Raw genomic sequence first — 144179 nt, forward strand, 5'->3', positions numbered from 1 at the left:
CTCCCCGTCCACCTTGAAGGTGTATGTAGCTGGTATTGCAGCTCACCATGACGCAGTAGACGGCAAGTCTTTGGGTAAGCATGACTTGATTATCAGGTTCCTAAGAGGCGCCCGTAGGTTCCCCTCCTGGGATCTCTCAGTGGTCCTCTCGGCCCTTCAGAGACCCCTGTTGTGGCAAAAAAAATTATTAACCAAACATTATCACTGCGTAAGAGACACTCTGACTCAAACAGTCTTTTAAAAGAATTTATTCTTGCAAGAAGGACCCAGTCATTACACAAGAGTTAATCTGTGCCATGAGTGAGACGGAGAAGGGGAGGGCTGACTTGTTTTTTATACTCTTTTATCCCAAGGTCTCTGACAGAAGCAGATCCTCCCCCTCTGCATTCCTCAGACACAGGGGCATTCCCTTGCAATGACTATCACTGATCAATGAGTATAAAAATTTCTACAACACCCCCCTTCGAGCCGCTAGAATCAGTTGGACTCAGGACCCTCTCCCTAAAGATGGCCCTTCTGATCGCGCTAGCCTCCATCAAGTGGGCCGGGGACCTGCAAGCGTTCTCTGTCAGCAACATTTGCCTGGAGTTCGGTCCGGCAGACACACGTGATCCTAAGACTGCGGCCGGGCTACATGCCCTTCAGAGACCAGGTAGTGAACCTGCAAGCTCTGCCCCAGGAGGAGGCAGACCCAGCCCCTTCATTGCTGTGTCCGGTACATGCTTTGCATACCTATTTGGACCACACGCAGAGCTTTAGACGTTCTGAGCAGCTCTTTGTCTGTTTTGGTGGACAGCAGAAAGGGAACGCTGTCTCCAAACAGAAGCTCTCCCACTGGGTGGTGGACGCCATTTCATTGGCCTATCACACCCAGGCCTCTTTGCGGGTCCGAGCACACTCAACAAGTAGTGTTGCGTCCTCATAGTCACTGGCCAGAGGCACCTCCCTTGCATACATATGCAGAGCAGCAGGTTGAGCAACACCTAATACATTTGCGAGATTTTACAATCTCAGGGTAGTCAGTTTCGTCCCATGTTTTCTCAGGTCCGAGCCAGTAGAACTCGGTAACAAGCTGACGGACTGACCGGGTGGATCGCTTGCACCTAGCGCCCTTTCCCTCGGTTGAGGTAAAACCGTGCGCTTTTTCTCCCAAGTGATCCCAATCATTCGGCTCCCTGGATGACTCCTCCCTAGCCCTCTGGGTCCGCAATTCAAAGGAGGAATTCACCGACCCAATCCACTGCGGATACTCAGATCTGTACTGGAATAGGTGCTCCACAGGTCAGGGCTCCTACGTGGACTTCCCCCCCTGTGTGCATTTTCCATGGTACGGTCCCCTTACAAGCGGACAAGTGTATCCCTTGGGCAGTTCCCACTGTCCCCCGGTCGCCGTGTCTGTAGCAACTCCTCCCTCTAAAGAGGCAGGATCTACCACCGGACCACTTCCCACATGTGACCTAAAAGCCCATATGGTGTATGTCACCACTCTTACCTCCCCCTCTCTGGGCAGGTGTGGTCTTTACAGGGTCTTTTCCCCCTGAAAGAATAGGAAACTGGGTAAGACCCCATTCCCTGAAGTGTGTAAGGGCCCCAGCCGTTGATTCTATGCGAGAAACATAGAGAGAAAAAACCTGTTCCCAGGTTGGCAAGCGTCGCCTTGTTCCCCTGTCTAGGGTAACTATAAGGATTCCGACAACTTTATGGGACATTGGGGGAAGGGTACGTGCAGTCTAATACAGCTGGTCGTTTTGGCATGTCAAGTACCTGCCCGCTCCTGTGTTAGCAGTACACATACACGGCTCAGCGCTTGGCGTGATTTAAATTGGACCCCTAGTGTCACTTCTTCGACACAACGTCGAAGTGAGCGACAGACAGGGAACATCTAGGTTATGGATGTAACCTCCGTTCCCTGATGGAGGGAATGAGACGTTGTGTCCTCCGGGCCATGTCGCTGAGCCGAGCCACTGTTGTGGCTGGACCATTTCCGGCTCCTCAGAAAAATCCTGAATGAAACAGACGTATTTCCCCGCCTTTATACCCGTATGTCCGGGGGCGGGACATGCAAATTCTGTCTGCCAACTTCTCATTGGCCTTTTTCATAGATCAGAGGTATATTCGGCACTCAAGAGAGACCCATTGTGTCGCTTCTTCGACACAAGGTCTCGTTCCCTCCATCAGGGAACGGAGGTTACATCCGTAACCTAGAAGTTATATGAAACTGAAATATTAATACATACACAATTTAATTATATGTACTATTAATTATCATTGGCAAGACATTTTGATGAATAGATGGAATTAGCTGGTAGAACTCATGCAAGAAACAAATGTATTAAGTAAGCCAATTGTCTTCAAATGGGGGTCCGCAAAATATTGTTCGATCCACCATTGGTGGCATTTTTAATAATCACTCACTCGCACACCAGTGACAGCAAGAGAGGAGTATGAATAATCAACAAATCCTTCACATTACCACGGCTCATCACTAGCCGTTTAAAGCATGACACACATCAGGTTCAGCTTTGCTGCAGTGAAGGATTCTGTGAGTAAACGTGTGGTTGAGCAGATGACAGCCTGCTTTCAGAACAATAGCATACTTGCCTAGTGTAAATAAATAGTTACCACTGAGATTATCAAGCTGGCATACATGGTCCTTAACGTTCCACACACACAAGACGGTGAATTTAAGGTGAACTCAGTCATTGTTTTCCTTATTACAAATTTTTACTCAATGAAATCAACAGTAATTTTAAAATGTATGTATAAATTTGATCACTCACATGAGATAATGACTCCATTTTTGTAACCTTATAAAACTTGTTTTATCTGTTGTTTGTCTGTCCTTCTATCTGTCTGTCTTTTTTCTTTCTTTTCGGAGGTTTGGCACAGGGATTTACAGAGGAATTTAAAAATGCCACTTCATGTCAAAAATGTTGCAGACCCCTGCTGTACATCCTTGTTGAAAAGACCAGCTTAAACGATCTTGAGCTGGTTGTCTGGATTTAGCTGGTCTCCCAGTCTAGACAAGCTGGTCTTTTAGCTGGTAACAGAGGGGGATTGATTTTTTTTCAGCTGGTCAGACTGGGAGACTAGCTAAGACCATTCTAACCAACCAATACCACCCTGACCAGCTATGACCAGCCTGACCAAATAAGACCACCCTGACCAGCCTGACTAACTAAGATCATCATGACCTAAAAAAAAAAAGTTCAAAACTTTAAAAACAGCCTGACCAGCTATGACCAGGAAGGGGGCGACAAGCTAAAATCAGCCAACCAACTTATGCTGGTTTTAGCTGGTATTTTCAGCAGGGCAGCATTTAATGATTATTTCAATGGCTTTGCAATGTAAACATAATTAAGTATACATACAATAATTTGGTAGCCTACCATCCATGTTCTTCGAGGCACAAAACGCAACACTCAATTTTATACAATATGTAACAGGTCCTGGCTCCATCTCTACCTACCAAGGGGTCCTTGGCCTGAAATAAGCTGTATAAAACAAAACACTGTGAACAGATGGATGGATGGATGGATGGATGGATGGATGGATGGATGGATGGATGGATGGATGGATGGATGGATGGATGGATGGATGGATGGATGGATGGATGGATGGATGGATAGATAGATAGATAGATAGATAGATAGATAGATAGATAGATAGATAGATAGATAGATAGATGATAGATTTGAACACCAGATTGATAATAAAATAAAGAAATAAAATCGTCTTCAGATTGCCACAAAAATGCCACAAACTTTTAAATCTGTTGAGTTAATAATCTTTTACTTACTCCATCGTGCACACACACACATACTAGCAATTTTTTACTTGTTTTTTTTTTATATATATTAGTCATTTAAATAATCCCCAAGCATTTTTGAAATCTCACTTTTTGCAGATTGCATCTTTAAAGACATAGTTTTGAATAGCTCCATTTTTCAGAGCAACCTCATACTCCCTGTCAAGGGAGTGCCACCATAAAGAGCTGAAGCTAAACTGGGAGTCAAGGTATGTATATATATGTACAGAATATGCAGGCAAAGTGAGATAATAAACCTGTATTATATGGTTTACAGGTGAAAGGGATCCAGGCTTCAATTCAGCAACATTTATGCAGACTGCTGAAGAGAGATCTATTAATCATGCAATGGAAGGGAATAAGGACAGACATGAAACTGTTACAGATGTTAGAGAATGCCCATGCTGAATGCTTCTAATGGTCATTGTTCTCTTTTAAAGAAAAGCCATATGGCGACTATGCTAAAATAATCTTATTTTAAATCAAAATTCAAAATCAAAATGGATCTTTTTTCACTATTTCTGGTCTTATACTCATCAGTTTGTCTATGAATTTTATTCCAAAGGGTGGAAAATAATAATAATATTAATAATAATAATTTGTCTTCGTAATGCTTCATCACAATGTACCAATTTGCTCAAACTTTGAACTTTTTGGATGACTTCATCAAGCCCTCTTATTTTTACATTTTTGGTTGTGTTACGGTGTTTTCTGTGTCGCCGTCACCATGATTCCCGATCTTCATCACTGTGTCTTGTTCTCACCTGATTGTCGTTTGTTATCATCATGTCTCTGTGTATTTAAACCCCGCTGTTCCTCCATTCCCTTGTCGTTCGTTGTTCTGACTGTTTTGATGTTTTGGAAGGTCCCGATGTTTACTCTGTTTCATGTCTTGCCGTGTTCATCCTGCCATGTTTACCCAGTCCGTGTTCCTTCGAAGTTTTCATGTTTTAGTTTCAGTTTTCCCATCGTGGTTGTTTCATTTGTTCCTGTCTGTTTATTTTGACCATTGTTCAATAAACCCGCGTGTAGATCCAAACTCCCCGTCTGTCTCTGCCTTCTTGCCATAACAGGTTGAACTATCCCTTTAATAAGTTGATAAAACATATTTTTCATAGATAAATGATAAAAAACAAATCCAACCTTATTCTCTTCAGAGAAAATCAGATGAAAAATATTGACGACTCCTCTTGCACTTACAGGTATGTGTCTAATTTTGTTGTCCAGTAGGATGCTCTCAAGGATTATTATTATTATTATTATTATTATTAAAAACATTCATAGGAAAATTCATTTTAATAATTTATAAATCTTTAAAGAATGACCTACCTTGAGCTCCGAGGTTGTTAAAAATGGCATATGCTTCTTTTGAAGCAATCAGTCTGCATTAATTCAACTTATCAATAGCTATTATGATACAAAATACATCCTTTATAGGTTCTTAGTACTCTGTGTGACTGTGCGGCTTACAAGTATGAAATTCATGTAGACTGCATATATAATTTCAACAAAGCAGGGAAGGTTAGGTTTAGGGGTAGGGGTTAGTGTAGGGTGTTTGTGGGACTTTAAATAAATACAATCAACATGCTACAGTGATGCCTCTGTATTGTATGGTAGTATTTAATTAGGGATGCAAATAGCATCTAACACTATTTGCACTTAGTAAAAGAGGATGCTTTGCGTTGCTATTTACACTAGGCAACAAAAGTCTCTGCCTTCTAGATTTATTTTCTACTTATAAGATGCACATTCACATAGTGTAATGAGAAACTATAAATCGAGTTAATTTCGACACTTGTGACTTCTCCCGTGAGCTAGTGAAATCAGTTGCTCGGTAGACCTTTGTAAAATGCAGCAAAAAGGAGAGAACAACTCTACAGACATAGAAAAAAACAGAAAACAATGTTATGCATATTGGCTTTGCTCCACTCAGGTACATGTGATCAGGAAAAAGGAGACTTGAAGAGCTAAATCAATTGTTAAGTATATCTGGAATAAACATAAATACAGTTGTGCAACTGCTTTGGTGAGGATTTGCTAAGCATCTGTCTTCATGAGTATTAAGAGACCAATTTTACCTAATGTATCAAATTTGGTATATATGGACACATAGTTTTCCTAAGCAAAAAAATAAATAAATAAAGTAACTGATAAATAAATAATCAAAATAAAGTTTAGCCCTAAGTTCTGAAAATATTTTTTACAGCCATTTTCTCTATAGTGTTTAAAACAACAACAAAAAATTTAATTAGCATGAACCAAATTCCAAAACTCCAAGATGAATTCCGGATCATGTCATGCTAGATCATGTCATCGAGCACCTGCTCATCAACAATTCCCTGTGTTCCCTGGCTTTTTTATTGTCATTTAATGTGTAGTGGAAGAAAAGCATATTCATAATGCATGAGTTTGTGATATTTCAGTGACTTCCTCACAGTGAGAACTGTGTAATTCTTGAGTATGATGCCTGGAAACCCAGCTGTTGATATCAAATCGACTTTAAGTGGGTTGCATTTCTTTCCATTTGAGTTTTATACACCTACTTTAATGAAGTTTGGTTCACATTGCAGCTTATTCTGGTTAAGTACTCCATGCTTATAGGGGAAGAGCGACAGGAAGAATACATCCAAAAATCACTTTTCATTGACTTTAGGGGTGGGTAAATTTGAAAAGCAGAATATGGTTGAATATTGCAAATACTACTACAGCTACTACTACTACTACTACTACTACTACTACTAATAATAATAATAATAATAATGGTAATTTTTATGTTACCATTAAGTTTGACAAATGAAAATAAACATGACAAATTAAGGACTCTTTCTCGTCAAATTACTGTTAAATGTCTGAATATGTTACTTTTGTGGTTTTGCAATTATTAATATTCACAATAAAGTCTCGAAAGATTAGCATAACTGCAATGTAATAAAATAAAGGAACATCTGCTAAATTAACAGCAATACTACAAATAGGCCCACTACCATAATGTGTAAATAATGCACTGTAACTAAATATCAGTATTATACAATGTATCAACTATGTCATTATACTATGATATAATATTTAATTTTTTCAAGTAACTATAATGAAATATACAATAAATAAATAAAATGCTATTGGAAAACACTAAGCTTTTAATGGTCTTAGCAATAAATTAGCAAGAATTTAACAAACGGATAAAGTAACTTGGTATGGAATCGATTTTCCCTTTATTCAAATGTTTAAACCTTGAGGATAAACTTGCAGACAGCTTTTTACAGAAAGAAAAGTCAGTGTTGTTCCCCTCAGTGCTGATGGCTTAAAACAGTTTATCAGACCAAATATTCTCTAAAGGGTTCAAATCTGGATTTTGACCAGGCCAAAACATGAGACTTATGGACTTGTTCTCAAGCCATTTCTTGGTGGTCTTTGCAGTGTGGGCAGGAGCATTGTCTTGTTGAAAAATAACATCTGATCGTTCCTCTTTAGAAAACATTTCAATTGTGGGAAGCAAGCCTTTCTGCAATATTCTCATGTAGTCCTAAGCATTAATTCACATTTAACAGTGAAGTAACTCACCAGTACCAGCAGCTGAAAAGGCTCCCCACACCATGATACCTCTTCCTCCATGTTCACTGAGGTAGAGATGCATTCACTATTGTATGTCTCACCAGATCTTCGAAGACACCTCCCTGGAGTATCACCAAGTAGCTCAAAGCATGTTTCATCACTCCATACAACTCTGTTGAACCACTCTGAATCAAACTTTCCATTATCTGCCAAAAACTTAATTCTGTCTTTGACAGCAATGGCTTTTTAACACATCTTCTATAAACAAAACATGCATTAGATAACATTCTGGTTATTGTTTTATCAAAAGAGTTTTGTTTTCTGGGTTCTTGAATTCTTCTGACATTTTTTGTAGCCTTTTTTCCTGTCTTTGAGAACGTCTAGGTTACGTATGTAACCTCCGTTCCCCGATGGAGGGAACGAGACGTTGTGTCAGAGAAGCGACACTAGGGGTCTCTCTTGAGCGCCGATATTCACCTCTGGACTATGAAAAAAGGCCAATGAGAGTTGGCAACCAGTATTTGCATGTCCCGCCCCCGGACATACGGGTATTTAAGCGGCGCAAATACGGGAGTTCATTCAGGATTTTTCTGAGGAGCCGGAAATGGTCCAGCCACAACAGTGGCTCGGCTCAGCGGCATGGCAGGGGAGACACAACGTCTCGTTCCCTCCATCGGGGAACGGAGGTTACATACATAACCTAGACGTTCCCCTTCTGTCGCTCTCTCCACGTTGTGTCAGAGAAGCGACACTAGGGGTCCACTTATAAAAGTGCCATGTGCTGAGCCATGTACGTGAACTGCTGATACACGATATAAGCCTGGCCGGGCCTCTTTTCTCTCTATGTTTCTCGCATAGAGCAACTAAGGCCGGGGCCCTTACACGCATTGAGGGAAGGGGGTCTTAGCTCTTATTCAGGGTGGAGAAGACCCTGCGGAGGCCACGCCTACCCGAGAGGGGAGGAAAGTTTAAGTGGCAAAACCATCAGAGGCCTGCTTAGGGCCTATGTGGAAAAGTCGGTGCGGTGGTGGATCCAGCCTCATAGAGGGGGGAACATACAGCACGGCAACCGAGGCAGCCATGACTGCCTAAGGGAAACACGGGAGTCAGCTCGCCAGAGGGGACAGAACCGTGGTGTTACACACAGGGGGAGTCCGAAGGAGGCCTTACCTGTGGAGCACCTATACCAGTACAGGGTAGCTTGCGGTACCCGCAGTGGCTTGGGTCAGCGAGTTCCTCCGCTGAACTGCGACCCACGAGGGTTAAGGAGGAATCAACCAGTCTCCCAAACCTGAGATCTCCTGGGAATGAAGGCGCACTGTTTCCCCTGGTTAGGGGGAAGGGCGCTAGGTGCAAGCGATTCACCTGGTCAGATCGTGGGCGTGCCACCGAGTTCTACGGGCTCGGTACCTGAGAAAACACGGGACGATACTGACTCAACTCGGAGATTGTAGAATCTCGCAAAAGTGTTAGGTGTTGCCCAGCCCGCTGCTCTACAAATGTCTGCTAGGGCAGTTCCCCTAGCCAGTGCCCATGAGGACGCAACACTCCTGGTGGAGTGAGCACAGACCCGCAAGGGGGGACATGGCCTGGGTGTGATAAGCCAGGGAAATGGTGTCAACAACCCAGTGGGTGAGTCTCTGCTTGGAGACAGCGTTCCCTTTCTGCTGTCCCCCAAAGCAGACGAAGAGCTGCTCAGAGCGTCTGGTGCTCTGTGTGCGGTCCAGATAAATACGTAAAGCACATACTGGACACAGCAGTGAACGGGCTGGGTCTGCCTCCTCCCGGGGCAGTGCTTGCAGGTTCACCACCTGATCCCTGAAGGGCGTGGTAGGAACATTAGGCACATAGCCCGGTCGCGGTCTTAGGATCACGAAAGTATCTGCCGGACCGAACTCCAGGCAAGCGTCGCTAACAGAAAATGCATGCAGGTCCCCGACCCTCTTGATGGAAGCAAGCGCGATCAGCAGGGCAGTCTTGAGAGAGAGGGCCCTGAGTCCAGCTGAGTCAAGCGGCTCAAAGGGGGGTCTCTGGAGTCCCGTAAGGACGACCGAGAGATCCCAGGAGGGGAACAGGTTAGGCCGGGAGGGAGTTATCCTCCAGGCACCTTTTAGGAACCTGACGATTAAGTCGTGCTTACCAAGAGACTTGCCGTCTACCGTGTCGTGGTGGGCCGCGATAGCGGCGACATACACCTTGAGGGTGGAGGGGGACAGCCTCCTCTCCAGCCTCTCCTGAAGAAACACGAGCACTGACCTATCTGCGCACTTCTGCGGGTCTTCGGCTCGGGAAGAACACCAGTCCATGAACAGACGCCACTTTAGAGCGTAGAGATGCCTGGTAGAGGGGGCTCTGGCTTGATTGATTGTATCTATGACGGTCGGTGGTAGGCTGGCTAGATCTTCCACATCCCGTCCAAGGGCCAGACGTGGGGGTTCCAGAGGTCTGGGTGCGGGTGCCAGAGCATGAACCGTCCCTGAGAAAGAAGGTCCTTCCTCAGGGGAATTCGCCAGGGAGGGGCTGTCGTGAGGAGCATGAGGTCCGAAAACCAAGTCCGGGTGGGCCAGTAAGGGGCTACCAGAATGGCTTGCTCCTCGTCCTCCCTGACATTGCATAGCACCTGTGCAAGAAGGCTCACTGGGGGAAATGCATACTTGCGCAGCCCTGCCGGCCAGCTGTGTGCCAACGCGTCTGCCCCGAGGGGAGCCTCTGTCCGGGCATACCAGAGCGGGCAGTGGGAGGTTTCTTGGGAGGCAAACAGGTCTACCTGAGCCTTGCCGAACCGGTCCCAAATCAGCTGGACCGACTGGGGGTGGAGCCTCCACTCTCCGCCAGGCAAGCTTTGTCTTGCCCGTTGCACACGGCGCCGCAACCCAGTTTGGAGGCGTCGGCTGTGACCAGAACGCGTCGGGACACCTGCTGCAAGGGTACTCCTGCCCTTAGAAAGCAGAGGTCTGTCCAGGGTTTGAAGGTTTGGCGGCAGGCAGAGGTAACTTTTACGTTGTGCGTGCCGCAGCGCCATGCTCGTCTCGGGACTTGAGTCCGGAGCCAGTGCTGAAGTGGTCTCATATGCCTCAACCCCAGCGGCGCGGCCGCCGCGGAGGATGCCATATGCCCCAGGAGCTGTTGGAAACGTTTTGGCAGGACCACGGCGCCTGGCTTGAAGGAAGCGAGGCATTTCATCACTGACTGAGCACACTCGTTGGAGAGACGTGCTGTCATTGGGACTGAGTCTAACTCCAGACCGAGAAAAGAGATGCTATGGACCGGGGAGAGCTTGCTCTTTTCCCAGTTGACCTGAAGCCCCAAACGGCTGAGGTGGCTGAGCACCTGGTCTCTGTGTGCGCATAGTAACTCTCGGGAGTGGGCCAGTATGAGCCAGTCGTCGAGGTAATTGAGTATGCATATGCCGGCTTCTCGGAGCGGGGCAAGAGCTGCCTCTGCGACTTTCGTGAAGACGCGAGGGGACAGAGACAGGCCGAAGGGGAGGACTTTGTACTGATATGCCTGGCCGTCGAACGCGAACCTTAGGAAGGGTCGATGTCGAGGGCGAATTGAGACGTGGAAGTACGCGTCCTTCAGGTCTACCGCTACGAACCAATCTAGATGCCGGACGCCAGATAGAATTTGTTTCTGGGTGAGCATTTTGAACGGGAGTTTGGACAAGGTCCGATTGAAAACTCGCAGGTCCAAGATCGGTCGTAAGCCGCCGCCTTTCTTGGGTACAGCGATGTAAGGGATGTAGAAACCCTTCTTTGTTTCGGTTGGAGGGACAGGCTCTATCGCATCCTTTAATAGAAGGGAGGCGATTTCTTCGTGCAGGGAATGGGCATGTTGGCCGTGTACTGCGGAAAAACGTACGCCCACGAAGGGGGGCGGAGACCTGGCAAACTGAATTGCGTAACCGAGTCGAATGGTCCGGTGCAGCCAGCGTGACGGGTTGGGCAGTGAAAGCCACGCCTCTAAACTCCGTGCTAGGGGCACCAAGGGGACGAGTTTTTTGGACATACCCGGCGGGGCTTCGCAGCGGTGCGGAACAGGTAACGCGGCGTCGGGAGGCAACGTGGCGTCCTGAGGCTCTGGTGCTGAGAATAAACTCAAAGCACTTACCTTGCTCCGTGCATCCGGCAGGGTCGGATTCGTGACTGAGGAGGAGGTCTGATGTTGGCGTCCTCTGGACTTGTCTGAACCGGCCGGCCAGGGAACAGTCGTGGGGCTGAAGGTGGAGACACCGCGTCCATGGAGCCGGGACTGTTGAGGCCTGAAAGCAGAGTGCCGTGAGAACAGCATTTGCGGGCCAGGTGACCCCAGAGACAACAAGGAAATAGCTCTATAGAGTGTAAAGAATTTAACAAAAAATTCTCCTCCCGGCCCTCCACTGGGAAATGGAGTGGTCTTACCAGCTCCGGAGCTAACGTCTCGGTCTCTGGGTCTGTCATCTCAGGAGTGCCTGGGAGCCTTCTGGGTCCTCAAGGGGGTCCGTGAGACGATGGGCGTCCAACTTCTGCGGGGAGCTCAACGCTGGGGCTGAGAGCTGGGCCCACTCATTTGTTAGCTGAGGCGGAGCACCACTTTCTTTCTTTATTGAAAGCCACAGGAGGACGCCCTCGGCGAGCAGACAGGGCATGGCCCCTGGCGGCAGGTGTGCGGCAGGGCAGGATGCTTTTTTTGCTTGAAAATAGCCTTCGTCTGTTTCTTCACCACTGAGGACTGCTGGGTGAAGTCGTCAAGTGGTGTCGCCGAATGGACGGAGCTGGGAGACGGGGGCGTTTGAGAAAGCATGCTTTGTCTGCCTCCTGTACTGCCTGTCCATCGTTGCGTTTCTGGACCACGGAGTGGCCATCGCCTGTTTGAGTGCAGTTCCTGCAGCACGTCAAGAACAGGACCACCCAAGTGCAGATTTGAAGTGCCCTGGCCCGGTGGACTTGCAGGAGGGGGCCATGGCATGCAGGGGGGAGCGGTCTGGGACTGTTCTACCACCGAGGGTAAAGAGAGCGGAGGCGCGAGGAAGCTGGGCTTGCTCAGGTCATCATGCTCATCCGGGAAGGAATCCGGGGGGGGGGGCGTGGCTGTGAGCGGCGCACATGCCCACGGAACCAATTAAGCCCGGGGAAGCATAGCGGACCTTCTTGCGTCAGGCTTAGACTGGGCAGAGACCCGAAGGTGGCGGCCCAGGCGAGTTATCCGCATTCGGCGCCGCTGTTACGCTCTCCGATGCAGCGGTGATGTCATCATCCAATGCCGGGGAGCTCGAGGGACCGGACGGTAGGCTGTTAAGCGGACCGCACTAATCCCGAGCTCGGGGGAAGCAGGCAAGCGTGCCGGGAAGGCGGGAGGTTTTTGAGGGGATTTACCCGGCGAAAGCGCCCCGTTATTCTCCCCAGATCGTTCTCCATCGCCCGCGGCGCCTGCCTCAATCCCGTAGGAAGGAGGCGAGGCGCGGGGGTGGCTGAAATTGCTCTCTCTCACTACAAGAGAAAGCAGAGATCACAGCGCTGCCGCGGTTATGTTCTCACACTGAAAACATAACCCATTGGAGAGAATGCTCATCCCGAGCTCGGACGGAAACAAGCAAGCGTGCCGGGAGGCGGGGGTTTCGAGGGGTTCACCCGGCGAAACGGAGCCCGTCACTGTCCCCAGATCGTTTTCATCACCCGCGGCGCCTGCCTCAATCCCGTAGGAAGGAGGCGAGGCGCGGGGGGCGGCTGAAGCGGCTTTTTCTCACTACAAGAAAAAGCCTATGACCACAATGCTGTCATGGCTATGTTCTCGTACTGAAAACATAGACCATTCATAAAAACGCTGCCTGCGTGTGATCGCAACCCAGGAATGCAAGGCAGTTTTTATGGCCGTCAGAGGTGGGGAGAATCAACGCATCCAGACAACTACACAGTTGTCTGCGCTGTCGAAGCGCCCAGGGGCAAGAATGCACAGCCGTGCACGAATGAGAAAGCCGCTGTTGTGCGCCGTCAGATCCAACAGCATGCAGAGCGTCAGAGGATTAAACAGGAACTTGGTGTGTAACTGCATGCACGACCATCGGCTCTGAAGAAATTTTCTGAATGAACTCCCGTATTTGCGCCGCTTAAATACCCATATGTCCGGGGGCGGGACATACAAATACTGGTTGCCAACTCTCATTGGCCTTTTTTCATAGTCCAGAGGTGAATATCAGCGCTCAAGAGAGACCCCTAGTGTCGCTTCTCTGATACAACGTGGAGAGAGCGACAGAAGGGAAACTGTAAACTTCAGCAGGTGGTTATCCCTGCATGAAGAGATTTTTATTTAATTATTTTTTCAGACATTTTATGCAGAGTACTAGATTCATTCAACATTCACTATCTTTGCATTTTTCTCATTATAAATTAAAAGTGAACGATGACTGAGTCTGCATGAACACTCTGAGACTGAAACTAGTTTCCCCCTGGCCCAACAATCAGTATTCATTGAAATCTGTGCTGTATTGTATTGTCAACTTTTGTGCCACCTTCAGACTTAGATTTTTAACTTCTAAGTCACACCTTCCAAACCTTGTAGACCATTTCTGCATGAGATGCTGAAGTGGGAGGAGCTTGTCAAAAGATAGCATTCTTGATTCAATCACACCTCCTTAATTCACACTCACTACTTTTGTAACCATCTGCCTCCTGAACCCAGGATCACAACTCCTGTCAGCTCATGAGTGTCTTACCAATGAAGACCTACTACTGTCTCTCCCCACCAGCAAAGTGAAAGAAATGTGACTTTATGGCCAAGATTAACTTGAGTTTGAGGGGATACATAAAACATGCGATTATTTTAAAATCTAATAAGAAATTAAATCCTGTTATTAGAATGTAAAATATCGTTTACAGTAAATGTTTTGCTTTGCTGCATTATTTTAATGAATGTACCGAATTTAACTAATGATTAATTTTTCATTATATATGTAATTATAATATTTTTTTATTTAAAAAAAATATTTTACTGTTATCCAAAAGATATTCTGATATATTTTATAAATTGCAAACTACTGTACATTTGTAAATGTTGTGCTTATTATATGATAAAAATATTTGTATCCAGACAGGAACATTTTTGTTACTCATATGTTTCATATTTGTAATATAGGGATATCGTGTTGTTAAGCATTGTAAGGCTTGTAAAAACTGTATTTTTCAAAAGGGACTGTAAAGATGTCAATGGAAAGGAGGAGGCGAGAACTGGATTTCAATATAAATAATAGTTTTAAAATAAAACTTAAACAGACACAAACACACATGACGGACATGTTCGTAAACTATCTCTCTCACCGGCACAATCCTCCACAGTTGGCCTTTATTCCTACACATTATCTTGTCATGTGTACCAGTGAATCACGGTGCAATTTAGTCCACCTCCACTGCCTCTGAAGATGGATTTACACTTCAAACAATGTGCCTCTATGCAGGTAGGGTGACAACAATATTATTTTTATCAAACTCCCAGCAAATGCATGCTAAAAGGTGAAAAGTGTTTCACTCCCCCAGACACAGAGAACCTGAATATGATTTTTCATAGGAGAATTAAATAGGCTCATGACTCATGTTTATTCACATGTTTATGTGTGAGTGTATTGCAAGGGATATGATATTGTATTGTCACATTAATCCTCACATAGCCGATTTGTGTAGGTGTTCTGCATGGGTTTGTGTAGGTGACCTCCACAACTATAACTTATAGCAATGGAACTGTAACACCATATATATATGTATATATATAACTGTAACACCATATATATATATATATATATATATATATATATATATATATATATATATATATATATATATATATATATATATATATATATATATTGAAATGACTAATGCTGCAAAGTATGACAAATTATGACAAAAACACTTTGTCTTGTAATATTATGTCTTGAATCTTGCAATCCTACAACTTTAACCTCGGGATGCTTAGACATTATTTGCATAATATTGCAACTTTAGTCTTAATTCTGTGACTTTAATTGAATAATGCCATGAAAGTAATTCTCGTAATATTATGACTTTAATATCATTACTCAGCAACATTTATTTCACAATGTTACAAATTATTTCCTTGTAATATTACAACTTCAATCTCATAATGCTACAGCATTATTCTCATAATGAATTTAATCTAATTTTCTTTTATTTTAATCTCATAATTTATTACATGATTTATTCTCATAATATTTTTCATTTAATCTTGTTATTCTATGACTTTAATAAAAAAAATGCTAGGACTTAATTCTTATGATAATGACTTCAATCTCATAATTCTACGACTTTAATCTCGTAATGCTACAACATTATTCTCAAAATAAAACGGCTTTAATCTTATAATTCTGTGACTTTAATCACATAATTGTACAACTTCTTTCTCATAGGATTATGAATTTAATCCTAATAAAGTAGAATCTCTGAATTCTACTTTAATTCTGCAATGACTTAATTTTCGTAATATTAAAACTTCAATCTTTAAATTCTGCAAATGTAATATCATAATGCTACCACACTATTATAGCAATATTAGGACTTACATTTTTAATTCAATAACTTTTTTGTAATAATTATGTGACATTATTCATGTAATATAATGACTTGTAATTAATTATATGACATTATCCTCAAAATGCTACTAATGTATTGCCATAATATTAAAGGAAAAGTTCACCTAAAAATGAAAATTCTCAAATCATTTACTCACCATTATACAATCCCAGATGTGTATGACTTTCTTTCATCTGCGGAACTCAATTGAATATTTTTTGAAGAATTTCTCAGCTTTTTTGGTCCAATCAATGCAAGTGAAAAATCAATGCCAAAATTCTGAAGCTAAAACAAAATCACAGAAATCAGCATAATCCATATGACTCCAGTGGTGAAATCAATGTCTTCAGAAGTGATATGATAGGTGTGGGTGAGAAACAGTTCACTTTCACATTCTTCTTGTGTTTGAAGTGATTTACATTCTTCACGCATACCAATTCTAACTGGGCAGGGACAAGAATTTCTAGCAAAAAAAAAAAATGACTTAAATATTTATCTGTTTCTCATCCACACCTATAATATCACTTCTGAAGATATTAATTTAACTACTGGAGTCATACGTATTTATTTTATGATGCCTGTATATGCTTTTTGGAGCATCAGAATTTTGACACCCATTCACTTCTATTGTATGGACCAAGGGAGCTGAAAAATTCTTCTAAAAATCATAATTTGTGTTCAGCAGAAAAAAGAAAGTCCTACACATCTGGGATGACATAAGGGTGAGTAAATGATGAGAGAATTTTCATTTTTTGGGTGAACTATCCCTTTAATACTTTAATCTCAGAATTACGCAACTTTAATAAAATGCTGCTTTATTTATTTTTTAAACTTTATTAGTGTAATTTTTTATTACATTTTCTAAAAATCCCTTTAAATCTATTTACATTTTGACTTGAAAACTTATTGAAACTTTCTGAATTTATTCTCATATATATATATATATATATATATATATATATATATATATATATATAGAACATTTGAAAAAATAGAATAAAAAAATGAATAGATGAATACACATATATAGAAATACACAATAAGACAATAATAATAATAATAATAATAATAATATATATATATATATATATATATATATATATATATATATATATATATATATATATATATGCACAAATACAAATCTGTTATATATATATATAGTGCAAGGGAATGTAATGCAGAAGTGGTAGGATATGTTAAATTATTTAATTGACTAGGCTGTGTATTGCACTTTATAATTATAGTACAGTTTTTAACTGTTCATGAGATGGATAGCCTGAGGGAAAAAACTGTTCTTGTGCCTGACGATTCTGGTGCTCTGTGCTCTGTAGCGTCGGCCAGAAGGCAACAGTTCAAAAAGGTAATGGGCTGGTTGGTTGGGGTCCAGAGTTATTTTACCAGCCCTTTTCCTCACTCTGGAAGTATACAGTTCTTGAAGGGAGAACAAGGGGCAACCAATAATTCGCTCAGCAGTCCGAACTGTCCTTTGTAGTCTTCTGATGTTCGATTTCATAGCTGAACCAAACCAGAAAGTTATAGAAGTGCAGAGGACAGACTCAATTACTGCCGAGTAGAACTGGATTAGCAGCGCCTGTGGCAGGTTGAACTTCCTCAACTGGCAATAGAAGTACAACATCTGCCTTTTTTACAATGGAGTCAATATGGGTCTCCCACTTCAGGTCCTGTGAGATAGTAGTGGCCAGGAACCTGAATGACTCCACTGCGGCCACAGTACTGTTTAGAAAGTGAGTGGGGTCAGTGTTGGGTGTGACTCCTAAAGTCCACAATCATCTCCACTGTTTTGAGCGTGTTGTGCTCCAGGTTGTTATGACTGTTCCAGTGAGCCAGCCGACTATATGCAGACTCATCATCATCTTGGATGAGGCTGATAGTAGTAGTGTCATCTGCAAACTTCAGGAGCTTGACAAAGGGGTCCTTGGAGGTGCAGTTTTTGGTATACAGGGAGAAGAGTAGTGGGGAGAGTACACATACCTGGAGGGGCACCAGTGCTGATTGTACATGTGCTGGAAGTGAATTTCCCCAGTCTCACTAGCTGCTGCCTGTCCATAAGAAAGCTGGTGATCCACTGGCAGATGTAGGAACAGAGAGCTTGGTTAATGTATTCCATAGGAGAGCTGGGATTATGGAGTTGAAAGCCAAACTGAAGTCCACAAAAATGTCCTTGCATATGTCCCTGGTTTGTCCAGTTGTTACAGGATATGATGCAATCCCATGATGACCGTATCATCCACAGATCTATTTGCTCTATAAGAAAATTGAAAGGGATATAGAAAGGGTCCAGTGATGTCTTTCAGGTGGGCTAAAACCAGTCTCTCAAATGACTTGTGGAGGAATATGAAAACTCCCAAGGTGAATAGAAAGGCTTACAGTTGATAAAGGGAACTTCCAAATTAGTACAGCACATCTTTTTTTAACATTGTTACATCTGTACACCTACATTCATTGATGTAAAAGCATGTTCCACCACCTCTTGTTTTCCCCATTTACTCCGCAATTTGATCCACTCTGAACAGCCGAAAGCCTGGCAGATATAATGCGCTGTCCGGAATGGCTTCACTTAGTCATTGTTTCTGTGAAGCACATGGAAGTAGAGTTTGAAAAGTCCTTGTTTGTACAGGCGAGATGTAGTTCATCCGTAATGTTAGGGAGAGAGTGGAGATTTGCTAGATGAGTACTTAGCAGTGCTGTTGCAAAGCGGTATAAAGGAGGGTAAATGCATCTGTTTCATTCAGAAATTTTCTTCGGAGCCGATGGTTGTGTATGCAGCGAGCTGCGAGTCACAATCTGTTCCTCTCATCTCTGAGCAATTGCTGTTGGATCTACGGCGCATATCAGCGGCTTTCTCCCTTCTCTGCACGGCAGTGCAGTTTGCCCCTGGGTGATTCGACAGCGCAACTAAAAGAGTTGATTTTCTCTAAAAGAGTTATTTTCGCTAAAAGAGCAATAACACAGCTGGTGTTGCACGTCCTTTTCAGGACGCGTCTTTATAAAGATGCCTTTCCGCCCCTGTGTAGTTCCTGGATGCGGTAGAGTGCTCTCTGCTTCTGACGGCCACAGGCACTGTCTCGTGTGTCTGGGCTGCGATCACACCGAGGCAGCGTTTGTGGATGGCTCATGTTCTCACTGCGAGAACATGACCATGGCAACGTTGCGGTCGCAGCTTTCCTTCAACAGAAGGAACGCCACTCCAGCTGCCCCCTGCATCGTTCCTTCTTCCCACGGGATTGAGGATGACCCAGCTGGCGATGGAGGCGATCTGGGAATGGCAGCGGGCTCGGTACTGCCGGGTATGCCCCCGCAAACCACCCGCCCCCCGGCACGCTTGTTGACTTTCATCCGGGTTCGAGGCAACTGTGGCTTGCCTCACAGCCAGCCTGCCTATCCTCTTGAGACCCCCGAGGTAGATGAGCTCTCCGCTGCATCGGAGAGCGGTCTGGCGTCTGACGCGGATGACTCGACTGGGCTGCTGCCTTCGGTCCAGTACACCCAGTTTGAGGCTGACGCTCAGATGTCCGACATGCTTGCCCGGGCCGCCGCCAGCGTGGGTGACTGACCAGGACCATTCGACTCCGTTACGCAATTCAATTTGCCAGCCCCCCCCGTCCACTTTACCGCAGTTCAGGGCGAACATGCCAAAACCCTTCAAGAGGAAATCACGACTATCTTACTCAAAGATGCAATAGAGCCTGTCCCTCCGACCGAGATGAAGAAGCATTTCTACAGCCCTTACTTCATCATACCCAAGAAAGGCGGCGGCTTACGACTGATCTTGGACTTTGTTTTCAACCGGGCCTTGCACAAACTCCCGTTCAAAATGCTCATGCAAAAACATTTTAACTTTGTCCGGCATCTAGATTGGTTCGCAGCGGTAGACCTGAAGGACGCATACTTCCACGTCTCAATATTGCCTCGACATCGACCCTTCCTACGGTTCGACGGCCAGGCGTATCAATACAAGGTCTTCCCCTTCGGCATGTCCCTGTCCCCTTGCGTCTTTACGAAGGTCACAGAGGCAGCCCTTGCCCCGCTCCGAGAAGCCGGCATCTGCATACTCAACTACTTCAACGACTGGCTCATCCTGGCCCACTCCCAAGAGTTACTATGTGCCCACAGGGACCAGGTGCTCAGGCACCTCAGTTGTTTAGGGCTTCAGGTCAACTGGGAAGAGAGCAAGCTCGCCCCGGTTGAGAGCATCTCTTTTCTCGGCATGGAGTTAGACTCAGTCTCAATGTCAGTGCACCTCACCAAAGAAGCGCACGCAGTCAGTGCTGAAATGCCTTGGGCACGGCGGTTCCTTTAAAACTTTTCCAAAAGCTCCTGGGGCCTACGGCATTTTCTGCAGTGGTCGCACTGCTGGGGTTGATGCATATGAGACCGCTTCATCACTGGCTCCAGACTCGAGTTCCGAGACGAGCATGGTGCCATGACACACACCGTGTGATCATCACCCCCGCCTGCCGCCAAAAGTTCAAAACCTGGCTAGACCAGGTGCTGTGCAAGGTCAGGGAGAATGAGGAACAAGTCACCCTAGTGGCTTCACTCGGACTTGGTTCTCGGATCTCGTACTCCTCGCCCCTCCCTGGCGAATTCCCCTGAGGAAGGACCTTCTTTCTCAGGGACGGGGCACGCTCTGGCATCTGCACCCAGACCTCTAGAATCTCCACATCTGGCCCCTGGATGGGATGCAGAAGATCTAGCTGGTCTACCACCTGCTCTCGTAGACATGATCATCCAAGCCAGAGCCCCCTCTACCCGGCAACTTTACGTCCTGAAGTGGTGCTTGTTCGCGAATTAGTGTCCTTCCAAACCTGAAGACCCACAGAGGTGTGCAGTTAGGTCAGTGCTCTCATTCCTGCAGGAGAGGTTGGAGGGGAGGCTGTCCCCCTCCACCTTGAAAGTGTATGTAGCCGCTATCGTGGCCCACCACGACACAGTAGACGGCAAGTCTTTGGGTAAGCATGACTTAATTATCAGGTTTCTAAAAGGCGCCCCCCTCGGCCAAGCCTGTTCCCCTCCTGGGATCTCTCTGTGGTCCTCTCGGGCCTTCAGAGACCTCCCTTCGAGCCGCTAGAATCAGTCGGACTCAGGGCCCTCTCCCTGAAGATGGCCCTCCTGATCGCGCTCCCCTCCATCAAGAGGGTCTGGGACCTGCAAGCGTTCTCTGTCAGCGACACATGATGGAGTTCAGTCCGGCAGACACTCATGTGATCCTAAGACTGCGACCGAGCTAAGTGACCAAGGTTCCTACCACTCCCTTCAGGGACCAAGTAGTGAACCCCCCGGGAGGAGGCAGGCCCAGCTCCTTCGTTGCTATATACTGTGTGTGCTTTGCATACCTACTTGGACCGCACGCAGAGCTTTAATGAGGTAGGATCTACCACCGCGCCATTCTCCACATGTGACCTAAAAGCCCATGTGATGTATTTCACCACTCTTTACCTCCCCCAGATTGGGCAGTTGTGGTCTCCGCAGGGTCTAGGAACTTGAATCACCTTCACCTTCCCCTTGAACTTGGTAAGATCACCTTCCCCGATGCGTATGATAGAGATAAGATGGCCCCAGCCTTAAAAGGTGAAGCTGGCGCAGACTGCTCCTATGCTTAGCACTTTGCCTTGTTCCCCCCTGTTGGGGGTAAAGAACTAGAAGGCTCTGATGGTTTTATTCGGCATGGGGGAAGGGTACGTGCAGTCTGACACTGCTTTGGCACGTAAATTACCCGCCCGCTCCTGTGTCAGCAGTACACGTACACGGCTCAGTGAATGGCGTGATTTAAATTGGACCCCTAGTGTCGCTTCTTCGACACAACGTCGAAGTGAATGACAGACGGAGAACTTCTAGGTTACGGATGTAACCTCCGTTCCCTGATGGCGGGAACAAGACGTTGTGTCCTCCCGGCCACGTCACTGAACCGAGCCACTGTTACGGCCGAACCATTTTTGGCTCCTTAGAAAAATCCTGAATGAAACAGATGCATTACCCCTCATTTATACCCGTATGTCCGGGGTAATGCATCTGTTTCATTCAGGATTTTTCTAAGGAAAAATACAGATGCATTACCCCTCATTTATACCCGTATGTCCGGGGGCGGAACATGCAAATTCTGCATGATTCAAACCAGTGGTTTGGGTGATTTAATGACTGTACAAAAATGACATTTAAGGAAAGAGATTTAAGCAATTCCAAACCCCCCGACTGGCTAAACTTCAGAAATTCTGATCACAGAGTCTACACACAATTTTAGATGAGTAGTTAGTAAATTGTTGTGGATTGCTTTTTTGAGTCACTTACCGATTTCAGAAGTTGCCCCAAGATGTCATGCAATCGAGTTGCATAATCTTCTTGTGTGCAGCAAACATCAAAACAAATTAACATGAAAGTGCTTACAGCTCAGCAGATTCAGGGCTTTTCCCTCTGCACATGCATGGTAAAGTAGTGTCTGGACCTGTTGTTTACATGGGGTCATTGCTCTCACCACATGCTCATTCATGTCTGATATGCATGAATTAAATATTAATTAAAAATAAAATTTAAATAATGGCTGACATGATCCCAAGGGCTGAAGTTCTTGTTAATGGTGATACATGACTACAATTGTTATGGGATTTAGATTTGCAACCAAATTTCTGATTGGATTTTAGCTATCTCTGCTCTAAATATGCCATAGTACTTATGGTTCCTGTGTAAATAAATAATAAAATAAATAAAAACTTCCTGGTTTACTTTCAAGTCATTTTGATATTGGCGAGGAGTCAAGGACACATCTTGTGACTTCAGACCAATGTTACCATATCGTTCAAACACTGGTGGAATCCAAAGTGTCATTTGTCAGAATGGGGAAACTACTCTGCCAGAGGCAGGAAGAAAATTGAGATAGGATCTCTCCAAGATGAAGGCAATGCAGGAACCATATAGGTTCCCTTTAAAAAAAGCTTCACTATGATGCTTTTGGGAATAAGCCCTTTTGGGAACAATCCTGCATTTTGACCAGCTGTGAATATGTGTGTAACACATCAATGAGCATTGACCAGAATTTATAGCCTCGGCTGGTGAGATCATTAGATGCACCTGTGGCCAGGCTATAAATAGAAGTGTCACCAGCATGTCGTCAGATCCATTTTCTTCAGAGCATACTGTGCTGTGTGTCTAACAAGCCTGTCAGAAACTTTCTTTCCTCTGCTAGGATTTAGAATGTGTTAGGCAGTGCGCAGTGAACCTTTTCTCCTTTCCCTCTTTCTATATATATATATATATATATATATATATATATATATATATATATATATATATATATATATATATACAGTCAGGTCCATAAATATTGGGACATCGACACAATTCTAATCTTTTTGGCTCTATACACCACCACAATGGATTTGAAATGAAACGAACAAGATGTGCTTTAACTGCAAACTTTCAGCTTTAAATTGAGGGTATTTACATCCAAATCAGGTGAACGGTGTAGGAATTACAACAGTTTGTATATGTGCCTCCCACTTTTTAAGGGACCAAAAGTAATGGGACAATTGGCTGCTCAGCTGTTCCATGGCCAGGTGTGTGTTATTCCCTCATTATCCCATTTACAAGGAGCAGATAAAAGGTCCAGAGTTCATTTCAAGTGTGCTATTTGCATTTGGAATCTGTTGCTGTCAACTCTCAATATGAGATCCAAAGAGCTGTCACTATCAGTGAAGCAAGCCATCATTAGGCTGAAATATCAAAACAAACACATCAGAGAGATAGCAAAAACATTAGGTGTGGCCAAATCAACTGTTTGGAACATTCTTAAAAAGAAAGAACGCACCGGTGAGCTCAGCAACACCAAAAGACCCGGAAGACCACGGAAAACAACTGTGGTGGATGACCGAAGAATTCTTTCCCTGGTGAAGAAAACACCCTTCACAACATTTGGCCAGATCAAGAACACTCTCCAGGAGGTAGGTGTATGTGTGTCAAAGTCAACAATCAAGAGAAGACTTCACCAGAGTGAATACAGAGGGTTCACCACAAGATGTAAACCATTGGTGAGCCTCAAAAACAGGTAGGCCATATTAGAGTTTGCCAAACAACATCTAAAAAAGCCTTGTTCTGGAACAACATCCTATGGACAGATGAGACAAAGATCAACTTGTACCAGAGTGATGGGAAGAGAAGAGTATGGAGAAGGAAAGGAACTGCTCATGATCCAAAGCATACCACCTCATCAGTGAAGCATGGTGGTGGTAGTGTCATGGCATGGGCATGTATGGCTGCCAATGGAACTGGTTCTCTTGTATTTATTGATGATGTGACTGCTGACAAAAGCAGCAGGATGAATTCTGAAGTGTTTCGGGTAATATTATCTGCTCATATTCAGCCAAATGCTTCAGAACTCATTGGACGGCGCTTCACAGTACAGATGGACAATGACCCGAAGCATACTGCGAAAGCAACCAAAGAGTTTTTTAAGGGAAAGAAGTGGAATGTTATGCAATGGCCAAGTCAATCACCTGACCTGAATCCGATTGAGCATGCATTTCACTTGCTGAAGACAAAACTGAAGGGAAAATGCCCCAAGAACAAGCAGGAACTAAAGACAGTTGCAGTAGAGGCCTGGCAGAGCATCACCAGGGATGAAACCCAGCGCCTGGTGATGTCTATGCATTCCAGACTTCAGGCTGTAATTGACTGCAAAGGATTTGCAACCAAGTATTAAAAAGTGAAAGTTTGATTTATGATTGTTAATCTGTCCCATTACTTTTGGTCCCTTAAAAAGTGGGAGGCACATATACAAACTGTTGTAATTCCTACACCGTTCACCTGATTTGGATGTAAATACCCTCAAATTAAAGCTGAAAGTCTGCAGTTAAAGCACATCTTGTTCCTTTCATTTCAAATCCATTGTGGTGGTGTACAGAGCCAAAAAGATTAGAATTGTGTTAATGTCCCAATATTTTTGGACCTGACTGTATAAAAAAGAAAAGGAAAAAGGTGGAAAAATGTCGGAGAAGCAAAGCAAACGATGTGTGTTTCCCTGTCAACGTTCTATGACTGTCAGGGACACGCATCAGTTTTGTTTTGTTTGTTTGGGGGAAGAGCATGCTGCTCTCGCGTTAGGGCGGGGCGAGTGCGCGCATTGCGACCTACTTTTGGGCAAAGTGCTTTGCGCTCGCCTCGCTTACGTCCGGGAGTCAGTGCCCACTCTTTCATCGTGGGGCTCTCGTATATATCTGGCTGAGGAGCGAGAGACGGGTCCGTCCCTATCGCTCGTTCTTTCCCCAGATCCAGCTGATCCTTCTGGTAAGCTGAAGCGTGCCTCGGCGCCTCTTCGTTTCACGAGGGGGGTGCTGAACCTCTGTACATTTCACAAATAATAATAAAGTGGCTGAGAAATTACTCAAGGTGGTTACCCGGGCTGTGGCCAGACTGGCCACGTGAACAAGAGACCGCCCCCAAACGCTCCAAACTACAAGACAGATTTCTGTCTGGTGGCCAAAAAACTAAAACAAAAGGAACGCTATATTAGTCCCTTCCTTTCTTTGATGACCTTCATGACGAGCTTTCTCACTCATGGAGGAACCCATATACTTCCCGTGTTCACGTACCCTCGACGTCTTTATACTCGACTATCGTGGGTGCTGAGACACGGGAATATTCAATGATGCAGTGACTGAGTCACCCAGCCCCCCGGGTCTGAACGTGATGGCGCATACATGGACCTGAATGCGTCTGTATGTGTTTTTCCCCAGTTTCTCTGCTCCCGGGAGTCTTGGCCAGAGTTCACCAGCAAGGGTCTTGCCTCTTACTGATAGCGCCGCGCTGGCCGAACAGGGTATGGTTCACGGAGCTAATATCGCTCCTCGACGGCTCGCCTTGGCCGATTCCGGACAGGAGGGACCTTCTCCTTCTCCATACGCAGGGGGCAATATTTCATCACCGGCCCGAATTGTGGAAACTTCATGTTTGGCACCTGAAGGGTACCAACTGAGGGAAACAGGGCTGTCACCTGAGATGATCGAGACCATTCTTAGTGCTAGGGCTCCCTCTACCAGAAGAATCTACACCAATAAATGGGGTGTCTTCAAAAAGTGGTGCTGTTAACATGGTGCAGATCAGCCAAATTGTTTCAGTTCTGGACTTTCTGCAGGGAAAACTGTCAGCAGGCATATGCCCCGCTACTCTCAGGGTTTATGTGGCCGCCATTTCGGCACCAGTGTAAAGTGATCAATGGAAAGGAGGAGGCGAGAACCGGCTTTTCAATATTAATAATAGTTTAATGATAAACTTAAAAGACAACATAAACACACACATGACGGACATGTCCGTAAACAATCTCTCTCTCCTGCACAATCCTCTGCAGTCAAGCTTTATGCCTCACGGAGACTTAATTAGCCTAATACGGGACCGGATGTGTAGGATCATGACCCGGCCCCGCCCTCCAACCTGCCACACACGCCTTGATGGATGGGGTGCCTTTGGGGAGGCATCCTCTACTTGCTTGCTTCATTCGTGGAGCCATGCGACTGAGGCCTCCTATTAGGACCAGAACTCCTTCATGGGACTTAGCAATAGTCCTGGAGGGTCTGGTTGAGACCCCCTTTGAACCTCTAGAGTCAGCGTCTGACAGACTTCTGACTCTCAAGATGGTCTTTCTTATGCTGATTACCTCTCTTAAGAGGATTGGGGATCTACAGGCTCTGTCTGTTTTGCTGTCCTGTTTAGAATTTGTCCCAGGTATGGTCAAAGCTATTCTGCATCATCATCCTGACTACCTTCCTAAGGTGCCTTTTTTGACACTACATCCTGTCACTCTGGAAGCCTTCTGCTCCCCGCCGTTTTTAACGCTGGAGCAGGAAAGACTTCACGGACGTGCCCTTCAGACTTATGTCCACCGCACTAGCCAGTGTCTGCTATGGGGGCCGTAACAGGGGGGCGGCCGCTACCAAGCAGACTATGTCACATTGGGTGAGGGATGCTATTGCCCTGGCCTATGAGGCTTCGCCAGTAGGTGTCAGGGCTCACTCCACCAGAGGGGTCGCCTCCTCTAAAGCCTTGGCTAGAGGGTTCCCTCTGCAGCAGGTTTGTGATGCAGCAGGCTGGTCCTCTCCGCACACACTCATCAGATTTTACAGTTTGGATGTTCATGCTACTCCGGGCTCTTACGTCCTTGAGTCGACATCTCAAGCTCATGCCTGAACAAGTTTGTGACGCGGCAGGCTGGTCCTCTCCATGCACATTCAGCAGTTTTTATGGCAGGCTCATGCCTGATCAAGTTTGTGATGCGGCAGGCTGGTCCTCTCCGCACACGTTCATCAAACTTTATGGGTTAGATGTTTTTGCTACTCCGGACTCTTACGTCCTTGAGTCGACATCTCAAGCTCACATCTGAACAATTTGTGATGCAGCAGGCTGTTCCTCTCCGCACACATTCGTCAAATTTTATGGTTTAGATGTTTATGCTACTCCGGGCTCTTACGTCCTTGAGTTGACATCTCGAGCTCATGTCTGAGACCTCTCGCGTTCTTGTGAGCACACTTCACAACCGTAGGGGTCCGGACAGCCCCAGTGCGGCGGTGTGGGAATTGTGTTCCCAAAGCGCTTAGCAAAGCGTAGCATCATAGTGAAGCTTTTTGTAAAGGGAACGTCTCGGGTTACATGTGTAACCCTCATTCCCTGAAAAAAGCGGAACGAGATGCTGCGCTTCTTTTCTGCACTGGGATGTCCCAGGACTTCTCTTCAGAAAAAGATATCTGACGCTGATGACGCGTCTATTTATAGCCTGGCCACAGGTGCATCTAATGATCTCACCAGCCGAGGCTATAAATTCCAGTCAATGTTCATTGACGTGTTACACACATATTCACAGCTGGTCACAATGCAGGATTGTTCCCAAAAGCGCTTAGCAAAGCGCAGCATCTCGTTCCACTTTTTTCAGGGAACAAGGGTTACACAAGTAACCCGAGACGTTTCCTTGCATAGTGATTCATGATTTCAACAAAACAGTCACAAGGAAGCCGAACTTCTCAAAACAAAACCGTCTTTGATACATACTCTTTGATACATACTTACATAATTTGTGTTGATCGTTTTGATGTATGGTCATTTTCTTATTTTTTGCTTGCAAAGGCATTGATGGAGGTTCAAATACAATTTACTTCAATTTCAATGGGCTTGAACGTCAAACTGAAACTATATTTTAAAGTGATCATGTAATATCGGTTTGCAAAACATATTAATTCCTATTTTGCAGTACATTTTTATGTCCCCATCATTAATGGCAAAATACATTGGGTAAAGGATTCAACTTTAGAGATGGAAATCATATTAGTTTTCTGTTATCACAGAATCATAATTAAGTAATTTAACTATAGTTTGAGTGAATGTCGACAATTGCGTCACGTGACATCTCTGGGTGCAATGCTACTTCTTAAAGCATGCTACTTCTTAAAGCATAGAACATTCATTTATTACTTTTTCCATCTAAATAAAACGTACTGTAAGTTTCAGAACTCAAAACTTCATCCTCACTTCTAAAAGAGCATTTGTTGAAACCAAGCTGCCAAAACAACTCGTTCTCTACTTCCTCCACATATGCACACACAACAGATATGGCTGAATCTCACATTATGAGTGGAGATGAAAACAAAAGAGTTTGGGCTGTATATTAATAATGGGACAAAAGAGTGATGAATTAAGGCAATAGAGCAGTTTGATAATCTGTAAAAAGATTTGGATATGTTCTTCAAACTTTTGAGAATGAAGCGAGAACAGCACTCAGAGCAGACATTACCATCTAATCCAGCACTGCTTTAAGGCTTTACAATAATTACAACCCCAATTCTGAAAAAAGTTGGAACAGTATGAAAAATGTTAATAAAAACAAAAAGTAATGATTTAGAAATTATATTCACCCTTTGCTATATTGAAACTACAACTACATTGTAATATACCTTAGTTTTGTTAACGTGGTTTATTGTATGATGTCATACTAATATCATCCATTAGGGGCATTAAGCTGCTCACATCTAGCATAAAACAAGGTAAAGTAGAGAGGAAGAGGGTACTTGACAAAGGAGAGTAAGGAAATGAGGGAGAAGCTGCTAAGAAAACATCCATATATACTGGAAAGGAGGAGGGCAATAGATGGTTTATTGGATGTTCGTTTTCATTCCCTGAATTAAAACGAGCATTAAAAAAATGAAGGTAACAACTCCAGGACAAGATGAAATAAGTTATATTATGTTAAAAAAATGTAAGTGAAGAATCACTTGGAGTAATATTTAAGTTTCATAATATAATATGGGAAGAAGGGATTTTACCTCAGAGTTGGAAGGAAACTTTAATTATCCCTATAAAGAAACCAGGTAAAGATCCAAATGTACCTCTAAATTACAGACCAATAGCTTTAACCACCCATTTATGCAAATTAATGGAAAAAATTATTACTGACTGGTTAATGTATCATTTGGAGAAAATTATGTTCTTTTCTCCATATCAGAGTGGATTTATAATAAAGTGGATTAAAGAAATTACTCAAGGTGGTTACCCTGGCTGTGGCCAGACTACAGCTAGACTGGCCACGCGAACAAGAGATAAATAAAGAAACAGTAGTAGCAGTTTTCTTTGATATTGAAAAAGCTTATATGTTATGGAAAGAAGGTTTGCTGATAAAATTAGATCAGATTGGAATAGGTGGGAGATTATATAATTGGATTAAAGATTTTTTTAATAGGACGAAATATAAAAGTGAAAATTGGAGAATATATATCAGGAAAAGGTCTGATTGAAAATGGGACCCCACAGGGTAGTGTCATAAGTCCATTGTTATTGAAAACCATTTATTCTGCAATGATAAGAGCAATAATAGACTATGGGTGTATGGCTTAAGGATCAGAATCTAAATCACAATTAGGAAAACTAGAGAGAATCCAGTCACAATTAAGAATTTGTTGTGGAGCTTATCCTTCTTCTCCGGTAGCAGCATTACAGGTGGAGATGGGAGAGATGCCAATCAACTTAAGAAGGAAGCAACTGATATTGACACACTGGGCAAACTTAAAAGGTCAGAAGGATAATTACACTTCAAAAAAGGTACTAGAGGCATGTTGGGAACATGGGAAAGTGAAAATTAATAGTTTTGGCTGGATTTTTAAGGATTTAGTGCAGGATATGAAATTAAACATTACCCCCGTGGTAATTTTACCATCAATACCTATATGGATCTGCCAAATGTTGATTTATTCCTATTGGAAGCAAGACAAGACAGGGGTCAAAATGCATTAGAGGCAGAATCAACAAAGGGAGTATATATGGACAAAGTATGAAAGGTATATACAGGTTTTTACAGATGCATCTAAAGATCCAGAGAACGGTCAAGTGGAGTTAGCATACATCATCCCAAGATTGAAAGTGGCAGAAGGAAAAAGGGTATCAGAATGAGAATTACTAGCAATATTGCTAGCAATTAACAAAATAAAAGATATGGGATTAAACAAAACTCTCATATGTTCAGACTCAAACTCTGCCCTGTTATGTCTGGAAGCTCAACAAGTTAAATCAAATATGGCAATTTTATTGGGATAATGAACAAAAGGGTAGACATCTACATTTAATACAACCATTAGTAGGAAGAGAAAGGAATTCAGATGGGAGGAGGAAAGAAGAATGTATTTTGTCAAGACCCAGACTGGGACATACAGGACTTAACTCAACAATGTATATTATAGGAAAACATCTTACAGGATTGTATGATTGGTGTGGAGTTAGAGAAACAGTGGAACATATATTAATACAGTGTAACAGATATAAAGAGGAAAGAAATAAACTAACAGATGAATTACAGAAGAAAGGAGAACAACAATTAACCTTAAAGAAGCTTTTAAATCCAGTAAGAGGGGATTGTCTATTAATACAATTTCTGAATAGAACACAGTTAATTGAAAGAATATAGCTAGGCCAATATAATAATAATATATATTTTTTTCCTCCTCCTCTCCATGGGCAGTGATGGACTTGGGGCTGAAATGGAGGAGCTGAACACACAGGCCATTGGAAGCACGAGTCCTAAAAGGTCTGTGGAGAGAAGGGAAAGAGTCTCTGATCTGTAACCCACAGTAGATGGTGGTAATGCTCTATTTTAGAATGCAAGCCGCCAATAAAAAAGAAAGAAGAAGGTTTTTTTGAATAGAAGGAAGTATGGCTTTCTAGAAGACGCTATCACTAATGCTGAGAGTCCAGATTGAGAAACATATGTGTTTCAAGCTCAGTCGATGTAAGAATGTTTTCTATTGTTGTTCGTTCGTGTATTATTTTCTTAATTGATTTTGTTTATGAGTTTTAATTTATACAGATGTTCACCCTATATTTTATGTGATTGGTAGTAAACTAATGTTAAATTTGTATAATGTATTCTGAAGGACCCTTTAATATTAGTAGTTTTAACGCCACTAATATTTTAATTGAATGGATATTTTGAGACTATTGCAACGCATCTTCTAATGGATTGTTTGGGATCAGTCGTTCAAGGTTTATAACCTTTGATTGGGTGCACATGGTGGATTATTATCATTTTGCTATTGTTTGACGTTTATGGGACTGTATTTCATCACCATCATCTACAAAAAGTTCAACAGACATTCAGCAGTGGACATTTGTGCTTTCTCATTGGACAATGGTCTGATAAGCCATTTTTCTTCTAATCTGTTATTCTCAACTCTAGCTATTATGTTTATTTCTATGCCAAATGGATTAATGGTTTAATAGTTTATGGTTAATGTTATATCAGTGGTCATTATAATCTGCTTTGTTAACATTTTATATTATTCTCAAAGGTGACATGCTCGTATACCTCACCTGGTCATATTGGATTTGAGTACAAATGTTATTTCAGATAAACATTTGAAACTTTACTTGTTGTGATCATATTTTATTAATGTTTAAATCCTGGTCAGATGTGATTTAAGGTGCATATATTAAGTTTGGTTGGTGGGCCCCTCCCTTAATATATATCATAAATGTGACCTTTTGTAAATAGAGGAGGTGTGGTCATAACTTATTACATGATGTTTTACCTAGTTAATTTAATTGTTTTTTGAAAATGTACAGTAAAGTCAAATACGATGATTGCAACATGCTCCAAAAAATGTTCGGACAGTTGAGTGTTTACCACTGTAAAACATCTCCATTTCTTCTAATATCACTTATTAACCCACTGGGGTCGACGGACACGCCGGCGCGTCCTGCTGGATATTTTTGTCATTGCAGCGGAAACAACTTAAGATATATGTTTTGGGTATGCAGATAAGTGTAAGACATCATTAGAAACTATAAAGAGTCTACTTTTATTTGTGTACACTCACAATAACAACAAAATCTTGTGCTTTTATAAAATAAAGAAAATAAAAAGGGTGAGCTTTCAGCAGTCTCTGTGTTCACGAGCATATTTCTGAAACGCGTCACAAAAATGACCTGAAACTCCGCGAATACTTATCACACAAACATGAAACATATGTTTAAAGAAAGCTTAAAATGTCTACTTTTAAATAAAATAATTCAAATTTAAAACAAATATTCTCCTGCAATGTAATCTGTATGAAACAAAGCGATGTACATGTTTCAGCTGGCTGAGCTCATTATAGCTAATGTGATCACACCCACCAGCAGAGCGCGCCATTCATATGCTAATGTCCTGAGACGATCAAGGGAAATGGTGCACCCCCCGACAGTGAGGTTTACACAACAAACACAACACAACTCAACTTTTCTGCTTGTTTGTAACGATACACAGGCGAGAAAGCTCCAGGATATTAAGGAAGAGTTAACATTTTCCTCAGAAGAAGAGCGGGACTCCGATGAATGTTTGTAGAAGAGAGACTTGATCCAGCCGAGGATACAATTTTGGACGAGTAAGTCATTTAGTTTTCATTAGTTGACATGCTATTTTATATAAACATGTAAATATTTTACTAGTTGGACTGTTTCCAGACTTGCCAGCCAGGATTCAGAATATTGAAATTTTAAATATGTCCTAATAAGCAAGTTTTAGTTACATTTAAATGCTCTTTCGGCTAAAGCAGGTATTTACATTTTATGCTGTATGATATAAATATGATATGTAAAATTATATAAAATTAATATGAATGTTTAGATTATATTTTAACTAGCGTTTATAATGCCTCGTCATTAACAAAGCTTGTGCTTGCAAATATGTGTTCAGGTTAAATGAGTAAAATGCACTTTAAATATGCCCATATTAGAAAATCAGCATATTATAATGATTTCTGAAGGATCATGTGACACTGAAGACTGCAGTAATGGTGCTGAAAATTCAGCTTTGATCACAAATTGCATTTTACAATATATTCAAATAGAAAACTGTTCTTTTAAATTGTAAAATGAGTTCACACAATGTTTTTACTGTATTTTGGATCAAAAAAATCGAGTCTTGGTGAGCAGAAGAGACTTCTTTGAAATGGTAGTGTAGGTATAAAATTAAGTAAAGTCTTTATGTAAAGAAAATGTATAGTCAGATTCTTTTGACTTAAAACTTGATTTTGATCATTAAGTCTCCTCACATTCATTCTCTATCCCTCATAGATAGGCCCAGGGGACGCGTCTTTAGTCTCTTCAGGTGTAATTACCTCAATTTCATGATCGTTCACGCCTCCTTGCATATTACCTTTCAACACTAAAATTGTCTTACAAAAGTTCAATTACTATATTGTTTTGTATGAATGAGTGATCAGGATGATTTTCATATCATTTTGTAGCAAAAACTCTAGGCTACAAGATCCAGTTCTCAAAAGTCTTGTGGACAAATATTTACTGTGTGTTATATGGCCTTATTTCAATGACTTAAAAATCTAGTTTTTTCAAAAACCATGCATAAATGTTATTTTCTCCAAAATACAAACATGTACACACATTTTATTGTAGCCCAGTTTGTGCTCAATACAGTGTTATAAGACTTTAGCCATTAATATGTTTTTAAGCAACTGAAAAAAGCACAAATGTCAAGGCATGTCAAAATTTCTCCAGGGCTCAAAACACCCTCAGACCCCAGAGGATTAAATATTTGGGTACGGAAGACACAAGTTTAAGTTTAGAAAGTGGAATTTTCCCCAAATCATCCATTTATCTAGGTGTTTAGTTGCACAATTGTACAGAGTCTTTGTTGCCATATGGTGTGCTACATAATGCACCACACATTCTCAATTGGAGACAGGTTAGGGCGGCAGGCAGGCCAATCTAGCGCCCGCTCTCTTTGCTTACATAGCCATGCACTTTAAATCTGGGCAGAATGTGGTTTGAAGTTGTCGTGCTGCAAAATGCTGGGATGTCCCTGGAAAAGATGGTGCCAGATGGCAGTATATGTAGCTCCAAAATGTGTACACATCTGTCTGCATTCATGGTCTTCTCGCAGATGTGCGAGTTACCCATGCCTGACGCTAATAACATCTTGGATAGCCATTTTTCTCTTTAGCCCAGATAACACAATGGCTTTTTTTTTTCAAAAACCTTTTGAAATGTGGACCAAAAAAAAAAACTGCAAAAGAACTACATGTAAAGGCTGAATTGTAGTCCAGCCATTTCTTCTGTAAAGTATCTGCATCACTATGTAATACATTTGCATAATGCCCGCATAAGGGCTACTTTGGCCCACCCTCAAACTAATGTAGTTATAGCAGAAGCCAGTATGAGTTGGGTTCGTGTTGTCGCCATATCGAGAAGACATGAGAAGAAGCTGTGAAAGCAAAACCTCTTTGTTTGGACTTCCCAAGGCAGACGAATTGAAGTATCAGAGGTTAAAATGTATTTTTACCACTATTCCTCAGGAGTACATCCATAACCAATGCCAGATTTTCAAGTCGGTTACCCCTGAGAGTTGGTGCAGTTCCCACTTTGTTGGGACAATCTGGTGCTTCAGGATCACAACCTGTAAGTATGCTTGATGATTTGTGGATTTATCTGCTTCCAAGAGTTCAAATGCGAGTTTTGTGTTGCAGCTATCGTGTACACCCAGTGCACAGCTATAGGCTCTGCTTACTTGCTAGCTAAAGTTTTTGTGTTGCAATAGTTTTGCTAATCAGCTGTGGGCCCACTTTTACCTACAATTGTGTAGAATTATGCAGATTGTTTGATGTTCTTACCGTCATGAATAGTGATCAATTGTGGAGATGGATTTATTTTAATGACTGGTCATTTTACGTCTGCAATCCATGGTAGTGCTTGGCTAACTAGCAAGGTAATGTTATTGTTTTGGTAAGAGTTTAATATTCAGCTGTGGGCTGGCTTTTACCTAAAACTGTGTAACAAAATGGTCAATATCAATCAATATAGAGTCTTCTATAATTACAAACTGTAATGTTATGGCCACTATCCACGTTTGTCCATGACTAACTTGCTCAAAAACCGGGAGTAAGCCTCTGTTCTCCGTTCATATCTTGGGCGAAAAATTTTTGGCCACACCCATTCCAACAAAAGATTACTAATTTGTGTCTTTTACTTTAAACTTTGTTGGGTTCACAATAATCAACAGTGTACTTGTAAGAAAGCTGCTAAATTAAAACTTACCACTGAGAAACTTAAACCAGACGATACGAAAGAAAGTGTGGTGAGACCAGAGACGCAGAATGAAGAAGTACAGAATGTTAAAAGCTCTGAAGGAGATGCACAGGGAGTGGATCAAATCAGAGAATATCAAGAAAGTGGTCACTAGTCATCAAAGCCACGGTTAAACAAATGGAAATGCTAAGATATCAAGATAATGGGAAAGTGAATTTGGAGGGTAACCAAAGTATATATTACCAGGATTGGCTTCATGAACTAAATGAGGATTCACAAACATTGGATGAGGATTCAAGTATCTCAAATGATGATGAAGATGATGAGTAAAGATGAACCACACCCTGGGTGTAAGTACTAGCCTAACCTCTCCCCAAAGGGTGACCCTCTACGATGCGCAAAGTATCTGGGTTGAAGATGTCTACACTCAAGCAAGAACTCTTGACATTATAATGAATATTAGTTTTATATTTGATATAGTCTACATAACTGTGATATCCACATGCAAGGCTGAACCAATTGCACACTAATGCTTAAATCAATTTTGTATGTTTTATTTATTGGATGAAAATGGGGACAGAATCTTTTACTCTATTCTTAATCAAAGTTGAGTAGAGATGTTTGGTTCTGTGATCTCCAACGGAGTGCGGTGGCATAATCTGGTCATTGGCAGCGAAGCTGTATGACTTAATTTAGTCATTAGATAGCATAACTAAGGCGACTGAATTGTGAAACTGCACTCTGAGGAAACAAAGTGGAAATGTGACATCTAAGTCACAAAGGGGGGATATGTAGAATATTTTTATCATGTTAAGTATACATTAATCAAGTATAATCAATGCTATTTTATTCTACAATTATTTCTGATGGTCAAGTATGTATTTTACTGTGTGTGTGTGAGTAAAGAGGCCTGTGAAGATTAGGCCCCTCAGAATGCAATGTGTGACCACATATGGTACTCATATATGGTAAGCTTGAGTCTCATGGTTTGACACTAGAGAAGATTTAGTGGTGGGGCCTCAAAGATATTTTTCTGCTCAAAACATTACAGACTGAAGACACAGAACAAAAATGTATGGAAGGTTTAGCCACGCCTTGTGAGACCTATGTAAGCGGGTGCAAACTCAAGACATGTTAGTTGTTCTGGAAGCAACTCAGCTTTATGGTCTGACAATAAAATCTATTCTTCTGAAATCAAAAACTAAGAATTTGAGAGTGATTCTTGACGGAACGAGAGAAACCACAACAGTGCGAGCACTGCGATTTGCTTTAACAGGCAAAGTGCTTTGCGCTCGCCTCGCTTGCTTCCGGGAGTCAGCACTCACGAAAAGAAAAAAAAAGAACGTTCGTGGGGCTCTTGCATGGATTTGGCTGAGGAGCAAGAGATGGGTTGATCCCTTTCTCTCGCCCTCTCCCCAAACCCAGCTGGTCCTTCACATGATCTCGAAGCGCGTTCCGACGCTTCTTCGGATCATGAGGAGGATCACAATTCTCTTCCCGCCTCTGAGCTTTCCGTCCGCGATAAAAAATGTACGGAGGAATTGCTCGATGTTGTTACTCGTGCGGTTGCCAGATTGGACTGGCCACGCGAAAAAGAGACCCCCAAACCCTCCAAATTAGGGGATAGATTTTATCTTCCAGTCTAAGAAAGGGAACGCCTCATGAGTCCCTTCCCTTCTTTGATAACCTCCATGAAGAACTTTTTTGCTCACGGAGGAACCCCTAAAAAAAAAATATATATATATATATATATATATATATATATATATATTTCTTCCCGTGTTCACATACCCTCGGCGTCATTATATTCGACTATCGTGGGTGCTGAGGCACGGGGGTATTCAGTGATCCTGCTGGTCGGAGAGACGCTTGCAAGCTATCTGTCGTCGGGCTCGGCATCGTCACTTAAGAAGCCCTCTCTCCCCTCAAAGCCTTGTAGCACAACCTCCACTTTAGTGGGAAGGGCTTATAAAGCAGCAGGTCAGGCTGGTGCTGCTCTGCACTCTATGCTGTTTTACAGGTGTACCAGGCTGACCTCCTGGATGACCTGAGTGTGGGTTCTTCGCTTGACGAGCAAGCCTCAGACCCGCCTCGGTCCTGTCTGAAGGGAGGCTCAAAAGCAAAGCGTGGCGAGTCGTGCTCCTCCTCCCAGGAATTGGGGACAGTCTCGCCACCCTCGCCAGCCCCGAAGCAAGACCTCAGGACTATAATTTCTAGTAAGAGAAGACCCTGACGGTCTTGTGCCTAGATTAGGGGGTAGCTCCCCTCGGGAAGGGGCGCGTGCTTCACTTCACCCCTCCCGGTACCCCCTCGAAGCCCCTCCATTCCCGCCACCTCTTGGTGTTTCGGGTTGCAGAGGCTTCGGTCAAAATTGGGTGTTTTCCCTGTTCCTGCATTTTATCCAGGACACAAAACACTCGACAACCCCTCAACAGGAAGTGTTAAAATATAATACCCATCTCAGAGATCCTGGCAGCATATATTCTTTTCTGTGGGTCATATAAGGGCGTCAGAATTTAATTCACTTGCCACTTTTCCATGTTTCAATGGTGTGTTTTCACTACCGTAAACCGGATTTCTTTTTTTATGTAAAAAAACCCCTCAATCTCCTGGTTAAAGGGGCCATGGTATGTGTTCCCCTTCCAGAGAGAGAGTTAGGTTATTACACTAAATACTTCCCGTTTCCTATGGAGGGTGAGGGGTGGCGTCTGGCTTAGATCTTAAAGTTTGAACTGCCCGTGGGTGTTCAAGTCCAAGATGATGCCTGTTAAGACGGTCGTGTCTCAAGCCCTACAACTCGTTTGGCTGGTCACCATTGATCTTATGACGCACTTCTATACTTCATTTCGAAGTTCTGCCACAACATGGAAAGTTCCTGAGGTTCGCTTCCGGGGGCGAAGTCTTCCAGGGTCAGGTTCTTTCACTCAGCCTAGCCCTTTTTACCCGCACATTCACAATGCATGATGTAGCGCTGGCTCCTTGTGACTCCGAGGCATCTGCATTCTGAATTATGTAGATGACTGGCTGATCCTAGCGCAGTTCCAGGAACTGGCAGTTCAGCACAGGGACATCGTCTTAGCTCATCTGTTTCACTGGGGTTGAGGCTCAATGCCAAGAAAAGCGTCCTCTCTCCCACTCAGAACACTGAACTCCAAACGACGTCCCGATAGACAATCACAATGTGGGCACAACTGTCTCCCGCTAGGATTGAGTTCAGATCACCCTGAGCAAAGTCAGGCTAGGTCAAGGTTGCACTGTTATCAGTATCAACGATTTCCAGGTCTCAGGGTGACCGCATCCATGGTGATCCCTCTGGACCTTCTGCTCATGAGACTGTTTTTGTTGTGGCCCAAAGCCAGGGGATTTCTTCCAAGGGCCAAAACCCCTAGGCTAATAAGGGTTACGCGCCTCATGCTTTGTTCCCTTTCTATGTAGTTCAGATCCCTGCCCCGAATTGTGGAATCTTTCATGTTTGGCCCCTAAGGGTACCAACTGAGGGACACAGGGCTTTCTCCTGAGGTTATCGAGACCTTTTTAAATGCTGGGCTTTTTCCACTTGGAACAAGTTTGGGTGAGATCTTAGGGCAGAAGAGGACCTCTTCACCTCTGTGAATAGCGCAATGTCTCCTCTACTTCTCCCTGAAATCACCCAGCCCCCTTGGGTCTGGACGTTAAGACACATACATGACCCAGAATGCGTCTGAATGCGTTTCTTTCCCTGGTTTCTCTGCTCCCGGGAGTCTTGGCAATGTTCACCAGCAAGGGTCTTGCCTCCTATTAATGGCGCTGCGCTGACCAAACAGGATATGTTTCTCGGAGTTAATACCTCTCCTCGACGGCTCGCCTTGGGCGATTCCGAACAGGGAGGACCTTCTCATCCTTGGCCCGAATTGTGAAACCTTTCATGTCTGGCCCCTAAGGGTACCAAATGAGGTTCACAGGGTTTTCTCTTGAGGTTATCGAGACCATTTCAAGTGCTAGGGCTCCCTCCACTTGGAACTGATCTGGGTAGATTTTACAGGGCAGAAGAGGACCTCTTCGCCTCTGTTGATAGCGCAATGTCTCCTCTACTTCTCCCCAAGTCGCCCAGTCCCCGGGCCTACGAGGCGCGCGGTCAAGCTTCGCCAGAAGGTTTTAGGGCACACTCTACCAGAGGGCTCTCCTCCTCTAAAACCTTGGCTAGAGGTCTCCCTCTGCAGCAAGTTTGTGTGCGGCAGGTTGTCCTCTCCGTACACATTCAATAGATTTTTATAGTTTGGATGTTCTGCCACTCCGGGCTCTTATGCCCTTGAGTCAACATCTCAGCTCATGCCTGAACAAGTTTGTGATGTGGCAGGCTGGTCCTCTCCGCTCACATTCATCAGTTTTTATGGCAAGTTTGTGTTGCGATAGGGTTCTCTTCGCACACATTCATCGAACTTTATGGGTTAGATGCTTTTTTTAAATGTTCATTGACGTGTTACATTATTTCAGCTCGGTCACAACTAGGATTGTTCCCCATAGCGCTTAGCAGCGCAGATTTTTTCAGGGAACAAGGGTAACACATGTAACCCGAGATGATTTACATACTGCTCTCTGCAATGAAGACAATGCTTGCAAATCTTTTAGTGTGACTGATGAAGTTTTATTTGAATGTTTGAGAATGTACAAAAGTTCAGGGTTTTTACAAATGCTGAGATACCAAATGTTAGTTGATGGTACATTAGTAAATTTTTTTGTAGATTCTGGGTCTGGCCATTCCACGATACAACCATGTGACTTGCCATGTGTCCCAAAATTGACAGGTTCAGCGCATAAAGAGCACTTTTGCCTAGGGCCATTTGGTTTCTGAAAAAAATTCACAGTGCCCTTGGAGTGTGAGACGGAGAAGTGGAGAACATTTAAACATGCGTTTTTGTGGTCACCAGCTTGGCCGGTACCTCTAATGGCCAGAGATTTAATGTGTGAATTGAATTTGACCCTTACTTCCTTTGGAATTAGCATTGAGGAAGAACAACAAATATGTTGTTCTAAATTTTAACCACAGTGGGCATATGAATGGCATGTGAAAAATGATGATTGGGCAAAAATGATCTTGAAATTGGCAAAAGATTGAACAATGTCATTTAACACAGAAAATATGATGCCTGACCAATTGCATTGCACGTCACATGTTGTAATTGAACGGGAACCACAATATGAGGAGGGGTGGTTTAACGGGGCAGAAAATTAGACTGTGAAATTTGATAAGATTTTCTGGACAGAAAATGTGTGTGCACTCTCAGCATGCCTGACAGAAAAAACAAATGCAGTTCTATTTGATAGCAAGGCCAAAGAGCAGCTGTGGGCAGATTTGGGCCCCTTTGTGAGAGAATGCATGAAAGCAACAAATTGGGCTGAAAATAAGTGCAGAAGTGAAACACAGGAAAAGTGTAGGAGCATTTATATCTAAATGTGATTTTGAGATTGAAGTACAGTATGTGGATGATTTGTTGATCTGTGCATTTTATGAAGCTACGTGTGTGGCTGACTCTTGTGTCCCTTTTGAAGCACCTAGAGGGGGAGGGACACAAAGTCAGTCTTTCAAAATTGCAGTTTGTGAAACAGGAAATAAAGTTTTTGGGACATGTTATCAGACCAAACAGTAAATCCATCTTTGACAAACGTGTACAGGTCATAAAATATGTGCCAAAACCAATTACGAAAAAACAATTATTGTCATTTTTAGGAATGTGTGCTTATTGTCATACATTTATTCCTGGCCGGGCCCAGGACTCTGATAGTGGGTGACTCCATAATCAGAAACATTAGCAGCAGGGATACAACTACATGCTGCCTTCCACAAGCAACAACCTCGGATGTAAACAGGGAACTTCAGAACATTCTGATGAAACATAAGACTGCAAATCAACTGGGGAAGAATGATATTCATGTGGGGAAGAATGATATTCATAAAGAGCAGTCAGAACTCCTTAAAAAGGATTTCAATGAACTTTTTGAAACACTTAAAAGACTGAAAGTTCAAACATTCATCAGTGGACCACTTCCAGCAAGAGGAACAAACAGGTTTTCACGGTTGCTTGGGCTTAATACATGGCTGCAAAAAACCTGCAATATAAAAGGAGTGAACTTCATTGACAACTTCAATCTTTTCTGGAGTCAGAGGCAACTGTTTCGACAGGATGGCCACCACCCAAACAAACTTGGTTCAAGAGTGCTAAAGGACAATATCTACTTCTCCCTCAATCATCCTTCTGCAGTGTGTGCCAATCCACTCAATCTGAATGGCACACACACAACTGGACACAGTATGAATGACCACAGGACTTCACTTCAGCACCTGAATGGACATGCAGTTGATAAATCACACAAGGACAATGATAACACCACTCAGCCACAACAATTTCTGCTCATGGACACAATCTCATCTGAGCCCTGCCCACAAAGTTCACCACAGACAGACTGTGACATATTAGAACTGCTCCAAGATTCAGCACCCAAGGATGACTTTCTGGAAAACATCCAGGGAAACCAGGACAGCATATTACAGCCCCTCTCACCAGACACGTTATCCCTCTCTCCAGCATCTCCACATCTGTGTTTCTCAGAGAAAATGGAAGAACTGGTGTATGCTGGAACCAAACTATCCCACTCTTTTGCTGCAAGCCCCCAGATATCAAGCAAAAAACATCAGGCCCCTCAAGCACCTGTGGGCCCAGCTCGCCCTCCCCCTCCTCCTGTGAGAGCTCTTCGACCTCTGCCACAACGCCAGGGCTTACACCCTCCTCCATCTGCTCAAGGTGAACCAAAAACAACTGATACCAGCTCTCAGTGATATGTGTTGGGTCCCCGCTATGATAACAGTAACTTTCTCAAATGTTACAAAACAAGCGGGAACCCAGTGTGCCTGTATCTTTCTCTATTGCTGTTCGATTACATCATAGAAAGTCTAAGGCCTTCAAAAGCCGTACAGCAAACCCATCTAATCTGGTGCCTATTACATGCCAAACTAAAATTGCTGTGGGGACAAAAACTGTTAAGTTAGCACTTTTAAACATCCGCTCACTTAAAAATAAATCACTTCTAGTCAATGACTTAATAAGCACATACAACCTGGATTTTATGTTTCTAAAGAAACTTGGCTAGAAGACAGCTGTAGTGCAACAGTCCTTAATGAAACATCCCCTCCTAACTTTACTTATTTGAGTGTCTGCAGAGAAGGTAGGAGAGGTGGGGGTTTAGCTGCTCTCTTTAAAGATGTCTATCAATGTAAGCAAATATCATTTGGGAATTAACCGTCTTTCGAATATCTGGGTAGTGTGTTAAAAGGTGCTCCACACATTTTACTTATCATTATTTACAGGCCTCCAAAATACTCTCCAGCCTTCGCTGATGACTTTACAGAACTGTTATCAACAATTACCTCAGAGTTTGACTGTTTTGCCATTGCTGGAGACTTTAACATTCACATAGATAATGCAGAAACCAATATGACAAAAGAAATCATAACTGTTTTAAAAACGTTTGATCTGACTCAGCATGTACATGGACCCACACACAATCATGGACACACTCTAGATTTACTCATCAGTAAGGGTCTAAACATTTCATCGATTGTTATTAAGGATGTAGCACTGTCTGATTATTTCTGTGTTTTCTTTGATATATTGATATCTCCTGCCATTGAAGCTAGATCTGTGTCTGTCAAGAAGAGATGCTTAAATGAGAACACTAGTGTATTATTTATGAAGGCTATATCTTTAACACCAAGTATATCTGCTGACTCTGTAGATTTTCTCCTTGATTCTTTTAACTCAAAAGTTAAAAGTGTATGTGGAGCGGAGGGGGGCGGGGCCGGGGCGGAATATCACGCGCCCGGTCCCCAGTCGGCCTGATGAGGGATAAAGGCGGCCGGTGACGATTGTTCAAGAGAGAGAGAATTACGGGCATGTCCGTCATGTGTGTTTGTTTATGTGTTTTTGGTTTGAGTTTTCATTAAATTATTATTTACATTGACAAGCCGGTTCTCGCCTCCTCCTTGCCCATCCTTTAACTGTTTTACAGTGTAATTGATGATATTGCTCCTGTGAAAGTCAGGAAGAAGAGTGGAAGACAAAAAGCACCTTGGAGAAACTCAACAGCAGTGCAAAATATGAAAAGACAATGCAGAAAAGCAGAGCGCATGTGGCGGAAGACAAAACTTGTAGTCCATTATAACATCTACAAAGACAGCATCCATGCTTCTAATATGGAACTAGGCAAAGCTAAACAGACTTTCTTCTCGAATATTATAAACAGCAACTTAAACAACACACACACTCTTTTTGCGACTGTAGAGAGTCTGACAAACCCCCCAAGCCAGATTCCCAGTGAAATGCTCTCAGACAGCAAGTGCAGTGAGTTTGCTTCTTTCTTCTCTGAAAAAATCAATAATATCAGAAAGGTGATCAGCACATCCTTGAGTTGTGCCAGGGTCAGACAAATCAAACCACAACCTGAGAAAGTAGTTACTATGTCTGATTTCAAAGAAATTGATGGCAAAATTTTGGAAGAAACTGTACAGCACCTTAAAACATCAACCTCCGCCCTTGATGCACTTTCCACATCTTTTTTCAAAAGTGTGTTCAACTGTTTAGAAGCAGATCTCCTAGAAGTGATAAACTCTTCACTTCTCCCTGGGAGTTTTCCAAACTCCCTGAAAACTGCAGTTGTCAAGCCCCTCTTGAAAAAGAGCAATCTGGATAAGACCATATTAAGCAACTATAGACCGATCTCAAATCTTCGTTTCATAGGCAAGATCATTGAAAAAGTTGTCTTCAATCAGCTGAACAAATTCTTGAACTCAAATGGATACTTTGACAACTTTCAATCTGGTTTCCGATCGCATCACAGCACAGAGACAGCGCGCATAAAGATAATAAACGATATTTGCTTAAATACTGATACAGGCAAATTATCAGTACTGGTACTACTCGACCTCAGTGCTGCATTTGACACTGTTGATCACAACATACTTCTTGACAGGCTGTAAAACTGGGTGGGGCTTTCTGGGATGGTCCTAAAATGGTTCAGGTCATACTTAGAAGGGAGAGGTTATTATGTGAGTATAGGAGACCATAAGTCTGAGTGGACGTCCATGACATGCGGAGTCCCAAGGTGACTGCATACCTTGACGCTAGGGGTCAAACAACTAAAAATCAAGTCAGGAATCTTGGTGTGTCTCTAGAGTCAGACCTTAGTTTCAGTAGTCATGTCAAAGCAATAACTAAATCAGCATACTATCATCTGAAAAATATTGCAAGAATTAGATGCTTTGTTTCCAGTCAAGACCTAGAGAAACTTGTGCATGCTTTCATCACCAGCAGGGTGGATTATTGTAATGGACTCCTCACTGGCCTTCCCAAAAAGACCATAAGACAGTTGCAGCTCATACAGAACGCTGCTGCCAGGATTCTGAGCAGAACCAGAAAATATGAACATATCACGCCAGTCCTCAGGTCTTTACAATGGCTCCCAGTTACATTTAGGATTGATTTTAAAGTATTATTACTGGTATATAAATCACTCAATGGGCTAGGACCTCAATATATCGCAGATATGCTCACTGAATATAAACCCAACAGATCACTCAGATCATTAGAATCACATCAGCTAGAAATACAAAGGGTTCACTCTAAGCAAGGAGAGTCTGCTTTTAGCTATTATGCCAGCCGAAGCTGGAACCAGCTTCCAGAAGAGATCAGATGTGCTCCTACATTAGTCACATTCAAATCCAGACTCAAAACACATCTGTTTAGCTGTGCATTTACTGAATGAGCACTGTGCCACTGTGTGTCCGACTGTTTGTACTGTATTTTATTTTATTCTAAACTGTTTCAATTATTCTTATTTTTTTTTATTCTTATTTTAATCTCTTCTATGTAAAGCACTTTGAATTACCATTGTGTATGAAATGTGCTATATAAATAAACTTGCCTTGCCTTGCCTTGCCTAATTATGCCATTTTTGAACAGCCTTTGCGAGCCCTGATGACAGGGAAAGGGCTGAGGTCATGTGACAAGCTTGTTTGGACAAGCGAAGCCGAGGAGGCATTTGCTAACACGGCGATTTTGGTGCGACTGTTTGAGGGCTGTGGCGGCTGCTGAACTGGCAGTACTTACATCCAGGGAATTTGTGGGGTATTCTGATTTAACTTCCACATGCAGTCTCCATGATTTTGCAAGAACAGAGAACGTCACATTTATCTACAGCCCGATGGCTGAGGTACCACACAATTTTATTGGACATGCCAAACATAAGTGTTAAAAGATGCACAACTTTGAATCCTGCCACACTCCTCCCCACAGAGCAGGATGGCGAGGGACATCACTGTTGTCTGTCAGCGCTTGAACAGGTGTGCACACCGCGTCCAGATCTATTAGACACGCCATTAGACAATTGTTACAATATCCTCTTTGTGGATGGGTCGGCTTCCAAAGATCCACAAACAGGAAAGAATAAGGTTGGTTACGCGATAACCACTGAATATGAGGACGTGACATCTGGCAAACTGCCATCAAATTATTCAGCTCAGGCAGCTGAGCTGGTTGCTTTAACAGAAGCATGTAAACTTATGGCAGACAATTTACACAGATTAGCGTTATGCCTCTGGGGTAACACACGAATTTGGTGCTTTATGGAAGCACAGAAATTTTTTGAAGTCAGATGGTCATCCAATATTAAATGCATCTCTTGTGTCTGAGCTTTTGGAGGCCATTCTTTTACCAGACAAGGTCGCGATTTGCAAATGCGTTTGCACGTTAACGATAACAGTTCAGTCTCAACAGGAAATGCATGAGCAGACGTGGCAGCGAAGGCCGCGGCAGCGATGGAGACAAAAGAGACTACGTGTGCTTTGATATCTGACAATAACCTCAACATTTCTTCTTGTTTACAGAGCATGCAAACTTTTTCCACAGGCAAGAAAAAAAAAACAGTCGAAGGCAGCTGGCTGTAGCTCTAAGGAGAATGTGTGGATGAGCTGTGATGGCATGCCTTGTTTACCCAAACACTTCTTTCCTCATTACGGAAAGTTGATACATGGGTTAGACCATGTATCAAAAGTGGGGATGGTTGCGCAAATGAAAGAATTGTAGTTTGCTGAAAATTTTTGCAAAAGTTGTGTCATTTGTAACACACATAACGTGGCAAGAGGGATAAAAACACCTATAGTACCTCAACCACCATCAGGGGGGCCTTTTGAGTATCTGATGATGGATTTCATCGAGTTAACCCCTTGTGGGAAACAGAAATACTGCCTGGTGATGGTTGACATGTGGTCCAAATGGGTTGAGGCCTTCCCAACCTCGAAACAAGACTCGGCAGCAGTAGCGAAAGCTCTTTTAACCGAGATTGTTCCGAGATGGGGAGTTCCAAGAAAAATCAACTCGGACAATGGGACACACTTTGTCAATTAAGCAATAAAGCAGGTGGGTCAGTTTTTGGGAATTGACATGAGAACACACTGCAGGTGATATTGAGAGGGAGAATCAAACAATCAAGAACAAACTGGCTAAGTGCTGTGAGGAAACTGGGCTCACATGGGTTAAAGCACTCCCAATTGTGTTGATGTACACCAGAATGAGAAAAAGAGTAAAAAAAAATTTAAGTCCATTTGAAATAGTTTTTGGTAGACCCCCAATAGAGGGGGGAAGACAGAGGCTGCCATCAACAGATCTGTGTGAGAATGACATGTTGAATTATTGCAAAGAAATGTCTTCTCTGTTGTCCAATGTTTGTGTTCAGGTGAAAGCTGCTCAGGGGAAGGTTGCTGAAACCCTCATGCATAAGATCAGGCCTGGCGATTTCGTTGTGATTCATGACCTGAGGAGAAACAGCTGGAAGATGAAAAAAGGTGGCTGGCACCATTCAAAGTGCTACTAATGACTCACACGCCAGTTAAGGTCACAGAGAGAGCTAAGTGGGTTCATGCCAACCATTGCAGGAAAGTTCCAGCCACATCGCAGGAGAATCAGCAACAGGAAGAGATTGTTCAGAGTGAATGTCAATAAACGACGAGATCAAGTTTGAACACCAAGTACCACTATCAGTGGAAGAGCAAGGCCAACCACAGAGAATAACACGGCCTGTGTGCAGAGTGGACCCCATCGTGTGGTCACAAGCAGTAATCATCGTGAAAAGGTACGAACTGAAAATAATTAAAGGAATATTAACAACAGACCCCTGCATTCTAGCTGTGTGTGTTTAAGAGGAGCCAGATACAAGAAGAAGGGGCAGGCAGCCCTAGTTGTGGAAACAGCATCCGGCTGGGCACCGTTAATCAGCAAAACAGATAAGACTCTGAGTGCTTCAAAGACTGAACTCCTTCACATGTTCTGGTCACACAGCTGCAGTACTGATCTAGCAAACGGAAGAAATGGAGACCGTGGCACCCATTCAGAGTGCAGGGAATGTGTGGTCTGGGTAAGAGTATGTGCATAATGACTTTGCTTGCAGTGACAATTTGTATGATAATACCGCACCTTACCGAGGGCCTGAGAGTGTTATCAACAGAAAACCACACCAACTGGACTGAGACAACTGCGCCAAACAATACCATCCGACGTGTCAAGAGAAGCGCATTTATGTTCATGGAGCCAACGCGTGGCCTGGAAGGAGAAATCATCACGATTCAGGAAGGAACAAATGTGACTTTCAACTGCAACCAATTTCAAAAGAACTGTCCAAACTGTGAGGGACGCAGCGAAGAGTATGCACCTTTCTATGTCTGCAGAGATCCATGCAAGTGGGGCGACATAAAAGCGTACTACTACGACTACAAGAAGGGAAAAAAAGAAATGTTGAAATTTTACCTGGGGTTTTACCAAAGCACTATGCAGCAAATGTGGGGTGGTCATTGTTCTTATGGGTGGGTACAACAAATAATAAGATAAATGGGCTAGCGTGGACAGTATTAGCAATAGCTAATAGCACAGAAAATGCTTTGACAATGATAAATTATTAAATGAAACAGTTAAGAGATGCGGTCATTCAAAACAGGTTGGTTCTTGATATGTTAACAGCAGAGAAAGGGGGAGTTTGCAAAATGTTGGGAATGTCTTGTTGTTTCAATATTCCAGATTACAGTGACAACATCACGAATGTAATTGAACACATGAGAAAAGCCGTACAGGAGCCAGAACATGTTGAGAGTACATGGTTTACTTGGTTTATGAATCTCTGGGGAGGATGGGAGTATTGGCTGATTCAAACTGTGTTACCAATTGCGGTGATAGGACTGTTGATATTGTTATGTTTACCATGCATTATAACGTGTGTTTCCAGCTCAGTACAGAGACTGGTTAAAGCAGGGATGTCTGTTCAAATGGTAAAAAATGACAGTCTATCCAGAGGATGATGAACACAAATATGATGATACAAGTAGTGAGAGCTACTGTGAAATGTGTTAAAATGAGGTATGTCTTTCCTTTCTGAGAAAGTTTTGATATGTGAAGAGGGTTATAAGCAGCGGTCATCCATGTTACGAGATGACGAACAAGGAGAGGGTTTGAAATTAGGGATTTTACTCTACTTTTATTCTTTTTATTTTTATAGCCTGCTGACATAACCAAAATGTTATATTGATGTGTTTTTCCTACTTAATCCGTACACTATTCCTTTTTTATACTGAGGTGACTGAGGGTCTGATTTTAGGTCAGAAGTGCAGTAACAGTGTTTACTCATTTAGCCCGGCTTCAGATAAAGTCTTTACTTGCTTGCTAATACTTAAGCGGACTATCCCCACAAAAAACAACCTAAGCTTTTTATTTTTCCAAATGTTAATTCACAAATTTTTAAGGTCTCTGCTTCTGTCAGAGACCTTGGGATAAAAGAGTATAAAAAACAAGTCAGCCCTCCCCTTCTCGTCTCACTCATGGCACAGATTAACTCCTGTGTAATGACTGGGTCCTTCTTGCAAGAATAAATTATTTTAAAAGACTGTTTGATTCAGAGTGTCTCTTACGCAGTGATAGTGGTTGGTTAATAGTTTTTTTTTTTTGCCACAACAGGATATATTAAGATTAAGATTACATTTTAATGTAATTGTGCAGAGTACAGGTACAGAGCCAATGAAATGTAGTTGTTTTCACATATCCCATCTAAGCTGGGGTCAGAGTGCAGGGTCAATCATGAAACAGCGCCCCTGGAGCAGATACGGTCAAGGGCCTTGCTCAAGGGCCCAACAGTGGAATCTTGCCGGGGCTTGAACCCCCAACCTTCCGGTCAGTAAACCAGAGCCTTAACCGCTGAGCAGTTACAATTATTTATATTTTTAACCAAAAAAATTATAATATTTATTATATATATAATATACATTATTAAGATTTTTTGAACAATTTGTTTGAAAACTTTTTGGAAAGTAATGAATAAGTTGTTTATACTCTCATGTATTCAAGGTATAAAGAAAGTGTTATAATACTTTTTACAAATTACAATTTGAAAGTTGAAAATGTTATAAAGGTTTTTCAAAAATTATGAAACCAAATTGGACAAAGATTACATTTCTGAGAATATGATAGACATTTTTTAAACTAGATTTTTATGTTTCTCATTTTAATTTTGGGTGTAATTTGTCAGAAAACCATAAGTAAAATAATAATAATAATAATTGACAACACAAACCCCCTTAAATATTTTACAAATCGACCACTGAGTAAAACTATAAATTAATTTGAAAATACTTAAATTTAAGCTATAAATAATTTGAGGTGAGATTTTTTTTTTCCAATATGAAATATACAACTGTTTAATTGATTAGTTTATAATTCCCCATTTACACTAATTAAATGTCTGTTACATAATTTTGTTGCATAATCTTAATCTTTATCTAAGGTAAAAAAGGGTTACTTTTCCTCCAGATGTCTAAATGGGGATGATTAAGTACTTTAAATGTACCATCAAACAGTAAAATTAGTCAAAAGCATAATAGGATAAACATATTCATAAGATATGATCATATCACACAAATTCGCTGAGCCATGCAAACGTCATGGTTACTGTTGTAACCTCCGTTCCCCGAGGGAGAGAATGAGATGTTGTGTCAAAGGAAGTGACACAAGGGTTCTTCTTTGGACGCCGAATCGTACCTCTGAACCTGAGAAAAGGCCAATGTCAAGTTGGAATGCCCCGCCCCGGAGATATGGGTATAAAGGAAAGCGGGGCAGCGAATGCCAGTCAGGATTTTGCACTGAGGAGCCGAAAATTAAGAACGTCCATTTACAATGCTAGGTCTAGTGCTGTGGCAGGAGGGACACAATGTCTCGTTCCCTCCCTCGGGGAATTGGAGGTTACAACAGTAACCATGACTTTCCCCTTCTGTCACTATCTCGACGTTGTGTCAAAAGAAGTGACACAAGGGGTCCATATAAATACACCACACACTGACCGTGTAACGTGACTGTTGGAAAAGGTGCAAAGCAGGCTATTGCGTGTTAGAGGCACCAGTACCGAGTGCACGTAGCCCTCCCCAATGCCCCCTCAAAAAGTTTCACATACCGCCACCCTGAGGGGGAAAAAGGTGTTACATGCTAGCATGGGAGCAAGCCCAGCAGCTGCAGCCTTCTCTCTCACTATGTCTCTCACATAGGACGTAAAGCTGCTGGGGCCCAACATATGTTGGGGAAGGCGGTCCTGCTCCGCGCACCTGGCAGGGGGCAGCTTAGAGACTGAGGAAGAGGCCTAAGGAGGCCTCTTCAGAACTTGTCAGCGGTGCTGTGCCATTAGGTCCAGCCTAATGAAGGGGGGACTCTACAAGCACAGGGCCGAGGCAGCGGGGCTGCCCGAGGGAAACGCGGGTCCGCCGAGAGGGGTACCGTACCGTGGAAAATATATCACAGGGAGTTAGCCTGAAGAGGGAACTATGCCCATGGAGCCCGACCCCAGTACAGAGCCCTGAGACTCGTAGTGGGTCTAGCCGCGAATTGCTCCACTGAATTCGCAGGCCAGAAGGCTAGGGAGGAAAAACACCAGGCAGCGATGCTCAGTGGCTGACCTGGGACAGAAGGCGCACTGGATCACTTTGGTGAAGGGCGCAAGTTGCAAGCGGAACACCCGGTCATTGTGTGTTCTGTCTGGTTTGGTGGTCCCGTAAATAACTTTGTTTCAAGAACTTTAATCCTTTGTAAAAGTCTGTGGCAGTTAGTGCAGCAAGTAGATTCCAGAAGAGGCATTTTCTCTTATCCTTTTGAATGTAGGCAGTTGTGTTTTCCCTTCCCTGGAATGAAAACTTTCAGTGGGAGGCTGGTCGGATAAAAGAATTCTGCTTTTTTTTTTTTTTAATAGTCCAAGCTTTTGAGCACTGTGCTGATTTGCTTAAGTAAAAATTAGTTGATAAAAGGAGATAAAATATAAAAATATAAAAGCGATAGAGCAGTAAGCAAGAGCGTCCGAACAGTTGCTCTGTCTGCCAAGAAGAGATGCTTAAATGAGAACACTAGTGTACTATTTATGAAGGCTATATCTTTAACACCAAGTATATCTGCTGACTCTGTTGATTTTCTCCTTAATTCTTTTAACTGTAAATTTGATGATATTGCTCCTGTGAAAGTCAGGAAGAAGAGTGGCAGACAAAAAGCACCTTGGAGAAACTCAACAGCAGTGCAAAATATGAAAAGACAATGCAGAAAAGCAGCGTGCATGTGGCGGAACACAAAACGTGTAGTCCATTATAACATCTACAAAGACAGCATCCATGCTTTTAATATGGAACTAGGCAAAGCTAGACAGACTTTGTTCTTGAATATTATAAACAGCAACTTAAACAACACACGCACTCTTTTTGCGACTAGAGAGACTGACAAACCCCCCAAGCCAGATTCCCAGTGAAATGCTCTCAGATAGCAAGTGCAGTGAGTTTGCTTCTTTCTTCTCTGAAAAAAATCAATAATATCAGAAAGGTCATCAGCACATCCTTGAGTTGTGCTGGGGTCAGACAAATCAAACCACAACCTGAGAAAGTAGTTACTATGTCTGATTTCAAAGAAATTGATGGCAAAATTTTGGAAGAAACCATACAGCACCTTAAAACCTCAACCTGCGCCCTTGATGCACTTCCCACATCTTTTTTCAAAAGTGCGTTCAACTGTTTAGAAGCAGATCTCCTAGAAGTGATAAACTCCTCACTTCTCTCTGGGAGTTTTCCAAACTCCCTGAAAACTGCAGTTGTCCAGCCCCTCTTGAAAAAGAGCAATCTGGATAAGACCATATTAAGTAACTATAGACAGATCTCAAATCTTCCTTTCATAGGCAAGATCATTGAAAAAGTTGTCTTCAATCAGCTGAACAAATTCTTGAACTCGAATGGATACTTTGACAATTTTAAATCTGGTTTCCGATCGCATCACAGCACAGAGACAGCGCTCATAAAGATAATAAACGATATTTGCTTGAATACTGATACAGGCAAATTATCAGTACTGGTACTACTCGACCTCAGTGCTGCATTTGACACTGTCGATCACAACATACTTCTTGACAGGCTGGAAAACTGGGTGGGGCTTTCTGGGATGGTCCTAAAATGGTTCAGGTATACTTATAAGGGAGAGGTTATTATTTGAGTATAGGTGACCATAAGTCTGAGTGGACATCCATGACATGTCCCTCAAGGCTCAATTCTTGCACCACTCCTGTTCAACCTGTATATGCTCCCAATGAGCCAAATAATGAGAAAGAACCAAATTGCTTACCTACCACAGCTATGCAGATGACACACAGATCTACTTAGCCCTATAACCTAACGATTACAGCCCCATTGACTCCCTGTGCCAATGCATTGATGAAGTAAACAGTTGGATGTGCCAGAACTTTCTTCAGTTAAACAAAGACAAAACTGAAATCATTGCGTTTGGAAACAAAGATGAAGTTCTCAAGGTGAATGCATTCCTTGACGCTAGGGGTCAAACAACTAAAAATCAAGTCAGGAATCTTGGTGTGTCTCTAGAGTCAGACCTTAGTTTCAGTAGTCATGTCAAAGCAATAACTAAATCAGCATACTATCATCTGAAAAATATTGCAAGAATTAGATGCTTTGTTTCCAGTCAAGACCTAGAGAAACTTGTGCATGCTTTCATCACCAGCAGGGTGGATTATTGTAATGGACTCCTCACTGGCATTCCCAAAAAGACCATAAGACAGTTGCAGCTCATACGGAACGCTGCTGCCAGGATTCTGAGCAGAACCAGTCCTCAGGTCTTTACACTGGCTCCCAGTTACATTTAGGATTGATTTTAAAGTACTATTACTGGTATATAAATCACTCAATGGGCTAGGACCTCAATATATTGCAGATATGGTCACTGAATATAAACCCAACAGATCACTCAGATCATTAGGATCACATCAGCTAGAAATACCAAGGGTTCACTCTAAGCAAGGAGAGTCTGATTTTAGCTATTATACCAGCCACAGCGTGAACCACCTTCCAGAAGAGATCAGATGTGCTCCTACAGTAGTCACATTCAAATCCAGACTCAAAACACATCTGTTTAGCTGTGCATTTACTGAATGAGCACTGTGCCAATGTGTGTCCGACTGTTTGTACTGTATTTTATTTTATATTCTAAACTGTTTCAATTATTCTTGTTTTTTTATTCTTATTTTAATCTCTTCTATGTAAAGCACTTTGAATTACCATTGTGTATGAAATGGGCTATATAAATAAACTTGCCTTGCCTTGCCTTGCAGAGCCCGGTTGAGAACTCCCAAGTCCAAGATTGTTCGCAACCCGCCTCTTTTCTTGGGTATGATGAAGTAAGGGCTGTAGAAACCCTTCTTCATCTCGGTTGGAGGGACAGACTCTATCGCATCCTTGAGGAGCAGGATGGAAATCTCTGCTCGTATAAGGCACTGGCTTGTTGGCCGTGCACTAGAGTGGAGCGAATACCGCTGAAACGAGGCAGGAGCCGGGCGAACTCAATCGCATAGCCGAGTCGGACGGTCCCGGCCAACCAGCGCGACGGATTGGGAAGTTAGAGCCACGCGTCCAAACTCTGTGCGAGGGGCACTAAGGGGACGATCATGTTCGACGTACCGGGCGGGGCTTCGTGGCTTGGGCAGGTAATAATGCGTCTGGAGCCATATGAGCACCCGAGGCTCTGGTGCTGAGAAAAAACTCAAAGCACTTACCTTGCTCCGTGCACCCGGCATGGGGCATGTTAGAGACTAAGGAAGAGGTCCTAAGGAGGCGTCTTCGGTACTTCGTGGCTCTGCGAGCGAGGCCGGTGGCAGAGCGCAGATTCTGCAGCACATCGGGGTCGGAACAACCCAGGTTCAGATCTTTGAGTGCCTTGGCTTGGTGAATTTGCAGGACAGCCTTGGCATGCAGGGTGGAGGCGGTCTGTCCGGTGGTGCTGTAGACTTTTGAGGTCAGTATTGCCGTCATTCTACGGCTCTCGAGAGGAGTACTGGTCAGTCCCGCTGGGACTTAAGTGGATCGCAACTGCTCTGTCCACCTGGGTGGCCTCCGTGTACCCATGGGCTGCCCCTCCATCCAGGGTAGTGAGAGCAGATGAGCGGAGGGCGGTTCCGACATCGGCTCGTCATGCACTTCCGGGAAGAATGGAACCGGGGGGGGCATGGCTATGAGTGGCGCCGTGACCCGAGGAACCGATCGAGTAGCCGTGAATGGGGGACAGAGATCTCCAGTCCAGCCTCGTGCTCGCAGCGGCCCGGGAAAGCATAGCGGACATCTGTGAGTCAGCCTCAGACTGGGCAAGCAGACCCGAAGGTGCTAGCCCAGGCGAGTCATCAGCATCAGACGCTGTCGTGGAGAGAAATCAACCGCATCCAGGAACTACACATAGGCGGAAAGACATCTTAAAAAGATGCGTCCTGAAAAGGATGTTCAACGCCTGCTGTGTATTGCTCTTTTATGAGTGGGAACTCAAATTCTTTTTGAGAAAATAGACTCTTTTTAGGAGGAGAACACTCTTTAACAGGAAGAAAGCGCTGTCGAAGCGCCCAGGGGCGTGAACTGCACAGCGTGCAGAGAGAGAGAGAGACGCCAGCTGGAAAATGCGCCATGCGGATCCAACAGCAATGCTTCTCGCTGATAGAGGTGAGTGGAACAGTAGTGAAAGCTCAGCTGCTTGTTGCACAACCATTCGAAAAATTCTGACTGGCATTCGTTGCCCCGCTTCCCTTTATACCCGTATGTCTGGGGTGGGGCATGCAAATTTTGTCTGCCAACTTGACATTGGCCTTTTCTCAGATTCAGAGGTATGATTCGGCATCCAAAGAAGACCCATTGTGTCACTTCCTTCGACACAACGTCGAGAGAGTGACAGAAGGGGAATGATTGGATTTTGTATAACATTGTTTTCATGGAGAAACTAATGTTTACGACCCTTTCCTTTTTGGGAGGAGTGTTAATTCAGGACTAACATGCATAGATGCAAATAATTGTTTTAATGATTAGACATTAGGAGTCACACCTTTTAGAGGCAAATCAAGTTGATTGCTGGCTATGAGAGACAATGGACAACAAAAGTGCCATGTGTTATAAATTAGCCAATTTATTAATTAATTAAATTATTGATTTTGTGTGAATTCCAAACAATTTTTGCTTGAAAGAAGTGCTAAATAAAAGAAAACTTCTGTGTTTAAGCCTGTTTTTTTTGCGGTCAGCTTGCCGGGAAATGTGGGACACAGTCCAGGGAAATGATTTGTCTTCCAAAAATAACAATTTATGTATCAGGCCGTTTATAGTAAAACCACAGCTGTTTGTCTTCAGCTGGATGTCTGACAGACTCATTCTCTAAAATAATTGTATGTACACGTCTTGAATAAGAATATCATTCTTTTGTCCATCTGTTTGTTTTCTCTTCGGTTTTATTGTTTTCATTATACTCAGAATTATAGGCCAGTGCTTCTTTTGGTGTAATCTTGGCTCAGCATGATTCATTTTGTGCAATGCAATTACTGTGTCATCACATCTAAACCATGCTGTTTATTTTAGATTGAACACAGCTATGTATGGATTTTTGTGAGTGTACAGTTAAATTTCTTTGAAACCTCTCAAACATCAGTTATTTTTAGAGGTCATTGGTAAGGAAAATATCACTATCTGTTGCTCATTCTTAAAATTGCAAAACTTTGGTGTGCAACTGGCATGAATTATACCTCAAATCATACTGTTGTTTGAGAAGAGGTGTGATATTACTTTTCTAAATGAAATTACGATTTTCGCCTGGCCGGTGATATAATGGACGGAAAGAAAATAAAGTGACCTAAACCACACTCAGGTCTTGAAGGTGAGCTCTTTATGTTTGGGACAGTAAGTAACTGCCTTATAACCATCCAAAATACCCTAGCAACCACCTTGAAAACCTTAGCAACTGAACAGGAATGTCTTGGCACCCTAGCATCATGGTGGCAGCTTTTCCACATGCAAACACAATTTTTTTCTTTTTTTAAATGAAGTTAATATTTTCACACTACACCCTTTTGGACTCCTCTATGTCTTAAAGTTGCACTCAGTAATTTTGTCCTCATTAAAAAGTTTAACTCCTAAAGACATGAATTGTAATTATGTAGGACATCATGACTCACATTAAAATGAAGACTCCAGTCATATCAGTAATCTTATAAAAGCTATTCTACATGGAGAGGGTCAACACATGGGTGCTTCCATGTTAAAATCACATGAATCACTACTCACATAATCTCAGAAACCATCTTGTTATTTGACAATTTCACTCACTGATTAAAGTAATCATGGCTGACTGTGAATACTAAATTTCAACAATGGCATCTAAAACTGAAAACTATTGATTTTAAGTTGTGGTGCATCCAAGCTGCTAGGTGTCAGTGTAAGTCCAAGATGACACAAAGAAAACAGTTACTGAGTGCAACTTTTATGCTCAATGGTGGAACTAAAATTAGAAGAGCAGCAAATCAGTCATTTTCAGTGTAGTACATAGTACATCTATGTATTTGGTTTGCATATATCATCTCAAGGGTACAAATTGCTAAAATCTCTTGGACTGGAGCCATATGCACTTGCTGGAAGCATCACACTATTCAAGTCATGTGGTTACCCTCCTTTTTGACTGTTCTATAACTTTTGTTGACACCTGAACTCTTCTTGACATTTCAATGGTGCATTATAAAGCCTAGATCTGCAGTGCTGATCTTTTTTTGACTTTCAACCTGGGTAGGTTTGCACCACGAAAAGTCTCATGTAAGTTGGGACGTAAAGTTCACTCTAAGGGCTTAGTAACTACTAGTTAGTTTGCAACTAAGTCAGTGCTTAATTTGGTTGCACCACATGCTCTTAAGGCAAAAACATGTAGGTCATAATCTCTCTGTAAATGAATGTGTAGTTGCATAATATGACATTTACCTGTATTTATCCAATAAGCAACCTTGAAATTTGTACACAGACTATAATATAAATATAAATATAAATTTTATCTTGTTACGGTTGATGTTCAAAATATGATATGTAATAAAACAATATTTAATTAATGGTATATTTAGCCTATGTAAATACCAATATTCAATAACTGTATCTAAAATGAATAAGGGACAATAAATATGTAAATATTAATAAAACAGGCTGGAAAAATAGACATTTATTAATTTTAATATAATTCAAAAATAATTTTAATAAAACTATTTCGTATGTTGAAACTTGACACCGGGTGGCATACACAGGAGAGTGCACCATTAGATCGGTTTCATGCGGAAGAGGTTTTTTATATAATGTTCTCTCCTGTAAAAATAAAAGAGTGTAAATGCCAACATCATCATATATGTCGAAAGAATTGAAGCCTGTCAACCAACACATGAGCTCATTGATGTTAAGTGAGTCTGCTTTTTTTATTTCATCCATTAGTCCTGGTTGGAGGCTTCCGTAAATATTTAGTTTGTACGTAGGGTTACATCCTACATAAGTTTAATGGTGCAATGCGCAAATATTTCATAGTGTGTAAATTGTGACTTATACCTATTTACACCACTACTAGGCTAATTTGTATCTTAATAGCTGGTGCAACCAGCCCCTGCTCTCCTAAATATAGGAGTGATTAGGTGAATTGAACACTAGAGGCGCTAAAACCACAATTACTTTTATTCACGTTCATACAAATGATCAGTAAAACTGCAGATTGTCAGGTCATAAACACTTACATTTTGCTTATGACTTATCTAAACCTTTTACTAAAGCGCATGACTTATAAGGTGATTCATTAGATATTGCATTACATAACCAACTACATTTACAAGCCTCTACAAGTGTGATCAAATTGTGTGGTCATTCAACAGATAGAGCAATGCACTTGCAATTCAAAGGACCAGGGTAAGAGTACTGAAGAGCATGCGACTCAACACCTGAGCGGAATGTGTCATAGAAACACCACAAAATTATGCAGTTGTTTCAGCAACTTTTTCATCTTACATTCACTTTTTTGGGCACTGTGGGTTGGGTGTAGGTTTAAGGTTTAGAGTAGGGAGATCAATTTTGCTGATTTAAAATTTGATAGAAAACAAACCTCAAAAACCACATCTGTGTTTCTGGGAAAATTTCCAAAATAAAGTATTCCAAGAAATTTCCAAGAAGTATTCCAAAATAAATATATTTTGGAATACTTATTAGTACTGATTAGTCAATTTCTGTATTTTCTGCACGCTTTTGTATAATGGCCACTAAAAAGTCACTAATTGACTGTTTTCTCAGGTGTCTCATTTATTTAATTTTACTTTTAAAACTATGAGTATAATGGTTCCTTGTTCCAACTTCACAAAATTTCAGAAACTTTCCTGGCTGAAATTTTAGATTTTGTTAATGTTTTGCTGAAGAAATACAGAAATGTTGATGAAAGTCAAAATATTAAATGTCATGGAACAGTTTTGCTGAGTAATCCATGGATTAACCCTCTGGGGTCGTCCTCTGGATTTTTTCATCATTACAGCGGAAACAACATAAATTCATTTTGGGGCATACAGATAAGTGTAAGACATCATTAGAGACTATAAAGGGTCTACTTTTATTTGTGTACACTCACAATAACAACAAAACCTTGTGCTTTTGTAAAATAAAGAAAATAAAAAGGGTGAGCTGTCAGCAGTCTCAGGGTTTGAGAGCATATATCTGAAACATGTCACAAAAATTAACTGAAACACCACAAATACTTATCACACAAACATGAAATATGTGTCTAAAGAAAGCTTAACATGTCTACTTTTAAATAAAACTATTCAAATTTAAAACAAATATTCTCCTGCAATGTAATCTGTATGAAATAAAGCGATGTAATGTTTCTCCTGCCTCAGCTAATTATCTCTAATGTGATCACACCGACATCCACCGACTGTGCCATTAAAACAAAGTTCATTCACTTTTCTGCGCATTTGAAAGACAGCATGATACATAAGTGAGAAAACTCCTTTATAGTGACGAAGAGTTAACATTTTCCTCAGAAGAAGAGCGGGACTCCGATGAACGTTTATATTTTGAAGAGAAACTTGATCCAGCCGAGGATACAATTTCGGACGAGTAAGTCATTTAGTTTTCATTAGTTGACATGCTATTTTGTATAAACATGTACATATTTTACTAGTGGGACTGTTTCCAGACATGCCAGCAAGGAATCAGCGTATTGAAATTTGAAATATGTCCTAATAAGCAAGTTTTAGTTACATTTAAGTGCTGTTTCAGCTAAAGCAGGTATTTAAATTGTATGATATAAATATTATATGTAATATGGTATAAAAATAATATGAATGTTTAGATTACATTTTAACTAGTGTTTATGCTGCCTCATTATCATCAACAAAACTTGTGCTTGCAAATATGTGTTCAGGTTAAATTAGTAAAATGCACTTTTAATATGCCAATATTAGAAAATCAGCATATTATACTGATTTCTGAAGTATTATGTGACACCGAAGACTGCAGTAATGATGCTGAAAATTCAGCTTTGATCACAAATTGCATTTTACAATATATTCAAATAGAAAATTGTTTACAATATCTCTGTTTTTACTGTATTTTGGATCAAATAAATGCAGTCTTGTTGAGCAGATGAGACTTCTTTTAAATGGTAGTATAGGTCTAAAATTAAGTCAAGTCTTTATGTAAAGAAAATTTAGTCAGATTACTTCTTTTAACATAAAACTTGATTTTAATCATTAAGTCTCCTCACATTCATTCTCTTTCTGTTACATTCCTCAATGATAGGCCCAGGGGAGGGGTCTTTTGTCTCCTCAGATGTGAATTACAATCAATATTCATGATAGTTCACACCTCCTCGCATATGACCTTTCTAAAACTAAAAGTTAAATGTTAAATTACTATATTGTTTTGTATGAATGAGTGATCAGGATGGTTTTCACATGATTTTGTAGCAACAACGCTAGGCTACAAGATCCAGTAATCAAAAGGCAATTTCGGACGAGTAAGTCATTTAATTTTCATTAGTTGACATGCTATTTTGTATAAACATGTACATATTTTACTAGTGGGACTGTTTCCAGGCAAGTTTTAGTTACATTTAAGTGCTGTTTCAGCTAAAGCAGGTATTTCAATTGCATGATATAAATATTATATGTATTATGGTATAAAAATAATATGAATGTTTAGATTACATTTTAACTAGTGTTTATGCTGCCTCATTATCATCAACAAAACTTGTGCTTGCAAATATGTGTTCAGGTTAAATTAGTAAAATGCACTTTTAATATGCCAATATTAGAAAATCAGCATATTATACTGATTTCTGAAGTATTATGTGACACCGAAGACTGTAGTAATGATGCTGAAAATTCAGCTTTGATCACAAATTGCATTTTACAATATATTCAAATAGAAAATTGTTTACAATATCTCTGTTTTTACTGTATTTTGGATCAAATAAATGCAGTCTTGTTGAGCAGATGAGACTTCTTTTAAATGGTAGTATAGGTCTAAAATTAAGTAAAGTCTTTATGTAAAGAAAATTTAGTCAGATTACTTCTTTTAACATAAAACTTGATTTTGATCATTAAGTCTCCTCACATTCATTCTCTTTCTGTTACATTCCTCAATGATAGGCCCAGGGGAGGGGTCTTTTGTCTCCTCAGATGTGAATTACAATCAATATTCATGATAGTTCACACCTCCTCACATATGACCTTTCTAACACTAAAAGTTAAAAGTTAAATTACTATATTGTTTTGTATGAATGAGTGATCAGGATGGTTTTTACATGATTTTGTAGCAACAGCGCTAGGCTACAAGATCCAGTAATCAAAAGGCTTGTGGAAAAATGTTTAGTATGTATTATATGGCCTTTTTTCCAATTACTTAAAAATATGTTTTTTCAAAAACCATGCATAAATGTTATTTTCTCAAAAATACAAACATGTACACACATGTTGCTCACATATTATAGTAGCCCAGTTTGTGCTGAATACAGTGTTATCAGACTTTAGCCATTAATTTGTTTTTAACAACTGAAAAAAGCACAAATGTCAAGGCATGTCAATACTTTTCCAGGGCCCAAAACACCCTCAGACCCCAGAGGGTTAAATACAAATTTTCACTTATGATTTTGGAGCAAAATGATTTATTATATTGTGGTTTATTTAGATTCTGGTCCAGAACAAACTTTCCATTTGGTTTCTTCAAACTTAAAATTATATATGGTTATATCCCAGGATTTATAGCAGGATTTCAATGTGGCTTAAAATGATTAGAACTTTATCCATTTTGAATGTTCAAAAACCTAATTTTGGTCACATGGTATGAAGCTAGTTTTTCTTGTCCAACAAGACAAGAAAAGGGAGACCAGGGTGACAAGAATACATATAAAAAGCTATCTCTGTCAGAAAATGATGCCAAGTAATCTTCTGGAGGAATATCACAACTTTGAAAACAGCCTGAGAGTGATAGTTTAATGACCATCACAAACACTGCCATATTTGTACTTGTCTAAGTAATTTTTTTAAACATAACCATTACTTTAATCAGCACCTCATTATAAGCTCATAGGAACCACGCAATGTGGCTTTTTGCATGTATATTTAATTATTTACTATTTATTTATGACAACCACATAATAGCACAGTCCAGTGTTGTATCACGTGCAGCCCTCTGCGCTATGCTCCACTCTAATAAGTGTCCAACACAGATCGCCAGCTTCCTATGTACGCCTCAGTTTTTCGTCGAGGGAAGAGATTAGCTCCGAGAACCAAGCCCTGTTCGGCCCTTATCAGTAAGAGGCAAAAACCCTTGCTGGCGAACTCTGGGCAACTACTACCTTAGGGTGGAGTTCTTAACTCCCCCGTTGGTATTTTCTGTCTGGACCGTAAATCTGCTCCCATATACGGGCATCCAGGGATATAGCTGACCTGTGTGACAGGAGCTTGCCCTGGGCCCTAAGGAGAATCCGACGTGTCAGAAATACAGCTGACAAGAACGTGGGTCTCCTTGATGATTTATGTACCCTCCTATCCCCTTAAGCTGGACGACCACTTAAGGCCGCTACCCCGCCTGTCAGGGAGGTGTCTGTCGTTAGCAGCCTGCAACAACAAGATGCACCTAGAGTGGGACCCAAGGCAGAAAACCGGGGTCTGAACCACATAGAAAGGGAATGAAGCCTGAGGCGCGTAACCCTTTTTGCTTTTGGCCACAACAAAAACGGTCTCATGAGCAGAAGGTCCAGAGGGATCACCATGGACGCGGTCGCCCTGAGACCTGGAAATCGTTGATACTGATAACAGAGCAACCTTGACCTAGCCTGACTTTGCTCAGGGTGATCTGAATGGACTCAATCCTAGCGGGAGACAGTTGTGCCCGCATTGTGATTGAACTCCATATGATGCCCCGATAGACAGTGTTCTGAGTGGGAGAGAGGACGCTTTTCTTGGCGTTGAGCCTCAACCCCAGAGAAACAGATGAGCTAAGATGATGTCCCTGTGCTGAACTGCCAGTTTCTGGAACTGCGCTAGGATCAGCCAGTCATCTACATAATTCAGAATGCAGATGCCCCGAAGTCGCAAGGAGCCAGCGCTAAATCATGCATTGTGAACGTGCGGGTAAAAAAGGGATAGGCCGAGTGAAAGAACCTGACCCTGGAAGACTTCGCCCCTGGAAGCGAACCTCAGGAACTTTCCATGTCGGTGGTGACCAGCCAAACGAGTTGTAGGGCTTGAGACACAACCGTCTTGACAGGCATCATCTTGGACTTGAACACCCACGGGCAGTTCAAGCTTTAAGATCTAAGCCAGAAGCAACCCCTCACCCTCCATGGGAAACGGGAAGTATTTAATGTAATAACCTAACTCTCTCTCTGGAAGGGGAACACATACCATGGCCCCTTTAACCAGGAGATTGAGTTTTTTTGGGGTTTTTTTACATAAAAAAGAAATCCGGTTTACGGTAGTGAGAACACGCCATTGAAACACGGAAAAGCGGCGAGTGAATTAAATCCTGACGCCCTTATAAGACCCACAGAAATGAATATATCTGGCAGAAGTTTCCACGCTGCCAGGATCTCTGAGATGGGTATTATATTTTAACACTTCCTGTTGAGGGGTTGTCGAGTGTTTCGCATCCTGAATAAAGTGCAGGAACAGTAAAAACACCCAATTTCTCTGCAACCCGAAACACCAAGAGGTGGCGGGAATGGAGGGGCTTCGAGGGGGTACCGGGAGGGGTGAAGTGAAGCATGCGCCCCGTCCCGAGGGGAGCTACCCCCTAATCTAGGCGCAAGACCGTCAGGGTTTTCTCTTACTAGAAATTATAGTCTTGAGGTCTTGCTTCGGGGGCTGGCGAGGGCGGCGAGACTGTCCCCAATGCCTGGGTGGAGGAGTACGACTCGCCACACTTTGCTTTTGAGCCTCCCTTCAGACAGGACTGAGGCGGGTCTGAGGCTTGCTCGTCAAGCACAGAACCCACACTCAGGTCGTCCAGGAGGTCAGCCTGGTACGCCTGCAAAACAGCATAGTGTGCAGAGCAGCACCAGCCTGACCTGCTGCTTGATAAGCCCTTCCCACTAAAGTGGAGGTTGTCCTACAAGGCTTTGAGGGGAGAGAGAGCTTCTTAAGTGGTGATGCCGAGCCCGGCGAGAGATAGCCCACAAGCGTCTCTTCGACCATCACTGAATACCCCCGTGCCTCAGCACCCACGATAGTCGAATATAATGATGTTGCGGGTATGTGAACACGGGAAGAAAATATATATATATATATATATATACTGTATATATATTTATTTATTTATTTATTTATTTTTTAGGGGTTCCTCCATGAGCGAAAAAGCTCTTCATGGAGGTTATCAAAGAAGGGAAGGGACTCATGAGGCGTTCCCTTCTTAGACTGGAAGATAAAATCTATCCCCTAATTTGGAGGGTTTGTGGTCTCTTTTTCACGTGGCCAGTCCAATCTGGCAACCGCACGATTAACAACATCGAGCAATTCCTCCGTAGATTTTTTATCGCGGACGGAAAGCTCGGAGGCGGGAAGAGAATCGCGATCCTCCTCATGATCCGAAGAAGGGTTGGAACGCGCTTCGAGGTCATGTGAAGGACCAGCTGGGTTTGGTGAGAGAGCGAGAGAAAGGGATCAACCCGTCTCTTGCTCCTCAGCCAAATCCATGCAAGAGCCCCACGAACGATCTTTTTTTTTTTTTTTGTGAGTGCTGACTCCCGGAAGCAAGCGAGGCGAGCGCGCGAAGCACTTTGCCTGTTAAAGCAAATCGCAGTGCTCGCACCCACCCTGCTGCAACGCGAGAGCAGCGTGCTCTTACCCCCAAACAAACAGAGCAAAAACATATGCAGTGTTTGCGGCATTCAGTCATTCTCTCTTTTTTTATTTTCTTTTTTTTTTATATATATATATATATATATATATATATATATATATATATATATATATATATATAATATTTTCTAAACAGAAGAGAAAAGAGAAAGGTTCACTGCACACTGTCTAACCAATTCTAACTCCTAACAGAGGAAAGCATGTTTTGACAGGGTTTGTAAAACACACAGAAACAGAATCGCTCTGAAAAAAGAGTTTTTGACGACACCTGGTGACGTATCCATTTATAGCCTGGCCGCAGGTGCATCTAATGATTACATCAGCTGAGGCTATAAATTCCGGTCAATGTTCATTGACATGTTACACACATTATTCAGCTCGGTCACAACTATGGTTGTTCCCCGTAGCGCTTAGCAGCGCAGCATCATAGTGAAGCTTTTTGTAAAGCGAACACTGCTTTACATGCATGTTAAAATCACAAATTGGGATGGTTCAAATATCAGAGATGGGACTCCTGTTGGACTGGCCAATTATCCAGGAAACACTATTTTTTTCACAGGTTGATATATCGCTTGGCGATAGGTTAATTTCACAGAGCACAAACACTTATCCCTATCGATGTATTATAGAATGCCTTTTAAACTACGGTACAGATACATTGGAAAGTGTTTTCTCAGCAGGGTTATTTTACAAAGATTCTGCAGGACATATGGATGTAGGCGAACCGGCAGGGGCTAACATTGGTCTGACAAAGAGGGCTGCCTTTAGCAATGGAAGTGCAGTAGTTGAGCTTTTATCACCAATACACAGTGATATTTTCTTTCAAGAAAAACTAATGCTTAATGGGGTGGACATTAAAATCCGTCTGACAAGAGGCAAAGTTGAGTTTTGTCAAATGAGGAGTGATGCTATAGCATACAAACTACGCATTTTGACAGCTTCTCTGTTTGTTAAAAAAGTATCTGTATCACCTGGAGTGAGACTGGGGCATGCTCAAGGACTACTCTCAACCACTGCCAAATACCCCATTGATAGGGTCTGCCTGAAAAATTTCTCCATACCAGCTGGAGGCCGTGTATCAAACCAGGAAAACCTGTTTTTAGGTACATTACCAAATCTATCATATTGGGGATGGTCGATAATGACGCTTTTACAGGGTCATATGACAAAAGCCCTTTTGCATTCAAGCATTACGATCTGGAGTTTCTAGCTGTTTATGTGGATGGTCAGCAGCACCCCGCCAAACCCATTACAACCTGACTTTGGAGCAGGAACCGCAGTGCGAGAATTTTATCAACTTGCGCTTTCATCTGGAAGACATCTAAAAAACCAAGCGTTGGTAATCGACAGAGAAGATTTTCTGAAGGGTTATATACACTTTATGGTTTTAACCTCACTCCAGACGAATGTAGCCAACACATCTCGCTTGTTAAGTCTGGGAATATCAGACTAGAAGTACGTTTCAGACAACCTCTTCCAAGAACCATTAATCTGATTGTTTATACTGTTTTTGACAACATCAGTTTCTAACCGAAGACAGGTGCTTGTTGACTACTATTAATTGAAAACATGAATACCATTCAACTTACAGCGGCTATAGACAGAATCACACAAAACACGCATTTTCTTGGAGTGCTACCATATGATCATTTACCGAAGGATCCCTTAAGAATATTACCTACGTCAGCCATAATCAACACAGACCCTGCCCATCTTCCCGGTGATCACTGGTTAGCAATTTACATAAATAAGGATGGTTCAGCATTTTTCTTTGACAGTTTCGGTAATAGCCCTGATTTTATTCGTTTTCCTGCATCAATCACTGACTTTCTAAAAACGAATTCAACACACGTTCAATATTCAACTAAACAAGTTCAGCATTTAATGTCTGACACATGTGGTCATCACTGTGTTTTCTTTCTTTATCATATGATTCGAGGTTGTGCTTATGCTGATGTTATGATGCTTTATAGTGATGATTTAATAAAAAATGATGAATATGTATCGCAATTTGTAAAAAAAACTAAGGATAACTCATTGTAATAGTACTGCATTTAAGTGTATGCAATGTGTACAAATGGGTGAAACATTTATGTTAAATACATGATTTATAAATGTTTGTTTCTAATAAATAAAAAGAGCACAATGTCAAATGTACCAATGTCATAGCTTTATTGAACACCAGATAATTAATTTGTACAAAAATGAATATACAATTATACAATATCAAAATGACAGCCACACGTTTTGATCAAGAGACGGTGATTTAAATTCTGATGCATCTGAATCCTTAGAAGAAGGTGTACTTAAATACATTCTTTGACCCGTAGAGGGCGATGTAGACTGTTTGTTTTTAAATTAACTTATTACACGTCTATCCGTATGGTTTGGCACTGTTGAATAGGGTATGTTTAAAGTAGCAATTGCCTGCAAAAACTCAGTACATCCATGAGGTCTACGGTCATCCCTAATATTATGCGGAGCCGTAATGCTCTTTACAAGATCCATCATGTGTGACCCCTGTATAGTGTCACCTTTAAATACAAACTCCCCCGAATCATTCCAAGATGCCATTTCTTTGGCTTTAGACATTTTATCCATGATATATCTTGCATTTTTCACACTTCTCAATGGGACATTTTTCAACACATCCGCTATAATATCTTCAACAGGGTTAACAGATTGCTCTTTGTGAGGCTCATCGGAGGTTGGTAATGCTAGCTTTAATGTGCTACTATCACGATCACCCTGTTTAACAACCGTTAAAAATCTTTGTAAAGCCGAGGTGTAAAGCTTAGCCTTCTGATGAGTATCCAAATTGTCTTTATTCAAAATATTTCTTATAGCAACATCCAGGTCATCTTCCACGGTTTGTTGAATAGACTCTCGGGTATTGGACATCTTCAGTTTATCTATTTGATTTTGAGACACTAAAAACAGCTTCTCAGCATACTCCATCTTCAACCTTGTCTAGCGGTTATCAGACTTGTAATAAATGGGGCTGCTATGCAGAAGAAGAAAGCCTCCTTTCTGGTTGATCATGCGTTTTTTTCTGGACACATCAATCTTTTTATTGGCTATGTATTTAATTTCAGTCCTTCTCCTCTTCAACCGTTTGTGTTGTTGATTCGTTAGTGGGATTGTGCCATAGAGTACATTAAACGCAATCTCACACAATGTTAATATGAGCTCGTCAGATGCTGATTGTATAATAAGACGCCTTTGCATCGGGGTCGCTTTAAATAGCATTTTTAACAGGGGGAGGTTTCTAGATAGTCTAGCAGACATTTTACCAAAATCACTGTTTTCTTTTTTGAATGTAAACTACTGGCTGGTTTGAAAGCAAACCCGTTCTGAGACGATAATGGTTCAGGGGTTTTTGATTTATAGTCGATCATGAGGTATCCAAAAGGCTGGTTGGTAGCATCTTGATAGCATTCCATAAAATATTTTGTATTTCAGGGGGAACATTTGTTTACCCAACACATTTATCTGATTGTTATCACGAGGATTCTTAAACAATATTAAATAATTTGTATTAAAACTGATGGTTCTGCTGGATTTACCTTGGAAAAATAAATTCTGCACAATATAAATAGCGCTGAGGTTTCTATGGTGAAAGTATTGAGTGAATAACTTTTCCACTTCAGAGTTTCCACTCGCCTCTTTCATCATGTTGTCAATTATCAACAGATTTGTTTTATTGACAGGTAATAAAACATCAACATTCAGAGATTGTGGTATTCCTTCCACAAAGTGAATGTTATACAATTTATACAATTCATCATACAGTGGTTGCCAGCAATCATAAATGTACACAATGTTTTCAATCTTTTTAGAAATCATATTTACAGCATTTTCCAGCAACATTTTTACAAAATAAGACTTTCCAGAATTTGAAGGTCCACTTATTACACATGAAAAAGGATGTTGAAGTCTAAAATCAAAACCATCAAACTCCCGCACACTGCGGTGGTTTAAAAATTATTAGTAGCCATATGGTAACGTTGTATAATCAGGGAAGAGCTGCCTTTTATTATACACCACTTGAAATTTTTTAACAACTGACTTGTTTTGCAAAGTAAAGTTCTTTTTATTCCTCACAATGTTGTCTGTGTGTGCTAGTATGTGTCTGGTGTCATACGATTTTACATAACTGTCAACAAGACCGATCAAAGTGTCTAATCTAATGACCATGGCGTTTTCTGCATTCAACGTTATACCCTTTGCTTTCATACACACTTTACCTTTTGCAGTGGGATATCCATATATTTTAGGACCTCCTGAACAAAATTCTGTGATATGATCATCACTGCCGTCTCTAGAGATAAATATATTGCTGTCTGTGTCGCTATACAGCAATCTGTCCCCCAGTTTATCCATAAGACTATACAATTCTAGCCGCGCGTGTGCCGTTGTAAAAGCCCCCAGAAATATGTTCACATCCCTTGTGGTGTACATGGCTCCGTCATCATGTCGATATTGCACAAGGGCAATATTGTCAGACACAAATGTGAAATATTTAACATCATACTGACATCCAAATATGATGTGTGCAAAGTCTTCTGGGTCTTTCAAAAGCTTAGAAGTGGGTAGATTTTCTCTCATTGAACAACAACCCCACAGACTATTCAGCAACAATTTGTTGATTGACCTCTGTGCAGGGTTGTGACAGATCTTTGCAGGATCGAGTTTAATCCCTTCTTTTTTAAAGTAATCATCGATATAGGCTTTTTTGTCTGACTCGGTGACTACGTGAGAGGGATAGTCTGAGGCCTCATGTATAAACTTCAGAAAGGTCTTTACATAGTCGGAAAACAATGTTTCCGATTTCTCTGCAAAATGCCATACCTCTGAAACTTCGATTACAACATACCCTTTCTCAATCGCCTTTAACAATTCAATGCTCACCCAACATCCTGAGATAGGCGGAAGCGGCGCGTCCGGTGGCGCTGTAGGCCTTCGCTGTCAGCGAGGAGGTTGCTCTACAGGTCCGGGAAGGGAGTACGGGGGCATAGATGGATCGCCAGGTGGTAGGGGTACCGGGGCATAGATGGATCGCAACCGCCCTATCCACCTGGGGAATCGCCTCGTACCCATGGCGTGCTCCGGAGAGCACTCTACCGCATCCAGAAACAACACAGGGGCGGAAAGGCATCTTTATAAAGACGCGTCCTTAAAAGGATGTTCACGCCGCTGTGTTTTGCTCTTTTAGAGGAAATTACTCTTTTAAATAAAATCACTCTTTTAGGGAAAAAACTCGTGAGAGTTTTCGAATCTGCACTGTTGATGCGCCCAGGGGCAGAAATGCACAGCCGTGCAAACAGGAGAAAGCCGCTTTTGTGTGCCGTAGAATCCAACAGCATGCAGCAGAGGGATAGCAGTAACTCGGTGTGTACACGCAGCAGTTGCAGACACGACCATCGGCTCAGAAGAAATTTTTCTGAATGAACTCCCGTATTTGCGCCGCTTAAATACCCGTATGTCCGGGGCCGGGACATGCAAATACTGGTTGCCAACTCTCATTGGCCTTTTTTCATAGTCCAGAGGTGAATATTGGCGCTCAAGAGAGAGACCCCTAGTGTCGCTTCTCTGACACAACGTGGAGAGAGCGACAGAAGGGGAACTAGATTCATAACTGAAACCAGGACAGTATTGACGTCGTTGGCAGGAAAGAGGTGTTTAAATAGTTGTCATTGCATTTGTATTGAATCCAAGGATTAAATGAGAAGTTGACCTGATTCATCCATTGAAAACTGCGTGAAACAGATTTTCCTTGATTCATCAGAGATTATTCCTACTCATAATCAATTTATTCTTGGTAAGTGAGCTCACAGATTACTTAATTCGGTTGTGGTTTGAGTTTTATTCAGTCTTTTGTGAAGAAAAGTGTTCTTTGATGATGTTGTGATGTATGATTCCTGTAAATATCCTAAAAAAACTTGAGTGAAGTTGTAAATTAAGAATTTATTTACTGCTTAAAAGTGTTTTATGCACATTTGTTGACTTCATGAGTGTAATGTGTGTAACACAGCTCACGTGGAGTTTTGCTAGCCATGTGGTATAAGCTATAAGCTAATCGAGTGCAGATATACATTTAAGAAGTGATTTTTCATTATTATAGTTATATTTCTGTTACGGAAATATGTTAAAGAAGGAAATAAGTGTTGGGATTTGTGTTGATGTATTTTAAAACATTTATTGTGGTGAAAAATAATCGTTTAGAATGTTAATGTTGTTAAATGGGAGTTAATTGTGATTTTTCTGCCATGTCTTCACAAGGTTGGGGTTTTTTTTCCTGTCTTTCTTCCCCTCTTCTATATTTTGTTGTTCTCTGTCCCTCGATATCCCTCTTTGAAATTGAACTTGGAGGTTCTTGGAGTTCTGATTTTGAACTGTTTCTGCCATCAACGAGGAGTGCTCAACATTGGTGGAAACTGGTGGGCCAACCTGGTTTTTCCTGAACTTGGACAACATTTCTTGTTTCATCGAAGTGGTAGGACCATACGTATACATTTTCACCCTTCCTTGGACATTATCGCAACTGTGAACAGGAACCATTTTTTCCCCCCTTTTTCTCTTTTCCCCTTTCATCTTGGAGTTGCATATCTGCAATTCTTTAACTGAACATTGAAACAGGACGGACACTGAACTGAGCTAAATTTCTGTTTATTTCCATCAAGGACAATTTATTGAAAGGAACTCTGATTTGGTGTGTCATTGGACATTTTAGCTGAAATTCACTGTCCTAATTGCTGTTTATTTTTGTTTGGTTTTCCATCCTTTATTGAAATTGTTCTGAAAAGAGAGAATACAGAAGTTATTGAGTTAAATAATTGTAATTTGGGTTTTGATTGTGAACTGGGTATATCATTTACATGAAAAGGAAAGAAACAAAGTTAATTAAGAGTAAATAGCTATAACTAAAGCAAGCTACAAACTAATTTAGTTAAACCAAACAAACAAGGAATCTCAGAACTAAGTAAAAAAAGATTAAACGGATTAAGAGACTAACCAAAGAGTTAACAAGAGAACTATTGCGCACAAGGGGTCAATTATCTGAATCAAATTGGTTTATTTCAAGAAGTTCATTTAAAGGTTTTTGTGAATTGTTTCATTGAAGCTGTCATTTTTTTTCTTTCTCACACTGAAAAGTTAATTCAGAGGAATATAAAAGAGAAATACTTACCCTTTCAACTAAAATCCTGTCTTCTGTGTTTATTTCCCTTGTCTTGCTGCGACGCTGGCTTAAGAGCGAACATAGTCTTCTGATCTGGTCCAAGACATTAGAAAGTGGTTCACACTTAGACTGTAGGATGCGTGCTACATACAGGTATAGTAGCGTGATTCTATGAGACCAAGAAAATGTGGTTCCTAAAGTGAAACCAATTGAAAACTTTATAGCAAGTTATATATTCTGTGAAGTTAACCCTCTGGGGTCGACGGATTTTCATCATTACAGCAGAAACAACTTAAAATACTCCGACATCATTAGAGACTATAAATGGTCTACTTTTATTTGTGTACACTCACAATAACAACAAAATCTTGTGCTTTTGTAAAATAAAGAAAATAAAAAGGGTGAGCTTTCAGCAGTCTCTGTCTCCACAAGCATATTTCAGAAACACGTCACAAAAATGAATTGAAACTTCGCGAATACTTATCACACAAACATGAAACATATGTCTAAAGAAGCTTAAAATGTCTATTTTTAAATAAAACTATTCCAATTTAAAACAAATATTCTCCTGCAATGCAATCTGTATGAAACAAAGCGCTGTACATTTTTTACAGGCTTAGCTCATTCTAGGTAATGTGATCCCACCCACCAGCAGAGCGCGCCATTCATATGCTAATGTGCTGAGACGATCACTGCAAATGTACACGCCCCCGACTGTGAGGTTTGATGTAGACACAACACAGCTCAACTTTTCTGCATGTTTGTAACGATACACATTCAAGGAATATCCTGGATATTAAGGAAGAGTTAACATTTTCCTCAGAAGAAGAGCGGGACTCCGATGAACGTTTGTATTTTGAAGAGATTTGATCCAGCTAAGGATTCAATTTCAGACGAGTAAGTCAATTAGTTTTCATTAGTTGACATGTTATTTTATATATACATGTAAATTGTATGATATAAATATGATATTGTGGAGCGGAGGGGGGCGGGGCCGGTCGGAATATCGCGCGCCCGGTCCCCAATCAGCCTGATGAGGCGCGCGAGGGATAAAGGCGTCCGGTGACGATTGTTCGAGAGAGAGAGAATTACGGACATGTCCGTCATGTGTGTTTATGTTTGTGCTTTGAGTTTTATTAAATATGATTTATGTTGACTAGCCGGTTCTCGCCTCCTCCTTGCCCATCCTTCAACAGTGTTACAGATATGTAATATGATATAAAAATAATATGAATGTTTAGATTGTATTTTATCTAGTGTTTTAAAATGCCTCATTATCAGCAAATATCTGTTCAGGTTAAATGAGTAAAATACACTTTAAATATGCCCATATTAGAAAATCAGCATATTATAATGATTTCTGAAGGATCATGTGACACTGAAGACTGAAAATTCAGCTTTGATCACAAATTGGATTTTACAATATATTTAAATAGAAAACTGTTATTTTATATTGTAAAAAGTGTTCAGAATAGCAATGTTGTTTCTGTATTTTGGATCAAATAAATCCAGTCTTGGTGAGCAGAAGAGACTTCTTTTAAATGGTAGTGTAGGTCTAAAATTAAGTAAAGTCTTTAGGTAAAGAAAATATATAGTCCGATTACTTCTTTTAACTTAAAACTTGATTTTGATCATTAAGTCTCCTCACATTCATTCTCTATCCCTGATTGATAGGCCCAGGGGAGGGTCTTTGTAGCCTCAGGTGTGAAATACATCCATATTCATGATAGTTCACGCCTCCTCGCATAGTACCTATCGACACTAAAAGTGTCTTACAAAAGTTCAATTACTATATTATTTTGTATGAATGAGTGATCAGGATGGTTTTCACATCATTTTGTAGCAAAAACTCTAGGCTACAAGATCCAGTTCTCAAAAGTCTTGTGGACAAATGTTTAGTATGTGTTATATGACCTTATTTCAGTGACTTAAAATTTTAGTTTTTTCAAAAACCACGCATAAACGTTATTTTCTCAAAAATACAAACCTGTACGTGCATTTTGCTCACGTATTATTGTTGCCCAGTTTGTGCTGAATACAGTGTAATTAGACTTTAGCCATTAATATGTTTCTAAGCAACTGAAAAAAGCACAAATGTCAAGGCATGTCAAAACTTCTCCAGGGCCCAAAATACCCTCAGACCCCAGAGGGTTAAGAGTTCAGATCAATTGTAAACGTTTTGCTTTTTCCTCCTACTCTTCATTTTTTGTTATTGTGGCTTGAGGGCATTTAGAGGTTTTATGATCAATTCTATGATCAAAAGCTTTGCACCTCGTCACTGGCGGGTTTCACTCCCCTCAATCATTTGAGATGCTTCAATCTGCCCTCAATCTCCCCTGGGGATGTGCACTACACTATATTGAGTTCCCTTGCATGTGGTGTGACAGTGAATAATATAATCTACTCCAGTCCTCTATTTACTTGTGCCTTTCACTGTAAATTGTATGTCTAGTCTGGAACCTGTCCTAGTATATTTACTGGAGATAACACACTATCAGAGCAGACTCCCTGTTGACATACACAGATTAAGAGATGTCAAAATAATAAATTTTTTTAACAATATTGATGTTACTTTGTATGCATTTGGATGATATCTTAAGAAATAGTTCACCCAAAAATGAATATTAATTTACTCACCATCATGTTTTTCCAGGCCTGTGAGACCTTTTTTTAATTTTGTGGAACACAAAAAGTGAAATCTCTAAGAATACCCTGCCGCTCTTTATAATATAATAAATGTAAAGGGAGACTGGGGCTCTCAAGCTCCAAAATGAAGAAAAAAAAAACACCATAGCATTTTCATAAAAGTGGTAAATATGACATGTGTGCTGTCTTCTACATTTTCTGAAGCTATGAGCCTTATTTGTGGAACACATTGAAATTGCATTTGTAATTCATGGATAATCTTTCCTACAGTGGGCAGAGTGGAAGATTTTCAGTGCACTGCAAAAAATGATTTTCTTGACAAGTATTTTTGTCTTGTATTCCTGTCAAATTATCTAAACTTTCTTAAAACACGATTTATTTACTTGTCAAGCAAAATGGGATAAGATATTAAGTCTTGTTTTAAGATAAATCTGACTAAATTTAGTGAACTTTAGACTCAAAACAAGAAAAAAAATCTGCCAATGTGGTAAGCAAAATAAACTTAATTTAAAAGGAAAACAAGTTTATTTTGCTTATCCCATTGGCAGATTTTTTTCTTGTTTTGAGTCTAAAGTTCACTAAATTTAGTTAGATTTATCTTAAAACAAGACTTAATATCTTATCCCATTTTGCTTGACAAGTAAATAAATCGTGTTTTAAGAAAGTTTAGATAATTTGACAGGAATACAAGACAAAAATACTTGTCTAGAAAATCATTTTTTGCAGTGGATAACAAGTTACATTTTTGTCTATTACTCATACAAAGCTATCACATCACTTTTTTCCCAAAATTTACACCTGTATTTACACTGCCACCTGAAACACATCTTAATAAATGCTGTAAACGTGGCCATTCAGTTTTGTTATTTGTGAGGATACTCTTTCCAGAGTTTTTCTAGTTTTTGCCTCCTATATAAATTGTGAATTTGTTTGTCCAAATAGACTAGCAAAATAAAGGCTTTTCTGCATTTCCTCCCGAGAATCCCATACCGTTAGATTCCTCCACATATGCGTCTTAGAGACTGTGGTGTCAAGGATAAGATAGGATGAAATAAATGTAATTGAAATGTACCAGTAATTGAAGCAGGTTAGACTAGCGAAATTGAATGATAGCAGTCAGATACTTGAAGTCCCTCAGGATTGGTGTCAAGATGCTCTGATTGGATTTGATGTCTGGTTCACTGGATCCTTCTGTGCTTCACTGACTTAACAGACAACTAATTATCACATTGCATTAAAGAAGTTTACAGCTTGCTCTTTTACGGAGTGTACAAAAAAATTACAATTTATAAAATTTACGTAAAAAAATTTACAAAATTCTGGCAACTGTGGCTGCCCATTTAAAGTTAAATTATAGTACCAACATTTCAGGCAATACAGGATTGCATTTTGGTGACTTCATATTTACTTAAAACATTATGTTAACAATATTTTTATATAATAAATTACATTTCATAAGATTAAATGTATTTTAATGAAATTTAAACTTTTCCAAAGCAAATCCGACCTCGCTCTCAGAGCCACGAAGGTCACAGCGCAGGCAAATCTATAATATATTAATCTATAATATATAAATTCTGCTTCAACAAAATAAAATTTATACTTGTATTTTCTTTTTAAATACACACATATATATATACAGTGTATATATATATAAAAACACCATGACTGAAAATAATATATATATATATATATATAAACACCATGACTGAAAATAATGTAAAATTTACTTGGTACCTGTACTTGACTCCTCACTGAAGTGGCCAGCTATTTCAGGAACATGTCTACTGTTTATTTAGTCATGCACTGTTGAGAGCAGATACGCATAATAAAACATGCTTTGTGTTTCGCCAGACTTTGTGGGATGTAAGTTAAAGATATTAATTATTTACTCACCCTCATGTCATTAAAAATGTATGTTGTAAGATGTTATTTTAAGTGTGGAATACAAAAGTAGATTTATTATGCAGAACTTGCAGTCAATCATGTTTTTGCATCAATGACATAAAATGTAACTTGAAACATTGAGCATGTTTATATCTGATGATCTTACACCGATTATGCTTAACAAGCCAACAACATGTGATTGTCATGTTAAGGACTTAAAAGTTTTTTCTTAGTCATTGTAAGTTCATAAAAGGTTCACATATCTTATCTTTTTTTTTTTACATATGTGCAAGAATGTTCTGTGCATGCCTTTGCATTTAGACGTCAAAAGAAGTTAATAACCTGATGACTGTTTTAATATAGCACACATTTTTTTTATTATTTATTTATTTTTGTCCTTCATTGGTGCTTTAAAGTCACTATGGGTACACTACGAACTGTTGCTGTAGTAGATGTGAGTAAATATTGTAAAATTTTCATTTTGGGCTGAACTCTTTTAATTAGCCACACAAAATATGTTACATCCTTGGTAGCACTGTTTCTTTGGAGAGTGTCTGTACTATTCTAGGTGAGACATTCAGACAGGGCTGGACTGGAGAAATCGTCCCGGGATTTTACATAGCAACTAGCCCAAAAGTTGAGCAGAGGGGATGTACGCTTTTCTGCATATCGTGGTGCCGTTTTGTGGTCTCTTCGGCATAACATGGCGGCTCATTTTAGCTTATTGCGGCCCATTCGGCCCGTTTCGCAGCTGACCCACCGGCCTGATCAGTTCTCCTGATGACCAGTCCACCCCTGAACAGCCCCAAAGTGAGTCGGCTCACCGGGAAAATGCCCGGTATGCCAGATTACCAGTCCAGCCCTGCATTCAGACCAACAACATAAGAACTGGAGGGTAACAGCACATGTCTTTTGTGACCCAATCAGTGTACATGATGTGAGCTTTGCATGTCTGGTTCCTTTCACTCATTGGACTCCTCTACAAAACACCTAATGTACAATCTTATTTAGTGAGTTTTCTTGTGAGGGAGAGTGGTGGACAACAGGGAGATGAGGGGGGTTATTTTCCAATTTGCCTTGGGAAAATGGGCAATTTCAAACTCATTTAGGTTTACATATGAAGCTTATTCGGAATCAGTGTTTATTACAGAATTCGGCCTGAAAATGGGCCTTTTAAATATTATTCGAAAATGTTCTCTTTAAAGGAGACTCACACAGTGCAGATACAGTAGTTCCTGGACACTGGCGATAAAATTTGCCAATATCTCAAGCATTGAGTAGCTGTACATGAGTGCAAATGTAATATGCAATTCAAAGGTTTCAAAATGTATAATTAAATTTTACTTATGAATCACAGTTATTTGCAAAATACAATCTGAAGGTAATTGCTACTTTGAAACTGTAGCTAGGCAAGCTATAAGCTACTCATAATTTAGTTAAACTACTGTTTAGAAACTCTAAAAGTTTAGTAGTCTAGACAACAAGTTACTAACAAAGAGTCTCTAACTACATTAAAGCTACTTAAGAGTGCCTTTTAAAGAAATAGTTCACACATAAATAAAAATCTCTCATTATTGATGTGTATGACTGTTTTTCTTCAGAAAGAAGATAGGACTCCAGTCGATCAATTAGTCTTCTGAAGCAAACCAATAGGTTGGTGTAAAAAATCGATAATTAAAAAAAAATTAAACACTTTGAAATAGGATCACATGTTCAGTCAACAAACGTCCAACCAAAATCACACTATGGACTTCACAGATGTCGTGTTATTTATATCTTTTCTCCATCGAAGCTTAAAGGTTATGTGCTCGCTCGACTCCTTTGTATTCTGCTCTCGTCAGTTTATGAAGCAAATAATATATTTGTCAGGCATATGAATGCCCCTTCCTCCCCCACCTGAACATTAGCCATATGTCTTCCTTTCATTATTTTGTCATAAAGAGAATTTGGTCACCGCAAACAGAAACCATCAATCTGGTGTATAGCTAACTGATGTTGAGTGACAGACTAGGCCTAAAAACTGCTGGACAAGAGAATTGCTTCATTTGTTTTGCTATATTTGAAGTTTCCAATTTACAGTACATTCAGGTGGTGTAAGCTTTCTAAAATGCTAAATGTGGACAGAGCGTGGTGTTAATGGCGTAGTATTGCAAATTATATTCAATGTGTTTGGTGTGTTGTTATAAAAGTGTAAAGTCTATATGCAGTTTATGTGAATTATATGGGGAGTTTGTGGCTGTTCAGAAACACAATGGTTTAGTGTAAATGGCGGGATTGTATAACTGATAGTATGGCTGGGTGATATAGTCATAAACAATTATACCTTGACATTTACAGCCTTTTGAAAATATTTTATATATCATTATTTTTATAGTATATCTGTGGCTTAAAAGTGTCCTTTTTACATCGTAGATTGACAGCAGATTTCTTACTTAATGTTTAATGTAAGAACTAAAACACAGAAAAAATCTTATATAAAGCAATATTTACCTATATAGGTTTCTTTTTTTCTTTTTTGGAAACATTTTAACATATGAAATATACACGGCTGAGAATTCTGTGAAAATTGTGTATAGGTGATACAAATAAATTGATGAATCAGAGTTTTGAATAGATTTATATAAATCAAACTTTTCAGCTGTAACACTGTTATAGTTTAAACCAGAAGTTCAAAATAAGTGTAGTTAAACTTTTAAGTAAAATTAAGTTCCCCTTGTGTCACTTCATTCGACACAACGTCTTCCTGGGACACCAAACGTACCTCTGAACCTGAGAGCGCTCTCAATTCCCCCCCGGTACCGTTCTTCCCGGAAGTGCATGACGAGCTGACGTGGTCGTGGAGGGCACCTTTTACTGCCCGTAACCGGCTCGTCCGCTCTCACTACCCTGAATGGCGGGGCATTCCACAGGTACACGGAAGTCCCCCAGGTGGATAGGGCAGTTGCGATCCATCTGTGTCCCGAGAATGCCGCCACCTGGCAGGACTGCCCGGTACTCCCCTCTAGAGCCTGTAGGATGACGTCATCATTGACCTCCAATACCTACAGCGCCACCGGACAGGCCGCCTCTGCCCTGCATGCCATGGCTCTCCTGCAGGTCCATTAAGCCAAGGCACTTAAAGATCTGCAACTGGGTAGTCCAGACCCCGATGTGCTGCAGGAATTGCGCTCTGCCACCGACCTCGCCCTCAGAGCCACGAAGGTCACAGCGCAGGCACTCGGGTGGGTGATGGCCACCCTCGCCACCTCTGGCTTAAAATCGTCGAGATGCCCAACGTTGAAAAGTCACGATTTCTCAACCCCCCCCATCTCCCAGTTCGGCCTCTTCGGTGACAGCGTCGATGACTTCGCCCAGCAGTTTTCGGTGGTGAAGAAGCATACACAGGCGATTTCTCACATCATGCCGCGGCGCGGCCCAACCAGTGCATCCCAACCCCCCGCCTGCTCGCCGAGGGCGTGCCCCTGCGATCAAACAACAGCCAGCTCCGCCTCAACCAGGGCCCAGCTCTCAGCTCCCGTGTCAAGCACCTCGCAGGCGGCGTACGCCCCCTGTCTCCAGGAGCTGGTACCAAGACCGCTCCTTCCACTGGTGGAGGGCTGGGAGGAGAATCCTTGTTTTCATTACTTTAATTTGCCGCACCGCCTTCTGGCAGCGGTACCCACATTCTCAATAAAAGAGTGATTTCCTCACTCCCTCGTCATCCAGCTGGTGCGTGCAGTTCTCACGGCACACCAGCTCAAAAATCTACAAGTTCCCTAGACGCAGTTCCCTCGCCTCCGGCCCTGCGACTGCTAAGGCTCCCTGCCGGGTGCACAGAGGGATGTAAGTGCTTTGAGTCTTTTCTCAACACCCAAGCCTCAGGACGCTCTTCTGCCTCCCGACGCGCTATTAACTACAAGCCTCCCCGGCCTAGCCTATTCCCCTCCTGGGATCTCTCAGTGGTCCACTCGGGCCTCCAGAGACCCCCCTTCGAGGCGCTTGATCCAGTTGAGCTAAAGGCCCTCTCCCTGAAGACGGCCCTCCTGATCGCGTTAGGCTCCATCAAGAGGGTTGGGGACCTGCAAGTGTTCTCTGATAGCGACACCTGCCTGGAGTTCGGTCCAGCACATTCTCATGTTATCCTGAGGCCCCAACTGGGCTACGTGCCAAAGGTTCCTACGACCCCCTTCAAGGACCATGTCGTGAACCTGCAAGCACTGCCCCGTGAGGAGGCAGACCCAGCCCTTTCGTTGCTGTGTCCAGTACATGCTTTGCGATTCTAATTGGACCGCACGCAGAGCTTTAGATGTTCTGAGCAGCTCTTTGTCTGCTTCGGAAATGTTACGACATCTCCAAAAAGAGTTTAGCTCACTGGGTCTTTGATGCTATTTCTTTAGCTTATCACACCCAGGCTGTACCCGCCCCCTTGCGGGTTCGAGCACACTCTACGAGGAGTGTGGCATCCTCGTGGGCACCGGCACGAGTTTTGTCAGGTCCGAGCCTGTAGAACTCTGTAACGCGGCACAACCGAACGGGTGTTCCGCTTGCACACAGCACCCTTCACCAAGATGATCCAGTGCCTCTTCTATCCCAGGTTAGCCACTAAGCGTTGCTCCCTGTATGTTCTCCTCCCTTGCCTTCTGGCCTGCGAATTCAGCGTCCAGACACACTACGAGTCACAAGTGCTCTGTACTGGGGTCGGGCTCCACGGGCTTAGTTCCCTTTTCAGGCAAACTCCCCGTGAAGTATTTCCCACGGTATGGTCCCCCTGTCGGCGGACCCACGTTTCCCTTGGGCAGCCCTGCTGCGCCGTCGCCCTGCTTGTAGAGTCCCCCCCTCATTAGGCTTGAACTACCACTGCGCCATTTCTTCACATCACTCAGGGTTTTTTTTGCCACATGTTACCTCCCCATAGATTGGGCAGGATGTGGCCTCCACAGGGTCTTTTCCCCCTGAAAGAATAGGACCGGGAAAGACTGCCTTCATCGGCGCATTTCATAGCGTTAAGATAGGACGGGAAGTGGCTGGGGCTATGTGTGAGACCTAGTGAGAGAGAAGGCCGTGGCTGCTGGGCTTGCTCCCATGCTAAACATGTAGCACATATTCCCCCCTCAGGGGTGCGGGGAACCTAAGGTCTGTGTGTGACATCTCTTTGGGGTGTTGGGGAGGGCAACGTGCAGCCGACACAGGTGCCTCTAGCACGCAGTAGCCTGCTTGCACCTGTCTCGACAGTTCACATAACATGGTCAATGTGTGGCGTTTTTATATGGGACCCCTTGTGTCACTTCATTCGACACAACTTTGAGTGAGTGACAGAAGGGGAACGTCACGGTTACTGTTGTAACCTCCGTTTGATGATGTCTTTTCTCCTGAAGTCCACCACATGCTGCTTGGTCTTGCTGACATTGTGGGAGAGGTTGTGCTCCTGACACCAGTATGTCAGAATGTGCACATCCTCACTGTAGGCTGTTTCATCATTGTCAGTGATCATATGTGTTCCTTTTCTCCAGATGGGAGAGAGAAGTGTGTAGTGTAGATGCAATGGCATCATCAGTAGAGCGGTTGTCGTGGTATGCAAACTGCAGTGAGTCCATCGAGGCAGGCAGCACAGAGCAGATGTAATCTCGGATTAGTCTCTCAAAGCATTTGCTGATGATGGGGGTCAGAGCAACAGGACGCCAGTCATTTAAGCAAGTGATTTTGGATTGCTTTGGTACAGGCACAATGGTGGATGTTTTAAAACACATGGGGACCGCAGACAAGGAGAGGTTGAAAATATCTGTAAAAACACCAGCCAGTTGGTTTGTGCACGCTCTGATGACGCAGCCTGGAATGCACCTGGACCCGTGACTTTTCGGATATTTACCCATCAGAAAGATCGGGTTACATCCGCTACAGAGACGGAGAGTGAACTAACCTCTGTAGCTTCGGGCGCGAGAGCTCTCTCTGTGAGGGTGGTGTTATTTCCCTCGAAACGAGCATAAAAAGAATTTAGCTCATCTGGAAGAGAGGCAGCAGCGTTCATGGATGAGTTTTTATTACCTTTTGAAGTCCATGATGATATGAAGTTCCTGCCACATAATTCTAGAGTCTGTGTTGAACTGTCCTTCAATCTTGTCCCTGTACTGGCATTTAGCTGCTCTGATGGAGGGCATATCAGGCTTGTTTATGCTCCTCCAAGATCCTGGAATTAAAAGTGGAGGTCCACACATTAACCCTCTGGGGTCTGAGGGTGTTTTGGGCCCTGGAGAAATTTTGACACGCCTTGACATTTGTGCTTTTTTTCAGTTGCTTTAAAACAATGGCTGAAGTCTGATAACACTGTATTCAGCACAAACTGGGCTACAATAATATATGAGCAACATGTATTTACAGGTTTGTATTTTTGAGAAAATAACGTTTATGCATGGTTTTTGAAAAAACAAAAATTTTAAGTCATTGAAATAAGGCCATATAACACATACTAAATATGTCCACAAGACTTTTGAGAATGGGATCTTGTAGCCTGGAGTTTTTGCTACAAAACGATGTGAAAACCATCCTGATCACTCATTCATACAAAACAATATACTAATTTAACTTTTGTAAGCCAATTTTAGTTTTGAAAGATCATATGCGAGGAGTCCTGAGCTGTCATGAATACTGAGGTAATTCACACCTGAGGAGACTTAAGACCCCCTCTCCTGGGCCTATTAATGAGGAACATGTCAGAAAGAGAATGAACGTAAGGAGACTTAATTATCAAAATCAAGTTTTAAGTTAAAAGTAATCTGACTATACATTTTCTTTACATAAAGACTTAACTTAATTTTAGACATACACTACCGTTTAAAAGAAGTTTCTTCTGCTCACCAAGACTGCATTTATTTGATCCAAAATACAGTAAAAACAGTGATATTTTGAACTCTTTTTACAATTTAAAAGAACTGTTTTCTATTTGAATATATTGTAAAATGCAATTTGTGATCACAGCTGAATTTCATTATAATTACTGCAGTCTTCAGTGTCACATGATCCTACAGAAATCATTATAATATGCTGATTTTCTAATTTGGGCATATTAAAGTGCATTTTACTCATTTAACCTGAACACATATTTGCAAGCACAAGCTTTGTTGATGATAATGAGGCAATATAAACACTAGTTAAAATATAATCTAAACATTCATATTATTTTTATATCATATTACATACCATATTTATATCATACAGCATCAATTTTAAATACCTGCTTTAGCTGAAACGGCATTTAAATGTAACTAAAACTTAACATATTTAAAATTTCAATACTCTGAATCCTGGCTGGCATGTCTGGAAGCAGTCCCACTAGTAAAATATGTACTTGTTTATATAAAATAGCATGTCAACTAATGAAAACGTCTCTGGTTACTTAAGTGTAACCCTTGTTCCCTGAAAAAAGCGGAACGAGATGCCTGGAGGGTGTTGGGGTTTGTGACTCAGAGATTTGTAGAGGGGACATTGCACTGTCTGTTAGGAGGTGAAGAGGTCCACTTCTGCTCTTGTAAAATTTCAACCAGATTTATTCCTTTACCTCAGGGTGGAGTTTCCACTTCCCCATCTGTATTTTCTGTCTGGACAGTAAATCTGCTCCCATTCAGGCATTCAGGGATACAAGCTGCTCTGATTAACAGGAGCTTGCCTTGGGCCTAAAGGAGAATCTGCCGTGCCAGTCTGTTCAGCTGGCGTGAACGTAGACCTCCTTGATGGTTTATGTAAGAGACTTCCGCTGTGTTGTCCACCCGCACCAAGACATGGCAGCCTCTGGAGGAAGTATTTCAGGGCCGGAAATACAGCCATCAACTCGAGACAGTTAATGTGACAATCGAGCTGACAAACCTCCCATTCCCCTTGAGCTGGACGACCACTTAAGACCGCTACCCAGCCCGTCAGGGAGGCGTCTGTCGTTAGCAACCTGCGATGACAAGTGGGACCCAAGGTAAGAAACCGGGGTCTGAACCACATAGAAAGGGAACGAAGCGTGCAGCGCGTAACCCTTATTTGCCTTAGGGGACTGGCATTTGGATGAAATCCCCTGGTTTTAGCCACAGCTGAAACGGTCTCATGTGCAGAAGGCCCAAAGGGATCACCGTGGACACAGATGCCATGAGACCTAGCATTCGTTGATACTGACGAACAGTGCAACATTGACCTAGCCTGACTTTGCTCAGGGTGTTCTGAATGGACCTGATTCAAGCGGGAGACAACTGTGCCCGCATCGTGATCGAATTCCATATAACCCCCAGATAGGTGATTTTCTGAGTGGGAGAGAGAACGCTGTTTTTGACGTTGAGTTTCAGACCCAGAGAAACCAGATGAGAAGACAATATCCCTGTGTTGAACTGCCAGTTCTTGAGACTGTGCTAGTACCAGCCAGTCATCTATGCAATTCAGAATGCGGATGCCCCAGAGTCGCAAAGCAGCCAGTGCTGCATCCATGCATTTCGTGAATGAGCGGGGTGATAGGGCTAGGCTGAATGGAAGGACCCGATACTGGAAGGCATCTGGAAGGCATCCCCAAAAGCGAACCTCAGGAACTTCCTGTGCTGTGGCAGAATTCCTATATGGAAATATGCATGCATGAGATCGATCGTGACCAGCCAATCGTGATGTTGGATTTGAGACACGACCGTCTTGATAGTTAGCATCTTGAACTTGAACACCCTGACTGAGCGATTTAAGCCTCGAAAATCTAAGACACAACACCCCACCTTTCTTGGGAACCTGGAAGTATTTGCTGTAATAACCTGACTCTCTCTCTGGAAGGGGAACAAGTTCTATGGCCCCACTGACCAAGAGATGTTGTAGTTCATTCCACAGTAGACATGCCTGCTCCGGTTTTAAGGTAGTTGAGACCACGGCGTTGAAACGCAGAGGGCGGTGAGCAAATGTAATTCTGTAGCCTTTTTCTTATGTTCTTAGGAACCACATATAAATACCTGGCAGAAATTTCCATGCTGCCAGGTTCTCTGAGATGGGTATTCATTTTGAAACTTCCTGTTGAGGGGATGTCGGGTGTTCCACATCCTGGACTAAGGCAGGAAGCAACGGTACACCCAACTTTTCGTTGAAAGCCTCTAAGTCCCGTAACACCAGAGGCGGCGGGAATGGAGAGGTTTCGGGGAGGTACCGGGAGGGCCGAAGTGGATGATACACGCGCCCCGTCCCGAGGGGGGCTACCCCCGCAAGGCTGGGCGTGAGACCGTCAGGGTTTCTTCCTCTTAGAAATTACTCCTCTGAGGTCTTGCTTTGGGGGCTGCTGAGGGCGACAAGCCTGTCCCCAGTCTTTACGAGGGGGAGCATGACTCGCCATGCTTTGTTTCTGAGCCTCCCTTCTAGTAGGACCGCTAGTAGGACGTCCCCGCCCCCTGACTGCGACAAGGAAAAAACTGCCCAAATGCTTCCTCATGGCTTTTTGCCTCCTGGAAACTGGAGATAACTGTATTCATAGCATCTCCAAACAGGCCAGAAGGCGAAACCAGGGCATCAAGGTAGAAAACCTTGTCCTTTATCTCTGATGCTCGAAAGGTTAAGCCATAGGTGTCTCTCTGTGCTAACTAAAGCAGACATAGACCGGCCAATGGCATGGGCTGTCTGCTTGGTCGCACGGAGAAATACTGTAGATCTGCGGCTCGACAAAGCTCAGAAAAAGCTTCATCATCGAGCGTGGTACCCGCACTCAGGTCCTTCAACAGATCAGCCTGGTATGCCTGTAACACTGCCATAGTGTGCAGAGCAGCACCAGCCTGACCTGCTGCTTGATAAGCCTTCCCCACTAGTGTGGAGGTAGTCCTGCACGGCTTGGTGGGGAGAGAAGGACTTCTTAGGGATAATGCCGAACCCGGCGAGAGAGAACCCTCAAGTGTCTCTTCAACCGGCGGCATCATCAAATACCCTCGTGTCTCAGCACCCACGATAGCTGAATACATCGACGTCGAGGGCATGTAGACACGGGAAGTATAAGGTTTCCTCCATGACCAAGAGAGCTCGACATGGAGGTCATCAAAGAAAGTAAGGGACTGATGAGGCGTCATTCCAGATCAGTAGAGCAGAAACACTCGATAGAATGTACGTTCCCCTGATCACACCAGGATTTGTTGATCATAAAACATACACCACCACCACTGCTTTTACCAGAGAGGTCTTTCGCTCTTTCGCCCACAGTCTGAAATCTCTGCAGACATCAGTTTCTATTAGGCAGATAATGCAGCAGTCCCTCGTATCGCATTTGAATGAGATCCACGCTCACAGAGCTCATCAGTTATTGTCCAGAGACTGAACATTTGCCAGTAGAATTCTGGGTAGCGGGGGTCGATGTGCATGACTTCTTAGTCTGATGAGAACGCCAGCTCTCCTTCCCCTTTTCTGGCTGCGTTTCCGGGCTGCCCAGACAAAGGCGCTGCTGGTGTGTTTGTAAACAGCGAGTCGGCATTGAGGAATTTAATGTCCGGTCTTCGCTGTACTATTGCAGAACCAATGTCCAAAAGTGTTTGTCTATTGTAGACAATAAGGCATACAACATCCAAGACAAAAGAAAAAAAAATTGTAGATAAAACAAACAAAAAACTGCAACATTGGGTCAGAGCTCGCAACACAGCAGCCACATTTAGTGCCATCTTGAGCAATTAAGGTGTTAAATTTATTGGTGTTGTGTATAATGTTTGTTTTTCAGCTTGGTCAAATCTGTAGATATAGATGCCAGACATGTTTGAAGATTGATATGTATGTTGATGCTCATAAGAAGGGAGCTTTATCACATCTGCTCATTCTTTGCTCATGTAGAGGGCTTGATCTTATCAGGGTCTCCAGCAGTCTGGCAGAATCCATGTCTACTAGCTGAGTGTCTATTCTGATAAAAAATATAGATACACATATATAGGGCAAGACATCTGTACATATTGCTTTTGGATGCTTTTGCATCTTTTATAGGCAGAGATAGTGGAGACTGACAAGAAGCTATATACAGCGCAACAGACTGGTGTAAAAATCCCAATGTTTTCCATATTAGAATTGATTTCTAACACTAACTTATAAACCTATGAAGACAGACCTACCATGAGCTCTGAGGTTGTTAAACAGTGGTATATGCTTCTGTTCAAGCCATTAGTCTACGTTATTATATAACAGAATTTTTATTTATAATTCTTTTTTATTTTCTCCCCTTTTCTCTCCAATTTGGAATACCCAATTCCCAATGCACTCTTTGTCCTTGCGGTGGCATAGTGACCTGAATCGGAGTGGCGGAAGTTGCCTCCGCGTCTGAGACAATCAATCTGCACATCTTATCACGTGGCTTGTTGAGCACGTTACCACGGAGACATGGCATGTGTGGAGGCTTCAAGCTATTCTCTGCAACATCAATCCATCCTCACTATGCACGCCACCGAGAGCGAGAACCACATTATAGCAACCATGTGGAGGTAACCCCATGTGATTCTACCCTCCCTAGCAACCGGACAAATTTGGTTGCTTAGGAGACCTGGCTGGAGTCACTCAGCATGCCCTGGATTCAAACTCATGACTCCAGGGGTGGTAATCAGTGTCCTCAATTTTGTTTTATTTTTTTCATAAATCACATTTAAGAACCATGATCCTTTAGAGAAAGATCCATCAGAGAATAATTAATAAATTGGCACACTTTGGTTCTTGAATAATATGCATTGTATTTAAACTCTCTAATGGATATTCACTTTTACACTGAAAACATTTATTTCCCTTTGATAGAAAAGAATATCTGTCATGAAACAACCTCTCACTGATTTATATATTCACCTGGATAATAATTTGAGTGTGCTTATTAATGGGCTGTTGAGTTGACATTGTTTATTCTGAAATCACACATTAATTTCACATTCTACAACCGTATGGTGCTACTGTATATGGGATGTTTAAAGTAAAAAAATGTCAAAGCTGAAAACAAATGTTGGCATAAGTAGTTTGGAATAATCTTTTTGTATTATTATTATTTATTATTCTTAAAAATAAACAGTGAAACAATTTTAGTTCCCTATCTGTCACTCACTCGAAGTGTCGATGTAGTGACACTAGGGGTCGTGTCTCCGAAGCCGCTGACCTTTTTTTTTTTTTTTTTTTTTGCAAATTAACAAAAGAGTAACACATACAAGGGAGTGAGACACATATACAATACAGAAGAGAGAAAAAGCACAAAAACTAAAACAACGAAATACAAAACAGCCCAACACAGTCATCGATAAAGTGGTGTATGTAGACAGATGAGATCCTTTCTGTGACGCAAATATAGATAGGGGCAGTCCGGTAGTATCAGTATATTTTTAGTGAGGGTATTAATCACCCCAACAATCACAACAACAACAGCAATATATTAATATTAGTGGTGATAGTATCAATGATAATATTTATAATGATAATTTATGACAATAATAGGAGCATTAGCTCTAGCAATCTATAATAATAATAGTGACAATAGTACTAATAACAATACATTTAGGTCAGTCAATAATGTCACCGTACCTGCTCTAAACTCTAGGTCAGGGGGCTGATCCACAACTGCCTATGAGCTCCACACAGATACCGACACCTCTCCTCTATTCAATATTCCGATTCCCCCTCACCGCCGCCAGCGACACCCAACCCCCGTAGTTAAGCTTCTAGGCTCCATTGAGGTGTCCTCTTTAAAAAAAAAAAAAAGAAAGTACGCCGGGGCACCATAACAGGCACCTCCAAACCAAGCTCCCTTAGTCTGTTTGTGACCTGACGTAACCAAATGTTATGGGTGGTTGGCCCTCTTACCCCCTTCCCTTTTTTTTTCCTCTTTTTTTTCCTTCCTTCTCCTTTTCTCTTTTTTTTTCTTCTTCTCCTTTCCCCCCTTTCCTTTCCCCCTTTTTCTTTTTTCCCTTCCATGGCTTTGAGCAAGGTGTGCACTGGTTAGCTCCCCAGCCAGAGACACCACATCCAACCCAGGTATCAAATCAATGATTCTTTAACACGAGGGAGGGATCTGGCCAGAGGCAGTGAAAGGGAAGGGCCAGTCAGTCCAATCACTGATTCTGTAATGATTATGCCAACAGGATATGCCAGTTGCACCCACCAACAGCACCTAGAACAGACGCCCGACCCAGACCATTTATATTTTTAACAAAATTTTATACATATTTATACGTAATATTTTCTGAATTGCCATTTATATAGAAAGAGAGAGGAAGGGAAGACTAATCATTCTATAATAATAATAATAATAGTATCAATATCATCATCCCTACTACCACCATCTTTGATAAAAAAATAAAAATAAATAAATAAATAAAAATAAAAATAAAAAAAAATAAAAATAGCAGTAGTATGCAGATTTTAAATAAAATAAAAGTACAGCTTATCGAACATTATACATATACATGTATACATACATACATATGCACACACATACACATACATGCATGTATACATACACACGCATACATACATCTACACACATATACAAATATACTTACACACATACAAATAGATACATATATATATAAAGGGCATCTATACTGAATAATTGTAGTACTGTACAGTAATGATATTACTGTAATATCATCAGTAGTGTGGTTGGGAGAATGCGTTGGTCCGGTTCCAGGTTATTGATTTATATGAAGATGAGTTAGGAATGGTTTCCAGATATCAAGAAATGTAGATATAATATTCTTGTTAGTGTATGTTAGTTTTTCTAATGTGATGTACTCTATTAGAAGATTATTCCAGTGATTGATATGTATACAGTTTTTGGACTTCCAGTTTTGCAAAATTACTTTCTTGGCGATAGTTAGAGATGAGGAGGGGGTTTTTGTATTTGATTGGGAGATTATCAACTTCCATGCAGTTATTAAGTAAACAGAGTGATGGAGATGGAGGGATTCCACAACCCATGATAACGGAGAGTTTTGTGGTCACTGATATCCAAAATGAGTGAACTGATTGACAGGTCCATAGGGCATGAAAATAGTCATCTGTGCTCCCCAGTGTGCACTGTGAAGCCTCTGACCTTTGATAAAAGGCCATTGGGAATTACCCCCGGACATACAGATATAAAGGAGGGGACACGCATACCACTTATTCAGATTTTCTCTTCGGAGCCGAGCGGTTGATGGTTCAGCGAGCTGAATATCCCACTGCTTATATCTTCACTTCTGTGGAGCATTACAGCGGCTTCCCCCCTCTCTGCATGGGTGCACTGCAGAGATCGCCCCTGGGTGCTTCAACAGATCATTAAAGTTTATTTTAAAGTATTTTCCCTTTAAAAGAGTATATTCTAAAAGAGTGTCACACATCGGAACATCTTTTTAAAGACACATCTTTTTAAAGATGCCCTCTTCCGATTGTGTGTTATTCCTGGATGCGGTCGATATCTCTCGCCTTCAGATGCCCACGATCGCTGTCTTTCGTGCCTGGGCACTGCCCATGCTGAGACATCTTTCGTGGACGTGTCATGTCCTCATTACGAGGGTAGTCCTCATTGTGAGGACATGACCATGGCAACGTTGTGGTCGCGGCTTGCTTTCATCAGAAAGCAAGCCACCTCAGCGGCTCCCTGCCTCAGTCCTTCTACCTATGGGTATGAGGCCAGCACGGCGAGCTCTGGGGGCAATTCAGGGACTACAATGGGACTACCTCAGCCGAGTAAATCCCCACGGACCTCCCATTCACCAACACACTCATTTACTCCGATTAGGCATTCGGATGAGTTTGCCGGCTCATCACAGGTGGATGCCGAAATGGTGGACATGCTTTCCCGGGCTGCCGCGTGTTTCAGGCTAGAGTGGAACCCTCCACTCTTCCCCGAACCCTCTCGGCTTGATGATTGGTATCTGGGCTCGCGGCGCCGCTCACAGCCACACCTCGCCCCAGTGCCTTTCTTCCCGGAGGTGCTTGAGGAGCTGACAAGATCGTGGGAGGCACCTTTCACTGCCCAGTTCCGATCTTTCGGCTCACCCGCTCTCACTACCCTCAATGGAGGAGCAGCCAGGGGTTACTCGTCGATGCCCCCAGACAGATGATCGCGCATCCACTGAAACAATTTCAGAGGCTCCTGGGGCATATGGCATCCTTGGCGGTTGATGCATATGAGACCGCTTCAGCTCTGGCTCTAGACTCGAGTTCCAAGATGGGCATGGTGCCATGGGACACATCGCGTGGCCATCAAGTCGAGTTGTCGCAATTTTTTCAGCCCTTAGAACAACCTCGCATTTCTATGGGCAGGAGTTCCCCTAGTACAGGTCTTCAGGTGCGTCGTGGTTACAACCAACACCTCCAACATGGGCTGGGGCGCTGTATACTATGGGCCCACGGCTGCGTTGGCGTCAACTGCCTCGAGTTGTTGGCAATACTGCTCTCGTTGTGGAGGTTCTGGCCATTGATACAGGGCGAGCACATGCTGGTTCAAACAGACAACACAGCCTTGGTAGCGTATATCAACCTCCAAGGTGGCACTTCGAGCCCTTGGAATCAGCAGAGTATAAGGCAGTCTCCTTGAAGACTGCCCTCCTGACAGCGCTCACTTCCATCAAGAGGGTAGGGGACCTGCAAGTGTTCTCTGTTAGAGAAACGTGCCTGGAGTGCAGTTCGTGCTACTCTCACGTGATCCTGAGATCCCAACCGGGCTACGTGCAAAAGGTTCCCACGACTCCATTAAGGGATCAGGTGGTGAATCTGCAAGCGCTGTCCAAGGAGGAGGTAGACCCAGCCTTAGCTTTTGCTGTGTCCGGTGCGTGCTTTACGCATATATTTGGATCGCACACAGAGCTTTAGGGTCTCGGAGCAGCTCTTTGTCTGTTTTGGCGGACAGCGGAAAGCAAGCGCTGTTTCCAAACATACTGGGACAGGTGCTCCGCATGCACTGGTTTCCCGTAGGTAACCTCTTGCTATGTATATTCCGCTGAAAAAAGTTTCCTTGTTGGCAAACTGCATCTTCCTTGGGTAGAGGCCCCTCTACCCCAGTCACCATGCTTGTAGAGCTACCTACCATGGGACTTCTCCACATAACATACTTGTGTCTAGACTCGGCAAGACCACGTGTGGTCTCCGTGGTGTCTTACCCTTGGGAGTGACACCCCCGACATAGACACTGGTGTCCCAGTCGGTTAACGATTTCTCTCTTTTTCTTGGGAGAAAATGAAAAAAGAGAGAAGAGGCATGATTGGGCTAGCCTGTCCCTAACCTTTTTAGGTTACTTGCCAACCCGGTGCACTAGCTATGCGGCACACAGTAGTCTTTCCGTCTCACACCACCGATCCATCTAACACAGAATGTCCTGGATACTTCCATAACCTCTGTTCCCTGATGGAGGGATAGTGTCCCTCCTGCCACAACACCGTATTATCTGCTTAAATGGACCTTATTCTCGGCTCCTCAGCACCATAACCCGAATGAGCGGTGTGCACGTTCCCTCCTTTATACCCATATGTCTGGGGGAGTGGCATGCAAATACCACTCACTAATTCCCATCAAAGATTAGAGGTGTCTCGGGCTCTCAAGAGCAACCCCTAGCATCACTACATCAACACAAGGTCTTGTTCCCTCCATCAGGGAATGGTTGGTTACGGAAGTAACCATGACATTTATGCAAATATTAATATTAAAAAATCTTGCCGGATCATTTCAAGAGATCTGTGAAAAATGGAGTGTCACTCAGAAAATGACTACTGCATATCATCCACAAACTAACCTGACAGAAAGAGTAAACCATACCACAAAGCAAATGATCTCTGCATATGTAGGTGACAACCACAAAAACTGGGACCAAAAGTCCCAGGATCAAAAGTTCCTCTCATTCACAAACATGATGGTCTGTCTGTAACAATCCAAGAAGGCCATTTAAACTGTCAGGAGTTTGAGGCTTGAGGCTGGATCCGCACGAGCACGTGAGTGCAACTTCAAGGCTATGTCCAAAACCAGAAAGATGCTGCCTCCGTAGGCTGTATATGGAGGTAGGATAAAAATAAGGTGCTTTACAAACTGTTTGGAGATCAGTTTCCTTAAGAGTTCCATTCATTCAAAACAGCTGTCAGTTAAGCCATTAACTGATTAGGCAGCAAGGTAGCAAATCAGCTGCCTTAGTATTTGGTGGCAGCCCAAGTGTGCAATTGCAATTTAATGTTTGTTAGTTACTACAATACATTGTGTGATATATTGACATTGTATCGGACTATCGATCACCCTGCTTGCTGGATATCGGCACAGTCCATTAAAAAACCCATATCGGTCAACCACTAGTAAAAACGCACACTCGGCCACTGATGCGCCAGCGAATCGATATCCAGTGGTGCCGTGGGTGAGAGAAAACCAAAGGAGACATGTCACTCGAAGCGAAAAGGTCCGCTTCTGTTTTGCCGAACCTCCTCCAGATTTGTTCCATAATCTGAGAATGTAATGTCCATTCTCCAGATGTCAGACCCTGTCTGAACAGGAGATCCATCCCCAGGTTCAACTGGCCCGGAATATGTATGGCTCGTAGATGTAGTACTGTTACGATCCCCTGTTGTCTGCCCCGTGTTTCTCTTGTCACCTGTCATGAACTACATTTCCCACAATTCCTGGCCCTCATCACTGCCAGCACTGTGATAATAACCCACGGCACCACAATAATTGTCATTATTGTGTCTCTGTATTTAAACCCTGGTTCTTTATTCAGTCTCTGTCGATCGTTGTTTGTAGATGCCTGGATGTTGATGTTTTGCCCTGCTCACTTTGTTCAGGTACCCAACAAAGTACATGAACAAATGATGTTTTCATGATTTTGTTTCATTTTTCCCATCGTGGATGTTTCCTTTGTTCCCGTCTGTCTTGTTTTCACCTTGTTAAATAAAACCCGCACTTAGATCCGCACTCCTCATCTGCCTCCCCCTACTAATGTTACAGAACGATCGACCAAACATGGATCTAGCGGTGTTACAAGCGAACTGTCATCTGCTTAGCCTCATGCAAGAGGACCGTCCTGTGGAGGACCACATCCGCGATTTCCTCGAGCTGGCGAGTGTCGCGGACTTTCCGGACTCTTCCCTAGTGGTTTTCTTCAGGGCTAACCTGAACAGTTCGCTCAAGGAGCGGTTGCCACCGGCGACGCGCGGCTGGATGCTCCTCGAATTCGTGGAGGAGACTCTGCTGGACTGCGGCTCGCCGTTCACTGTGGGCGTCGTTGAGGAGGACCCTGCCTTTCCTCCCATAGTGGTGACCCCCCCAGTCGTCCATGGGTCGTCTCTTCACACCTGCCCCGCCTGCCAGCGAGCCAACCCCCACACCTGCCTTGGTCAACGTGCCAGCACTGCCAGCTTCGTCCGTCCGGAGGAGGGAGGAGGTGGAGAGGAAAGGCTTCCACTCCCCAGTTCACCCCAGCCACGGTCAGCGAGCCTGAGCCCACGCCAGCCACGGTCAGCGAGCCTGAGCCACCGCCTGCCACGGTCAGTGACCCAGCATTGTCAGCATCGTCCGCCCAGAGGAGGAGAAGAGGAAAGGCTTCTGCTCTCCAGCCTCCGCCTTCCACGGCTCCGTCCGCAGAACCTCCCATGGCTCTGCCTTCTATGTTCAGCGAACCAGAGCTCACGCATACCACGATCAACAAATCGGCGCCAGCAGCCCCGACCGTCAGTGAGCCCGTGCCTGCAGCCCCGACTGTCAGTGAGCCAGTGCCTGCAGCCCTGACCGTCAGTGAGCCAGTGCCTGCAGCCTTGAACATCAGTGAGCCAGCGCCTGTAGCCTCGACCGTCCCAGAGCCAGCGCCTGTAGCCTCGACCGCCCCAGAGCCAGCGCCTCCCGTACCTGTCCTGTGGCCAACTCCCAGGCCTCCTGAACCTGTCCCTGTCCTGTGGCCGCCTCCCAGGCCACCTGACCCAGTCCCCGTCTTGTGGCCTTCTTGGACTGCCTGTCTTCCCCTTGTCCCCCCATGGACTGCCTGCCCTCTGTGCCTCCTTGGACTGCCTGTCTGCCCCTTGTGCCCCTGTGGTCTGCCTGCTTGCCCTCTGTGCCCCCTTGGACTGTCTGGTTTCCCCTTGTGCCCCCTTGGACTGTCTGGTTGCCCCTTGTGCTCTCCTTGGTCTGCCTGCCCCCCTCACTCCTTGGACGATTTTGTTTTGCTTTTTGGGTATTTTTTTTTTTTCCTTTTTTAGGAGCATTTAGTATTCGCTCCTTAGAGGGGGGTTATGTTGTGATCCCCTGTTGTCTGCCCCGTGTTTCTCTTGTCACCTGTCATGAACTACATTTCCCACAATTCCCGGCCCTCATCACTGCCAGCACTGTGTTATTGTTCACACCAGATTGTCATTTTGTCATTATCGTGTCTCTGTATTTAAACCCTGGTTCTTTGTTCAGTCGCTGTCGATCGTTGTTTGTAGATGCCTGGATGTTGATGTTTTGCACTGCTCACTTTGTTCATGTACCTTTTGATGTTTTCATGTTTTTGTTTCATTTTTCCCATCTGTCTTGTTTTCACCTTGTTAAATAAAACCCGCACTTAGATCTGCACTCCTCGTCTGCCTCCTCCTACTAACATTACAAGTACATTGTACCATGCCCACAGAATAATGCGACTTGCCATCCTTAGCATGGCGCGAGAGCACACTACTGTTGGGCCTCAGGTGCTCAGATAGGAGACAAAAGCAGGCCTACACACATATAAAAACATACTACAGATCCCATTAAGCCTTGCTTACTTTGAACCTATGTGTGAAATTCTGAAGGGTTGCGCTGTCAACTCCTATTGGATGAATCGCACAACAGAATGCATCCCTCAACCATGATGTCATCGAGATTATAAAACCTCAGAGATCCTTCTAAGCTTTGCCTCCAGCAACAGTATGCACCGCGACTATTTGTAGCATACTTGCAAGGAAAAAATTTGAGGAACCGAATAGATTCAAACGAGATTTGCTGTGTTGTCGTCCAACCACGGTGGGCTGTTTGTTAATTTCCGTCATTGTGAGTGAGACCGGCACACTGAGTTTATCCATTAAAGAACCAACGGCCGCGGCGGACCGATTACAAGCCGTTCACTGCATCTCTGAGGGATAAAACTAATGGTTGCTTTCTCTCCCACAATTGCTAAAACCAGCTTTTTTGCCATCAATCTGTTCTCTCTCTCGTACTAACCGAACACACACACACACAACATTCTCTGGCCGGAAATTTAACTTGACATACTCTCCACGAGAGCCATGTCTGACATTTTGTGCCCTCCTTCTCTCCTTACACACACATACACCCATTCACACAAACACACACACACATCCCTTCCTCTCATGTATTATAGGCTTATCTGTTAGCAGATCTAATCATGTTACTGTTTAGTTTGTAGTTGGAAGTCGGAAGATTATCGACTGCATTGTATTGATTATTAATTGATATTACTGCATCAATGAACTTTGTTATACTTTAAAGATAAGTGTTTTGGTATTGTTCTGCATGCACCTGCGCCAAAGGCTGGCAAGGGAAGTCAGTGCTCGGATTAAAGCCTTCATTGTTTACTTTTGAATGTTGATGTTCTCTGGACGTCAACTTTCCTAAGAGAACAATCCTATATTGAGACCGCTATACTCTCTGGTTATTAGTCCCTGATTCCAGGGTGGTGCTCCGGTAATATCAATCCTTATTAATATTATATTACTATTCTCGACAACTTGAGCCCATCGCAAGGGACATAGAGCTCTTTGACCTGAGTGGTCAAGATTCAAACATTGATGATTATCTCAGAGAAATTGAGTGCTGCCTTTTTGACTTACCTCCTACCATGAAAGTCAAACTTTGGTAGGAGCCGGTATTGTTTGGTTCAACCGCAACGTCAACGAACCAAACAACTATCGACTGGGCAATAAGTCAAGCCAGTATGTGGAGATTGCAGCAGTGCTCATCATGCTCCAGCAAGCCACCAATTGAATGTTGAGCAACTGACGATCTGTTCTGACTCAAACTATGCTCGTCATGTTTTATCTCTCACTTTACTTCATGGAAAGAGAACGGTATGAGGAACACGAGAACCAAGGAAGTAAAGCATTCAGAACTCTTCCTGGCTTGCGACCAACTTGTGAATGACTTGGGAATGACAGTGTACACAGGACATTCCCAAACCTCCGGCCCTGACAAAGATGATAATGACAAAGCCTACTGCCTAGCCAAGCTAGGCACAGAACAGGGCACGTTATGGGAGTTCCGAGGTGAGTGGCTACCAATTACCCAAAAATGTGCGATAAATGCAATCACACGTCAGCAGGCAAAATAATGTTGAGTAGAGCAACAGACCTGCCAACAGACACTGTGGGAAGAAAATCCTGCAACACAAGGGGGCTCTCAAACCCCACCGTGTGGTCTGTACCGAAACCGACCAGGGACCAGATCGCTGGGTTGTCCCAACTGATAATGGGGGGGGTGATACTAGCCCAAGCTCATGACTCCCCTGTCGGAGGCCTCTGGGGTTATTAGGCCACCCTTAAGACACTCCAGCAAGTCGTTTATTGGCCGTCGATGGGCCTGGACACCTGTTCCTATGTCAAAGGATTCTATTCAAATATATTTTGTGAGTACATTAATCCAGTGAGTGATTTGACAAGAATTCTTGGATTTCCAGTTTTGAAAGATTACTTTCTTAGCGACAATTAGACAAATGAGTAGCTGGTTTTTATATTTATTTGGTAGAGTAATTTGTATAGTATCACCCAGTAGGCATAGTGATGGGGACAATGGAATTCTGTAGCTCAAGATCTGAGAAAGTTTGTTAGTTGGGTCAATGACAAATAAGATTTTCAAGATGAAAAAAAAAATATTTTAAGCAAAACAGTTTTAAAATGCATTTTTATGTCCAAAAACATTTATGGTGTTGATTCATATTGGTTTTACAGCATTTTAGGCAGCATTAATTCATTATTAAACAAGATTTCTGATTTTACCACCCAGAAAATGTCAGGTGGTGCGACCATAAATTAATTTAAAATAATATACATTTAATGTACTACTGAGACTTGTAAATATGAATCATTGTAGTGTCTAAAATGCATATCACATGGTAAATTCCCTTTCTATTTCTTTATTTATTGCCCTTTTATTCCAAATCATATAAACGGCTGCTTTTCTATGTGTTCAAACACCCATTTTTCCATAAGGACTTTTTATGTTTTGTTTTTAACTGTAAAAAGGATTTGTATACGTTATATAAAGGTTTACAGTTATATTTCTTACTTCATTTTGCAATTGCAGTGGGAATTGATACATTTAAATGTAAATTTGCTGGTCGCACCACCTGACCATGACTGGTCGCACCACCTGACATTGTGATCAATAATGATTGATATTCACAAAATAAAAAGAAAGAAATGTCAATGAATTTTATTCAGGTTTCAATTGGCTTTTTTATTTTAATCCTCTGAACAATTTATTCTGTATCTCAATCATATAATTAAATTTAATTAACAAGAAAGTGCAAAACAATACTGCATGTTATGATAACATTTGATCATCTCTTTTCAAAACCGAGAACATCTTTTATAAAAATGTCAATACAAAAAACAAAACTTAGTAATACATAATACAGATACACTAAAAAATGTTGGGTTGAAAATTGTCACGGTTCATCGATCCATGTGTTCATTTTGTATATCTGTTGGTGTATTTATAGGTGTGGGGTTGTGTGTGTGTGTGTGTGTGTGTGTGTGTGCGTGTAGTGCTTGTTTGTTGCTTAGCACCAGCTGACTACTCTACTGCCGTCAGCTGCTACTAATCACTACTGCTTGTTAGCTGCCTTTATCTAGCTGGAAATCATCATGCATGGTGTCGGTTCGTTATTCATGTTTTGTATTCTGTTACCCAGTTCCTGTTTCCTAGTTCCTTGCGGGCGCTTCCCGTTTTCCTCTGTACCTCCAGTCTACTGAGGGATCGTCTGGGAAATTGTATCCTGACGCTGGCCTGAGTCCGTGCTGTATTTCCAGCCCTGCTTATCTCTTTTCGAGATTGTGTACTTCTAGGTCGCCCGCCTGTAAACGCGGCGTTTTGAGTATTTCCCTGTGCTGTCCATCATCAATAAACTGTTCACTTGCACTTGGATTTTGAGACTCATCATTGTGACAGAACAAACCGACCCAAGATGAATCCAGCAAGTGTGACCGAATTGACGGAGATTCTATCAAGGAGTGAGGCTCGCATGCAACAACAGGAGGAACAGGCGGTGACCATGGGTCGTGCTGTACAGGCGTTGGTAACCCAGGTCTCCGAATTAACTACTCAGTTGCAAAAGCTAAGAACCGAGACGGCTTCAGTACGATGTCTAGTGACTACAAGCCCACCTGTTTCGGTCGCGCAGACCATTCGTGCTACTGAACCACGTCTTCCACCTCCAGCGTTTTATTCTGGTGAGCCTCAATTATGTCGTTCATTTCTGGCGAAGTGTTCACTGCACATCTCTCTTCAACCTTCATCATTCCCCACTGAGGAATCTAAAGTGGCTTTTGTCATCACACTTTTATCGGGGAGAGCCGCGACTTGGGGAACTACGGTGTGGGAACAGCGACTTCCTTGTTGTGACTCTTTTGATAATTTTTCACACGAGCTCAGAAAGGTCTTTGATCGCGCAGCCTCCGGTAGAGATGCAGCGCGAGTTCTTGCGGAGTTGCGTCAAGGAGATCGTCCAGTCACGGACTATTCTATTGAATTCCGCACTTTGGCTGTGGAGTGTGGCTGGAATTTGGAGGCTCAATGGGACATGTTTTTATATGGACTTTCTGATCATATCAAGGATGAAATCTATGCCATGGATTTACCCACGGGGGTGGATAAGCTCATCAACCTAGCCATTCTGGTGGATTCGCGACTACGACGACGGGGACCGCGAACACAGCGAGGATGGCCGGTCACTGCACAGTCTAATGTATCTTTTCCTGCTGTGCTGTGTGAGTCTTTTTCAGGTCCTGAGCCTATGCAGATGGGCAGATCTCGTCTATCGCAACAGGAGAAGCAGAGAAGGAGAGAGAAAGGATTGTGCTTGTATTGTGGAGCCGTTGGCCACATTGCTCTCCAATGTCCGGTAAAAGCCAGCACCTGCCAGTAGGTAAGAGGTTACTGACGGGTGGTTCTATACTGACTAAATCCTCTTTTTCTGCCACTCATCTCACTGTCAGTTTAAGACTATCTGCTCAGAGCGTTGACTGTGAGGCTCTGATAGACTCGGGGGCAGAGGGAAATTTTTTAGACTTTAACTTCGCTCAGAGACTCATGATACCTGTGGTGACACTCCCTCAACCCATTTCGGTAGTAGCGCTTAACGGCCAACTGTTACCCTCTGTCACTCATTCCACGACCTTAGTGAGACTCGTTACCTCTGGTAACCATTCTGAGGAGATTGAGTTTCTTTTAATCCACTCCCCTTCTGCTCCTGTGGTACTTGGCCATCCCTGGCTGGCACTCCATAACCCACATATTAATTGGTGCAGGAATTCTGTTTTGTCTTGGAGTGAATATTGTCATGCTTCTTGTTTAATGTCTGCATGTTCTCCAGTGTCTTGTGTTGTGTTTCAGGATGAACACGCGAATCTATCTAACGTGCCACGTGAGTATCTTGACCTGAAGGAAGTGTTCAGTAAGTCTCGGGCTGCTTCTCTCCCTCCGCATCATCCCTATGACTGTGCCATAGATTTACTGACAGGTACAGTATGTCTCCGCCGAAAGACAAGTTATACTCACTTTCCGTTCCGGAAAGGGAGGCCATGGAGAAATATATTTCTGATTCTCTAGCCTCTGGGTTCATCCGTCCCTCCTCTTCTCCAGCGGGGGCAGGGTTCTTTTTTGTGGGTAAGAAGGATGGCTCTCTGCGACCTTGTAATGACTACCGAGGGTTGAACAACATCACGGTAAAGAATACTTATCCTTTGCCGTTGATGTCTTCGGCTTTCGAGAGGTTGCAGGGAGCATCCATCTTCACAAAATTGGATTTACGCAATGCTTATCATTTGGTCCGCATAAGGAAGGGGGATGAATGGAAAACTGCTTTTAACACCCCCAGGGGACACTTTGAATACTTGGTCATGCCGTTCGGTCTGTCTAACTCCCCTGCGGTTTTCCAGGCACTCGTGAATGACGTGCTGAGAGATATGGTAGATCAGTTCTTATATGTCTACCTGGATGACATACTGATATTTTCTTCTTCTCTCCAGGAACACGTTCAGCATGTCAGACGAGTGCTCCAGAGACTGTTAGAGAATGGGCTTTTTGTCAAGGCGGAGAAATGTTCGTTCCATGCTCAGTCGGTTCCATTTCTGGGTTATATCATCTCCTCCGAGGGGGTGCGCATGGATCCCGACAAGGTTAAGGCTGTGGTGGATTGGCCAACTCCAGATTCCCGTAAGGCCCTACAGAGGTTTCTGGGGTTCGCCAATTTTTACCAGCGTTTCATTCGCAATTTCAGCCAACTAGCCGCTCCTCTGAATGCCTTGACCTCTTCCAAGACGACGTTCAGGTGGTCTGGTGTAGCTGAAGCTGCATTTACCAACCTCAAGAGCCGCTTTGTTTCAGCTCCCATTCTTATAGCCCCTGATCCTTCACGTCAGTTTGTGGTGGAGGTCGACGTGTCAGAGGTGGGGATAGGAGCGGTTCTTTCCCAGCGCTCGCCCGCGGACGACAAGATGCATCCTTGCACGTTTTTTTCTCATCGTTTGTCTCCTGCGGAATGTAATTATGACATTGGTAACAGAGAGTTGCTGGCAGTCAAGTTAGCGTTGGAGCAATGGTGTCATTGGTTAGAGGGTTCAGGGGTACCCTTTATTGTCTGGACTGATCATAAGAACCTTGAGTATATCAGATCAGCTAAACGACTCAACTCCAGGCAGGCTCGGTGGGCACTTTTTTCGGTCGTTTCGAGTTTTCCTTGTCGTATCGTCCGGGCTCCAGAAACATCAAGCCTGATGCTTTGTCTCGTATTTTTGATCGTTCCGTTCGCCCGTCTACTCCCGAGTGCATTTTTCCTGAGAGACTCATTGTCTCCACACTCGTTTGGGAGATCGAGTCGAAGGTCCGTGCGGCCTTAGAAGGGGTAACGCCTCCGCCCGATTGTCCACCGAGTCGCTTATTTGTACCGGAGGGGTCAAGGTCCGACGTAATCCGGTGGGGTCATTGTTCCAATATAGCATGTTACCCAGGAGCTAATCGCACCAGTTTTTTGGTCAGGCAACGATTCTGGTGGCCCTCTATGGCTCGCGACATTCGGAGTTTTGTATTGGCATGTTCGGTCTGTGCTCGTGGTAAGACTTCCAATCGCCCACCGGATGGGTTACTCCAACCGCTGTCTGTCCCTTCTAGACCCTGGTCCCACATCGCGCTAGATTTTGTCACTTAGTAGAAGTCAATTTTTCGGACAAAAGTTTTTAAAGTAATAGAATAGTTTTGAAATAGGTCCGATACACTATTTCCCCTCATTTATAAGGAATTTAACATAAAATCTGGCCAAAATATGATTTAATAACCAAATATTTGATTAAGAATTTTATTGAGAAAATGAACATTTATATCTCAGTTTTGTTCTCCGCTTGTACGTTCGGACGGTTGCACCACCTGACATTTTTGGTCTTTCAAACACCAAAACTCAAAAAATCTATTGAATTTCAATAAAATGAAAAGGGTTTCTTATAAAGGAGATATTGTAGATCCATTTGATATGACATGTATTTATTCAAATTCTTTTTAGGAAAATAATGAATTTGGACACAAAAAATACATGTCATGTCATTGACCCAGTTACTGCTCTCCAGAGGGAGTGAACTGGTTGGCAGGTCCAAGTGGCATGGAGGTAATTATCTGCGTTACCTAAAGTGCATTGTGAACAAATACATGTATTGGCCAGTCCCATTTTAAACATTTTGTCTTTGGTGATGTGTGTTCTGTGGATAGTTTTAAATTGTATGAGTTGCAAGTTTGTGTTTATGGTAATTGAGAAAGTATTGCAGATTTGTGTCCAGATCTCAGAGTTAGGAGAGGCAGCTACATCATTTTCCCATTTTGTAGTTGGGAGTGTTATGGAAGTATCTACGTTAAATATGACACTAGGGGAATATGCCTCTGAACTATGAAAAAAGGCCAATGAGAAGTTGGCAGACAGTATTTGCATACCCCGCCCCCGGACATAAGGGTATTTAAGCAGGCAAATACGGTGAGTTCATTCAGAAATTTTCTTCAGAGCAGATGGTAGTGCATGCAGTCTGCTGCGAGTCACACACACCAGTTCCTGCCTTTTCCTCTGACGCTCTGCATGCTGTTGGATTGACCTCGCATAACAGCTGCTTTCTCCTTCTTGCACGGCTGTGCATTTTTGCCCCTTGGCGCTTCGACAGCGCAGACAAATCGAAAGAGTTATTTAAAAGAGTGATTTTCTTTAAAAGAGTAATTTCCTCTAAAAGAGCAATACACAGCGACGTTGAACGTCCTTTTCATTACGCGTCTTTGTAAAGATGCCTTTCCGCCCCAGTGTTGTTCCTGGATGCGGTAGAGTGCTATCCGCTTCAGATGGCCACAGGCGTTGTCTCGTGTGTCTGGGCAGCGATCACACCGAGGCTGCGTTTGTGGATGGTTCATGCTCTCACTGCGAGGGCATGACCATGGCAACGTTGCGGTCGCAACTTGCTTTCAACAGAAAGCAAGCCACTCCAGCCACACCCCGCATTGCTCCTCCTTCCCACAGGATTGAGGACGATGTGGCTGGTGCTGAAAGCGATCTGGGGATGGTGCCCCCAGCACGCTCGTTGACTCCCGACTGTGCTCGAGGTAACAGCGGCTCGCCTCACAGCCAGTCTGCCTATCTTCTCGAGCTTGAAGTGGATGAGCTCACCACTGCATCGGAGAGCCCAGCATCTGACACGGAGGACTCCCCTGGGCTGCCGCTTTCCGACATGCTGTCCCGGGCCGCCGCTATCGTGGGGCTGGATTGGAACCCTCCATCCTCCCCACACAGCCATCGCGGTTGGATGACTGGTTCCTGGGGTCCGGGCGAAGGCCTACAGCACCGCTGGACAGGCCGCTTCCGCCCTGCACGCCATGGCTCTCCTGCAAGTCCACCAGGCCAAGGCACTCAGAAACATGCACGGGGGTGGCCCTGATCCCGATGTGCTGCATGAACTGCGTTCAGCGACCGACTTCGCGCTTAGAGCTACGAAGGTCACAGCGCAGTCACTCGGGCAGGCGATGGCCATGCTCATGGTCCAGGAACGTCATCTATGGTTGAACTTGGTCGAGATGCATGAAACCGACTAGGCTCGCATCCTCAGCGCCCCTGTCTCCCTGTTTGGCCTCTTTGGCGACACCGTCGAGGACTTCGCCCAGACGTTCTCCGCAGTTCACATACAGAGCCCTATGCAAGCGATGGAAGCACATCTTACCGGAGAGTGAGCTGGTAAAAATGATTCTTAAAAACATCAAGCCTTACCTTGCCAGCCAACATTGCAGCCGAGTAAACACGGTGGAGTCATCAAAGGAAAAGGTGTGGGAAGTAAGAAGGAGAAAGAGTGCAAAAGCGAGTACCTGAGTGAAGAAAGACGCAGTCTAATCAGCTGAGCGCACACTGTGTTTAGGGCTGGAGCGATTTCGGGAGTGTTCCGAGGAATTGTGCTTGAGCTAAGAATTCAGTCCGGATATCTTCATTCCCCTGGTAATCTTTGCATACAATTCCCCGCTCAAAGCTGTTTCCCCAAGTTACCAAGAGTAGCAGTTCAGCAGTACGGCATGCTTCACATACACCAACACACACAAACACAACGCATTCATTCATGCACCTCATAAATAGTTGTGAGTATATGAATTTCCTTTCTTTTTTTTGCTCTACTAGAGGGAACATTATTTGACATTAATATTGTTGTATTTTCCCTTTGTTTATTCTTTGAAATGATTGTTCGATGAGAACTGGACTCTTGAATCTAAATGTAATGCAAAATTAACTAGAAACCTCTTTTTCTTGTGCCTTATTATTTTATGTTATGTTGGTGTAGAGAGCTAAAAGGTTAAAGGAAAAAGAAAAGTTATTTTGTATGTATTTAACTGGTGGCTTTTAGAGCTTATCTGTGGTATCATTTTGTAATTTTTACACATTTACTCCTGTCTGGCACCCGAACAATTTGATTTAAATCGATTTATTTAATTATTGATTTAAATTATGTTTCCTGGGAGCTGCCACTGTTAGTGAACACCATTTTACCCATAAGAGGTAATGTTTTCATTTTAACTGAGGTGATTCATCCAATGAGAGCGAGTAGAAGTTTGGTCCATTGTTTAAAGTCATCTACTATTTTATTTAGCAGAGGGGTATTGTTGAGGTGGAAGAGATTTTAATCTTATGAAAAATGTTAATGCCTAAATATTTTATGTTACCAGTGTGAAGAGGGAAGGAGTCGTTGTGGGCTGCAGAATCCCAAGCATCTCAATTTATTGAGTAGTGTGAAATAATAGAGATTTGATTAATGATGTTGAATGTTTCCTGTAGTGACACATATGGGTTTTGTAAGTATAATAATAAATCATCTGCGTAAAGACAAATTTTATGTTGTGAATTGGTATCCTGGATTCCCTTAATTTTATTGTTTTGTTGTATTGCTGCAGTGAGAGGTTCGATGAAAATAGCAAATAGGGATGGTGAGAGTGGGCATCCATGTCTAGTTCCCTGATGAAGTGTGAAGCTAGGTGAAGTGACCTGGTTTGTGATTACTGTGGGTCTAGGTGAGGTGTACAGTGTTTTAATCCAATGGATAAACGACTCTCCAAAACCAAATTTGCACAGGGTGCTGAACAGGAAAGTCCAGTTGACTTTGTCAAATGGTTTTTCGGCATCTAATGATACAATTATGGTTTTGTCTTGTTTTTGCTGTGATATATTGATTTGTAAAAAAAAGTCTACGTAGGTTATCTGAAGCATTTCTATTTTTGATGAAGCCTGTCTGATCTGGGTGGATTATCATTGTGGTGACCGTCACAATTCTGGTTGCTAGGGGTTTAGTAATAATTTTTAAGTCAGTATTAATAAGTGAGAGAGGGCAGTAACTGGAGGGATGTGTTTTTGACTTGATTAGTTTTATAATAAAAGTGTCATAACAGCAGTATTCATGTGTATGGTATGGTCGAGGTATCTTTGATTTCTGTTGTTACTCTGTTAAGTAGTGGTGATAGAATATCCCAAAAGTGTTTATAGAATTCAGCCAGAAGTCCATCTGATCCAGGTGATTTATTGTTTGGCATTTAATTTAGGGCTTTATAGAGTTCTTCAGAAGTGAGTGATGTGTCTAAAATGTTGGCTTGTTTTCTAAGTAGTGTGGGTAAGTCTAATTTATCTAATAAAGTGTCTATTTCTAATTGGCTGGGTTCGTGATTCGAGGAATACAGATTGCTGTAGAAGTTGTGAAAGATATTATTTATATCCAGTGGATTATAGTACCTGTAGCATTGCGTATGGATGGGATAATTGCTTTCTCCTTTTTGTGTTGTAATATATTTTCCAGATATTTATTTGGTTTATTGCTATATTGAATGATTTCATGTTTGAGTTGTTGAATCCTGTAAAATTAGCCTAAAACGCCTAATCAAGGCATACCCAAAGTAAATTTAAAGCTGTTCTTGAACCGTTTGGAATACATGCATGGTTTTGGTCACATTTGAAAGGGGACACTCTGAAGTTTTTTCCCCAGCAGTCAGAATTACTGTAAGTGCTACTGATTCTGAGTAATAGAAGTTTGAACACAATGAAATAGAATTTTTTTTTGCATACAGATGCCTGCAGATGACTATAACTTGTAGCTATTAGCTTGAGAACACAATGGGATCACAGCATGAAGCCTTACCTAGTCCAAGTTCAAATTTTAGAACAATACCATAAAAAAATGAATATTTTACACGTTTTTCTAAGGGTACACCCAGGCGTTTTACAAAAGTGCCTTTTGGATACTCCAAAAGGACCCTTTGGTAACCTAGGACAAAAAGGCTCCTACTTTTGAACGCTTCAACGTACAGTCATAATTTTGGGCTCTAATGAAAGATGACACTTAGAGCTATCATATTCCATATCCAGATCCACTATTAGTTTTGCTGACACAGAGTAACTGATGCATAAACACATTAGAGTGCCTTTTCCCTTCTTGAAACTAAATGTTGTGCATATAAAAGAGTCAAACTAGTGCTATGGTGGACAATTTGTTTATATAAAAAAAACAAACTATTTACATGAATTTTTACACAAAGTATTTACAAACCATTATAAAATTGTACATGTTTCTAGCAACATGCCAGTCATTGTAGCAGTCACATTTGGGTACAAAGCACAAAGGCAGAACACAGGAAGAGTACTTCACTGGTGTCTTTGCATGACACTGCCTGCACTTCAGACGACCAGCGGTGCAAGATTTGGTGATGTGCAACAGCCTGTGATCTGCTCTTCGTGGAGCAGGAGATACGGGTCTGGCTGTGGAGTGAGACCCCAACTCTGCCAGCTCCTCAGCAAGGGTCTCTCTGAAAGCCCTCCTCTCTTGATGAGGTGCTGTCCTGCTGCTCCACTTTATGTGGCCGCATGCTGAGTGGGGGAGAATAAATAAATGTAATTTACAAAGCTAGACACAACTTTTCCATCTTTTCTGTATTATATATATATATATATATATTTTTTTTTCTTTTCGAGTGTGTAAATATGCATTATTGTATGTATATTTACTGTAAATACTGTATACTTTGCCAATGTACTATGGAACAAAGAGATGGGCCTACACCTCCCCCATCAATTCAGCATTGTAACAAATAGATGGGCCTACACCTCCCCCACCTCCCCGCATTGTAACAAATAGACTCTCAAACACAACATATATTCTTATTTTCAACTTATATTTATTTATATATATATATATATATATATATATATATATATATATATATATTTACAGTAAATATACAAAACATCTATATAGCATGTCAATAGATCTGAAACAAACAATGAACTAAAACCTCACACACGCACATACAAATACAAAAAACACGCACAAACGGTTCAAACACTCACTGAGGAAACACACGACAAAGGGTAATTACAAAATGTATTCATTATTCAAACTAAAGCTTATTTATGCGGAATATACAGTAATATATGTTATAAAACACAAGAAAACACTTACTTGTCCAGAGCCATGTCTCATCTCTCCATATTTCCTCTGCCTCCAAATCATCCGTATTGTTTTCAGAAATTTCATCTCCAAACTCAGAATTTTGACAATGAATGCCTTCTTATATCACATCCTGGGGTGAAAATCCTGTTTTTCGCGTCCGTTTCACCATATTTAAATCGCCAAATGTGTAAACAGTTCCAAAACAGTTCTCCAATGGCTTTATGCGCGGAGGCGCAAAACTGTCGGTAAACTCGAGGCTGCTTACGCACACGCATAAGAGAACCGTGCTCTAATGGTTTCACTAAAGCCGCATATCACTGTTTTCAGAATTTCATTGGCTATACGATGCGTCAGTCATTTCCACTCTTCGATGTAATTGGTTTGATCAGTAAACAAAGGAAAGTGGGTATGCCCTTACATTCGACACAGACTGTGGTTGGGTATTGAAGGCTTTGGATAGGACATGGAAGCTCCTATTGGGTCAAATGAGGTGTCAATCGAAAGGTCAGAGTGCGTGCTTCCATTTTGATACCGGATATAGGAAATGTTTACATCTGAACTGAAGTTATTACCGATAATATGTGAAAGATTAGGCACAGCTGCCAGGTGCTTTGAAATGATGCAACAAGAGTCTGTGGATATTTATTGGTGTAATAATGTGATTTGGACTAAACATTTTACTTGATTTGATCGTTTGGACATTTGACAATGAAACAACACCATTTTTGTCGGGAAGTTATGGCTCAGTGGACTACTATGAGGCTTCATAGGTGAGTTGCCTAAATTTTGTTTTTGGTTGTTTATATGTTGGTGGTCTGACAAAGATATAGATTGTACCTGCTGTTGTGATTGTATCTTAAAAAGGTTTACATCGTTCGAATCACGAGTATCTCAGCTTTCCAAATATATGTATTATGTTTACTTTTTTTTTTTTGGAGTTTTATCTTTCAAAAACATAAACCTCTGAAACACACCGTGGGTCAAGTGCGGCACGTCGGACCGGGAAAGCGATAAGGAACTGTGTTTTTTTTTTGTGTATGATACTTTCAAGTTGGTTTTTAAGTTGGCTCAAATTGTTTTGTATTTCTTCACTGGGGGTATTGGTATATTGGTTTGTTAGCTGTTTGATTTTGTACTCTAAGGTATTTTCCCAATTTTGTTGTTGTTTTTTCTTGTATGATAAATATGATATGATTTTACCTCTTAATACCTGTTTCCCATAGATGTGATGGTGAAATTTCTGGAGAGTCTTTCATCTCCAGGAAGGATGCCCACTCTCTTCTGATTAGTGAGCTGAAGTCCGGATCTACTAAAAGTGATGTGTTGAGATGCCATCTAGTGGGAGGCTTGAAATGGGCTTGGGTATTTATTGTTAAAGAAACAGGAGCGTGATCGCTAATCACAATTGGATGAATTATATATTCTTGAATGTGTTGAGTGAGCGACTTATGAGAAAGAGGTCAATTCTGGAGGAGGATTGGTGGAGAGAGGAAAAATATGAGTATTCTCTTAGTGACGGGTTTCTCATTCTCCAACTGTCGCCAACCATAGTCATCTGTATATTGTTTTATTATGTCAGTGGAGGGACAGTTTCTTAAGCTACCAGTGGTACTTGAACAGTCTAATGTAGGATTGATGACAACAAATATTATAATAGCTGGAGACTATAATACTGAGTTGCAGAGTAAAGAAAAGAGATTGTGGAAAAACGTTGGGCCATTATTAGGTCTGTATATGTTGGCAAGTGTAATTTGTGTGGTTAATAGATACATTGATGATTACGAATCTACCATCTGGATCATTGGTAGAACTATAGTGAGTAAAATTAATATTTTTATTTATTAAAATTGAAACACCTCTTTGTTTACTGTTGTATGTCATTGAGAATATTTTGTCATATTGTTTAAATTGGAGATCTTGTAATTCTGAATCTGTCAAGTGTGTTTCTTGTAGAAAACATATATCAGCCTTTCATTTACTGAGATGGTTGATAATTTTAATTATTTTATATTGCGTGTGGAAGCCACATACATTCCATGTTACAAAGTTGAGCGTTTGTATGATTGTATGTTAAGCATGTCTTGCTTGGGGTAGTAGAGGAGGGAGAGTAAAATAGAAAGGAAGAAAAATATATTAAATCACTGAGTAGGAGGGAAAGAGAAGGAGTTTGTATGTTTGGAGCCATTAACAATACATATAATATAAACTACAAGGTGTACAAATGGGACTGGACCAAAAATATGTGGTGGAAACATTAAAGATAAGAAAATAAGATAAACACAAGCTGAGCAAACACAGAGAAGGGCATTGGTCAGTGCTTAGATGAGGTTTTGAAAGTGAGCGGTACCGGGTAGGAGGTATATTAGAGTCTAATTAAGATGGTTGTATTAATTTCAGTCTGTTTAGAAGAGCTATGGAGTGATTTTTGAGTTTCAAAATATTTGTCCATTGATATACTGTACAGTCTGTCTACTACCAGTGAAGCATGTTTGTTGTTTTTTTCTGTTTTCCTTCTAGATACAGACTTGACATTTTCTAGAATCCCTCCTTCAATACCAAGTTAAAATCTTTCTCCCATAATCTTTTGATAGAAGTTAAAGCTCCAACCCCCATACTCTGAATTTGCAGGGAGTAATAATCTGATACCTCATGACCTTTTCCAAAAGCAGTAATCACCACTCACAGAGAGTCTACCACTTTAGGCGGCAAAAATCCCAACTCCCCAAAATCCTACAGAGTAGTTGGCACAGCTGTAAATGCTTAAAAAACTGATATCTGGGAATCCCAAAATGTTGAACCAAATTTTCAAAGGAAAGCTGCATAGGCAATAGAGACATTTTAGGAGAGGAGAAATACGGGACAAAACACAATTTTTTGGTTGGAAACATTAGAAAAAGTGCTGAAAACCGGACTTTCCTGGGAAAAACGGGATGTCTGGCCACTCTACCTATGATGCCATTAACGAGTGATCGGTCACATGACAGCCAAACTTGGAACAGATGGCCACTTCCATTTCATGTACTTTTGCGTGTAACACTTAGCAACTGCACTAGTTGAGCAGATGACATTGAAATGAAACAGGATACTAACAGATAGCTTTCTCCAGGTATTTTAAAGCTCCTTGGTTAGTTCCCCCCTAAAGTCTAATTTGTACATAGCCTATTGGGGGAACAGGTTGTAAGTTTAAGATTAAAAACTAAAACATTGCACTGATGTTGTTGTTCTGTTAACATATTTATTTGGTGATAGATCTCCTGTTCGTGCACACTCCTTAAATTCTTGACCAATAATTATAATCGCAAATATACGCAGGCTCCATTAGCCTTATGCTTTATGTATAGGAGAAAAAAGTGCAGCTTCTTCCATTGTATGAATTAGGATTTACACACCCATAGTTAAAATTATTTTTCTCCTTTTTTAAATAGTGGCAGTTGGGGGTTTAATCAAAGCAGTGTTATTTGTGGAGGCCACCGAAGAAGCCACTGAACCCCTTGAGTCAATCCACAATGTGCTAGACTTAAAAGTGTAGCCCATGTTTTCATAGCATTCAAACAGCAGTGCACAGAGATAATTAGTGTCACAGCTGGAGCACTGGCCCTGTTTCATGATGCAATACGATAAAATATTTATTCCTTAGTACTGCCTTGGGAATCAGTGCTATGATGTTATCCAGTCATCTTGTGGCTTCTCACAGATCTCAGGAGGAGATGACCATGATAAGACCATCTCATTAAACTCAGATATCTGACCAATTCATGTCGTAGCACAAACCCCCTGAACAAAATAGTTTCCTTCTCATGTTTTTCCTCAGATGTTTAATTTTTCTTGTTTATGTTTTGATATGAGGGTCAGCATCACACAATTGCCTATGATAAAACTTTCTTCCATATGGGGTAACATATGGAAGAATGTTACCCCATATGTTACCCCATATGGATGTTTAATGTGAACATCAGTCATGATGAAAAGTTTGAGAGCGCTTTAGCATGCACACAGTTTCATCACTATATGGTGAAACGTTGTATGTGATTGCAGAGCAGCCCTACATTATGTCAATAGGACATATAATACAAGCATAAAGAAGGATAAAATACATTTTCTTAATCCATGTTTTTGATTTGTTTTCCAATAAATAAACATAGCACATAACAAAAAGGATTGTTAATATATACAACAGTTTGTTCCGGACATTGAATCTGATTGGACGAGAGACGTTCCATGAGCACTGATGGTCTGCTTGTGTCCTTCGGTCATTGTTTACGTACAGCAGCGCTCCGTGATTGCTCGTATTACTATTACACGACTACAGTTAGAATATATCTATAAACGAACAACTTCAGCATTACGGCTCATCACAACTGAGCGACACAACAGACAGATTAATTACACAACTCAAGGTGTTTACCTCTTACTGGAGTTTCCATATCGGAGAAAAAGTACTGTTCAAAATGGCAGAGGATATTGCGGTTTCTGTAGTGAAAGACTCTTACGCACCAACTACCGCAAAATAGGGAGAATTACCCCCTCATGGACGACTATTTTTCCACTGGGAAAGCTGATCTCCGGAAAGCTGACAGCATCTCTAGTTGGGTGTGGCAACTGGTGATCACACATGCTCCGTCTCTCTCTCTCTCTCTCTCTCTCTCTTTCTCTCACACTCACTCACTCACATCCATCCTTGTTTATCCAATAAATTGGTTGAAAAAGCACAAGCCATGATATTATTTCTGAAGTGATATTTTTGAATTAAGGAGGCTTGGACACATCATTTGGTTTGAACCAGCAATGGCAGATTCTGATCTGCCGCATAATAAAGTAGTTCCCCTTCTGTCGCTCTCTCGAAGTTGTGTCGGAGAAGCGACACTAGGGGTCTCTCTTGAGAGCCGATATATGCCTCCGATCTATGAAAAAAGGCCAATGAGAAGTTGGCAGATGGTATTTGCATACCCCGCCCCCGGACATACGGGTATTTAAGTGGGCAAATACGGGAGTTCATTCAGAAAATTTCTTCGGAGCCGATGGTCATGCATGCAGTCTGCTGCGAGTCACACACCAGTTCCTGTTTAATCCTCTGATGCTGTTGGATTCGACCGTGCATAACAGCGGCTTTCTCCTTCCTTGCACGGCTGTGCATTGTTGGCCCTGGGCGCTTCGACAGCGCAGACAAACTCGAAAGAGTTATTCTAAAAGAGTAATTTCCTCTAAAAAGAGCAAAACACAGCGGTGTTGAACGTCCTTTTCAGGACACGTCTTTTTAAAGATGTTTTTTTCCACCCCTGTGTAGTTTCTGGATGCGGTTGATTTCTCCCCACCTCTGACGGTCATAAAAACTGCCTCGCGTACCTGGGTTGCGATCACACGCAGGCAGCGTTTTTATGAATGGTCTATGTTTTCAGTACGAGAACATAGCCATTGTAGTGAGAGAAAGCCACTTCAGCCGCCCCCCCCGTGCCTCGCCTCCTTCCTACGGGATTGGGGCAGGCGCCGCGGGTGAAGAAGACGATCTGGGGATAATGATGGGCTCCGTTTCGCGGGTAAAATCCCCTCGAAACCCACCACCTCCCCGGCACACTTGCTTGTTTCCGTCCGAGCTCGGGATGAGCATTCTCTCCAATGGGTTATGTTTTCAGTGTGAGAACATAGCCGCGGCAGCGTTGCGATCTCTGCTTTCTCTTGTAGTGAGAGAAAGCCACTTCAGCCACCCCGCGCCTCCTTCCTACAGGATTGGGGCAGGCGCCGCGGGCGATGAATACGATTTGGGGAGAATAACGGGACGTTTTTTGCCGGGTAAATCCCCTCGAAACCTCCCGGCTCCCTGGCACGCTTGCTTTCTTCCCCCGAGCTCGGGATGGGTGCGATCCACTTAACGGCAGGCCGTCCGGTCCCTTGAGCTCCCGGACATTGGAAGACGACATCACCGCTGCATCGGAGAGCGTCACAGCACTGTCTGATGCGGATAACTCGCCTGGGCCGCCACCTTCGGGTCTGCTCGCCCAGTGTGAGCCTGACGCACGGAGGTCCGCAATGCTTCCCTGGGCTTAATTGGTTCCGTGGGCCCCTGACTCCCCCCCTGAGTAAGCCGAGCTTCCTGGCTCATCCGCTCTCGCTACCTTTGGTAGTAGAACATCCCAGACAGCTCCCCCCTGCACACCATGGCCCCCCTCCTGCAAGTCCACCGGGCCAAGGCACTTCAAAATTTGCACTTTGGTAGACCTGAAGGACGCGTACTTTCACGTCTCGAATCTGCCACGACACCGACCCTTCCTACGGTTCGCGTTCGACGGCCAGGTGTATCAGTACAAAGTCCTCCCCTTCAGCCTGCCTCTGTCCCCTCGCGTCTTCACGAAAGTCACAGAGGCAACCCTTGCCCCGCTCCAAGAAGCCGGCAACTGAGAGTTACTATGCGCGCACAGAGACCAGGTGCTCAGGCACCTTAGCCGTTTGGGACTTCAGGTCAGCTGGGAAAAGAGCAAGCTCACCCGGTTCAGAGCATCTCTTTTCTCGGCATGGAGTTATACTCAGTCTCAATGTCAGCATGTCTCACCAACGAGTGTGCGCAGTCGGTGCTGAAATGCCTCACTCCCTGGCGAATTCCCCTGAGGAAGGACCTTCTTTCTCAGGGACGGGGCACGCTCTGGCATCCGCACCAGACCTCTGAAACCTCCACGTCTGGCCCTTGGATGGGACGCAGAAGAGCTAGCCGGTCTACCAGCAACCGTCGTAGACACAATCAACCAAGCCAGAGCCCCATCTACCAGGCATCTTTACGCCCTAAAGTGGCGCCTGTTCGCATATTGGTGTTCTTCCCGTCTCGTTCCCTACATCTCAGGGAACCAAGGTTACATACGTTTCCGGAAATGTTCCCATTCAATTTCGGATGCTGACGCATATGGGAATGTGTACGATCATGCTGCAGTATAGTACAAAGAACACGTAACACATAACACTCAAGAGTGAACCTTGTTGTAACTACCCTGAGTCTATAAAAGGGGCAGAACATGAAATTGTGTCAATCAGATACAACGCAGAGCTTATAGGAAGCGTATAAAGAAATCAACCTTGCCCTGACAGTTGTGAGGGGGCAGAGTAACAAGCACATTCGCATTGCTCTCTAGCGGGATGTTTTACCTTTAAAAGGGCCTTCTCTGCTTTGAGACTGGAATGCCTTTTGAGTGACCTCCAAAACAGTCAAAAAGCTAGTCCATTTGTCTCAACTGGCTTGTGCGGGACATGTAGGTGTGTAGCGCTCTGACTGGAAGGGAGGGGGGTAAAAGGCTTGTAAAGTGATTACCTGAACCTTAAAGGGGGTAGAGAGCACTTTGGGAATATAACCTTTTTTCTGTCTCAGCCTGGCTCTAGCTTCACTCGGACTGAACTCCAGGCAGAAGCTGTGCGTTGAAAACACCTGCAAATCACTCACCCTCTTAACGGACAACATGACGAGTAAGAGAGTTGTTTTCAAGGAAAGAGAACGCAGATTGATTGTCTCTATTGGTTCAAAGGGGGCTTTAGTCAGCACGTTCAGCACCAAGAAACAGTGTCTACCTACTGGCATGACCCCTACAGCTGCATGATTTGCCAAAATAGCGGCTACGTATACTTTTAGCATAGACCTGCGTATAAGCAATCCTGTAAAAATTCCAAAGTGACAGAAATACGGCAATTATCGGGATCGTCACATCGCGTTTTGCACCATTTAACAAACACATTCCATTTGTAGGCATAGAGCTGTCTCGTAGATGTGGCTCTAGCATGCAAAATTTTATTTTTTATTGCCTGTGAGAGGTCTTCGTCATCCAACGTGACCCGCTCAGCAGCCACACTTGTAGAATCAGTGGAATTTCCCACGGATGCGCAGATAGGAGCTCCACTATTTCTGGAAACCACAGTTGATTCGGCCACCTCGGCGTGATCAGTAGTACTGTTGCATTTCCTCCCTGTTTTTGGAGAGGAGTGGATGAATGAGGAGCAGTGGGGGGAATGCATACTTTCGACCTGCTGGTCATATGTGATCTAGTGCATCCACCCCAATGGGGCTTGTACTATCATGGAATACCACAGAGAACAATGAGATGTCTCCTGGGAGGTGAATAGATCTATCGTAGCCTTCCAAAACCTGTTTCAGATCTCCATGACCATCAGGTGGTGGAGTTTCCACTCTCCTGGGATCACTCCCTGTCGAGAGAGCACGTCCGCTCTGAAATTCAGGGCACATGGGTGATTGATGTATGCCACTAACGATTTAAATGATGATATGATGCCCCTCAATTCTGACTCAAATGCTTTTAGGGCTAAAATAACCACCAATATCTCCAAGTGGCTGATGTGCCCGGTCTGAGAGCAAAGTGCGCATTGCTTTCAAAGTTCAAACACAACCCCAGGAAGGATATTTTCTTAATTAATGAGTTAATGGGAATTAATGAGTTCTTCTCTACTTTCACACGTAGACCAAGTGTATTCAAATGCGCAAGAAACTTGTCCCTGTGCGAGTGAGCCACAGACTCTGACTGTGCTAAAATGTGCCAGACCATGAGGTAATTGCGTTTGTGCAGCCCCTCCGCTTTCAGAGGGGTTCAAGCTGCATCCACACATTTCATGAATGTGCGTGGAGTGAGGGAAAGAGAGAATGGTTTGACTATTATTTGATATGCCGTCTCCTCGAATGTGAACCTCAAGAATCGTCAGTGATGAGGAACAAACGGGATATGAAAACAGGCATTTTTCAGATCTATTGAGGCAAATGTGTCATTCTGATGGATGTGTGCTATGGATCTGACTTTGTGTCAACATTTTGCATGGGCACTTTGACAGTGTGGGATTCAGAAGCCTTAAGTCCAGTATTGGAAACAACCCGGCATTCCCTTTTTTGGGGACAAGAAAATAACGCTCGCTGAGCTCAACAGGTTCTGTGAGCATTTTGAGATTATATTGTGGATGGCATAACGCCATTGAAGTGCGGCATCCATCTTGCAAACTGAAGTATGTAACCGTGCTTTAGAGTTGATCACACCCAATTTTATATGCCGGGAAGGAATTCCCATGCCTTTATTCACTCGGACAGTGGAGATAACGAGATCACTGAAGAGCTTAAAACCGCGTCCAGTCCAGGGGCCGGGCTGACAGTTTGAGGGATGTGTATGGGTGCGTGAAGGGGAACATAGCTCTTTTCGTGAGTGTTAGTGTATTTTTTTTCATTTCGCACTGCTGGCCAGGTGGGCAGAGTGCAAATTTTTTATACACATTACTGGCACAGACGAACAATTGTGAACAATCTTCCGAACAAGAACTGTGAGGGAATAGAACAGGGATTCTTTGCAAGTCCACTTGGGTGTGGGGATTCACCACGGTGAACAATGCGGACTCCTCTTCACGCTGCTGATACTGTCAGGAATGCTGAGGCTGATCAGATGAAGATTTCCCTGATGGGTGGGGCCCTTGGTGTGGTGGCTGTGGATAGTGGCACTTCGGCCAAGGCTTTTTCGGGTGAACGGCCAGCTCAGATGGACCCGGAGAGGCCTGGGGAGTAGAGTGCTGCTGTTTTGGAGGTCACTGCACCGAAGTGGAGTGTGAGCTGATGGGCTGAGTGGTGGCACTGCCTTGTTTAGGCATGAAATGCTTCAAAGCTTGCTGCTGTTTTTGCGCTGTCTGGAAGCGCTCCGATAGAGCTTCCACTGCGTGCCACACACGCGCAAGTTATTTTCTGCACACGCGCAGATCTGTACACACGCGCAAGTTCTTTTATGCACACGCACGAGTTCTTTTCTGCACACGCGCGCGCAGATCTGCATACACGCTCAAGTTATTTTCTGCACACACGCGCAAGTTATTTTCTGCACACAAGTCGGTTTTGACACTCATGGGTGGGGCCCAATCCTTTCTGTTAAATGCTATTGGCTGCTGACCAAAAACTGTATTGATTGGCTGCATCTCTTCGAATCTCTCGTGACTGGCTGTTGTTGGAGGAGAACAACAAAAAAAAAAAAAAAAAGTCTCGATCAAAAGGCTTGAGAACAATTTTTAATATTAAAGAACATTTTTAAATAAAAGCATCCTTTAGACGTAGCATACAAGTGGATTTTTATCGAAACAATTGTCTGGACATATCACTACACATCTTTCTTGCAATTTTACTAGACTTTACTTATTTCAGTGAGGAAAATACAATTTATAATCATTCATAAACCATGAAAAAGAAGGCTTCGAATATCTCCACTTACTATAATGAATGATATTTACCCATGAGGACAATCATATTAACCAAATCAGAAAGGGATGAATCTACATTATGGATCCACATAAAAGAGAATATGTGTGATAAGTCAAACATCAGGATGTCATAAATCTTAAATGACAGCTAATTATGTAAATCAGACCAGAAGCTTTTGGCCATAGGACATACAAAGAACAAGTGTTCCAGAGTCTCATCAGCTGCCTTATAAAATACACAGGGATCTACTTCCAATTTAAACCTCTTTCTAAGAATGTCAGCAACCGGATATATTTTATGAATAATTTTAAAGTGAGTCTCTTCGACTTTAGGGGAAATGGGCCATTTGATGAATTTGAAGTGTGGTTTATCTATGGACAAGGCATTCATATTTGGAATTTGTACACACAATCCTCTATTATAATCCAAAAACATTTTGTTATATAAATACATTTGTTAAAACATTTTCATAACGGTATTGATTTACACATTTTATTATATTCTCTATAAGTGCGGTTAAGATTATACTTGAGCAAAAATGCAAAATATCCCCAAAAAGTTACCATTATCATCTAATTTATCATTCACAAACAATACCCTTCTCATACCAATCACTTTTAAACAATGACAATATTACAATATTAATAGTAATGAACCTGTTATTCCATAGGGTGGCTCCATGGGGAAAAAAGTTGTGGGTAAATATAATTTTACAGTATTGGAGAAGTTGTTAGTGGAAGTTTGATTGTGTGTGTGCCTTGTGGGGGGACCAGGGGGAGAGAGAACATCTGGAGATTGTGGGGGCAGAATGTGGATGGCAGGATGCCTCAGGTGGTCCAATTTTTGTTCAGAAGGAAGCTGGGTTTTTCACACAGATATGTCTTTGTTTTCTAAAATGTAGACCTTGCTTGTGAGATAATTTTTATGACTTGGTTCTTGCAGAGTTCTTTGAGTTTACGACATCTTATGCCTGCCTTCCAAGCACAAAATAGTTTCTTGGTCCCAAATATCTTTAAATTCCCCAACATGTAAATCGAAAATAAGTGTTGTCAAATTAAATAAATCTTCACCACAGGCACAATTTTTGCAAAACGTAGGTAAGGGTAAGTTGCTTAAAAACACATTAATGGCTAAAGTCTGATAACACTGTATTCAGCACAAACTGGGCTACAATATGTGAGCAACATGTGTGTACATGTTTGTATTTTTGAGAAAATAAAGTTTATGCATGGTTTTTGAAAAAACAAAAATTTTAAGTCATTGAAATAAGGCCATATAAGACATACTAAACATTTGTCCACAAGCCTTTTGAGAACTGGATCTTGTAGCCTAGAGTTCTCATTCATAAAAAACAATATAGTAATTGAACTTTTGTAAGACACCTTTAGTGTTAGAAAGGTCATATGTGAGGAGGCATGAACTATAATGAATATTGATTGTAATTCACAACTGAGGATACAAAAAACCCTCCCCTGGGCCTATCAATGAGGAATGTGAGAGAAATCAAATCAAATCAAATCAAATCTAATCACTTTATTGTCACACTACCACGTACACAAGTGCAACAGTAGGTGAAATTCTTGTGTGCAGTTCCGAGCAACATAGCAGTCATGACAGTGACGAGACGTATACCAATTACAGTAAACAACATACTTACACAACACAATTTACATATCAAATGTACACATACTTACACAACACAATAATTATATACAATGTACAGTAGACAATACACACAATATAGAATACACAATATACAATATACAATAAGTAAGAGTATATGAAATATATATAAGTAGTTGAATTGAGGAGAATATGTTGACAGTCCAGTGTGAGATTATAGATGAATAAAGTGCAGTGCTAATTATTGATCCTGATAGATCAAGTGGTCAACAGTCTGATTGCTTGGGGGAAGAAGCTATCATGTAGTAATTATTGATCCTGATAGATCAAGTGTTCAACAGTTTGATTGCTTGGGGGAATAGCTATCATGTAGTCGGCTGGTGCGGGTCCTGATGCTGCGATACCGCCTACCTGATGGTAGCAGTGAGAACAGACCATGACTCGGGTGGCTGGAGTCTCTGATGATCCTCAGAGATTTTTTCACACACCACCTAGTGTATATGTCCTGGAGGGAGGGAAGCTCCCCTCCGATGATGTTTCTGGCAGTTCGCACCACCCTTTGCAGGGCTTTGCAGTTGTGGGCGGTGCTATTGCCATACCAGGTGGTGATGCAGCCAGTCAGGATGCTCTCTACAGTACTAGTGTAGAACCGTGTGAGGATGTGTTGGTTGATTCCAAACGTTCTCAGCCGTCTCAGGAAGAAGAGGCGCTGGTGAGCCTTCTTCACAACGGCCTCAGTGTGGACGGACCATGTGAGTTCCTCAGTAATGTGGACACCGAGGAACTTGAAACTGCTGACTCTCTCTACCGGTGCTCCGTTAATGGTGATGGGGCTGTGTTCTCCATCTTTCTTCCTGAAGTCCACTACAAGCTCCTTGGTCTTACTGACGTTGAGGGAGAGGTGGTGCTCCTTACACCTGCGTGTCAGAGTGTGCACCTCCTCTCTGTAGGCTCTTTCATCATTGTCAGTGATCAGACCTACCACCGTCATATCGTCAGCAAACTTAATGATGGTATTGGAGCTGTGTTGCCACACAGTCATGTGTGTATAGGGAATACGGGAGTGGGCTGAGAACACAGCCCTGCGGGGCTCCAGTGTTGAGGGTCAGTGATGAGGAGATGTTGCTGCCCATTCTAACCACCTGACGTCTGCCTGACAGGAAATCCAGGATCCAGCTGCACAGCGAGCTGTTTAAGCCCAGAGCCCGGAGTTTCTTATCAAGCTTGGAGGGCACTATGGTGTTGAATGCTGAGCTGTAGTCTACAAACAGCATTCTCACATATGCGTTCCTTTTTTCCAGATGGGAGAGAGCAGTGTGTATTGTAGATGCAATGGCATCATCAGTGGAGCGGTTGTTGCGGTAGGCAAACTGCAATGGGTCCAAAGAGGTGGGCAGAACAGAGCAGATGTAATCTCTGATTAACCTCTTGAAGCATTTGCTGATGATGGGGGTCAGAGCAACAAGACGCCAGTCATTTAAGCAAGTGATTATAGCTTGCTTTGGTACAGGCACAATGGTTGATGTTTTGAAGCATGTGGGGACTACAGACAGGGAGAGGGACAGATTGAAAATGTCCGTAAAAACACCAGCCAGTTGATTCGCACACGCTCTGATGACCCGGCCTGGAATGCCGTCTGGACCCGTGGCTTTACGGAAGTGAAGAGAATGAATGTGAGGAGAATTAATGATCAAATTTTCTTTACACAAATACTTTACTTAATTTTAGAACTACACTACCGTTTAAAAGAAGTCTCTTCTGCTTACCAAGGCTGCATTTATTTGATCCAAAATACAGTAAAATATGTGATATTTTGAACTATTTTTACAGTTTAAAAGAACAGTTTTCTATTTGAATATATTGTAAAATGCAATTTCTGATCAAAGCTGAATTTTCAGCATCATTACTTCAGTCGTCAGTGTCACATGATACTTCAGAAATCCTTATAATATGCTGATTTTCTAATATGGGCATATTTAAAGTGCATTTTACTCATTTAACCTGAACACATATTTGCAAGCACAAGCTTTGTTGATGATAACGAGGCAGCGTAAACACTAGTTATAATATAATCTAAACATTCATATTATTTTTATATCATATTACATATCATATTTATATCATACAGCATAGAATTTTAATACCTACTTTAGCCGAAACAGCATTTAAATGTAACTAAAATGTATTAGGATATATTTCAAATTTCAATACTCTGAATCCTGGCTGGCAAGTCTGGAAACAGTCCCACTAGTAAAATATGTACATGTTTATATAAAATAGCATGTCAACTAAATAAAACTAAATGACTTACTCATCTGAAATTGTATCCTTCGCCGGATCAAATCTCTCTTCAAAATACAAACGTTCCAGCAGGATGCGCCGGAGCGTCCGTCGACCCCAGAAGGTTAATGTCCACAATAGGAAATCAGCAATGTCACAAAATCTTGAAAACAATTATTACTAGGTTGCATGTCACCAACCACATTGGTTACTACCAATACTTACTTACAATACTTACTACCAATACTTGCGGTTACTACCACATTGGTTACTACCAAAATACCAATAATTATTACTAGGTTGCATGCCATGCAACCGTATATACTTTTACAACCTGTCTAGACCACATCTGTCCTCTCTCCTCTAGACCAGCACGTACTACACCACCCAGCCCCTGGCTGTCTGATGTCCTTCGTGAACATCAGACTGACCTCAGGGCAGCTGAAAGGAGATGGCGGAAATCTAAAGATCCAGCATATCTTGGTATGTATCAGCTTCTGCTTGCAACTTTCTCAGATAACGTTAAAGCTGCAAAAGCCTCCTATTACCAGACAAAGATCAACAGCACCACAGACACTCGTAGCTTGATAAGAACATTCAACACACTTTTATGCCTTCCCCCTCCACCACCAGACACATCACTGACAGCAGATATCTTTGCCACATTTTTGACAATCAAAAATCTTACTCACAATTAAATGAGTTACAACAACCTAAAAACTTTAAATAAAATGCACAAACAACTACCCACCAACTAGTCCCACAAACTTTTAATGCAATGCACAAACTAAAATGTGCAATTAATGTTGGCTGAAAAAAATAATAAAAAAAATTGCCAAATTTTAGCTCATATGTCTTGTCATAGAACAGTAGGAAAGCAATATTACACTCACTTTCATGCTGTTGTACTCAATATCTGTACTTTTGCTCATGTAATATAATTTAAATTGTATATTATTATTATTATATTATATAGAGTTTAAGGTTTATGAATTATATTTTGCATATTTATATGTAAAATGTTGGTATACTAGGATATGAGAACTGATCTGACATACTGTATACAGTAAGTTTTAAGAAAGGAAAACAAATAAAAAAAGAAAAATAGAGAAGAGATATCTGAACTCTTAGACATTACCATTAAAGTCTCTGCTGTAACTTGTTTGCAAACCAAAATAATGACCTGAGAGATTTACTCAGTACACTTTGGTGAAGTTTTTAAGATGAGTATGTCAGTAGCAATCTTCATATAAGGGTAAAGCAGGCACTGGTGTTACCCTTAGGACACAATTCATTGTATAATGTAGTTATGGACATTTCATTACCCATGTCTGCAAAGACTGCCCCAAAAAACCCAGTGAGCTCACCTAATTGGGGCCTTTGATGAGTGTGAAACTACTGTCCTAATTAACAAACAGTGTCACAAATTAACTAATTTTATTAGGGGATGATATTTGCCCTCTTAAATAAAAATTCAGGGGCATTTTTCTCCACTTAATGATACACTTTTTTCCCTTTACCATATAAAACATGTATGTCAAATGCTTAAATTGAATTTCAATTAACTGAAATAAATTCTCAACCTAAACAGTTATTGGCATACAAAATAAACTTAACATCATAAAAGTAGTGCTAAATAATGCACATAAACACTAGAATGCATTTTGAATAATTTGTGGTCATTACGTTAGATTAAACTGTTCCCTTTACAAAAAGCTACACTAGGATGCTGCGCTGAAGAGCGCTTTGGGAACAATCCTGCATTGTGACCTAGCTGTGAATATGTGTGTAACTCGTCAATGAACATTGACCGGAATTTATAGCCTCGGCTGATGTAATCATTAGATGCACCTGTGGCCAGGCTATAAATGGATGCGTCACCAGAATGTCCTCAGATCCTCTTTTTTCAGAGCATCTATTCTGTGTGTGTGTGTGTGTGTGTGTATGTGTGTGTGTGTGTCTCGCAAGCCTGTCAAAACTTTCTTTCCTCTGCTAGGAGTTAGAACTTGGTTAGGCAGTGCGCAGTGAACCTTTTCTCTTTTCTCTGCTTTCTAAAAGAAAATATATGTATATATATTTATATAAATAGAGAGAGAATGACTGAAAGCCAGAGCAAACGATGCATGTTCCCTTGTTTACGCTCTATGGCTGAAAGGGACACGCATCCGTTTTGCTTTGTTGTTTGGGGGAAGAGCATGCTGCTCTCGCGTTAGGGCAGGGCGGGTGCGTGCAATTCGATCTGCTTTCGGGCGAAATGCTTCGCGCTCGCCTCACTTACTTCCGAGAGTCAGCGGCCACTCTTTCATCGTGTTTCTCTCGCACGTATCTGGCTGAGGAGCGAGAGACGGGTCTACCCCTTTCGCTCGCTCTCTCCCCAGATCCAGCTGATCTTCTCGTGAGCCTGAAGACATGTAATTAAAGCCATGAAGCATTCGGGCAATTCTTTCCTCGCTGCACTCAGGGGGCGGGGCTGTCAGCCACCCAGTCCTGCCCCGGTCCTGCTAGAAGGGAGGCTCAAAAACAGAGCGTGGAGAGTCGTGCTCCCCCTCGTAACGACTGGGGACAGGCTCGTTGCCCCTGAGAGCCTTCAAAGCAAGACCTCAGGGCGGTTATTTAAAAAACTCAGAGGGTCTTGCGCTCAACCCGGTGGGGTTAGCTCCCCTCCGGACGGGGCACGTGTACCATCCACTTCGCCCCTCCCGGTACCCTCACGAATCCTCTCCTTTTCCGCCGCCTCTGGTGTTTCGGGAGGCAGAGGCTTCAAACTAAAAGTTGGGTGTACCGCTGTTTCCTGCCTTATTCCAGGACGCGGAACACCCGACATCCCCTCAACAGGAAGTTTCGAAATTAGTATAAATTCTAGAAAACCTGGCAGAGTGGAAACTTCTGCACAGTATTTCTATGTGGGCTCTAAGAACAGTAGAAAGAGGCTACAGAATTCAATTCTCTCGCCATCCTCCGTGTTTCAACGGCGTGTTCGCCACTTCTGTGAAACCGGATCAGTGATGTCTACTGTAAAAAAAAAAAGAAACTGAAAATCCCCTGGTTAAAGGGGCCATAGAACGTGTTCCCCTTCCAGAGAGAGAGGTTATTACACCATATACTTCCTGGTTCCCATGGAGGGTGAGGGTTTGCATCTGGCATTAGATCTTAAATCCTGAACTACCCAGTCTGGGTCTTCAAGTCCAAGATGCTGCCTATCAAGACGATCGTGTCACAAGCCCAACATCACATTTGGCTGGTCCCCATCGATCTTATGATGCACTTCTTCACTTAGAATTTCTGCCGCAACACAGGAAGCTCCTGAGATTAGCTTTCGGGGGCGAAGCCTTCCAGTATCGGGTTCTTCCATTCGGTCTAGCCCTCTTAACCCACACATTCACAAATGCATGATGCAGCACCGGCTCCTTTGCGACTCTGGGGCATCCGCATTCTGAATTACATAGACGACTGGCTGATCCTAGCGCAGTTCCATCAACTGGCAGTTTAGCACAGGGATACCATCTTAGCTCATCTAGTTTCTCTGGGGTTGAGGCTCACTCACTCAGAACACTGTCCATTGGGTATGGAGTTCGATCACTATGCGGGCACAACTGTCTCCCACTAGAATCGAGTTCATTCAGTATACACTGAGCAAAGTCAGGCTAGGTCAAGGTTCTACTAGGTCTCAGGGCAACTGTGTCCTCGGTAATCCCACTGGACCTTCTGCACATGAGACTGTTTTTGTTGTGGCTCAAAGCCAGGGGATTTCTTCCAAGGGCCAAACCCCTTTGGCCACTGTTACGTGCCTCGGGCTTCGTTCCCTTTCTATGTGGTTCAGACCCCGGTTTTCTACCTTGGGTCCCACTCTAGGTGCATCTTGTTGTCACAGGCTGCTAACGACATGATGGGCTGGGTAGCGGCCTTAAGTGGTCGTCCAGCTTAAGGGGATAGGAGGGTCATCAGCTCGGTTGTCACAGTCACTGTCTCGAGTTGATGGCTGTATTTCTGGCCCTGAAATACTTCCTCCTGAGGCTGCCATGTCATGGTGTGGGTGGGCAATACAGCGGTAGCCTCTTATATAAAACATCAGGGAGATCCACATTCTTGTCAGCTATACATCTGACACGTCAGATTCTCCTTGGGGCCCAGGGCAGCTCCTGTCACTCAGGGCAGTTTATATCCCTGGATGCCCGTATGTGGGAGCAGATTTACTGTCCAGACATTCTACCAGAGGGCTCTCCTCCTCTAAAGCCTTGGCTAGAGGTCTCCCTCTGCAGCAAGTTTGCGATGCAGCAGGTTGGTCCTCTCCGCACACATTCATTAGATTCTTATAAGTTTGGATGTTCTTGCCACTCTGGGCTCTTATGTCCTTGAGTCAACATCTCAAGCTCATGTCTGAGGCCTCTCACGCTCTTGTTAGCACACTACAAAACCGTAAGGGGTCCGGACAACCACAATGCGGCAGCGTGGGTATTCTCGTTCCCAAAGCGCTCTTCAGCGCAGCATCCTAGAGTAGCTTTTTGTAAAGGGAATGTCTCGGGTTATGTATGTAACCCTTGTTCCCTGGAAAAAGCGGAACGAGATGCTGTGCTTTTCTGCCGCACTGGGATGCCCCAGGACTGCTTTTCAAAAAGAAGTATCTGACGACACTCTGGTGACGCATCCATTTATAGCCTGGCCACAGGTGCATCTAATGATTACATCAGCCGAGGCTATAAATTCCGGTCAATGTTCATTGACGTGTTACACACATAGTCACAGCTAGGTCACAATGCAGGACTGTTCCCAAAGCGCTCTTCAGCGCAGCATCTCGTTCAGCTTTTTTCAGGGAACAAGGGTTACATACGTAATCCGAGACACTTTCTACTTTGTCTCATCAAGTTTTGTAGTTTTTTTCAACTGTTTTGTTCATGGTCAGTGTTACTGAAGCTAATTTTGGTTTTTAGGTCTTTTTTTATTTTATTTTTTTCAATCAATAAACACTTCGTACTAGCTAAAATCTGGTGCATTTTATCAGTTTCTTTATCAGGTAATTTCTCACCCTTGTAACAAGTAAAAATACTCTGAATCAATACATGCTATAAGGGCAAAGAATCCATTTCAAACTAGTGGAGAAGGAATAAAGATATGCTTAGCCACCTACAGATGGTCTCCTTATGTAGTTTAATTACTGGGATCTTTCAATTAATTTAAACATGCTTGAAAATTTTTTTTAAAACTCATTAAGTTTGTCTTAAAATTTTATGAGGGATTCGGATGATGGAGCTGGGCTGGATGCCGAAGCCGTCATGGAATTGCGCAGAGCCTCAGACTTAGCGCTAAGAGCTACCAAGTACATTGCTCATGCTGTTGGTCAGAATATGGCAGGCTTCATGGTGGTGGTGGTACGTTATTTGTGACTCACGTTCACTGATATTTGTGACAAGGATGAGGCACTTTTATTGATGCCCCTGTGTCGCAGTCTGGTCTGTTTGGTGATGCAGTCCAAACGGTCGTGGAGAAGTTCCGTGTGGTGAAACAGCAAACCACCGCATACCAGCAGATGCTTCATCGTCGTGAAAGAGAGAAGCCCACTACAGCTCCAGTGTGTTCATGTTCAGTATCATCTAAACATCCCACCAGTGACCCACAGAAGGTGCTGGACATGAGCAGGCTTAGACCTTTTCGTTCAGTCTGCATCTCTTTATGGGATTTATCTGTGGTGTTAGAGTCACTCTCAGATACTCTGTTTGAGCCTTTAACATAAGTATCTGATGAATTTCTGACTCTTAAAATGGCCCTGTTATTAGCATTGGCATAATTTAAGGGGGTTGGAGATTTTCATGCCCTGTCGGTACATTTTTGTGTATGGAATTTTATCTATTTTTTATTTTATATTTATTGGATCTAAGGTCTGAGACCTCGTTTGGGCTATTTGCACTGTCAACTCTACGTCCTTTCGTTTGCAGATTGTTAATTTGCAGTCCTTTTCTCCTCTGCCGTTTGAGTCAAAAGAGCATAAAAGCTACATATGTCATGCTCAGTGCAGGCTCTGGAGGTTTATGTTGACCATACTAGCCAATGGTGTAAGTCAGAGCTGTTGTTTGTGTGCTTTGGTGTCCGCAACAGGAGTGTTTCAGTGTCCAAGCAGAGATTGTCTCATTGGATTGTGGATACAATCTAGAGTGCTTATGAGGTAAGTGGTTTGCTGTCACCTATGGGTATTCAAGCCCATTCTACGAGGAACATGGCATCCTCATGGACATTTGCTAAAGGTGTGTCCTTGGAAGAAATTGCTACGGCGGCAGGATGGTCCTCTTTGTATACTTTGTTAGATTTTATAATTTGGACAAGAGTTTGTCTCTAGCTTCCCAAGTTCTCTCTGTTGGATCAGGAGTAAGTTTTTGAGATTTCTATTTCTTTAGCTCGCTTGTGTACCACTATAAGCTTGCAATACAGGCTTAGAGAGGCGGCAGCTACTGTTCGTATTGCGTGATATTATCTAGTCCCAATTGCGTCATTACATTATGTTGATTGTCTTCTAAAGGAAACATTTCTGTTACAAACATAACCTTGGTTCCCTAAGAGAAAACTAGACATTGCTTATTTGGCAATCTAGCAATTGGCAATTCTCTTTAGTTGCTGCATAGGTTTGTGCCTGTTGCAGATAATGAATACAGAACATCAGGGATTCATTAAAGGAAAAGGTTGGTTATGGGGTGTTGAGAATACTACCTGGACTTTAGCGAAGGTTTGGTTTGGAGATGGGACAGCTCATTTGACAGTCTCTAACTGATGGTAAGTTACTATGGGCCACATTAGATTGATTTGCCGAAAATTGGCTTCTAAATAATGTTCCTTATCAACAATGTTGGCAGTAGTACAAACAACTCATGATAATGAAAAAAAAAAAAAGTTTTACACAAGCAAGCACAATTCACATTTTCATAAAATGTGAAAACCTAGATATTTTTATTATTCATAAGATATTCATATGGGGAGGGGGGAGGGGGTTATATACAAAAAATAAATAATTATGAGAGCAAATGGAACATAAAATCTATGCAATTCACTTTTTTTCATTCTAAAAGGGGGAAATGCGCTGTGATCTCTGATCATAAAGTTTAATAAATGTTCACTCAATATGCCAACAGCAAAATATCTATAAAAATGCATTTGCATGAACTGTGTTGGATTGTGAAAATAACATCTTTTATTGATTTGATCCAGGAGTCTTATGTTATTCAGGTATTGTTGACCCTCATTACATGTATATGCTTTAGCGATCATACTGGTGTATGTGCATTAGTTATATATCTTTATTACATTATGTCTCAGCATATTGCTCACACCTGCTACCGGCTGCTGACCGTTTAATTGGCTAGTACTTTTGATTTATTACTTAATGTAAATTTATTTGAATCTCAAACAATGTACATATTCATACAGTTATGGGGTGATGGTAAAGCAGTCAACCTACATTTGTAAGCTGCTCTCTTCACTGAAATTTCGCTACTTGCTACATTCTCTATTATTTACAATTGTTTTGTCAGACCTGCAACACAGTCAGGTAAATCTGCTCCTTCCACTATGTGTGGCAAAAATTTGCAACCCGCAAAAATCCACACTACATTTTAACAATTGAAGAAGTGCATCACCCGGGTAAAATATTTTTTTTTTTGTATTTTCAGTTTAAACATTCTACTTGCACAAGTGTGCGGTTTGGGATGCACCATTTATGTTTCCAGTCAAGTAAACATTATACACTATTCATGTATTATGCACTGTAATTCATTTTGGATAAATGTGTCTGCCAAATGCATTTCCCAAATGGGAACTTTGTGTCATCTCCCATGAGCAGTGTTGGGAAATTACCCCAAAAAGTGATCAACCAATTGTAATCAGATTACAGTACTCATAACTCGCTTACTTTTTGATCAACTCGTTCTTTTTTATTACTATTTTACACATTTCTACATGAAAGTATGGGAATTATGTAGTGATCAAATCAATACCAACATCCATCCTTCCATCCATCCATCCATTCATCAACAATTCTAATCAGTTAAACATTGAGAATTACACGTTACTAAATGTATATGTATATACAGTATGTGTGTGTACAAGTTATTAATTCCCTCACAATAAGAATTTGATTCCCTTGCAATAGCTTTGATAAAACAGAAAAAAATAAATTATGGTAATAAAATCATAATAATTCTTATAAAAATGACAATTCTTTAAAAAAAATGGTTACTACAGTTTTAAAACCATGGTTTAATCATCATCTTGACTAGCTAATAACTGTTTATGGATCGTACGTGGAACATGCAGACTCTTCATTAACCGTGTTGTGCAGGAGGTTCAACCATGTTGACGGCAAAGCTTTCAAGCTACCTCACCATGCCAATAAGTAACAGCTGGTAGGTCATGATAAGAGAGAGAAGAGGCGAACAAAAGATGAGAAACATCTGAATTAGCTGCCACAGCAGTTAGAGGCACAAATGCATTGAGAGAAACTCACACGGCTGCTTTGAATATCATATTAAAGAGTTGTTGAATGTCAACGTTTCTGTGAAATGTAACCGCCTACCTTTTATTTCAGCAGTCTCAGTTAAATAAAACAACAACAAAAAAATTATATGAAAAAACAGACACTAGATATAATATACTAGGTCTGCGAGAAAAGGAAAATTCAAGACAAACTTTGAATGCTAGATTGACAAAGCTTGCAAGAAAGTTCATAATATTTTGAAGATTAGTTTGAAACTAGTCTAGAAAACTAGAAAAAAAAACGAAAGTTTACTTTGAAATGTTGGTAGTCTGAAATAAGATTTGAAGTTTGAAGGTTATAAACTTGGCACATTTTGAAAAATTTGGTAGTTTTAAGAGATATTGGAAGATTGAAGGGATTTAGGTTTCTAGGGTTGCTAAGGTGAAGTGGTAGCTATGCCGCTGCTAGTGTGTTCAAGTGTGCGTTTCCAGTACAGTGACATAACTCACTGCTTAATCACCATATAGAACGATGCATCATTGGTGAAATTAACTAGCTAGTAACAACCTTTCCCAAAACTATGTCGCACATCCATTTTTTGAAGTGGTGAATTCTCAGGGCCAGCAAAGCCTTCTCTGCTGGCCTAACATGCCAAACAATTAAATATTTTTAATCCTTTCATTCTCAATCACCTTTTTGCCTATGTATTTTTAATTGCTTTCCACTCTGAATTAATCTACAAACAAAAACAGAAAAACTAAAAGTTTATCCAGTCAGAATTTATTCCTTGATGCTTACAAGGGAAGTGTGACAGCTGTTTCACAAATCACAGTGCAAATGAATGAGCAACTATAGTGAGATTGTGTTCCATTCTGCACGGAAAGTTGGATTTCACAACTTCCTACTAGGAAAAGTGCAATGGAATGCATTTATAAGTCAGAATTACAACTTGTTGGCTTGTGCAGAAATTCTCAACTCTTTATACACTTTATTAAGTAATATTGATGATATTAAAGCTTGTTTAACAAATGCCTGCAGAAACAGGTGTATAAAACATTATAATCTCTTTTGATAATCGTACACCTGAAGCACAAATGCTATCGCTTGGATGCTAGGAGACATCGCTAATGAGAGTCAAACCCCTGCTAAGCTAACTGGAGTGCTGCAGTTTTGTTTCCTTAAATGTCATCTTCCGAATATCGGATATGGAATGCATTTATGGTCGGAGATATCAAGTAGGAATATCCCACATCAAACTTGAATGGAATGCAGCATAACTGTGTACCCTGACGAAACCAACATTATTGCAAGCAACATTTAAATGGCAAATATTATTAGATATATTTTTCTGGGTATTATAAACCTCCTTGGTAGATTCATAAGAAAAATTATGATTTATTTCATGTGTGGACGTGTTTTTAAAATGTCAGTTCGTATTATTAGTTGACTGCCACGTAATGCATAACATCTTATTCATTGTGAAACCGTGTTTTCTTAATGCATGAATCACACTGATATCCTAGACTTAAAATCCCCTGCCTGTGGCTGCGTTTGAACTACGTTGGTTCAACAATATATTGCTGTCGTTAATGTCATTACACAGGGGGTGGAGTAATAACTTTTACCGATTTTAAAATATAATAGCTAATTTACACATATACACCAGAAAGCAGTTTAATGCACAAAAGCTGCTGAAGACACAAAAGCTGCATGCACCATGTAATGTGATGGATACATATGCTGCAATAGTGGAGTTTTCCTCTACATCCAACTTTGGGGTTCCCCCAGAACATACACATATGCACACTATTTAAAACATATACCTCTGCTTACAGCAAAACCCGGAATAAGCAGTTTTTATAAAACCCTTGTCAGAAGGGAATATATAGAAGCCTCAGTGAAGTTAAATGATGTCCAAACAGCCAACTAATAAGGAACTATGCTTCTAACCACAAGCAATATGCTGTAGTTCCAACCACACAACTTTGCGATGCTGGTTGTTGGAACTACGGTTTTGGGAAAACACCAAATTGTTTAACTATGTTTGTAATGATGAAACTTGTGACCAGAGTTGGCTTATGATGGTTTTGGGAAGCATACCCCTGGCTGGCTGTTTGGGTCTCATGAATCAGATGCTAGACCACTGCTAGGTCTGTGATAGGGTGTTCTCAATGGTTGGAAGTTTGGATGCAGCTTAACATGTCTATGGTGAGTTGCAGTCAGATGTTTTCAGTTGAAGTCTACAGGATTTTTTTACATAATAATCTGATAGAATTGAATTCTTAGTGAGTTCATCAGTCTGCCTTGTGAAATATGGCTTCATCATGCCAACTGATGCGTGTTTATTTATTTATTCATTTATCTATTTATTTTAAACTTTTCCAATAGTTACACCTATTATACAGGTTTTAGCCACTTTAACGTCTCTTGTATTTGTAATGTTTAACGTAGTAAAAGAAATGAATGTACTGGACTGCTGGTTAAACACTGTGCTCATGTTTTATTAACTGCATTACACTGCACACAGCCAACACACACATAGTTTAACACTATGCATAGTTTTCCTAAGAAAGCAGCACCATTGTGATTCTAATTAAAAAAAAATGGTCATCTCAACTCTGTGAAGTACAGGCATGTTTTTTGAAAATGTTTACAAATGTAATACCTTAAACTTTACATTATCCACTAAGAACATACACTGGGGACCGGATATTGAAAACAGTCATCTCGTGGAACACTTTCGCATTCAGGAAAAAGGTATATATCTTGTGGGCAGGTATAATTCACATTAAAATGACACAGTGTCTCATATCCGCAATATTCTCAGGGAGTCCACTGTATTTCGCAAGGTCGGCGGAATTTCCGGTTTGCTAGAGGAAGTGTGATTGGCTGATGTTTTGTGTATAGCCGGTCACAGCTTGGTTGTGTGTCATGTGGTTAGATTATTGCTTTTTATATGTTGTAAGATATCTTAAAAAATTCCAGGACAATGTGTGTAGTTAATGATTATCCTAATAATCAGTCGAAACTAAAGTTTTTGTAAATGTTATGATCAGAAACCACACGCAAATCAAAGCGCTTCTGTCCCAGATGCTGCTTCATCCATAGGCTGCCCACAGAAGGATTGACTTAGGAACATCTGTTTGAAAAGGCTTTGGAATAATTTGTTTGTGTGCTCTTTTCACTTTATTGGTAAGAAGTCAACAGCACGGATTACTTATATTATCCAACATAACGGTCTGGCTCTGTGAGGAGTGAAAATGTTTTCAACTGTTTTCATGCTGTGATGCTAAATGGATAAATTCTAAAGTGTAAGACCATAATTATTAGATGAGACATGTACAGTAGAGAGATGTTTTATCACATTTGAAATGAACTGTATTCTGATTTTCTTCTGCCTTGCATTTTTTCTGCCTGCAATTCACTTTCTTTTGAGTGTCTTTGCTGAATGTGCTTGTCTTCCCTAAAGGGAAAAAGGTGATTTGGAAAACAGTGTGGACATTAATTCAGTATCAATTAAATTTGTTTGTACAGCTAGTGCTTCTAATAATGCATACTGTTTTATAGTTGCTTTACAGAGGACATTTACAGAGAAAAATTATATTTTGTGTACAATGTTTATAATGTATTTCCCAATAAAATATTTGTATTGCATGTGGTTCATTTTGTACCAAACAGTTTATTGTGAGGCTGTTAATACATCATACAAGAACAATCATTTCAATCTATCAACAGGATCAGTTGTTCAGTCAACACTAAAACATTTCATGTAGGTTATATCTATTTATCTATCTATCTATCTATCTATCTATCTATCTATCTATCTATCTATCTATCTATCTATCTATCTATCTATCTAGAGTGAAGGAGGGAGCAAAATATATTTATTCACACACAATGTACTGTATTTTCCCAGTCACCGAAATACCCGACAGGTAGAGAATGCACAGATGAAGCAGGTTCTTTTCAACTGTTCAAAAGGTTAAACAACAAAGTTTAATTGCACTTAATTTCTTTTCAGTTTCATTTGAATTTTTAGTTCAAATAAGTTAAAAGTTTGAAGTCTTGTTTTATTGTGTAGGCTTAACCCTAACCCTATAAATCGCAATTATAATGTCAAGAATTAGGCTAGTCATGGGTGTGTGTGTTGGTTGGTGTTGTGGGAGCAGGGGGTGAACCCATTGGGCTACAAATCACCTACTGCTTACTATGTAAGTACACAAATATTAAGGAAATCCTAACTAGAATGCTGAAACATTTTCTTTTTTGACATTCAAAATACATACCATTAATTTCATCAGGAGCATCTTCCTCCAGTTCTGTATCAGCAGAATTGGTTTACTCATCTTCGCGCTCATCATCATCATCTGTGATATCTGGACAAACAGTAGGAAAGTATCATTTTTAGTTTTAGTTTAAACATGACAAATTATAAACGTTCACATAATTTATCATGGCTGGATTCTGCTCATCAGGTGATATTGGGTCAAATTAGTTTATACCATACAATGGGTAACTCGCGTTGCAAAAAGTAATTCTGTAAAATAAAAATACAAAAATATATATATTTTTTAAAACTTAAATATATTGTCAGTTTGCAACCTGTTGATGTACTTTTATTTTACAGACATTTCCTTTTTCAACATAAAAACCACTGACAGGTGAAGTAAATAATATTGATCATGTCATTACAATGCAATAATCTGCTGGGAAATCTTGGGTCCTGGCATTCATGTGGATGTTACTTTGACACGTACCACCCACATAAACATTGTTGTAGACCAAGCACACCCCCCCATGGCAACAGCACAATGCGTCCTGCTACACTGCAAAAACTGCTCAGGAATGGCTCGAAGAACACTACAAAGACAACAAGGCATTGATCCGGCCTCCAAGCGAGGCATCACAGTATGCGCTGCAACAAGCCTGATCCACAGAGGACCCACACAGTAATCCACAGGGCCCAAAGGATCCCTGCAAACATCCTGGAGCCTGACACCACAGGACACCCCCAGAGGTCCCATGTCTATGCTCCGAGGGGTCAGAGTTGATTTGGCTGCACGAGGGGGACCTACACAATATTAGGCTGGTAGTTTTAATGTTGTGGCTGATCGGTACATACTTTCTATAAATTTAAGGGTCCAACTTACCAGGAATTTAAAATGTGTACATTTTCAATTGTAAATGCACTGGCAGTTCCAGTAACCAGAATTTGTAATTTTCTCAATTGAAGGAAATGTCTGTGAAATAAATAAGTTCTGGTATTCTATGGCCAAACATATTTGGACACCTGATCATTACACCTAATATGAGCTTGTTGGATATCCCATTCCAAAACCATGAGCATTAATATGGAGTTCCCCCCACCCACCCCACACCTCTTGTGGTTATAAAAGCTGCCATTATTCTGGGAAGGCTTTCCACAAGATTTTGGAGTGTGACTGTGGGAATTTGTGCCCATTCGACCAAAAGAACATCTGTGAGGTCAGGCACTGTTGTTTCACATTTAGCATTCCAATTCATCCCAAATGTAATCACTGGGGTTGAGGTCAGGGCTCTGTGCTGGCAATTTAAGTTCCTCCACACCAAACCCGTCAAACCATGTTTGGTTTGATAACCAAACATGGTTTTTGGACCACGAATTGTTCACTCACGCGTCTTCTGTTGAAGAGGACTATCTTAGTCAGTAATTAAGTTTCCAAAAGGATTTTATCTGAAATTATTTGATTTCAACTGATGGAAACAAATTATTGCTAAAATTTCACAAGTTTCGACATAATATTTTTCCATTTAACTCTAGCGCATAAACTATGTCAATACTTCAAATTACGTGAAAAACTGGTTTGGAAACACTTTGTCAAGAAAATTGCCATCAACACAAAAATGTATTGTCACATGAAAGATTGAATTTACACCAATCGTTAGTCTGTGTTAAACATCACGACAGTATACATCCTTGAAAGCTAATTTATTGTACGTGATTATGGATTGATCTTAATGGCATATAGATCCGAAGCTGCAAACATGACATGAAATATAACTGTATGTGACTAGGCAGTAGGCTATGGCTGCATAAACCTTGTGTTTGTGTGTGCTTACTCATGGTTTAGGAGGCCATGATTTGGCATAAGAGGACCGAATATGGCTACTTTATGTGACTAAGTAGTAGGCTATGGCTGCATAAACCATGTGTGTGTTTATTGTGTGTGCTTACTCATGGTTTATGAGGCCATGATTTGGTATATGAGGACAGAATATGGCTACTGTATGTGACTAAGCAGTAGGCTATGGCTGCATAAACCTTGTGTTTGTGTGTGCTTACTCATGGTTTAGGAGGCCATGATTTGGTATATGAGGACAGAATATGGCTACTGTATGTGACTAAGCAGTAGGCTATGGCTGCATAAACCTTGTGTTTGTGTGTGCTTACTCATGGTTTAGGAGGCCAGGATTTGGTATATGAGGACCGAATATGGCTACTGTATGTGACCAAGCAGTAGGCTATGGCTGCATAAACCTTGTGTGCTTACTCATGGTTTATAAGGCCATAATTTGAAATATATGAGGACCAAATATGACTACTCTATGTTACTAAGCAGTAGGCTATGGGTTCACAATATTTCATCCTATTTGTAACGTATGACCTTGTCCTGTTTTACTGTTTCCCCTTTGTCTTCCTTTTTGATACTTTCGTCACTCCATAGTTTTCACTTTTGAACCTTCTATACCTCCATAGTCTTGTTAGCCATCGTGTTCATTGTTCATTGTTCTCACCTGTCCTCGTTAGTTTCTTATTGGTTTCTGTTCATCACCTTATCATGTTATTTTGAGTTCTGTTTGTTCATTGGTCCCTTCTTGTATTTATACCCTGCCTTTTCGTTCAGTCACGGTCGATCGTTGTTTGTTGTTTTGAATGTTAGTAATGTTTGTTGGTATGTTTGTTAAGCCTGCTCTGTGTTTCCTTCCCGAGTTCCCTGCTTATGTTTATTTCCCCATCGTGGGTTTTCCTTTGTGTTTGTTTAGTTAAATAAAGTTACTGCTTGTGGATCCTCAACCTTCGTCTGCCTTGTTGTCTGCCAAGCATTACGGAACGATCGACCATACAATGGATCCAGCAGTTCTGCGAGCAAACTGCCGTCTGCTCAGCCTAAAGCAAGAAGACCGCCCCATAGAGGACCACGTCCGCGATTTCCTTAGGCTGGCGAAGGTCTCGGATTTCCCGGACTCCTCGTTGGTGGTCTTCTTCAGGGGCAACCTGAATGCTGCACTGAGGGAGCAGTTACCACCGGCAACTCGCTATTGGACACTCCGGAACTTCCTGGAGGTGACCTTTCTGGCCTGCGGCTCGCCGTTCACCGTGTGCGTCGATGAGGAGGACCCTGCCTCTCCTCCCACGACAGTGACTCTCCAGTCGTCCCTAGCTCCCCCTGTCACGCCAGCCCCTCCGGTCAGTGAGCAAACCCCCGCGCCAGTCACTTCCCCGAACCCACACGGTCCACTTCGTCTGCCCGGAGGAGGGAGAGAAGACGGGCTTCCGCCTCCCGGCCCACGCCTGCCACGGTCAACGAGCCTAAGCCCTCTTCAGCCACGGTCAACGAGCCAGAGCCCTTAGCCTCCGATGTCAGTGAGCCAGCGCCTGTAGCCTCCGATGTCAGTGAGCCAGCGCCTGTAGCCTCCGATGTCAGTGAGCCAGCGCCTGTAGCCTCCGATGTCAGTGAGCCAGCGCCTGTAGCCTCGACCGTCCCGGAGCCAGCGCCTGTAGCCTCCGATGTCAGTGAGCCAGCGCCTGTAGCCTCCGATGTCAGTGAGCCAGCGCCTGTAGCCTCGACCGTCCAAGAGCCAGCGCCAGTAGCCGTGACCGTCCAAGAGCCAGCACCAGTAGCCATGACCGTCCAAGAGCCAGCACCCCCGAGCTTTCCAGAGCTCCGCCTTCCGAGCTTTCCGAGCTTTCCAGAGCTCTGCCTCCCGAGCTTTCCGAGCTTTCCAGAGCTCCGCCTTCCGAGCTTTCCAGAGCTCCGCCTTCCGAGCTTTCCAGAGCTCCTCCCGAGCTTCCCAGGGCTCCGCCCCTCGAGCCTTCCAGGGCTCCGCCTCTCAAGTCTCTCAAGCCTCCTAGGGCTCCGCCTCCCGAGCTTTCCAGAGCTCCGCCTTCCGAGCCTCCCAGAGCTCCTCCCGAGCTTTCCAGGGCTCCGCCCTTGAGCCTTCCAGGGCTCCGCCTTCCGAGCTTTCCAGAGCTCCGCCTTCCGAGCTTTCCAGAGCTCTGCCTCCCGAGCTTTCCGAGCTTTCCAGAGCTCCGCCTTCCGAGCTTTCCAGAGCTCCGCCTTCCGAGCTTTCCAGAGCTCCGCCTTCCGAGCTTCCCAGGGCTCCGGCCCTCGAGCCTTCTAGGGCTCCGCCTCCCGAGCTTTCCAGAGCTCCGCCTTCTGAGCCTCCCAGAGCTCCTCCCGAGCTTCCCAGGGCTCCGCCCCTTGAGCCTTCCAGGGCTCCGCCTCTCAAGCCTCCTATGGCGCCACCTCCCACGGCGCAGCCTCCCTCAGCTCCGCCTCCTGAGCTTCCAGAGCCTCCCTCAGCTCCGCCTCCTGAGCTTCCAGAGCCTCCCTCAGGTCCGCCTCCTGAGCTTCCAGAGCCTCCCTCAGCTCCGCCTCCTGAGCCTCCAGAGCCTCCCCCAGCTCCGCCTCCTGAGCCTCCAGAGCCTCCCTCAGCTCCGCCTCCTGAGCTTCCAGAGCCTCCCTCAGCTCCGCCTCCTGAGCTGCCAGAGCCTCCCTCAGCTCCGCCTCCTGAGCCTCCAGAGCCTCCCTCAGCTCCACCTCCTGAGCTTCCAGAGCCCTTCTCAGTTTCGCCCCCGGGACCTGTCCCTATCCTGAGGCTGCCTCCCAGGCCTCTTGGACCCGTCCCTGTCCGATGGCCACCTCCCAGGCCCCCTGAACCGGTCCCTCTGTGCCCCCTGGGACTGCCTAATTGGCCCCGTGTACTGTCTCCTTTCCCTTTGTGCCCCCGTGGACTCTTTAATTTCCCCTTGTTGCCCTCCTTGGACTTCCTGCCTGCCCTCTGTGCCCCCCTTGGATTTCCTTCTGCCCCTCATTGCCCCCCTGGACTGCCTGTCTGCCCCCGGTGCCCTCACTGTGTTTTTCTATGGTTTTTGTCTTGGGTTTTGTTTTTGGTTTGGATCGTCTGGGATCCGATCCTTAGATGGGGGGCTATGTAACGTATGACCTTGTCCTGTTTTACTGTTTCCCCTTTGTCTTCCTTTTTGATACTTTCGTCACTCCATAGTTTTCACTTTTGAACCTTCTGTACCTCCATAGTCTTGTTAGCCATCGTGTTCTTTGTTCATTGTTCTCACCTGTCCTCGTTAGTTTCTTATTGGTTTCTGTTCATCACCTTATCATGTTATTTTGAGTTCTGTTTGTTCATTGGTCCCTTCTTGTATTTATACCCTGCCTTTTCGTTCAGTCACGGTCGATCGTTGTTTGTTGTTTTGAATGTTAGTAATGTTTGTTGGTATGTTTGTTAAGCCTGCTCTGTGTTTCCTTCCCGAGTTCCCTGCTTATGTTTATTTCCCCATCGTGGGTTTTCCTTTGTGTTTGTTTAGTTAAATAAAGTTACTGCTTGTGGATCCTCAACCTTCGTCTGCCTTGTTGTCTGCCAAGCATTACACTATTCTATGCATTAAACACTACTCACTATTAAAAATATTTTAATTATTCAATAAAAGTCAGTGGTACTCTACCTTGGACATTTCCGGTCCATGCCAAGAATGCCATGGCAAGTCAACTCCTCCATATTCATAAGTAATCTCTCGACCTTCCCTTGCGTCCATAATGGCCAATAAACCAAGATGGGGCATACCATCCACATTTTTGCGTTGGGTTTCTGATCATAATTCACTAGTCTCCCAAGTGATCCGTCCTCCCTTGAAGCATCAATGCTAAAGGGGTCAATAAAACCAACAGTTAAAAATGTTAAATAAAATGATGCTCTAGAAGAGAACACATCATTAGTAAGCATTTCAACCTGCTCCAGATCTCTGCATGTGGTATTTGGCTTCAGGGTTAAGAAATACATTTCAAAAGATGCACATGGGTTAGCATACAGTACAATACAGGCTTCTCACCAGTAATCATTTCCTCTGTATCTGAACATGTATGTGTAATGATTGAGCAGCGAAGGTAGACGAGGAGATGCGGATCCAAATGCAGTTTAACTTTATTATTAACAAAACAACAAACAAACAAGGCAGGAACACGGAAAACTCGGGAACAAAGGAAACTAAACACGATGAGACATAAACAGAGAACTCGGGCAGGGAACACATACCAGGCTAACAACATTCAACGATAGACAAGGACTGAACAAAGAACCAGGGTATAAATGCATAAACATAGGACAAAGGGGCCAATGAACAAACAGAACTCAAAACAAGATAACAAGGTGATAGACAGAACCCAATGGCAAATTAACGAGGGCAGGTGAAAACAATGAACAGAGAACACGAAAGCTAACAGGGAGACTATGGAGCAAAAAAGGGGAAAACTAAGGAATTACAAAAGTGACATAAATGATAAACAAAGGGCAACGGTGAAACAAGACAAGGTATACATAACAGTATGTATATTAATTTAATGCTGTACCAAAATTATTGGGAGTCTTTTTTCTTGTACAAGATTCCTATTGATTCAAGAATGAATGAACCTTTCAAAATAAGGCCTTTTGCAAATGGAAGTATGGTAAACAAGCAATATAACAAACTCTGAAACAATATTGTGTGCCAAGTTAATATGCAAAACAATGTATTTGAAATAAAAAAAACATATAACATTTTTACTTTTTATGTTCACTAATTAAGGAATAATTAATGATAGCATTTGAACTGTGTCATTTAAATAATATGAACAACTCAAACATAGAAAAGTAAATTTTCTAATGAGATTCACGTGATGTGCCGTATCTTGGAGAGGATTTAGTCCCCTAGTACAAAATATCATGTCAAATCAGTCTCCACAGATATGCAGTATAATATTAATAACTAATTTGCTTTAGCAGTGGCCCAAAATATCACACACAGAACGAAGACAGTAATAATATTTATCACTAGTTTGAGACAATTGGGTATCGTTTGATGCTTTAAACGGAGTGCTTATTTTTAACTCCTAGTTGGTTTGCCCCTTTCGGCTCCAAAACCAACGCTGACAGCAGAAAGTAGGCTTGTTGACACGTTTTAATGATAAAATGAGAAATGATCAAGCGTGCACAAGCAGGTGTAGTTAGATGCTTATTCACTGTAAGGATACTCTTGAGAATATTTCTGAGCAATCTTAACTGAGCAATGAACACTTAAATAAGTCGTAAATCTATTTTAAGTCAATTGAGGCTATCCGACACAGGTTTCATTAAAATGTACAAAATATAAAATACAAAGGGCTTACTTTTCAATTTTCTATAAATTCCATGATGCTGAAGAATTGTTGCAGCTCCAATATTAGTATCCACACTGCTCCAACCACGGTGAATCTTCTCGAATCATCTGTACAAGACACAGCTGAAGTTTACTACCATTTACTACCCATAATTTGGCGGGGAAATTTGTGTAAGAGCAGACAAGAGGTCATCCACATGTGCACCATGGTGTAGGATTTTGCAGTCAGCAATTATCTGAAGCATGTAGAATGTTGGCTTGCCTAAGAAACAAAGAGTATTGTGAAGTCTTGGTCAATCTTGTACACACAGAAATCATGTCAATCGCAATTACACAACACAATAAGAACATCAAGGTTATCTCAACATTTTTCACCAAGTCTATTGTATACGGAAATCAGGGAAGGTAATCCAGGATGAGTAATTTCTTGTCTGGATTATGTATCATATTCTGTTTGTACTTGAACATTGCCTTCATTCTCTCATTGAATGCTTAATCAAGAATATAGCTTCTCTGCATTCATCACCTGACAGTTGCTCAGCTGTTGTAGATGGCTCGCAAAGAGTCTTGGTGCCATCTTGGTAAACCGACTATAAAGTCCTCTTCAAATTATTTTCCGAGTTGCGTAATCTGTTTACTATCTTTAGGCAAGGTAACCCTGGCAACTGAGTGGGTCATAGTACTGTTCCTGTCAAACCAAAAAAATATATATATCTTAGTATAATGCAGACCAAATAATTGTGGCATACTGCATTAAAAAAAGAGACCATGTACAGTGTGTCAATTTAATCGTACACAACAAGTCAGAGTAAATAATTTCTATTCTGAGATGAAAACTACCAATATAGGAGCCCCGCAGGGTTGTGTTAGCTCACCCTTTTTATTTTCACTATACACTAATGAGTGTGTCTCTAGTCAGGATGATACATTTTTCATCAAATTCTCTGACGACACAGCAATATTGAGCTTACTGAACAAGACTATAAATTCCTTGCAGTGTTTCTCTGTTGTTGACAGATTTGTCAGCTGGTGTGACACTAATTCTTTGGTTTTAAATGAAAGGAAGACTGTTGAAATGATTTTTGATCCTAGGTCTCTGGGAGACCATAGCCCTGTAATAATACATGGTGATATTATTGAACAGGTTTCTTCAT

Source organism: Xyrauchen texanus, chromosome 11, assembly GCF_025860055.1.
Source record: "Xyrauchen texanus isolate HMW12.3.18 chromosome 11, RBS_HiC_50CHRs, whole genome shotgun sequence".
In the NCBI taxonomy this organism is placed as follows: Eukaryota; Metazoa; Chordata; class Actinopteri; order Cypriniformes; family Catostomidae; genus Xyrauchen; species Xyrauchen texanus.